At 44.1% G+C, this 135000-nt stretch overlaps 6 protein-coding genes and 1 long non-coding RNA gene across 12 annotated transcripts in view; 5 read left to right on the top strand and 2 right to left on the bottom strand.

Moving 5' to 3' along the window:
* The window catches only part of gse1b (Gse1 coiled-coil protein b), a 464646-nt gene extending 429322 nt beyond the window's left edge, over positions 1–35324 (top strand). The window contains exons 4-18 of one of the 5 annotated variants that reach the window (XM_063187964.1): positions 1137–1339; positions 12113–12282; positions 13616–13813; positions 15498–15677; positions 16403–16785; positions 17687–18026; positions 21051–21500; positions 22020–22372; positions 22688–22800; positions 23182–23497; positions 25462–25575; positions 27384–27827; positions 28949–29401; positions 30601–30704; positions 31765–35324. In XM_063187964.1, the coding sequence (XP_063044034.1) occupies positions 1137–1339; positions 12113–12282; positions 13616–13813; positions 15498–15677; positions 16403–16785; positions 17687–18026; positions 21051–21500; positions 22020–22372; positions 22688–22800; positions 23182–23497; positions 25462–25575; positions 27384–27827; positions 28949–29401; positions 30601–30704; positions 31765–31923 (3980 nt within the window). In that variant the 3' untranslated portion in view covers positions 31924–35324. Of the gene's footprint in view, positions 1–1133; positions 1340–12112; positions 12283–13615; positions 13814–15497; positions 15678–16402; positions 16786–17683; positions 18027–21050; positions 21501–22019; positions 22373–22687; positions 22801–23181; positions 23498–25461; positions 25576–27383; positions 27828–28948; positions 29402–30600; positions 30705–31764 lie in introns of all 5 variants that reach the window. The other 4 variants (XM_063187962.1, XM_063187961.1, XM_063187960.1 and 1 more) reach the window with 4 other exon arrangements.
* Positions 35325–57617: 22293 nt separating this feature from the next.
* Positions 57618–61214, bottom strand: gins2 (GINS complex subunit 2). The gene is made up of 5 exons (XM_063187766.1): positions 60998–61214; positions 60657–60771; positions 60461–60560; positions 59563–59689; positions 57618–58597 (listed from the first exon to the last, which is right to left on the bottom strand). Exons 1-5 carry the CDS (start codon positions 61085–61087, stop codon positions 58469–58471), a joined length of 561 nt encoding a protein of 186 aa, XP_063043836.1. The 5' UTR covers positions 61088–61214; the 3' UTR covers positions 57618–58468.
* Positions 61215–61534: 320 nt separating this feature from the next.
* On the bottom strand, positions 61535–64907 carry emc8 (ER membrane protein complex subunit 8). The gene is made up of 5 exons (XM_063188648.1): positions 64603–64907; positions 64315–64391; positions 64104–64173; positions 63896–63990; positions 61535–62406 (listed from the first exon to the last, which is right to left on the bottom strand). Exons 1-5 carry the CDS (start codon positions 64813–64815, stop codon positions 62247–62249), a joined length of 615 nt encoding a protein of 204 aa, XP_063044718.1. The 5' UTR covers positions 64816–64907; the 3' UTR covers positions 61535–62246.
* Positions 64908–65446: 539 nt separating this feature from the next.
* LOC134438924 (cytochrome c oxidase subunit 4 isoform 1, mitochondrial) lies at positions 65447–72185 on the top strand. The gene is made up of 5 exons (XM_063188649.1): positions 65447–65540; positions 66329–66405; positions 66518–66682; positions 66796–66927; positions 71867–72185. The coding sequence occupies exons 2-5, from the start codon at positions 66330–66332 to the stop codon at positions 72001–72003; spliced, it is 510 nt and encodes a 169-aa protein (XP_063044719.1). The 5' UTR covers positions 65447–65540; position 66329; the 3' UTR covers positions 72004–72185.
* A 761-nt stretch (positions 72186–72946) lies between these two features.
* LOC134438253 (uncharacterized) lies at positions 72947–76318 on the top strand. The gene is made up of 3 exons (XR_010032542.1): positions 72947–73254; positions 74176–74274; positions 76045–76318. It is a non-coding gene; the product is annotated as an uncharacterized LOC134438253 (long non-coding RNA).
* A 3590-nt stretch (positions 76319–79908) lies between these two features.
* On the top strand, positions 79909–97421 carry dusp22a (dual specificity phosphatase 22a). The gene is made up of 7 exons (XM_063187861.1): positions 79909–80392; positions 81281–81314; positions 82369–82451; positions 83340–83389; positions 88345–88419; positions 89290–89461; positions 96443–97421. The coding sequence occupies exons 1-7, from the start codon at positions 80372–80374 to the stop codon at positions 96638–96640; spliced, it is 633 nt and encodes a 210-aa protein (XP_063043931.1). The 5' UTR covers positions 79909–80371; the 3' UTR covers positions 96641–97421.
* Positions 97422–98745: 1324 nt separating this feature from the next.
* On the top strand, positions 98746–103641 carry irf8 (interferon regulatory factor 8). 2 transcript variants are annotated; one of them, XM_063188803.1, is made up of 9 exons: positions 98746–98834; positions 99203–99379; positions 99787–99970; positions 100146–100246; positions 100371–100464; positions 100915–100962; positions 101473–101853; positions 102235–102350; positions 102822–103641. In XM_063188803.1, the coding sequence occupies exons 2-9, from the start codon at positions 99203–99205 to the stop codon at positions 102933–102935; spliced, it is 1215 nt and encodes a 404-aa protein (XP_063044873.1). In that variant the 5' UTR covers positions 98746–98834; the 3' UTR covers positions 102936–103641. The 2 variants fall into 2 exon arrangements, with proteins under 2 accessions (XP_063044873.1, XP_063044872.1); XM_063188802.1 differs by having other exon boundaries at positions 100143–100246.
* The last annotated feature ends 31359 nt before the right edge of the window (positions 103642–135000 follow it).

Here is a 135000-nt window from a genome sequence, read left to right as displayed (position 1 = left end):
CCCGCATCTATGAAACACACCCTCCACAGCTCCCCTCGTCCTCAGCACGCCGTCATCATCATCTCCTAGTCCCAGCACGTCTTGTTGTCCAGCCCGCCCGCCCGCCCGCCCGCACCCAGCTGTGTGTGTATGTGTGCTCTTGTGTGTGTGCTCTTGTGTGTGTGCTCTTGTGTGTGTGCTCTTGTGTGTGTGCTCGTGTGTGTGTGTGTGTGTGTGTGTGTGTGTGTGTGTGTGTGTGTGTGTGCGTGCGTGCGCGCGGGGTGTGTGCATGCTAGCGGGTTAAGAGAGTGTGAGTGTGAGGATGTGTCTTGTCGCCCACACCCAGGCAGTGTGTGTGTGTGTGTGTGTGTGTGTGTGTGTGTGTGTGTGTGTGTGTGTGTGTGTGTGTGTGTGTGTGTGTGTGTGTGTGTGTGTGTGTGCGTGCGCGTGTGTGCGTGCGCGTGTGTGCGTGCGCGTGCGCGTGCGCGTGTGTGTGTGTGTGTGCATGCCTGAGCCTGTGTGTGTGTTAGTGTGTGTTTGCGTGTGTGTACGTGCGCCTGTGTGTGTATCTGATTTTTCACAGCCGGCTTTGATCACCGTGGCACGATGCAGAACTGCGGGAGTCATATGACAGCTCTATCAAGGCGCAGGCTGCTGATGGATATCAGAAGCTGTTTATTTTCCTCTTTTAAAGACTAGTGCTGGCTTGGGGAGGAGAGGAGGAGGAGGAGGAAGAGGAGGAGTGGTGATGTGGCGTGTGCTGTTTTTTTTTTCTCCCCATCCGTTAAGTGGGATGAATGTCTAACTGGTGTTATTTTCCCTTGTTGTTTTTCCCCTCCCTCTCCCTTTCCCCCTCTCTTATCTTTCACCCTTTCGCCTGCTTCCCTTCCTCTTGTTCCTTTTATTCATTCTCTCTCTCTCTCTCTCTCTCTCTCTCTCTCTCTCTCTCTCTCTCTCTCTCTCTCTCTCTCTCTCTCTCTCTCTCTCTCTCTCTCTCTCTCTCTTTCTTTCTTTCTTTCTTTCTTTCTTTCTTTCTTTCTTTCTTTCTTTCTTTCTTTCTTTCTTTTTCTTTGCCTATTTCTCCATTTCAACACACTTTCTCTCTCTCTCTCCCTCCACCCACATCTCTCCCTCTCTCTGTCTCTCTCTCTCAGCAGCGGGCTCCTCCATCAGCAGTGAATCGTCCCCCGTCTCGTCGCCGGCTACCAACCACAGTTCGCCGGTCTCCACGCCCAAGCGGGGCCCCATGGGGCCGGTGATCGTGCCGCCCGGGGGCCACAGCGTGCCTAGCACCCCGCCCGTCGTCACCATCGCCCCCACCAAGACCGTCAACGGCCTCTGGAGGAGCGACAGCCGGCAGGTGAGGCAGAGCGTTTGCTTGCATTTCTGAAAAGATGCGTACAGGCAGTGCAGTGCTCTCCTGCTCTCTTTTTCTGTCAGGGTTTTTTTTCACTCTCACTCTACCCCTCTCTCTCTCTCTCTGTCTCTCTCTCTCTCTCTCTCTCTCTCTCTCTCTCTCTCTCTCTCTCTCTCTCTCTCTCTCTCCCTCTCCCTCTCCCTTTCTCTCCCTTTCTCTCCCTTGCCTCTTTTCTCCATCAAGCTTTCTCTCCCTTCCATCTTTTCTCTCTTTTTCATTCTCTTTCCATCTCTTTCTTGCTCTGTCTCTTTCCCCATTCTTGCTTTCTATCCCTCTTCCTCCCTCTTACACTCTCTTCTTCTCTTGGCCTGTCCTCCCTCTCTCTTGCTCTCTCTCTCTCTATTTCTCTCCCCTTATTCATCGGCCCCTTTTTTGTGAGCCCTTCCTCCTCCTCCTCCTCCTCCTCTCTTCTCCTCTCCTGTGTCTGCACCCCAAGCTGCACAATAGAGGTCCACTTGAAGTCTTTTCTTTAAAGCAGCGAGTGGCTCCCTGTGCGCCTCAGCTGCAGCACAAAAGGACGGACACGCACACGCACACACACACACACACGCACGCACACGCACGCACCCGCGCGCATGCGCTTCCCCCTCCTTTTTCGTGCTGTGGGCTCTCACATTCACACAGTACTCTTGGGCGCATAGTCAAAATAGCAAACACACAAATATATGCATGCAGCCAAATGTATGCACACGCACAAATGTATGCACGCACACAAATATATGCACACACACAAATATATGCACGCACAGACACGCTGTCTCTGGAGAATTACATTTTTATGTCTTGATTATGAACCCGTGGCATGGCAAAATGTATGTGGCATATGCGTCCCTGCATTTGGGGTATTGGAGGATACGCACACACACACACACACACACACACACACACACACACACACACACACACACACACACACACACACACACACACACACACACACACACACACACACACACACCAAAGCCCCTGTGTTAAACAATGCCAGCTGCCACCAGGCCACAGAGGTGACAGCCTCAACGGCAGCCAACATCTGTGCCCCCCTCTCTCTTCCTCCCTCTCCCCTCCCTCTCTCTCCCTCTCTCTCCCTCCCTCTCTCTGTCTTGCTCCCTTCATCTTTCTCTCTTGGACCCTTCCAACTGCCTCAAGCGCTGAAATCCACCTTTGACTTTACATCAGATCTCTCTCTCTGTTTCCTTATTTCCTCCTTCTCATGCCTCGCTCATCTCTCCTCTCTCCTACTCCTCCTGTCTCATCTCACCCATTCTACCCCTCATTCCCTCTCTCCTTCTCCATTCATCTTACTTCCTCTCTCTCTTCTCTCTCTTCTCTCATTTCTCTCATCTCTCTCTCTCTCTCTCTCTCTCTCTCTCTCTCTCTCTCTCTCTCTCGCCTCTCTCTCTCTCTCGCCTCTCTGTTCTCTTTCTGGGCGGTGGACGCTATGGCTTTGATAAGGGGGCTGTGGGATTATGGCGGCCTCTAATCCCTGCCTTATCTGTAGCCCGCTGGCTAATGGCAGCCGAAGCAGCAGCACCACCAGCAGCAGCCGTAGCAGCAGCCCAGCGCTCAGCCCTCCTCTCCCCAGGGACGATGCAGTCTGGGCGGCCGCCATTAACCCACCAACAGCCTGGAAGATGGAGAACGGTGGGAGGGAGAGAAGGAGAGGGAGAGGGAGAGAGAAGGGGGGGAGGAGAGAGAGGAGGAGAGGGTGAAGGAGAGAGAGAAAGAGAGAGAGGAGGAGAGGGTGAAGGAGAGGGTGAAGGAGAGAGAGAGAGAGAGAGAGAGCGAGAGAGAGAGCGAGAGAGAGAGCGAGAGAGAGCGAGAGAGAGAGCGAGAGAGAGAGCGAGAGCGAGAGCGAGAGCGAATGATGAAACTAGATGCTAGTGGTGAGTTAGAGGAAAGAGGGAGGAACAGGATAGGTGAAGGAAGATTGAGGACACAGAGAGGCAGAGAGATGATGGCATGCGTAGTGTGTGTCTGTCTGTCTGTCTGGGCGTCTGTGTGCGTCTCTGTTTGTGTGAGGTGGAAGGGGGTCAATGTATGGGGTACAGCACAGGCCAGGGTCATTGACCTCTCCCCCCCCCCCTCTCCCCCAGCCGTGCCCTCTGACCTCTGCAGAGTCGCTCTCTCTCTGCCCTGGCCACATTAGCCCCCGCTTAAAAGGAGACCAGAGGGGAAAGGTCAGCCTGTGTACTCATTGGGATCATGAGGGGAAGAGGCGGGGGGGGGTGTTTATGGGGAGGGGTTGGGGAATTGTCTCAGCCGCCATCACAGTCTCCCCCCACCCCCTACAAAATTCCCCACACACTCAGTCCCCGAAGACATGCTGTCGTAATGTGTACACAATGCTAATAATGATCCGTGCATGCTAGCCTTAGCACGCTAGAAGCTACAAGGGCTTTATGCTCAGGGAAGCCGACGTTAGGGGGGGCAATGGGGTCATTTGTCCTGGGCCCAAGGAGAGAGGGGTCCCAGAATTGGGTTTCTATTACATTGAATGGTGGCCCTTTCAGATGATTTTGTCCTGGGCCCCAGCAAAAGCTGTCAGCTTTTGGTTTATGCTGCTGCTGCTGCTGCTGCTGCTGCTGCAAGTTGCCTCAAATAAAATGTGGTTCTTGCTAGATAAGCAAGCAAAAACAACAAGCTCCTCTCGTTCCAGCATGGCAGTGCATCTTAACAGACCCCTAGAGCCATGCCTACTTAACAACCCGTACACAACCTCTCTCTCCCTCTCTTTCTCTTTCTCTTTCTCTTTCTCTCTCTCTCTCTCTCTCTCTCTCTCTCTCTCTCTCTCTCTCTCTCTCTCTCTCTCTCTCTCTCTCTCACTCTCTCGCTCTCTCGCTCTCTCTCTTTATCACACACATACCCACACACACCACACACCACACACCACACACACAAACAACAGAAGCAGGGCATGGGGGGGATGTGTTCATGGACCCAGCATAACAGGGTCGAGGAGGGCCAGCAGAGAGCCAGTGTTCTTGACATTAGGATGGCCTCACCACACATACAATGGCCACCATGTGCTTTGCTCCCATTGTTTTTGGCAGTGGAGGTGGCAGGTCAGACCAGGACAGAGGGACGGTGGGCGAGAGAGAGAGATTGTGTGTGTGTGTGTGTGTGTGTGTGTGTGTGTGTGTGTGTGTGTGTGTGTGTGTGTGTGTGTGTGTGTGTGTGTGTGTGTGTGTGTGTGTGTGTGTGTGTGTGTGTGTGTGTGTGTGTGTGTGTGTGTGTGTGTGTGTGTGTGTGTGTGTGTGTGTGTGTGTGTGTGTGTGTGTGTGGGAGGCGTGGGGAACTGTGCAGGGGCTAGGCTGGCGTCCCTGTCAGCTCCAAGGGGCCACCCCGGCAGCGGCCGTGGGGGATGGCGGGGGTAAAGGGGATGTCGGAGGCGAAGGGGCTTGAGGGGGGTAGGGGCTGGGGGAGGTGAGGCCAGGCCAGGCCACGCCGGGGCCACGGGAGCAGGGCAGGCGGCGCAGGCGTAGGGGCGTCAGAGCCACCCAGAGGTCCAGGGAGGCAGCCATCTCTTTTCACATAGGGGCCGGGTCACAGTGCAGCAAGCAGCCAGCCAGGGTGCCTCCATGAAGAAAGACTACACACACACGCATGCATATACGCGCACGCACGCACGCACGCACACACACACACACACACACACACACACACACACACTAAACTTACCCCTCTCAGGCATCGTATGCACACACACACGAATAGGTACCCTTCGCACACACATTGCAGCACATACACAAACCCCCTCTCATTCACACACACAAACAGTCACTTCACACACATTCGGTCATACACACACACACGCACACACACACACACGCACACACACACACACACACACACACACACACACACACACACACACACACACACACACACACACACACACACACAGTCACTCACAGGACCTTCCCTAATGTCCCCACACATTTTCACCAAACAAAGACGGCTCTGTCTGCTCTGCTCCATTTGTCCACATTGAGCCGGAGGGGGGTCGGAAGGGAGGGGGGGGGGGTATTCCGAGCCAACACACACACACACACACACACACACACACACACACACACACACACACACACACACACACACACACACACACACACACACACACACACACACACACACACACACACACACACACACACACACAGCCTTTCCCTCGCACACACATAGCTGTCAAGTCAATTAGTCCCCTAAGCTGTGGCTTTGCTGGCCTGTCTGATGATCTGGTGCGCTGACCCTTGGGTGGCGGGGTGTGGAGGTCAGGTGGGGTTGTGTGTGTGCGTGCGTGCGTGCGTTGGGGGTATTTGGGGGGGTTAGAGGGGGTGTTGGCTTGTACAGGAGAGGGGGGGGGGCAGAGATGAGCTTGGGACCCACGGCCTTTTGAGCTAAAAGAGGGAGGCAGGGTGGGGGAGTGGGAGTTGGACATGTCAACCTAGGCCTCTAGACCCCCCCCAACACCCCCACCCCCCCCCCCCCCACACACACACACACACACACACACACACACAGTTTGGGTTACATCCTTGTCAGTCCCCTCCTCCTTCTCCTCCTCCTCCTTCCTACTGTAGCACTCCCATCTCTCTCCTCCTTGTTGCTAGCCTTCCCTCTCTTCGTTTTAACCCATTCACTCCATCATTCCCTCTTGTTTTGCTCCCTTATTCCAGCCCTCTATGCCTTTTTCTGTCCGTTTGTCTCTTCATCTCTTTCTTGTTTCTCCTCTCATGCCCCCCCCCCCTCTCCCTCTCTCTCTCTCTCTCTCTCTCTCTCTCTCTCTCTCTCTCTCTCTCTCTCTCTCTCTCTCTCTCTCCCTCCCCATCTCTCCTCTCCCTCTGCATTGATATGCAGAGCCTGCCTGCTCTCTCATCTGTGGCCTGGCTAGCCTGCCGCCTAATTTACTGTGAACAGCCTCTGTGTGTGTGTGTGTGTGTGTGTGTGTGTGTGTGTGTGTGTGTGTGTGTGTGTGTGTGTGTGTGTGTGTGTGTGTGTGCGCGTGTGCGCGTGTGTGTGTGTGTGTGCATGTGTGTGTGCGTGTGTGTGTGCGTGTGTGTGTGCGTGTGTGTGTGCGTGTGTGTGTGTGCGTGTGTGTGTGTGCATGTGTGTGTGCGTGTGTGTGTGTGTGTGTGTGTGCGTGCGTGCGTGCGTGCATGTGTGTGTGCATGTGTGTGTGCATGTGTGCGTGCATGTGTGTGCGTGTGCGCGCGTGTGTGTGGGAGAGAGAGGTTTATTAATGCACTCCAGGCAGTGATATGAGAGCCCCCTCCTCCTCCTCCTGTGCTTCCTCCTTTCCTTTTTATCTCTCTCATCCTCTCTCTTCATCCCTCTTTCTCTTCCTCCCTCCTTCCTCTCTCTCGCTCTCTGTCTCTCGCTCCCCCTCTCTCTCTCTCTCTCTCTCTCTCTCTCTCTCTCTCTCTCTCTCTCTCTCTCTCTCTCTCTCTCTCTCTCTCTCTCTCTCTCTCTCTCTCTCTCTCTCTCTCCCTCCCTCCAGTTTGCTCTCACCCCTCCATCTCCTCTCTTCCTCCCTGGCTTGCCCTCCCCATGGTGCGTGGGTGAGTGGGGGGGGAGGGAGGGAGGGAGGGAGAAGGTGATAGAGTGAGGGCAGAAGAGAGAGGAAGCGAAGGAAAGAGAGAGAAAGAGGGAGAGAGTGAGTGAGGGCAGAAGAGAGAGGGAGTGAAGGAGAGAGAGAGAGAGGTAGGGAGGGCCGTGGCGGTATTTGGCTGTAACGGCAGAAGGAGCGCTGCAGCTTGTAATTGCTTTTTAATTGGCAATTTGAATTCATCTCGCCATCTGAGAGGCACACACACACACATGCACACACGCACATACATATACACACACACATGCACACACACGCTCACGAAAGGCTCACTGACACACGGGGGGGTTCCCTCCCCCCCATTAGACACCCAGAGTGCCCACTATGTGTGTGTGTGTGTGTGTGTGTGTGCTTTTAGACTATGTGTGTGAGATTTTTCTTTTTTTCCTGGAATGCATTCCATCCTTACCCCCCCCCCTCCTTCTCTCTGTAAAAAAAGGTGCAGGTTCAAAGGTTATTACAAGGTGAAGTCTCTCAATTCGTGCAGTCCTCCTCAGCGTTTGTCAGCCTGGCCGAAAGCTCTCCAATTAACAGAGTATGTCGCCCCCTTCTCTATCTCTTTCTCTCTCGCTCTCTCGCTCTCTCGCTCTCTCTCTCTTGCTCTCTCTATCTCTCTATCGCTCTCTCTCTCTCTCTCTCTCTCTCTCTCTATATATATATATATATATATATATATATATATATATATATATATATATATCTCGCTCTCTCGCTCTCTTGCTCTCTCTCTCTCTCTCTCTCTCTCTCGCTCTCGCTCTCGGCAACAACAGAAGCAGCTCTCACAGCCGCTGGCGGATGCAGAGAAGAAGAAAATGGCACGGATAGCAGAACAGGCTCATTTTTCTTGAAGTGATGCTCAAAAAAATGGTTTTGTGTCAGTGGCACAAGATGCTCTCTCTCTCTCTCTCTCTCTCTCTCTCTCTCTCTCTCTCTCTCTCTCTCTCTCTCTCTCTCTCTCTCTCTCTCTCTCTCTCTCTCTCTCTCTCTGGATTATTGTGAAGCCTGTTGTCCTCCTCCTGTGTGTCCCTGCCCCCCCTGAGCTGTCGTCTCTTGTCGTGGCTGAATCGGCAGTAGGAGGATGGAGGGAGGAGGCAGGGAGGTAGAGAAAGAGAAAGAGAAGGAGGGAGGAGGAGGTAGCGAGGGAGGAGGGAGAGAGGGAGGTCTCCTCAGACAAAAGGCAACAAAGGGATGTGCAGCGTGGCGTTAGCCCAAAAGGGCTGCTGCGCACGGCTCCCCCCACCCTACACACACTACACACACACACACACACACACACACACACACACACACACACACACACACACACACACACACACACACACACACACACACACACACACACACACACACACACACACACACACACACACGGCTACAACAACAGGCTCCTCTTTCATTTTTAATGCCCCCCTCACTACGCACCTGCCGGTCCCCGAGAGACGTCATCGACAGCCCAGCAGTGCGGTGCGAGGCAGGCACTGAGGCTGGGGCCGGGCACGCCGCCTGACCCAGAACCTGATACGCAGGACTCAGGAAGCCACATCCAAACACACCCACCCACCCTTCACCACCCCCCACCAAAGCCCACCTTTCACACAACAACACATCCTAACAGCACCACTGCCCTCCCCAGTCACAACACCGTGCCCCCAGTCTCAACACTCCATCCACAGCCCTCCTCTCCGTCCACCCACCTTCCTCCACCTCTCCACAGCCTGTCAGCCTGACTTGTAGGAGCTTCTTTCTACCAGCAGAGGGAGGTGTGGAGCATTGTTTGTTTTTACAGCCTATGCATCTCTGATGGTCACAATCCATCATTTTGTGCAAGTTAGCTAGCTGGCGTGCACTATGGGAGTTTGCTATTGTAGGATTTTGATAAACTAGAGACATCAGTATTGTGAAAGTCTGTCTCTTGGACTGGGAGGACTCCATAACTCTGTCTTCCTTTCACTCTCTCTCTCTCCCTCTTGCTTCCTTCTCTCCTCGTCTGTTTTGTTTTTCTTCTGACGAACAATTCTCCACCTTACTGGAAAGAAACTTGAAACACAATCAGGTTCCGGCCGCTTTGCCAAATGTGTTGTGCCAGGCTAACAATAGCCCCCAAGCTGTGATGATACTGCAGCTAGCGACACAGTCAGGAAGGTGAATGGAGCCTCCGTCAATGATTAAAAAACATTTATCGTATCATCTTCTGTCGTAAGTGCTTCATTTTTTTTTTTACTTATTTATTTGTTTATTTGGTGATCTGTTCAGCCTCCCACACAAATGGACTCTACTTTTAAAAATAGACGTTGAATCAGAGGGCAATCTGGTGTTTTTCCAGGCAACGGGATGCGGTGCTGGTGATGGCGCAGTAGTGGTTTCAGTGATGGAGGTGATGGGTGACGCTAGGAAAGGGATGAAGGCAGAGGTGATGGTGGGTGGGTGGATGAGTGGATGGTTGGGGAGAGAGAGAGAGGGAGAAAGAGATGTGGTCATGGCCATCAAGGTGAGGGAGCGTCGGGGGCAGAAGAGGCGATGGAGTCATAAAGAAGCGTGGGCGACGGGGGCAGATTTACGACAATATTACTGGCAAAGAGGGAGAGAGAAAAGAGAGAGAGAGAGAGAGGGGGCAGAATGAGAGAGAGGAGAATGAAAGAGAAGAGAGTGCTCAAGTGAACACTCAGCAGTAGCCCAGATACTCTTTCTTCTCTCCCTCTCTCCACTCATCTCCTCCCTCTCTCCATATCTCCCACCATCTCTCTCTCCCTCCATCTCTCTCCCTCTCTCTTCATCCCTCCTTCCTTCTCTCTATATATCCCTTGCTTTACCTCTCCCTATCATCCCTCTCTCTCTCTCTCCCTCTCTCTATTATGCCTCTATATCTCTCCATCCCATCCCATCCCCCAGTAGCTAATGTCTTTATAGGCCTCAGAGAGGCCCCGGGGGCAGCGATGGCTCCATGTCAGGAGCTCCATCCACAAATAAAGAGAAAAGAGCCGGCGCTAATGGCTTTATGCCTTTCAGATGGACAGGGCCGGCCGGTCAATATGACAGACAGGGCGGTGTAGTAGACAGTGGAGGGGGTGGAGGAGGAGGGTGGAGGGTGGAGGGGGGATGGAGTGAGTTATTGTGCCGTTAAAGAGGTGGTGAGACACGTCTCAAGTCCTTCCCGGCCCTGATCTGTGACTCTGTGATTCTGACTTCTTTTGACATATCTGAACCACTTTTCTGGCTCGCTGCACAGTTTGGTGAGGTGGAGGGTTGATTGGTGGGGGATGAGGAAAGGAGAGTAGAGGGGGGGGGGGTCTCTTCGCTGTCCTACGCCTGTGCACTCCTGTCCTACCCCCACACTGTTGACGCCGTGCGTGCGAGCGAGCGTGCATGCGTGTGCGTGTGTAGTAGTGATAGAGCTGTATGCGGTCTATGAGGATATAGTTGCCAAGTGAAGCGTATTACACAACATGAAGTAAAGACTTGCCAGGGGAAGATTGAGATGGGAAGAGAGATGGTGACAGAGACATGATAAGAGAAAGAGAGGAAATAAGAGAGAGGGTGAATAAGACTAAGGAGGAGAGGTAGATGAACAGAGGGAGAAAGAGAGGAAAGAAGTTAGAGTTCTGTAGTGAGAGGGAATAAGAGCAAGATAGAGCGTCTTCAACATTAGTGGCATTTCATTGTACATGCTGATGGTGTGCAGTGTGGATGGGTCAGGGGCTGGAACAGGAGCACGGAGGTAATGGGGCACTAAATAGACTCTTCCTCTTTAACCACTCACCTTAGAGAGAGAGAGAGGAGAACATGAGGAAGAAAGAAGCGAGAAAATAAAAGGTAATAGATTTGTAAAGAGAGATAACCTGTGCTCCATAGGCTAGGGATTTTATTAGAAGCCATGTTTGCTGATGTCAATTGAATCCCCCCCACCTCTCTCTCTCTTTTCTTGATGATAACTGGCTATCAACTGTTAAGGGAACAAGTTGAAAGTTGATGTTGATTACTGGCATATGTACCCCCTCCCATCCCAACTCCACTCCCGTCATGTCATCATCTTCCATGTTAAGGTGTGGCACTCCTTTTTAGGTCCCACTTGCTCTTTTCCTTTTGCCCGTCAGGGCCAACAACACGATGACTCACTGTTTTCAAGCCTGTGTGTGTGTTAGAGAGACAACGAGCATGGGGGTGGAAGATGGAAATAAAAAGAAAGGGGGAGAAAAATTTGGTTGATGGAGAGAAAGAAAAAGTTGATGAAGGGGAGAGCAGGCGAGTAAAAAAGAATGAGTCCCTCTCCCTCCTTTCCTTTCCTTTTCATCTCCTCCACTTCCAAGGAAGGCATTGGAAAGGCCTGATTAGACTGGAATAGGCTGCTATGTTATGTGGTGCCAGGAAGTGGCTGTGGGATGAGGGCTGAAGGCGGAGGGCCAGGCTCTTAAGAGCAGAGGTCTGCGAGAGCTGCATCCACCTGAGATAAAGTTTTACTGCCTGTGCCAGGCCCCCTCCCTGGGAGAACCTCAGCTTATTTCCCCTCTCTCCACACTTTTATTTATACCTGCGACACAGCACTGCTTAGCTTGCTGCCTTTCCAGTTCCTGTCTGTGTGTGTGTGTGCGTGTGTGTGCGCGCGTGTGTGTGTGTGTGCATACATACGCGCGCGTGTGTACACTCTTGTGTGGATGATGCCTTTTTGCACAGCGGGTAATTGTTTGAAGTTTGTGTTTCTATGCATTTGGGTGTGTGTGTGTGTGTGTGTGTGTGTGTGTGTGTGTGTGTGTGTGTGTGTGTGTGTGTGTGTGTGTGTGTGTGTGTGTGTGTGTGTGTGTGTGTGTGTGTGTGTGTGTGTGTGTGTGTGTGTGTGTGTGTGTGTGTGTGTGTGTGTGTGTGTGTGTGTGTGTGTGTGTGTGAGAGAGAGAGAGAAAGGGAATGAGAGAGCAAGAAAGAAGGAAGGTCTTTTTGCTTCCTGTGCCTTGCCTGCACGTCAGGGCCCTGTGTGCTCTATGTGAGTGGACAAGCGTGTCGGTCACAGGCCTGAGAAAAACAATGACACATTCTCCATCTCTTCTTCTCCTTTTCACTCTCTCTCCAACCCTCTCTCCCTCTATGCCCTCTCTCTTCCTCTCTCTTTCTTTCTTCCACAGAGCGAGTCAGGGCCGCGGGGCTCCAGCAGGGAGCGCATGAGTTCGGAGGCGTCGCTGCCCCAGGAGAAGGGCGGCCCCTCGGTGCCGGCGCACCTCATGGGAAGCCCCTACGCCTCTTTCGCCCTGGCCCCCGGAGCCGTCATGGCCGACTCACGCTTCCAGCCCCTCAAGTGAGTTGCTGTTACTGTTCATCATGTGGGGATAGCTCCTGCATGCTCTATTTTCTCCACCTCACAACAACACACACCACAGTACAACCTCCACATGATTGGACACACACCCATTTACGCACATACCGTTAATACATGCACATACTGTACAGACAGAAGCTTTTGTCTTCTCTTTGTACTTCCATGCTCACCTTTTCAGCTTGGAAGCACACTAAACCACTCACCCTGCACATAACCAAAATACAACATCAGTTTTATTCTCCTAGCTTCTTCTCTGGTCACCTCTTTGTTATTGGCTAAATTGTACTCTTGTCACCTAACAGAGTTAACAACACATGCTGTAACAGTGATATATTGTGCACCCTGAATCTGAATATCTGGTGTTGAGTGTTCAAAAATGATCCAGAGAGTTTTAGTCAATTGAAGCACAGTTATGACATTGTGTCTTTTTTTAAAAAGGCATTGTGCAAAATGAAATTGAAGTAAAATTGGATTAGGCTAGGCAGAAAAAGCCCCTTCCGCACCAGGCTGTCATCTAAAACGGTTGGAGAGGCGCCGATGTTAGCACCCCAAGGTCATCTTTTCAGCTCCCACAGAAGGCCAAATACGTTTATGTAATGCACTCGCATTCGCTACAGCGTAAGCCACTTTGTGGCCAAAAAGCCCGATAATTGACTTAAATCTGCCGGAGCGTATCCAAAAATAATGACCCGTGTAAAGGCCAAAATGTTTTGCCCTCTCCCTACACAAGGAGGAGGAAGTTGCATTGTTTTGTTTCTTAGTGCACCATGTCATGAACAAGGGGACACTTCAAATTGAGCCCAAGTAGTTTTCTTGTGGGTGTGACATAGGTCATTACACAGACACAAGTTGCATTGACTGGCTCCCTACTTAATGTACCAAGTAGGAAGCTAGTGAATTTTTCAGACTGCACCCAAATATCTTTTTAAAAATGTCTCATTTCCTCTCTGTTTCTCCATCGCTCTCCCTTGACTTCATCGAAAGACGCATTGTTTTTTCCTCTATGCAGTAAGCAAGTGATTTCAGTTGAGTTGATTTTATTAATCCCCAATGGGGAGATTATTTTTCTACCTTACCAGCCACACAAGATATTAGTAAGACAGTGATACAAAGTCAGTACAATGACAATACAATACATGAATAAATAGACCACTGTCCATAGAACACACTATCATAATCACAGCACAGCACAGCAGTTGAAATGATCGTCAGCCGGGGGCTAAGTGTATTTTTTATGCCCAGCGTCTTACCGTACTGTACCTAACATCCTCTGTCTTGCTCTCTCTCTCCCCGTCTCTTCTCTCCACCCCAGTCTACCGAGGCAGATGCCCCACGGAGTGCCCCCTGGTGCCGTACCAGAGGAGTACCTGCGTGGCTTCCGGCCCTACGCCACGGCTGAGGACCTGCGCATGCCCTCCCTGCCCCTGGGGCTGGACCCCGCCACAGCTGCGGCCGCCGCCGCATACTACCACCCCGGCTACCTGCCACACCCCTCCTTCAACCCCTACAGGTGAGAGTGGCTACCTTTGCATCCATTTTTTTTCCATTGCACTTGCACTTAGCTCATGGTTCGATGTAAAGTAACTGATCATTGTTTAGGGTTACAAACCCCTCCTTTTGGTTTAAAATGTTTGAAATGAAAGAAGAACTAAGGAATCTTGGTTGAAGCTGACTTGTTTTTATTTCATATGTCTATGCTAGTAGGATGTGTAGGCTCTAATCAATAGGCTATCTTTATCATGAACTGGTGTACATAATCATATAATACAGTACATGTTACAATGTCAGTTCACTTCTGCAGTATATTGTGTTCTGTATATGCAACAGATTTCATGATAAAGCTGAATTCATTTAATTCACAATGTTATGCGGTACATTTTACAAGCATGTACTGTGTATAAATGGCTTATCAAAATGCCATGCGTGTTGGCGGCATAGCTACTGTATGCAATGGAGATAATGGCTGGATCACGGAAAAAACAAGTAGCATGAACATGAATGGCTGTTGCTGCTTTAGTGAGCTGATGTCTTTCTACTGGCTGCATTGTTGGTGTATGTGTCTCTGCGTGTTTGAGGTTGGGTGCGTTAGATGAGCTGTGACTGGCATGTCTATGAGATTAGGCTAGTGGGAGTGTGCTCAGAGAGAGATGGAGGGAGCGTGTGAGCCTGGATGACAGTGACTGTTGCTGATGACAAGTGCCCATGTAATGGCTTTAATGAAAGGCTAAGCCATCAAACAATGTCTTGGGATATACTAGTGTGTGTGCGCGCTAACGTGCACGCAAATGTGCACAGAAATGCACATGATCTCGCAAACCCACACACACTTGCATGCGCACACACACTAACACTGCAATGCACTACGATGTACGTAAATACACAGACACACATATACACACAGGCATGCGTGCGTGCACACACACACACACACACACACAGGCATGCGTGCGTGCACGCACACACACACACACACACACACACACACACACACACACACACACACACACACACACACACACACACACACACACACACACACACACACACACACACACACAATGAATTTTGATGTAAAGACACAGACACAAAAGAAGACACAGATACACACAAAAGACGCACACACACACACATTTATTGGCTCACCACCACACGACACAGATGCACAATGACACAAATACGCTCCGAAATACACACTCACACATACACAGACCCACACAGACCCACACACACACAGACACATGCACACACGCACACACACACACGCACAGGGAAGGGCCCGTGATTTAGGTCAGTTGGCAGGACAATGCGGCGCTCATTAAGACTGAGATGGACACTATTGTGCCGAGGGGGAGACGGGGGCCACGCAGGTTAATGAAGAGTTCACAGGAGCAACAGTGCCAAGAGGGGAGACCACACTGACACTCAAATGCCTTTTTCTCTCTCTCTTATTTCCTCCTCTGTCCATCCCTCTCCTCTTTCTCCGCTGCCCTTTCACCCTCTTTGCTCTCTTTGTCTCTCTCTCTCTGGATGTATCTCTCCCTCTCCCTCTCCCTCTCCCTCTCCCTCTCCATCGCCATGCTCTATGTCTTTTTCTGTCTGTTTGTGTATTCATCTCTTGCTTTCCCCTCCTCTCTCATGTTCTCTCTCTCACTCTCTCTCGCTCTCGCGCTCTCTCTCTCTCTCTCCTCTTACAGGGTGGATGATCCTTTCTGCCTGTCTGCACTGAGGTCGCCCTTCTATCCTCTGCCAGGAGGGGGCGCGCTGCCTCCTCTGCATCCCTCCGCGGTCCCCCTGCACCTGCCAGGGGTACGCTACCCAGGAGACCTGGCCCACCCCTCCCTATCCAGCCTGCAGTCTGAGCGCCTGTCAGAAAGGTATACACACACACACACATACACACACACACACACACACACACACACACACACACACACACACACACACACACACACACACACACACGCAATATCGAGTGTACATACACACACACACACACACACGCAATATCGAGTGTACATACACACACACACACACACACACACACACGCAATATCGAGTGTACATACACACACACTCACACACACACACACACAAACACACACTCACACACACACTGGCAAATGCCCCCACTCAGCTACCCTTGATGCAGTATTGGATGAGACACCATGCTGGATCGCTTAGATTGTAACGACATCCACAGGACCAAAATATTTGACCTCCCCGGTGTTTTCATGAGTTTACAGTTTTCCCCCACCATCAATGTTTGTATCCTCCTGAGGCTGTGTTATTTAAGCCTCTTGTCTTTCTAGCACTCTCTTTTGCTCACGCTCTCTCTGTCTGCCTCTCTCTTGCCTGCCCTCTTTCTTTCTCTCTCTCTCTCTCTCTCTCTCTCTCTCTCTCTCTCTCTCTCTCTCTCTGTCTCTCTCTCTCTCAATTTGGCTCACTCTCCCCCTCTTTATTTCTCTGTTGCCCTTTCTAACGTTCGGTCTCTATTATCCTCTCTCTCTCTTTCCCTCCCTCCCTCCATCTCTTCCTGTTTTCCTCCCCCTCTCCCTCTCTCTTCCTCCATCTCTCTCTCTGTATCATATTCCCCCAACAGGCTCCAGATGGAGGACGAGCTGCGGAGAGAGCGGGAGCGTGAACGCGAGCGGGAGCGCGAGAAGGAGAGGGAGCGCGAGGCCGAGCGCGAGAAGGAGCGCGAGCGAGAGAGGGAGCGGGAGCGGGAGAAGGAACTGGAGCGCGAACGGGAGCGCGAGAGGGAGCGAGAGCGCGAGAGGGAGAAGGAGAGGGAGCGGGAGAGGGAGAGGGAACGCGAGAGAGAACGAGAGCGGGAGAGGGAGAAGGCGGCGCGGGAGAGGGAGAAGGAGCTGCAGATGTCCAAGGCCATGGAGAGCCACTACCTCGCCGAGCTGCACGGGCTGAGGGCACGAGAGGTGGAGGATAGGGCCAAGCCCGGGGAGAGACTCACCCCCAACAGAGCCGGTACACACACACACACACACACATCTCACACACACACACACACACACACACACACACACACACACACCCAACACACACACCCAACACACACACCCAACACACACACACCCAACACACACACACCCAACACGCACACACTCACACTCACACACTCACACTCACACACTAACACACACATGTCTCACCCACACACATGAACCTCACTACACACTTGTTTTCTGCCCTGAAGGCAGTGTCCATATATCCCCATCACGTGTTCTTATCTCCATCTCTGCTAGTAATAGTAACACCACTGTCAACACATATCTCACTCTCTCTCACACACACAACCCACTCACATGTTGTTTTCCCCCTTAAGCAGTGCTCATGTATCCCCATCCCGTGTACTTGTAGTTGCTGTATCTTTCTCTCTAACACAGAGCCTCACACACTTGCCTTACACTCATGTTTCTCTCCCTTAAGTGATCAAAATGTATCACACACACACACAGTTTTATGTCCTTTGTCTTTCCCAAGAGAGTACCCCCATACCTTCACTTTTACTCGCACTTTATTCGCTCACACACACACTTGAGTCTCAGAACGGCTCTGCATACTTGCTCACAGGTTTGTTTTCTACCTGAAAAAGAAACCACTTGCCCCATTACATGTAGTCTTCCATCTGTCATAATTTTTCTATGAATTCAAGAAGGAAAAGCAAACAGATTCAATAATATTTTTGTGTTGTGGGTGGAGTTGGCTCCTACCTTTTGTGTCTATCCAAGTCCCATAATATAATATGCAGCATAATACCATCCCACAACAATCCAAAAATAATCAGCCCATCTTCTCCACACTTACCTTTTAAATTCCCACGTCTTGACTCTCTGTCTGTGTGTCTCTGTCTCTCCACCTCCAGCAGATAAAACCAAAGAGTCAGCACTGGCCACTCCCAAGCCCCTCCAGCCCGGTCTTCACCCCTCCCTGGGCTCTGCCCACCACGGCGTGCCGGGCCTGGTCCCCGCCCACGGCATCTACCTGGGGCCCCCGGGGGCCCACGGCCCCCCCGGTGTCCTGACAGCCGCCGCCATGCTGCAGCAGCGCAACGAGGAAGAGCGCTGGCTGGCCCGCCAGAGGAAACTACGGCAAGAGAAGGAGGACAGGCAGTACCAGGTGTCGGAGTTTCGGCAGCAGGTGCTGGAGCAGCATCTGGATCTGGGGAGGCCTGGAGAGGCGGCGGACATGCGGATGGATGGACACAGGTAGGCATATGGGCTAATACAGTATAAACATGTACATTTACAAATGTGTACACACAAACATGCATATACACACACAAGCCTGGGCAGAGAGATGATCGGGCCCCTGAAAAGATACAGTATGAATACGTAAATCTACAAGGGTCAAAGGGTTGTTTGGGTTCAGACGTCAGGTGGCACAACGATGTCTAATGCCCATGAATGAATTAGTAATTGGTGGCTGATATGCTGCAATGAATATATTCTGGAAGTAGAAATACATGCCAGACTTATTTGCTGCAGTTCCATCTTTTTCTACCCAATTTTCTGCACACTCTGTTGATAAAATTACAGTTAATCAAGCAGTCTTGAATAATCCAGCCATTTTCTAACCTGTGTGTACATGAAGACGTGTTTCTTTTGCTGTACCGCGGCAGAAACACACTTGATCTTTTTGGCCAGCAAGCGTCGCTTTGAGCTGTAATTGAACGACATGGCACTGTGTGTGTTTGGTGCCGCGTTGCTAGCGTGTTTGGAGTTTGACCCTCGGAAACGAACGAACGTTTCCAAAGCTTCCACAGATGCCAGTTTTCTTTTTTTTTGCATCCTCCATCCAAAAAAGCGACAACTTGTCAAGCCACGGAGGTGTAGAGCCAACTCTTTTCCTCCTTTCCCCTTCTTCTCCCTCTTTTGTTCCCTGTCGTCTCTGATCCCAAGCTGCGCTGTGGGAGTTAGCAGCTAGCTTGGAGGAAGATTTTTTTTTTCATAACACCCCAAAAAGCGTTGCGTGTCTTCTGTTTCTATGCCGCGTGTCACCGGTGACACTTGGAGCTCTTGTGAGCGAGTGAGTTGTCTCCCCTGACGATGGTGGCGTCCCTTTGATGTGTCTCCAGACGAGTGTGTGGGGGACGGGGTACGAGAGGAGGATGATGGGAAGAACATGGAGGTGTAGAGAGGAGCCGTTTCATCTCTCTTGCTCTCTCTCTCGCTCTCTCTCTCTCTCTGTCATACTATTTTTTTGGCGATGTCCTCAGAAATGGTCCGTCCTCTTGCCAACCTGTGATGTGGACAGCAATGAGCATTTGTTCGTTGCGAGCGAGAGCCAGCCTTCAAATTTTGAAGTTGTCACCACGTTGTCTGTAAAACGCTTGGCAACTGTATGTCGGTGTGATTCGGACTACACAAGGTAGAGGTTGCCTAATTGGACAGACAGAGGTGTGAAGGCCACTGTAACGGAAGATGGCCCATCTGAGCTGGCAAAGGCCCTACTCTCAGATAGAGTATGATTTAGATTTACCCTGTTCCATCTTGTTCCCTTTCACTCATATTGCGTACATGGAGAATTACACTCACAGTAACGCACATACTAACATCACACAGAGACAGACAGACAGACAGACAGACAGACAGACAGACAGACAGACAGACAGACAGACAGACAGACAGACAGACAGACAGACAGACAGACAGACAGACAGACAGACAGACAGACACACACACACACACACACACACACACACACACACACACACACACACACACACACACACACACACGCACACACACACACACACACACACACACACACACACACACACACACGTGTGCACGCATGCACACGCACACGCACACACACACGCACACACACACACACACACACACACACACACACACACACACACACACACACACACAGTAATCAGTAATCCCTTCCCAGCCCCCCTCTGCTCCAAGCTGGGGTTTTTCCTCTTTCCCCCTCTCCATACTAAGCTGAGTGTAACAGGAGCCACTTGGCCTGGGAACTTAGTGTGGCATTAGGGGGTCAGCTGCTAATGAACAGCTTTAACGCCGTCTGCCATGGCGTGGAGGAGCCGGACCCGTAATTACACTCAGCCTGCCCACAACATAAGACGCACACACACACACAGGCACACACACACACACACAGGCTCATGTACAGCTCATGCATACATACTGTTCATCCACAAGCACACACACACACACACACACACACACACACACACACACACACACACACACACACACACACACACACACACACACACACACAGCGCTCACAGATACAAATGCACACACATCATGCGTTTGCAGAGCCACACGCATGACTACGCGCACACACACACACACACACACACACACACACACACACACACACACACACACACCGTAACCCTCCTTCCTCTTGTGTAAGCCCCCACAGAAGGCAGCCCTGCCCAGCCCTCAGACAGGCAGGCAGACAGACAGACAGACAGACAGGCAGGCAGACAGACAGACAGACAGGCAGGAAGGCAGGAAGGCAGGCAGGCAGGCAGGCAGACATGCGGCCCCGTGGAGCGCGCTCAGATGAGATTATCTGATGGGAGGGAGAGGCAGAATGGGATTGCAGCCTAATGAGCCAGCTTTGTAGAATTAGATGGATGAAGGAGGGAGGGATAGGCCCACAGTGGAGCTGAAGGAGGAGAGGAGAAACTGAATGGGAGGTAGAGATGTAAGGAGAGATGGAGAGAGAAGGATGGAAGGAGAGATGGAGGGAGAAACATTATTTTGCACTTCCTTCCGATCACTCCATCTTTGTACAGTCCATGTTGTGATGTCCTATCCGTGTGTGTGTGTGTGTGCGTGTGCGTGTGCGTGTGCATGTGGGCTAGGGCTATTTAGTCTTGACGGTGGGGTGGTAAAGGCTCCCTGCTGAAGCTGGGCTCAGTGGGGTCTAAAGAGCACAAATCCCTCCACTGCTCCAGGGATTTCTAGCTGCTCTCTGATCAAAAGTGTCTGTGTGTGTGTATGTGTGTTCTGGGTTGGGTTTACTGTTCTGGGATGGGGGTACTGCAGACTGTGTGTTCATGGGTTTTCTCAGTTTGTGTATTTTTTATAGCCCTTAGAGGTGCTAACATTTCTTTCTTTCTTTCTTTCTTTCTTTCTTTCTTTCTTTCTTTCTTTCTTTCTTTCTTTCTTTCTTTCTTTTCAATTATTTACTTCCTTTCTTTCTTTCTTTCTTCCATCCTATCTTTCTCTCTTCTCCTTCAGACCCGTCTCCAACCACCATGATCGTGATGGTCGTGACGGCAGGGACCTGCACCCCCACCTGGGCGCCCCACCTCCCCTCATCTCCCCCAAGCCCCAGCCCCGGGACCGGGACCACCAGCAGCAGCAGCAGCAGCAGCAGCAGCAGCAGCATCAGCATGGACCCCCACACCCACACCACCACCCACATCCGCCACCCCCCACCACCCTCTGGAACCCCGCCACCCTCATCGAGAGCCCCTCGTCGGACTCGCGCCGCTCCACCTCCTCCTCGGCCCACGAGCCTCCGGAGCTCACCCGGCCCCACTTCGACATCAGCCGGCTGACCTCGGCGCACCTGCCCTCGGTGCCCTCCAGCAACGGAGCCGGGGGCCCACATGGCAAGGTGGAGAGGCCTGAAGAGATGGTGGTGTCCCGGGGTGGCGGAGGCAGGAAGGAGGCTACCCTGGAGAGGTAATTATAATACTATATTATACTAATAATCAAATAATAATTACACTACTAATACTACTACTAATAATAATAATAATGATGATAATAATACTGATGATGATAATAATATTGATGATGATGACGAATACGGTAGTAATAATAATATCAATGAATAATAATACGGTTCACTTATATTACACTTCACAACAGGGAATCTTTAAGAGCGGAATAATGGTAAAGGCAATAGGGGTTGGTGTGGGGGCAAAAGCAAAGCCAAAAAATAGCAGCAGTGATGTATATCAAATAAAAAGATCAAAAGGAAAACCTCTTGGCCTTGTTTCAATGGCTAAGGCCCAGTCCTGTTACTCCGGGGAGCCAGGTTCGATTCCAGGCCATGGTCATCCTCCCCCATCTCTCTCTCCTACCCATTTCCTATCCCTCTCCTTGCTGTCCTGTCAAATATAAAGACATAAAAGCCCAACAAATTATTTTTACCTAAAACGGAAAGAAATCATCTACACTTCAATTTGCTTTGTTTAGGTACCCTCACATGCGTGGGCCGCTGACGGCCGCCTGCTTCCCGGAGGCCGGCGCCTACCTGGCCGAGCTGGAGAAGTCCACACAGAGCTTCCTGAGCCAGCAGAGGGCGGCGGTGAGCCTCAGCAGCCAGTACGGAGAGCTCAGCGCCTCAGCACTCAAGGCTGCTGCTGCGGCCGCCGCCGCTGCTGCCGGTGCAGGGGGACCCTACAAGGCCCTCTTCCACGGGCCCCCTCCCCCACGGCTGGGGGGGCCCGAGCCAGCGCTGGTCTACGATGAGTTCCTGCAGCAGCACCGGAGGCCCGTTAGCAAACTGGACCTGGAGGAGAAGAGGAGGAGAGAGGCCCGCGAGAAAGGTGAGATGGGGATTATGGGACCGGGTGGTCATGTTTTGGGTGGATAATACTTCACAATCGATAACATATCCATGTAACAAGAGCGGAGCAACTCTGTAGATTTGAATTGATGTTATATGTTATGTTACAGTATATGAAATGTACAGTGTGTGTAATTGTGCTATTTTCTTCAGAAAATCAAAAATTCTAATGGCAAATAACTGCAGTCCACGGTATTTTAATAGTTCTTTGTTTGTTATTTTTCTTCTCTTGGCTAATTGCTACGCGATAGGCTCCTGTATGAGTTGGTTGACTAATGGTTTATGTTCTGCCCAGGTTACTACTATGAGCTGGACGACTCGTATGACGAGAGTGATGAGGAGGAGGTGCGAGCCCACCTGAGGAGGGTAGCAGAGCAGCCCCCTCTCAAACTGGACGAGTCCTCAGAGGTACGCTGGGAATCCTCCCCAGAGGGGAATGTTCTTCTTCACAATGCATGATAGACACACTAAGTAAACGAGAGGTATCTGTTAACAGTAAGTTACTGGCCTTCACAATAGAAGACGTTAATGCCCTAGCATGGGTGCATTTCTCGAAACCATAGTTTCTAACTATGTTAGCTACTTTGTTGTTTGCAATGCAATTTCCCTTTGACAACTACCCAACTTACTAACTGCTAACAACTATGCTTTCGAGAAACGCACCCCATCTTTGCTGACTGCCACAATGGATAGTGAGGTTGTCCACCATCCTGTTTTGTCCAATTCCAACACATTTGACAATATTCTCGTCTGTACCCGTGTCGTCCCCCCCCCCCCCCCCCCCCACAGAAAGTGGACTTCCTGCGCATGTTCGGCCTGACCACGCTGTCCCGCCGCGACGAGCTTCTGCAGCAGAGGAGGAGGAAGCGGAGGCGCATGCTCCGTGAGCGCAGCCCCTCTCCGCCCGCCGTGCAGAGCAAGCGTGCCGCCGGCTGCTCCCCCACGCCCCCCAACGCCACCAACGGCACCTCCTCCTCGGCCACCAACGGCCAGCTCAGCACGCGCTTCACCCCGGAGGAGATGGACAGCACGCCGCAGCTGGAGGACAAGATCCGCTTCCTCACCATGTTCAGCCTCTCGCACGTCAGCCAGGAGCAGCGCAGAGGTGAGGGAGGGCCGCATGCTCGTGTTCGTGTGTGTGTCTTTTTTTTGTGTGTGTGTGTGTGTGTGTGTGTCTCTCTCTTTTTGTGTGCGTGCGTGCGTACGCACGGTGGTTACAGTTCTCTATTGTACCTGTGCTCACTGTGGTCTAAAAAGTGTGCGTGTGTGTGTGTGTGCGCGCGTGTGTGTGTGTGTGTGCGCGCGCGTGTTTGCGTGCGTGTGCGTGTGTGGTGAAGGTGTGTGCACACGTGTGTGTCAGTCTCTCATTGGTCTTTACACACACATTTCAAAAAGAGACCCCTAGTGCACTTCCCCACTAATTACTGAAGGGCTAAATGTAGCCACTGCTTTTTGTCCCCCCATTAAGACAGTATCAGTAGTGTTTAATGTCGCCCTTTATAATTGATGAAATCCATTTAGCTGCCGTTATGGCCTAATTGTCTGGAGTGGAGTGCCTCTTCAGACTGCCTAATTTGATAAAAATACATTCTACTTGACCTGATGCATCGCATGATAACACGCATAGCTGGTTTCGGAAGGGAATTTTGGAGTGGAGATTTCATCACACAAGAAGTCTACCGGTCACAAATCCAGCTAGACTCCTTTTAAGGGCGTATGTGTGTGTCCTAATCTGACCCTTTCATGTCACTGTGAACAGATGCTAGACCACATACTGGTAAATAAAACAATGTATGAATGTGTAAATGGCACTTAACATCACAGCTAGAGCAATTGAAGGGCTCTTCGATTCTGCATACTTAAGATGCTTTCAAGCCTCAGGCCGTTCATTTTTTTGTGGTTGTTGTTATGTTGCGTATATCATTTAACCTTATATTCATATCATCAGTGCAAACATGAGAACGTCTGGGGAATTGCTGTAAAAAATGTCTATAATTTACTCATTTGCATACTATTGGTGTTATAGTAGTGTCACGCCCCGCTCATCTGCTTTTTATGTAAATTCTTGATTATTACCAACATAACTCAGAAAACTCGCACACACACACATACACACACACACACACACACACACACACACACACACACACACACACACACACACACACATGTTCGTCTCCTGAAGAGTGTGAGTTGCGGGTGTGAGTGGGAGCTGGCAGCTTATCCTCTGTTAAACCCGACCGGATTTGCCGGATGTTTGCTGCAGATGGCTGTGTGTTCGCCTCCCACTCTCAAAGGAGGGGGGCTCTGTTGTGCGTGTGCGTGTGCGTTTGCGTGTGCGTGCGCTCGTGTCTGCATGCGTCTGTGTGTTTGTGTTTGTGTCTGTGTCTGTGTCTGTCTGAGTGTCTGTGTCTGTGTGTGAGTGTGTGCGTGCATGCGCGTGCGTGTCTGTGTCTGTGTGTAGCGCGTATGTGTGTGGAAAGTGTGTGTGTGCGAGTATGTGTGTTTTCGTGTGTGTTCAACACCATGTTGTCAGGGATGCATCCTCCCATTCTTCTTTCTTCCTCATGACACACTCTGTACACACTCCCACACACTCCTTGTGTTAGAGCTAGAGCCAGGAAAAGAAGAAAGAAGGGGAAGGAAAAAAGAGGGAACAAGAGAAAGAGAGAGAGAGAGAAACAAGAACAAGAGAGGAGGGGAGAATGAACATGTACAGGAATGAGACGGAGAAAGGCAAGGAAAAGAGAAGGAGACGGAGAGACACTAAAATTGAAATAAAGAGAGGAGACACACAGAGAGAGAGCGACAGAGAGACAGAGACACATTCCTCTGCCCAGAGAGAAGGAGAGAGAGAGAGAGAGACATAGACATCCCTCTGCCGAGAGAGAGAGAGAGAGAGAGAGAGAGAGCGAGAGTGAGAGAGAGCAAGAAAGATCTCTCTATCTCTCTATCCAGAGAGATGGAGTGAGCCATCTGCCCCTCTGGCCTTTGTGCTTGGTTTGTAATGGCTTCTTGGGCGGTGTGTGTGTGTGTGCGCGTCTCTCGCTCTCTCTCTCATCGCTGCAGATAATGAGCGTGTGGTGGAGCTGCTGCAAGCCATCAAGCAGAAGAGTGTGACCCTAGACACCCTGCGACACAACTCCCATCCACTCTGCAAGAGCCCCTCCGCATATCACAACGGTGAGCAGAGAACACACACACACATGAATAGAATATATAAACACACACACATAGAGAGAGAAAGAGGGAGACGCACACACTCAGAGAAATGTGCATTTTCTCTCATAAACAGCTGTTATTGTCCTTTGGCCCTTTGGATGTCTTTCTCTCTCTCTCTCTCTCTCTCTCTCTCTCTCTCTCTCTCTCTCTCTCTCTCGCGCGCGCTCTCTCGCACTCTCTCTCTCTCTCTCTCACTCACTCACTCACTCACTCACTCACTCACTCACTCACTCACTCACGTTCTCTCTCACGAACAAGACAATAATATAATGTGTGTGTGTGTGTGTGATATCTGCCACACAAACATCCCTTTATTCATCCTTGCTTACGTACCCAAACATTGCGGCCCTAGAGGGAGAATGCTCCCTCAGTCCTCTCACTTTCTCAGTGGCGCACTCTGCTGGGTAATCACAAATACACACACACACGCACGCACACACACACACACACACACACAAATATACTTCATACACAGCGCTCATAAACACCCACAGCAGCGTGACTGCCAGCAGCAGTCTGATAGAGCGGTACGTTGTCAGCCATGACAACTCCAGATGTTCTCCGCCTTCTCCCTCCTCTCCACTTTCCTCCTCTCTTATATCCACCACTCCTCTCCTCTCCTCTCCTCTCCTCTCCTCTCCTATCCTCTCCTCTCCTCCACTCTTCTTCACTTCATCCTCACTCACTTCACTGCCTTCTCCCTCCTCTCTCTCCCCTTTCCTCCCCTCCCTCCCTCCCTTCCTCCCTCTCCTCCACTCCTTTTCTCTTCTCACTCTCTGCACTCTCCTCCCTTCTCTTCTCTCTCCATCTTCTCTCTGCATCTTCTCTTCTCTCTCCTCCACTCTCCTCTCTCCCTCTGCACTCTTCCTCCCTTCTCTTCTCTCTCCTCCACTCTCCACTCTCCATCTTCTCATCTCTCCTCTCTCTGAGGAGTGTTCCCCTGCCATCACCCCCTCCAATAAATCCCTCTACTCTATTGCAGCAGCAGGGCCATCCAGGCCATCCAAGACTCACAAATGAGCAATCCTCTGAGCAAAAAAAAAACAAAAAAAAAACAGAAAAGTCTTGCTCAATCCCCTAATTCATGTTTTTCTTAGTGCTCTCTCTCTCTCTTCTTCTACTCGTAGTAGATTTACAGACGCACTGCTGAAGTTGTCTGTAGGGAGTGTATGTCTCATTATCCTCGTTCCGTACCTTCTCGTGCATATGCCGCCATATTTTCCCCCAGATGCATGAGGAGGAAGAAGGGTGCAAATTAGCTTTGATTTATGTGTGCTGCGGTTTTCAATTCTCAATGCCTTTTCTAACGAGTGAATATGTAGTTCAAGAATTGCAGTTTCATGCTCAACTTGGGTCTGTTGCAAATGAATGGTGGACGTAGAAGTGGAAGTGTGCCGTTGAGAAGGATACAGTTGAGAGTGGGCGGGGCTTAGTTCTCATTGGGAACATTAGTCTGTTTGGTTTTTTTAATACTAAGAGGGGGCGTTGCCAGGCTTATGATGAGGTCAAGGGTGTATTGGGAGGCTTAGGATGAGGTCCAGGGGCCGTTTGTTCAAAAAAAGTTGAGAACCACTGGCCTAATGGATCAGGAGTTGATCTTTGGATCAGAGAGTTGAAGGTTTGAATACCGCCCTGACCGTTTGAATCCCGCCCTGAAATAAATTAAATATCGCATTGGATGAAAGTGTCAGCCAAGTGTAATGTAGTGTAATTTGAATGTATAGAGAATTTGTTTTAATCCTCTGTTATGTTGTGTTACCCTATGACAGATTCAGCGCCCAGCCAGCCACTATCGACCGACTCGGAGGACCCTCACCACGGCGCCAGGCCCCACAGCCCGTCTCTCGCCCCCCACGGGGGCCACCCTCTCCCAGGGGCCGAGCCCTCCAACGGAACCCTGGAGCACCACCACAAGCACTCGGCCGACATCCTGAGACCAAAAGAGCCCGGGCTGCCGCCGCAGCCGCCGCTGTCCGAGGTCCGGTCACGAGGGACGGCCGAAGTTCTGGCCAACAAGAAGAGCAACTCCTCCAGCCTGCTGAACAGCATGCGGCCGCCTCCGCACCCGCACCCCCACCCCCACCCCAAGGACGGGCCGGCCAGCCTCAACGGCAGGGTCAAGCCCTGGGAAAGCTTCACGGCCGAGGAGTTCGCCCAGCAGTTCCACGAGTCGGTGCTGCAGTCCACCCAGAAGGCCCTGCAGAAGCACAAAGGTATTAAGACTCTAATGCTGACACACACACACACACACACACACACACACACACACACACACACACACACACACACACACACACACACACACACACACACACACACACACACACACACACACACACACATACATACACACATATACACACACACGTATACACACACACACACACACCTCACCGCAGTGGAATTTACACCACCAGCCCTATCACAGAGCAAGCTACAACAGCAGATATGTATAAAACATCGTGCCATTATATTTTTAAGAATTGTCATCATCCTCAACATGACTGTCAAGTAGAGGATGACATTTTTCAGGAATTCCCGTGGGTCCCGCGGGTCTTGCGGGATTCGCGTGGGATGGGAGTCAAAATTTTAAAGATGAGAGGGAGCGGGCAGGAGTGAGAATAAAAATGAACGTGAGCGGGAATGCCGCTTATTTTTTAAAACAAAGGAGATACGCACTCCGCGCTTCTAAATTAACAATCCGGTGCAACCAGAGCAGGACTAAAACATAAGCAAAAAGGGAAAGAAATCTGGTGCCACACGGATGTCTATTTTCTGTAATTTATTTTTTAGTGCAGTGAGACTAACGTTTCGACATGCGTCTTCATCAGAGTCCTCAGGGCCGCTTATTTTTTCTTTAAAAAACAAACCAAAAAAGCATAGTTTTTTTGACGAATCGGGATTGGGGTTGATATTGAGTGGGAGTGGGCAGGATTGGGAGACATTCTTTTCAGGAGTGGACGGGATGGGATTTGTTTCTTTTACTCCAGTTCGGGATGGGACGGGATGGGATTTTTTTTCTGGGACCGGGATGGGACGGGAGTGATAATCCACTCCCGTGTCATGCTCTACTGTCAAGCTGCTGTGGTGGTACCTTTGTAGTCTGACGATGTTGAAATGGACCACTCGTGATATCTGGCCTTCACTCTCAGTAATCCTAAACAATGCCCACTATTTTGCCCCTGTACTTTAATTCATTATTAATTTAATTACAATTGATTTGTAGCAATACCAATCTAATTCTTCTGTGTATGTACGTCGGTGTCAAGTCTAATCCTCCATTACGGTAGTTGATTGTGACTAATTAGTGACTAATTTGTCGCTGTTCCTCTAGGGGGCGCCTCTGTGATCTCCGAGCCCAACCACGCCCTGGACTCCTCCGTGCACTACAACATTCCAGAGCTGCAGAGCGCCCCGGGCCGCTCGGCCTCCTCCTCCTCCTCCTCCAACGCCACCTCCTCCTCCCATCACCACCCTCCTCACCCGGCCCATCCGCACGCCCATCCGCACGCCCACGCTGTGCACCCACACCAGCACCAGCACCAGCACCCGCACCCCCACCCTCATCACCCCCAGCACCCCCACGCCGTGCACCCCCAGCCCAACGGGCCGCACTGCCCCCCTCACCCGTCGCGCCCGGAGCACCACGGCGCGGGGCCCCACCGCAACGAGCTGTCGGCCGAGGAGGACTCGGAGGATGAAGAGTACGAGGATGAGGACGAGGCCCCCGCGCCCAGGTGGCAGGGCATCGAGTCCATCTTTGAAGCCTATCAGGAGTACATTGAAGGTAAACACCCGTAAACTCTGGCCCTGCCCTTCCTTTCTGCTTTTCAAGCTCCCCGGGGCCTATCAGTAAAAATATCATGCCCACAGCTTTTGTGTGTTTGTCATGTCAAAGTGAACAAAAGACTACATTCTGACCCATGTATGTCCCTGATTAAGTAAAATGCTAAGTCTGTAAGAATGCTTAGAATCGATAATGATTGAGCATAGGCCTATTCATGTTTGTGGTTGATGAACACAAATTTTGATAATGAAGATTTAGAACTGATGCACACTTGCACAGTTGACCTTTAAAATGCTTTAAAAAGCCATTGTGTAGTTGCACATCCCAACACCAGAGGGCATTGTCTAATTTATGTAATTACTGCACTCTTAATGACATGCACAAAAGCACCCCCGTTAAAGGGCTTTTGGCTACAGTTAAGGTCTTGCATTTCCTCTAATAATGAATTTGACATTCATTCTCGGACTAAATGAGGTCTCTGCACACAACTGCTGTGTTTTTGTTTATGCGGTCACACACAAATGGAATTTCTGTCTCTCTCTTTCTGTCAACCTCTCTCTCTCTCTCTTTCTCTCTCTCTCTCGCGCGCGCGCACGCACGCACACACACACACACGCACACGCACACGCACACACACACACACCATAACGGAGAGCTGTGTGTGTGTGTGTGTGTGTGTGGTTGTAATGAGCCAGTGTGTGCTGGCTGTCTGGCTGGCCCTCCGCTGCCTGTGTGCTGATTAGCTTGTGTGGGAGTCGGGGAGTAGCAGTACCCATGCAAATGAGGGCCCAGGTCATTCCCTCAGGCTACCTCCGTCTCTCTCTCTCTCTCTCCCTCTCTCTCCTTTTTTCCCTTTTTCTTTCTCTGTTTCTCTCTATCATTTTCTCCCATTCTCCACCCCTTCAACTCCCATCCTTCTTCTCTCTCTCTCACTATATGTGCATCTGTGTCCCCTTTGCAATGCCTATCTGCCCCCCCCTCACCCGTGTCTATTTCTATCTTTCCCCTCCTCTCCCTCGCCCTCTCTTTTTCATCCTCTACCCTTTGTTTCTTTCTCTCCATCATCTATCCCTTCTTCCCTTCTCTCCCTCGTTCCCTTTCTCTCTGTGCTGTGTTGTGCTGTGCTGTGCTGAATGCCAACCCTCTGTGTCCTCTCGTCCCTCATGGTGTCCCTCATGGTGTCTCTTGTGTGTCCCCAGAGCAAAGCATCGAGAGGCAGGTGCTGCAGAGCCAGTGCAGGAGGCTGGAGGCCCACCATTACAACCTCAGCTTGACGGCCGAGCAGCTCTCCCACACCATGGGGGTAGGTCGCCTCTCTCTCTCTCTCTCTCTCTCTCTCTCTCTCTCTCTCTCTCTCTCTCTCTCTCTCTCTCTCTCTCTCTCTCTCTCTCTCTCTCTCTCTCTCTCTCTCTCTCTCTCTCTCTCTCTCTCCCCATGTTTTTTTCTTACTGCTCACGTGCGAGCACACACACTCACACACACACACACTCTCTCTCACACACACACACACACACACACACACACACACACACACACACACACAGCCCTTAGATTCACCAATACATACCGCACACACTCTCTGTTAACTTCATACACACCACTCCGTTAATTTTATACACACCACACGCATGGACCCAGCACACGTAGACATGCACAGCAATTAGACACCCACCCACACATGCACAGACTACCCTAGCACACGTCCACAACATACAGTACATAGACTCCTCACCCTGGTCAGTCTGCCTGGCACGCCATCTGTTTCCCGGCCCCTATACCCATCTCCCCTTACACAGCTGAGTACCGCCCAGATTACACCACCAGGCTCACTCTCTCAGTAATAAGATGACATGTTGACATCCTGAGAAAGATTACTTACGCATCCATCCCCAGAGAGTGTTTGTTTACCAACCCACTCTATTAGACATCCTCACGTACAGTAAATGTTCCTGTTAGATTTGAGCTTAACTTTTTTCATCACCAGCCAAAATGGACGGTGATCTTACTAGCCAAACACACACTCACTAATGGGTCAGAGGGGCTAGTAAGTTGGTGTTTTCCACCAGCCAAACTAACATTTCACCAGCAATTGGCAGGTTGGCCGGTGTTCATTTGGAACCCTGGTTGGAGGTTTAGGCGACTAAAGCGATCACTCTGGCGATTATAATAATTCAGCAAAACAAGATAGTAGTATAGAATTTGTCTACGTCTTTCTTTTCAGAATGATGAAATACTCAGTGACAGAAACGTTTTAGCAGCAGTCAATACCATTTTATTCTACTGTAATATAATCATCTCTAATAACCACTATTCTCTCTCTCTCTGTCTCTCTCTGTCTCTCTCTCTCTCTCTCTCTCTCTCAGGACCTGATGGCCCAGAAGCAGAAGTTGGCGGCAGAGCGGGAGAAGCTACAGGCAGAACTGGAGCACTTCAGGAAGTGCCTGACGCTGCCGCCACAGAGCCAGAGCCAGAGCCACTGGTCCAGGCCGGCAGCTCACTTCAAGGGCTACCCTCCCAGGTGACACCCTTCCTGCCTGGCCCCGACCCCAGCCCCGGCCCTGGCCCTCGTCCCAGCCTACCCTCCACCTCCACCTCGAATACCACGCCCCGGCCTACCACCCCTAATACGCCACACCACTCCTCCTGTCCTCCCCAGCCCTCTGACCTCTACCAACACTTGTCCCCCCAGGATGGAGATGGAGAGATGATGAGAGGAAGGAATGAAAGAAAAGAAAGAGGCAGAGAAAGAGAGGGGAGGAGATGGTGCAGACTGGCCACGCAGGCAAAGACTGAAGCTGGAAAAAGCAAATGTGATGGTTTTGCGTTGAGCCAATGGTCATCACTTGTGAGGGTGCGTGGTCATGTGAAGAGATCTGAACAGTGAAGTGATCATCTGGGGCCTCTTGGGTTATATAATGCTCACTTGAAAAATAAAAAGACAGAAAACAGACACGTGTTTATGCTTTGGAGCAGTAGTTCTCCTCATACCTCTGCTCTAGCTATGGCTCCCACCCACCCTTAGGTCTTCCCTCTTGCCTCTTCAGACCTAAAATGGAATAAAAACCTATCCAAAATGGAAGTCCCTCCACTCCTGCTCCCCCAGCAACCAACCTCACTCAGCCAATGCTCTGCTGTGTGAACACCAGGCCTGCCTCTCTGCCGCCCTCTGTTGGTCTAAACAAGCTTTCAACTGGAAATGCACTTAACGTTAGGTTGTATGAGAATACCCTGAAGAACTTCGAACTACCTGGAGGTACTGTGTAACAACAAACAAAGGAACTTCTCAAATTTAGGGAAAGAACTTAACCAGGAAAAAATAAAGAAATGCACACTTTTTGGAAAGAATAAAAGGAAATGTTTTATTTCAAAGTACAAAAAAATTGAGAATAAAATTTTAGAAAAAAAGGTGCTTCGGCCTTGTATTGTAAATAATATTAAAAACAAAAAAAAGAATTTTGTATGTTTTTATTACTTTATTCATTGTTGTTTGAGGAAACAAAAAGAAAAAAAGCCTGCCATTTTTATATGTTAAAAGCTTTTTTGTTTTTAATTTTGGGCAAAGTGAAACTCCTGCTTTTAGTGTGTACTGCTGCTGGTCAGGATAAAAGCGTTTCTGAGAAGGGTCTGTTGGGCAGAAGGAAAAACAAGAAAAGAGGATAAGATGGCTACTTAGCTGAGACAGCTACCGTACACGAAGATGACTGGACTAATGTACACGTAGCTTCCTGTCCACTCTTTCACATGATTGGATGAATCCCCAACCAACCGCAACCACCATCATCCCCTCAGGCCTCCTCCCAGTGGGTCCTTTGCCCACTACTGCGTATCTGTAGGAGAGTTCCAGAACACCCCTGTGTTTTTATGGACTTTTTGTTTGTTTGTTTGTTTGTTTTAATTACTTGTTCTTCATTTGCCTTTTTTGCCAGGGAGCAGCATGCCTCCCCTTCATGTGTGACACGTAATGGCGCTGTGACTATTGTCACGGTGGCGCCTGTTTTCCATTTTGGGTCGCTAGGTTTTTAAAACTTGAGAGCGCACAGATAACCTGGTTTGAGATCAGCTGTGTCTGAGATGTGTCTGTATGCTCGAAATATCATTGTTGTTTTTTATTTTGGTATTTTGGGGGTTTGGTATGTTGTTAGGAGGAATACACCCCCAATGAAGCCTGATGGCACTTGAACAATTAGCTTGTTAAACGAATGACCTGGCCTGAAAAAAATGTACTGATATCCAAAGTATGTCTTTTTATTTTTCATGTCTTGAGTGATACATATACAAGCACTGTAATGATTTACTTTTTCTTTTGACCTATACTGAGAACCACTTGTCACCATGCCCATGTTTTGGAATGCCATAGCTAGAATAGTAGTGCCAAATAATCCACAAACCCACAGGACCACGTTTCTGTCAGCATTGATAGTGGTTCAGGTCCTTGTTAATATGAACAAAGAATGCCCATTGCCAGAATCGCCAGACACCCACTTAAATTAAGCGCTAAATTGTAGCTGAAAAGGATGGCTTTTACAGTTGTAGTTAAGTCATCTCCGCAGCTTTCGTTAATGCTTTGATGGAGGACTTGCCTTTTGAAAATGCCATTTAGTCTTGAACAAATAAATATAAACTTCCATGTGGGAACTAATTTATGGGGGAGGGAGGTGATTTTGACACCTTGTGTACCATTGCCATTGGGTTGATGTACCATATCAATTTGAGGGGTCCTTACTTGCCAAGCCTCTCTCCTTGATTTTATACGGATTAGTCTCTGCAAGACAATGCATTATATTAAAGCTAAATTGTAGTCCCTGCCCCTATAATGCCTAAAGAAAACATAGCGAACACACAAAGGCCTTAACTCAGTGCCAGGAACTTATAAATACAATAATGATCTCCTTAAGGAGAAAAAAAATATATTATTTTGTACGTTTTGGGGAAATAAAAAAACAAACATTGTAATGTTTCTGTACTATTTTCCTTCATTTTTTTATTTTTTAATTTTGGTGAGAGATGCCCACCATAATCACAGAATTTAAACCATAATGTGTGCATGTAGGCCTGAAAGCCTGGGCTTTTTTCCACCCTTGCTTGATAAGACAAAGACTCCTTACCAGTACCACCCAAACAGCCATGCCGAGAACAGTTTGGTAATATCCACGTAGCTAAGCCAAGCACTCTGCCTCCCTGCCACCTTATGTTTCTGTACCTGCCTATCAAAACACCTGGTTGAGCGGGCTCTTACCCCCACAAACCCCCCCACCCCCACTGGTTGGCATGCTCCTCTACCTGTAGAAGCCAACTGTCGACTGTAGCACCTTTGATCTACTGTTCCCAGTGGTGTCTCTCTTCCCCACCCAACTCCCAAACTTGTCCTTATTCTTGTTTTTATACCAAACTCGCCCACTGAGACCACTTAGAACTAAGAGACCAGCGCTTGTCTCGCGTCCAGCTTCCCTACTTGTCTGTAGTGGGCTTCAGAGTATCGGAGGGTGAAGCCGTACACGGCAGTTATAAGCAAAGTAATGGTTGCCTTCCACCTCTTTCCCCCCCCAACAATATATGATATATATCACCCCCATGCTCGCGCTGAAGTCCGTCATGATTCCCAAGGTACAGCGGAGTGCCAGGTTTGGAAGTGGTACCATGTTTACAGACCCCAAGGCTGGCCCTAGCATCGACTGTCCTACCATAGCCCATGTTGTCCAGGTGGGGAGGGTTAGAAGGGTCATCCCACACCCTCCCCTCTCACACACGCACATGCCCAGCCCAGCGGAGGATGTCTAGATGCTGTGAAATCATGATTTTTTTTTTTAATGTACTTGTTTGAATTCATTGTAATGTAATATATTATTTGTTGAATGTAGTAATTAGGTATTTATGAATATATTGCTGTAATTTCAGACAAAAAAATAAAATATTTGAAAATGTATCTGATGTGTTGGAGTTTTGTCTATAAACCGTGTATCCTGTGTGGGCCCCATTAAGTGGTAATGAATTAACAAGTGTGTTTGTATGTAGTTGACACTTCCTTAAAGGGACACTGTGTGAGATTTTTAGTTGTTTATTTCCAGAATTCATGCAGCCCACTCACTAATGTTACCTTTTTCATGAATACTTACCACCACCATCAAATTCTAAGTATTCATTATGACTGGAAAAATTGCACTTTTCATACATGAAAAGGGGGATCTTCTCCATGGTCCGCCATTTTGAATTTCCTAAAACAGCCATTTTTAGCTGCAAAAATGACTGTAATTGGACCATACTAGAAAATATTTGTTTATTACTTAGTAAACTTTCATGTAAAGATCAAATTTGGCAATAGGGAGCCTAGTTTCAATTAGCAGCATAGTTGCAGTACCTTTTTTGACCATTTCCTGCACAGTGTCCCTTTAAAGAACAATTGATTTACAAAAAATTGTTTTCTACAGTTATATACAGAAATATACCAGTCCATCATGTAGACTGTAGAAGTAAGTAATATTGTTCAGTGACGACCATTTTAAAAGCTAGTCTTGTGTCCTCATGTTGAAGTTGAGCTTAAAAACCCTAGGCTTACATGAATGAAAATGATGAAAATGCTGTGTTGATGTTTTTGTACTTATGAGGATTATCCGCCACCTTCATCAGTTTTGCTGTCCATCTGAATTGCACACTATCTGAGCCATGTCTGAATATCCAGGAGCAAACAAAAATCCAACTGACCTCTTCAGAGTCCTGCTGCTAAATGAATATCTTTATCCTCAGGTGAGGTTTTAGAATCATCTCCATTGGCACATCATACAGTTCTATAATGACATCATTCCATGTCACAGACAAGTGACCTCTTTGGAATCCGGTGCCATCCTAGCATAGCCTGGTCCTGACCATCCCATAATACTACCATTTCATTTCGTATTTATGGTCTGGCATTACCGTAGTGGAGCCAATCCTTTGGCGGAAGTACGTAGGATGGCTCGCGAGGCTAATCCTAGCATGCATCTGTCCAAGAGACTATCACCCTAAGGTGAATCTGGCTTGAGTCCTGTGCCGCGCTTATCCCATCTCTCTCGTTCCATTGTTTCCTCTCTGTCCTCAGGAGTGCTGTCGATATACTCCCATACAAAGGCAAAGTGCAGTGACTACATATTTTGTCCAACTTGAGATTAGACTGAAGATGGTCTTCACTACTCCTCCTGGATGTGATAAAGCGTCATGGTGCAAATGTGTCCCCTTTCAGATATGTTACTGTCATATTTGCAGCAACTACAATATCCAACCTAACACCAAGGCTTTGAAGGTATTTTTTGCCTTCACGTTAGGATGACTCTCCACCAGAAATATACCAGTCCATCATGCAGGCTGTACAACAGGGCTATTCAAATGGAGGCGCAAGGTTCTGGCCCCCCATAAGATCACAACTAAATGAAAACAAATATGTGTGCTATCTGTGGCCGTGCATGATTTGCGATCACTAACATTTCATTTCATTTCATTTGCTACTATACATTCACATGAGAGTGAAATCTTATTAATAATATTGTCATAAATAGACCATCCTAAGGCAATTAAAGAAATGGAGAAGCGAATATCTGTTCTGTCTGGAAAGCTATCCGCTTGTTTCGCACCCTAACCTCAGACATCGTGCTGCTCGCAGGTATACAAATTCTATGTTCGGCCCCTTCACTGGAGGGAATTTGAAAAAACATTGGTGACTTTTAATTGAACCCCTGCTGTACAAGTAAGTCATATTGTTGTGTGACAACCATTTTTAAAGTTATTCAGTCTTGTGTCCTAATGTTGAAATTGAGCTTGAAAACCCTAGGATTACAGTACATAGATGAAAATGCTGTGTTGATGTTCTACAATGACATCATTCCATGTCACAAACAAGTGACCACTTTGGAATACAGTGGCAGCCTACCATGCATCTGTCCAAGAGACTATCACCCTAAAGTCAATCTGGCTTGAGTCCTGTGCCGCGCCTATCCCATCTCTCTCGCTCCACTGTTTCCTCTTTGCCCTCAGGTGTCCTGTCGATATACTCCCATACAAAGGCAAAGTGCAGTGACTACATATTTTGTAACACTTGAGATTAGTCATAGCCATAGCCTGTAGAGGTAGGCTGCAGAGGTTTTGTGGGCAGATCGGTGACCAGTCTCCTCAAGGACATGGGGATCAGAGGCCAAGCCCAACGCCAATCCATCAAAGCCCTGGCCAGGGCTGCTGAAAAAGCAAGTCAGTGGCTCTGGATAAGAAGGAGAGACAACACCTGGGCTCCAAGATGAGATGACACAAGGAGTGTGCAGTCTAGAAGGGGGTATGGTAGAGGGGGGCACACCTGGGACGCCAGGTGTTGCTGTTGAACCCCCCTCAGGTGTCGTGGGCCCATCAACGAAACACCATAGATGAGGGTGCCCACCTGACGACCCCAATGACACCCTTACCCCCTCCTACCCACCCTGTGATGACTATCATCCCCACCCACCTTTTTTTTTTTTTTAAGGTAAACAAGGACTGTAACACCTAGTCCCAGGTATGCGGTCAGGCACAAGCCTGGCTCAGGGAGGAGGACGTCCCTGCCATGCAGAGCCCAAGGCACTTAAGGAAAATAACATCACGTCCTGTGTTTTTAAAACAGACTGAAGATGGTCTTCACTACTCCTCCTGGATGTGATGACAAAGTGTCATGGTATAAATGTGTCCCTTTCAGAGATGTTGCTGTCATATTATACCAAGGCTTTGAAGGGAAGGCTTTGCCTTCACGTTAGGATGACTCTTCTGACTCTCCACTAGAAATATACCAGTCTATCATGTAGGCTGTTCAAGTGAGTCATATTGTTGTGTTACAGACAGCCATTTTTAAAGTTATTCAGTCTTGTGTCCTCATGTTGAAGTTGAGCTTAAAACCCCCAGGCTTACTTAAATGAAAATGATGCCTTGATTTTCATGTACTCACAGCATGATGATTATCAGTCACCTTCATCAGTTTTGCTGTTCATCTGAATTGCACACTATCTGAGCCGTGTCTGAATATCCAGGAGCAAACAAAAATACAACTGACCTCTTCAGAGTCCTGCTGCTAAATGAATATCTTTATCCTCAGGTGAGGTTTTAGAATCATCTCCATTGGCACATCATACAGTTCTATAATGACATCATTCCATGTCACAAACAAGTGACCACTTTGGAATACAGTGGCAGCCTAACATGCATCTGTCCAAGAGCCTATCACCCTAAAGTCAATCTGGCTTGAGTCCTGTGCCGCGCCTATCCTATCTCTCTCGTTCCATTGTTTCCTCTCTGTCCTCAGGTGTGCTGTCGATATGCTGCCATATAAAGGCAAAGTGCAGTGACTACATATTTTGTCAAACTTGAGATTAGACTGAAGATGGCCTTCATTACACCTCCTTGATGTGATGACAAAGCATCGTGGTAAAAATGTGGCCCTTTCAGATATGTTGCTGTCATATTTGCAGAGTAACTACAATATCCAACCTAATACAAAGGCTTTGAAGACATTTTTGCCTTCACGTTAGGCTGACTCTTCTGACTCTCCACCAGACCAGTCCATCGTGTAGGCCAGGGCTATTCAATTAGAATTTCATCTGGGCCACATTTCGAAACCAAGAACTGCAGTCGGGCCGCACATTTTCAGACATCACGACCACTGAAATGACACTTAAAATCAGTAGTCCACAAACAAATTTTAAACATGTTCCTCTACCCTAAAACGTAACCACATTGAATGTGAATGTATAAGACAAGAAGAAGATTCACAAGCAAATAATGTGTTGTACTGCAGTAACAAAACTGAAATGTATACTGCTTCATTTTGGGGCCATGCCTGGGCCGCATGTGGACTGCATCTGGGCCGCATGTGGCCCTCGGGCCTCCAATTGAATAGCCCTGGTGTAGGCTGTACAACAGGGCTTCAAATGGAGGCCCTGGGGCCAGATGCGGCCCTTGGATGGTGGGTTCTGACCCCCATAAGGTCACAACTAAATGAAAACATGTGTGCTATCTGTGGCCGTTCATAATTTGTGATCACTAACACTTCAAGTTGGGGATATCTCTACTATACATTCACATGAGAGTGAAATCTTATTAACAATATTGTCATAAATAGACGATCCTAAGGCTATTAAAGAAATAGAGAAGCGAATATCTGTTCTGTCTGGAAAGCTATCCGCTTGTTTCGCACCCTAACCTCACACACCATGCTGCTCGCAGGTATACAAATTCTATGTTCGGCCCCTTCACTGGAGGGAATTTGAAAAACATCAGTGACTTTTAATTGAACCCCTGCTGTACAAGTCATATTGTTGTGTGACAATCATTTTTGAAGTTATTCAGTCTTGTGTCATAATGTTGAAGTTGAGCTTGAAAACTCAAGGATTACAGTACATAGATGAAAATGCTGTGTTGATGTTCATGTACTTACAGCATGATGATGATCCACCACCTTCATCAGTTTTGCTGTCCATCTGAATTGCACACTAACATGAATCTGTCCAAGAGCCTATCGCCACCCTAAGGAGAATCTGGCTTGCGTTCCATTGTTTCCTCTCTGTCCTCAGGTGTGCTGTCGATATACTGCCATATGAAGGCAAAGTGCAGTGACTACATATTTTGTCAAACTTGAGATTAGACTGAAGATGGCCTTCATTACACCTCCTTGATGTGATGACAAAGCATCGTGGTATAAATGCGTCCACTTTCAAATATGTTGCTGTCATATTTGCAGAGTAACTACAATATCCAACCTAATACAAAGGCTTTGAAGACATTTTTTGCCTTCACGTTAGGCTGACTCTTCTGACTCTCCACCATAAATATACCAGTCTCATGTAGGCTGTACAAGTAGCCTAAGTCATATTGTTGTGCGACAGCCATTTTTAAAGTCATTCAGTCTTGTGTCCTTATGTTGAAGTTGAGCTTAAAACCCCTAGGCTTACTTAGATGAAAATGATCCCATCTCTCTCGTTCCACTGTTACCTCTCTGCCCTCAGGTGTCCCGTCAATATACTGCCAAAGGAAATGTATGTCAGTAAATTGGATATGAATGAAATTGATTCATGTTGGCTGTTGTGAAGAGAAAAGAAAACGCCATGCTCAGCCCAGTCAGCTTGACAGAGCCCATAGCTGAAGGTGTGCAATGCCATCACTACTACAGTACCAGTAATAACAATAACTGTGACAACAACATCCATATCATAAATCATGATATACATGGCTTCTCTGAACAAGCTGGATTTATTTCACTACATTAGAAAAAAATATTGAAAAAAAATAATTTACAGCGAGGCAAGTTATAGAATATAGTTTAATAGTTTAAATACTCATTTAGTCCTCCTTTCCGACAATATCTCACTGATTTTGTGAGTGTGTGTGTGTGTGTGTGTGTGTGTGTGTGTGTGTGTGTGTGTGTGTGTGTGTGTGTGTGTGTGTGTGTGTGTGTGTGTGTGTGTGTGTGTGTGTGTGTGTGTGTGTGTTAACTTCTCCTGCGGTGCTTCTTCAGTAGGAAGCCGATGGTGAAGAATAGCAGTAGTAGTAGCAGCAGACCCCCAACAGTGGCACACACAGGGACCACCCACGCCGACACCGTCTCTACACACACACACGCACACACACACACACACACACACACACACATACACATACACACACACAGCCCAACCTTAATATCTTTGTGGGTCCTACCCATTGACTTCCATTCATATTAACTCTATCAATAGCTAACGAATGCTAAACTGTGCCTAAACTGAAACAATCACTAATCTTAACCTGTCAGTGAGGAAATTATCAGTAACAACAAAACTACCCCAGTGAAAGGGGTCAAAACATGTGGGGTCCAGGATTTGGGCCCCACATAGAGCGAGGGCCCCATCTTGTTGGTGTGCTCCAAGCAGTGGCCTCATGAAGGTAGATAGATTGGTGTAGTTAACACACACACACACACACACACACACACACACACACACACACACACACACACACACACACACACACACACACACACACACACACACACACACACACACACACACACACTATATTACATTATTTTGAGCAAATTTTTCTTTTCATCCGAAGTAATAAGGTAGTTCAGGAGATTAGGGTACATGAGGGGAAGCTGGGAAGAGGAGTTCATCTGAGGGAAGCTGTGGCGGAAGAGGTGCAATGTACGTCACTGACCCTAGTGGATGCTATGACTATGGTTTTTACTGATTACTTTGGTTTTACTGATTTTACTGGTTACTTTTACTGTCCTGGTAGAAATGTAATCATGACTGAGCATTGAGCAGACATAAAGACATAAAGTATACAGTGTGTGTGTGTGTGTGTGTGTGTGTGTGTGTGTGTGTGTGTGTGTGTGTGTGTGTGTGTGTGTGTGTGTGTGTGTGTGTGTCTCCTTGTGACTCACCTATGTGTATGGTGAGAGTGTTGCTGGCGAATGAGGTGTGTTTGATGTCATAGTAAGAGTATTGGCAGCGGTAGCGCCCTCCTCCCCGGTGCCAATAAGGCTGGACATCCCTGATGACAAAGGGGGCGTGGCCATCCTCACTCTTGACCAATTGATAGCCAATCTGGCCACCGTCGCGACTGAGCGTGACCATATAAAGGCAGCAGTGTCGCAGAGGCACCTCGCACTCCAGTGTCATCGTGTCACCCACACGCACCACCGAGCCCTCAGGGGACACCCGCCGCAGAGATGGCACTCAGATCACGGAAGTCTGGAGACACACACACATGAAAACTTAAGTTTACACCAAACTGGATGTCTGGAAGCATATTATCCAATTACCCAAATGCACACACACACACACACACACACACACACACACACACACACACACACACACACACACACACACACACAGTGTAATAGTAAGGCATTTTACCTCCACAGACCACGCCCACGTCATCCTGATGGCTGCAACTGATTGGTCCAATCCCTGCGTGGCTGCACTGGTGCAGGAAGCTCTCGCCATGGTAGCAACTGACATGCCGCAGCCAGATGTGGCCCGCGCCCGGCCCAAAGCAGCTGGAGTCAGCTGGGGCCCCAATCGCATCCCCACACCTCAGCTGCCTGCACACCACCCGTGCCTCAGCCAGACCCCAACCAGACCCGGACCCGCCACACACCGACCCCCAACTGCAACACATCCACACACACTTGATCACACACTCAGATATTGTATGCAGCAGGTCTGGCTTGAAAAATCAGGTTGGGCATTTTCAGCCAAGACCAGTCCGCCATGCATTGAGAGAGACAATTTTTAGTCATCCAATATCAGTTATTTTGACAGCAACAGCCAAAAATAATGTTAAAATCTTGACTCAGAGAGGTTTGTTGAGTGGCATGAGGACTGACACCATTACATAAAGGGAAGGCCAGGCCAAAATTATGAACAGTCTACCGGGAAAATGTCTTGTATGCCCTATGGCCAGTTCAGCCCTTGCATGGTTACCACCAGACCAAATCACAAGTGAGAACGAACCTGGGGTCCGTTTCTCGATTCTTGTCGTTGCTAACTGTCTTAAGACGTAACACCATTCCCTTGGATTTAGTGGTGAGCGTCGCTGTCGAGAGAGAGTTGAGTCGCTCTTACGAAGGACGTTGCTACCGTCGTTAGCAAAGACGCTTTCGAGAATGCCACCCCAGGTATAAAGGCAACAACAACAACAACAACAACAACAACACACACACACGCACACACACACACACACACACACACACTTTACATTACACTTAGCTGATGCTTTTATCCAAAGTGACTTATAGTTATTTAGGTACCGTACAGGGTATTTGTTACAGGCCCTGTAGAAATGTGGGATTAGGTGCCTTGCTCAAGGGCACTTCAGTCATGGATGAAGGTTCTGAAAAGGGTGGGCTTCGAACCTACAACCCTCTGATCTAAAGCCACACACACACACACACACCTTAATATCTTTGTGGGGCCCATTGACTTCCATTCATATTAATGATAGCTAAAGAATGCTAAACTGTGCCCATACCAAAACAATTCCTAACCTTAACCTGTAAGTGAGGAAAAGTTTTTACTCTTTTACATTTACCAGTAACAACAGAACTACCCCAGCAAAAGGGGTCAAAACATGTGAGGTCCAGGATTTGGGGCCCACATGGAGCGAGGGCCACCTTGTTGGTGTGCTCCAATAGCAGTGGCCTCACGAAGGTATATTAGTGCAGCACACACACACACATGCTCGTGTGCACACACACGCACCCTCACCTGCCATTATGGTGCACCTCCACCCGCCCGGAGCAACGGTCTGGACCTCCCACCAGACGCACCGCAAACTCCTCCGCCCCTACACAAACATGCATTAATAGGCTATATTAGTCACATTGTAATGTGTTTGTAACATACAGTACATTAAATGTTAACTACCGTACATGTAAGCTCAATTGTATCTCTTGTCTTACCTGTGAATGAGGACTGTAGAGATGCTGCTGTGAACAAACAAGAGATCAGGGTGTTACAGACAGGTAGACTGATAGACACATACTATATGCTGTACATAAATACATCTATATTGATGTAGAGAGAAGGGGAGTGAATGTGTATGTGTGTGTGTGTGTGAGAGAGAGAGAGAGAGAGAGAGAGAGAGAGAGAGAGAGAGAGAGAGAGAGAGAGAGAGAGAGAGAGAGAGAGTCAAGTCAAGTAGGTTTTATTGTCAATTTCTTTACATGCACTGGTCATACAAAGAATTTGAAATTACATTTCTTGCTTTCCCATACAGACATAGACTAATCTAGGTAAGGACATAGACAGTATAGACATAGACAGTACTTATACATGGACTTAAGACAGTATGGACATAGACAGTGCTCATACAGACATTTAAAGTGCAAGACTGGACAACAGAAGACTTGTAGAGGACATACATTAAGAGGTATTGTTGTGCTTTTGTGCTTTTCCTAAAAAAGTCCTTTATAGCGTTCTAGACATGGTAATAGTAGCATTTTGAAGAAAAATAAATATTAAAAAGGTTTGTCAAGTACACCAGCAGCAGTGTGTGTGTGTGTGTGTGTGTGTGTGTGTGTGTGTGTGTGTGTGTGTGTGTGTATGTGTTTAGTGCAGGTAGAAGGTGCGGTGTGCGTCTGTGTGTGTGTTCGTGTGTCTGTGTGTGTGTGTGTCAGTGTGTGTCAGTGTGTTTATGTTTGGGTTTAGTGCAGAAAGTGCAGTGTGCTTGTGTGTGTGTGTGTGTGTGTGTGTGTGTGTGTGTGTGTGTGTGTGTGTGTGTGTGTGTGTGTGTGGTGTGTGTGTGTGTGTGTGTGTGTGTGTGTGTGTGTGTGTGTGTGCATGTTTTGAGTTAGTGCAGGTTGAAAGTTCAGTCACAAGTATAGTAGTGCAGGTGGAATGTTCAGTCGCAGATATGGTGGTGGGGGATGGGGGGGGGGGGGGGGGGTTGTCAGTGGCCTTGCTGGCTAGAGGCTGACAGTGGAGGGAGAGTGGGTTGAGTGTTCAGCATCTTGATCGCTTGGTGCATTGTGCTGCTCGCCAGCCTGGTGGTACGGGAACGGAGGCGCCTGTACCTCTTTCCAGAGGGCAGGAGGCTGAACAGTTTGTGTGCAGGGTGGCTTGTGTCTTTGATGATCATCAGTGCTTTCCGGGTGAGGCGTGTGGTGTAAATGTCCTGCAGGGAGGGGAGTGGTACTCCAATGATCTTCTTCGCTGTATTCACAACACGCTGGAGTGTCTTCCTGTTTTTCTCCGTGCAGCTTCCTCCCCACACTGTGATGCAGTTGGACACGACGCTCTCTATGGTTCCTCTGTAGAATGTTGTCATGATGGAGGGTGTAGCACTTCACTGATTCTTGAGAAAGTGGCTAAAACAGGTTGTAATGTTGACAGAAAAAAACAAAGTGAATTACAAAATGATATGGTATATCCTCGTAGACTAAGGTCTTGGCTTTTCAGAAATGCACAAGGCCAATCTCCCCATTATGTATTTTTTTCAGAAATCAGGCTTTTCTCCGATCATACCTTGTTTTTTGTCAACACCGTCAGACACAATTAAAAGTTATTAAAATTGTATTGATTTGGTTGCATATGTATCTGGAGTTTTTAAGTGATTATGTGTATTTTTTGGTTCACACATATGCCTTTAAATGTTGAAATTTCACTTTTGTTCTATTTTAATACTGTTTCATGTGTTCTAATTTTAAAATATGTACCGTCATACGATGCTTACTTAACGCCTAAATACAACAAACAATTTTTTGTAATTTCACAAATATTCGTGCAGGCTTAAATTGGCTATTACTTTGATATTTCAACAACTCCTAAGGAAAATGTTGTAAGCACATTCCTTTAAAATGTCCAAAACTCCTTCTTACGGTGGTGACTTAAGAACTGACGGTGGTGACAGTAATCTGAGAGTGGTGAAAGTGGCCTAATTAGTACCTGCATTTAGCAAAATAAATAGCCCTCTCAAGTCAATGGCATCTTGCATAAACAATTTACTTTTTTGTGTGTGCACAGTATGAGCATGTGTTTTTACTTCATTAGTTAGATTATCTAGGAAGTAAGCCACTGGTTGTTGAAAATGTGGTAAAAACAGCTTTTAAGTTGTTCAAATCCAAAATAAAGAGGTGTATTATCATAGATGTAGGTCTTGGCTGTGCAGGGAATGCATTGACCAAGCTCCCCATGTTTAACATTTTTCATAAAATGGGCTCTTTCTTGTTTTGTCAACAGCGGCAGACAAAATTAGAAGTAAAAACACATGTTTACTGTATTAAAGTGAATTACTTTAACAATTCAACATAACTGTAGATACTTATTGTATGCATATTCTTAAAACATGTCAAAAACACGTAAAACATGTGTTTTTTGGTGAACTCCATCAGATGTCACCACCGTCAGGTTTTCTGACAAAAAAAACTCCAAATGCACCTCAGTGGTGGCTAGAGTATCATTTTGGATCACAATTATTACTAACATGCCTAGTAATGTTTCATTAACCAGCACAATTTAGTAAAATATGGAACAACATGATGAGCAGAACAAAATCTGACGGTGGTGACATCTGACGGTGTGAGACAAAAAAACACTCTTTTAAATACTATGCATTGTTTGTTCACATTAGCCATTTCATTTTCGCTCTGTTTCTTGGGTGCTTCATACCTTGTCTGAAAAAAAATATATTTATTAACATTAATGTAATACAATACTATTAAAACCCCCGACGGTGTTGACAGTTTATGGTTGGGACAGTACCAGTGTCCAAACAAATTAACAAATTGAGGACAAAATAGTAAACTTACAGTAGCTTCAGTGATGGTGAAGTATGCAGTAGAGCTAAAGGTTTGAAAAGGAGTCCTCAGTAATGAAAATTACCTTGTGCATACTTGATTTTATTGTCTTTTAGAAAAAATCTGACGGTGGTGACCAATATGCTGGACACATTTTGAGCAATTAGTAAATAATAGTAAATATTGTTTTACATCCACTATGTGCACATCTGTAGAACCACTTTAATATGGTCTTCCACATCATGGTGATATTGTTCAATTCTGTTAGTGATTTTTGTATTTTAAGTCAATTGAAATGATGATGCCAGTCCTTGGGACAGGCGTTTTTACAGGGTGTGGACAGGTTTATAGCCATGAAAAGTAATAAAATTACACTTAAATATTTCAAACAACTGTGTATTCGTATGACAGACCCCTTGGCCATTACCTGGGTTCATTTTGTTTGTGAAAATTTAGTTGATTTTCAACAGAATTAATGCAGGGACATGTTTTTGCCAAACTTTCAAGAATCAGTGACTTGCCTTCTTTAGTTTGCGCAGGAAGTAGAGACGCTGATGGGCCTTCTTCGCCAGTGATGTAGTGTTGGTGGTCCAAGAGAGGTCGTCGCTGATGTGCACTCCAAGGAACTTGGTGCTGCTCACTCTCTCCACAGCATCGCCGTCGATGGTCAGTGGTGGCAGTTGTTTTTGGACCCTTTGGAAGTTGACAACAATCTCCTTGGTCTTGTTGACATTCAGCAGGAGGTTGTTGTCTTTGAGAGAGAGAGAGAGAGAGAGAGAGAGAGTATGTAAGAGAGAGTGAGGGGGTGGGGGTTAGTGACGCAGGTAGCTGTATAAACAGCAGTGTATAAATGTGTGGAAGTGAGGAGCCTCATCGCATGGAGACAGATTTCTGTTAACCATCACTTCCTGCACTGCTGTCCCTCTCTTTCACACACACACACTTATGGTAAGAGAGAGAGAAACCAACGCACAAAACACAATAAACAGCCATGGGTTGTTGTCAACACACACACACACAATGATGTATAGTAGTAACATTACCCAAAATCAGAGCAGAAACAATCCTCCACATGTTGCTAGATTTGTATACAACCCAACAGATGTACTACACACTTCCATTTACTCAGTCTGTTGCTCACAAGCTGAGTATATATTCTCAGGCCACACCCATATCCCATTCAGGATGACTGTTATTGGCCCATGACTCCAGAGGCGAAGAGTGTCAGCAGCTCTGATTGGTCTCTGAGGTTAGGAAGTGTGGCCACACCCCACGCACTCTGGAGAAACCCAATTTGCACCATGCCGGATGTCACATAGCAGGCATATTGGCTAATAGAGGGGGGGGGGGGGGGGGGGGGGCGGGGGGGGGGGGGGGGGGGGGGAGGGAGAGGGGGATTTATTATGGCTTATGTTGACACCGCACTCATAACGTGCTTGGGTAAACATTCCGAAAATGTTGAATATCAATGTCCACTTGCAATCACCAAAGTTTGCCGGATGAAAGCTTCCTGAATCCATTACATGTAGGTGACTAAACTACATTGGCAATAATAAACTGTGTTAATCATTGTTCCCGCAGTGTTCTACCATCAGGAAACTACAATGCCATAATCACCAACAGTAGAGTACACTACCAATGTAATCACCATAAGTCAGCAGAGTGTAGTGTAATGCAATGTAATGTAGCGTAAATTATATAGATGAGGACTCCCACCTGTTAGCAGGCAAAGCAGTACTCTCTATCACACACACACGCACACGCGTGCACGCACGCACGCACACACACACAGGTGGCGGTGGGAGGAGGCAGTCTCTCAGAGGAGCAGAGTCAGAGCAGTTCTATCAGGAAGCAGTGACAAATGCAGTGGTCCTGAAAGTGTCCTGGGAAGTTTGGGTATTAGGAGAACCCCCTTTTACACATATCCTTCACATATTGTACAGGTAGTTGCTGTTAGAGGTAGGAGACTGTATTGTTAATAGCCAAAAAAGAGGAATATGTGCAGCAGTAGTTGTGATAATGATGGATCTAGTCTGACTGGCTGCCCAAATACTGGTGAATTCTCTTATAGCATGAAACCTGCATGGCTCAGGAAAACAGGGCAGAATGCGGATGGTATTTTTTCAATCAGTTATTGGAAAGACCTGTAGATGTAGATGTGTTTCAGCTCAGACTATACGATGCACACTGCAATATAAAGGCCTCCATGCCATAGTTCCCAGGTTAACCTCCCTGATTACTCCAAAGACCAACAGGGGTCAACTCCAGGGTGTCAAAAAAGATGTGGACAAACCACACAGGTTTTGAGATATTAATACAAAACAATACGGGAACTCTTTGGGTGTTTGGATCAACAGTGTTTTTTGAAGGAGTAAGAACAAGGCGTGTGAACACCTCGCCTTGATACAAACACATGTTTCTTCACCACTGACTTAATTTTGCCTTCACATACCTTAGCCTTTTTTATATCAATTTTATACAGTCCTCTTCATGAGCTTCAGGCATATTTCCGGGTTTATTTCTTGGTATTTAACCCCTTCTTATTTAATCTATTTATTTGCCTACTAATTCATATACCTTATTTATGTTTATGCAGGTGTAGGCCTATCATGTGTTTTCTACTTAAATCTCATTTATTTATTTCTAAATCCAATACATCCATTTATACCATGCTATACAAATCCTTGCCTTGCCATGAGCAAAACACATGAGACTAAAACACGAGATTAAAACGGCATGTGATGTGAATGTCTGGATAATTATTATTTATATATATATATATAATTATCCAGACATTCACATCACAGCCCAGGCCAATAACTAGAACATGAGGCTATGCCACTGTAATGTCCTGTAAAGCACATGCCGTTTTACTAACAGCTGTCCTAGCTCTCACCCAAGTAGACATTTTATTAAGTTTGCTGATGACACAGCTCTGGACTCCGTTCTTTTTCTAACTTCGCTCGGTGTTTCACTATGGGATACGCTTGGGCGTGACCATCTATGGAAGCTCCAATGACATTACGTCTGTCAAAGACAGACAGTCGACGCAGTCGGGCTCCGCCCGCTTGGGGTGTCTACCCCCGTCGACACGCTGAGTCCAGCATTCTCGCTTTCTTCCCGTGAAGATCTACTACAAGCTCCTCGCACCTGCCAAGGCTGTGCTCGCTTAACCGTTCACAGACGGACCGTCCAGGACCCCGTCGCCGAACGCGACCGCGGCCGGTAAGTGCTATATTGTTTGCCTTCGTCAAGAAGTGCATTGAAGGTTTGCAGTTAAGTCAGCTTACTTTCCAACTCAAGTGAAGTGTCCGCGTCGTGGCGAACTTCAAGTTTAGCATGGCGGGCTACCTAACCCACCTAGCTACCTAACTTCAGCTTAGCCTGATTTAGCTACCTCTACCTCCACCGAGCACTCGGGTGCCGGTGATAACTTATTAATGGTAAGCTACACCGTACAACAGGGAGCGAGAACGCCTTACTCGCTACTCTGTTTGACTATTTTCATCTGTTTTCTGTTTGTAACCCACCGCATGTAAACCCACTCGGCGGGAAACAAGTTGCTAGCTTCGATCTGTAGCTACAAGTTTAGCATGGCGGGCTACCTAACCCACCTAGCTACCTAACTTCAGCTTAGCCTGATTTAGCTACCTCTACCTCCACCCAGCACTCGAGTGCCGGTGATAACTTATTAATGGTAAGCTACACCTTACAACAGGGAGCGAGAACGCCTCACTCGCTACTCTGTTTGACTATTTTAATCTGTTTTCTGTTGGTAACCCACCGCATGTAAACCCACTCGGCGGGAAACAAGTTGCTAGCTTCGATCTGTAGCTACCCCGCACGTGCGGCTAATCTGCTAACACTGGTGTTAACTGAAGTAATCACTTGTTATGACGAGTTCTTCGAGTAACACTACTCTCCTCTCTCTTTTATTCTGAAAGATGCTTCAGGCATTTCCCCCGCCATAGGGAAGAGTGAAAACAAAGAGTGAAGAGCCCGTTGCCTCCCGTGCCGGCGTCACGCAGCCCACCATGGCGGGCTGAGAATCCCAGGTCTGCATGGAACCCTACCATGCACATGCAACGGTTGCAGGCCGCCATACCTGCACCACTGCGTGGACAATACCAGAGGGAATTCGGGAGCGGAGGCTGAATGTGGTGATCGTCACTAACAGCCCCCATGCACAAGTCAGACTCAGTGGATACCATGCCACCCGAGGACGACCCCAGCTTAGGCTACCCCCTCTCACAGGGAGCAGGAGGATACCCAAGCATAAAGCACAATATCAGGGACATCACGTCGCTGCCCCCTCGACCCCAACAGGGTGGGCGACCTATCCTGCAGTAATCAAGGCCCCCCAGTGACCATGCTGACTCTGCGGCCCTCTGCTCAGGATGCAGGAGACAAGGAAAGGGACCAGCAACACTGCCCCCCAACCCCCCTCCCTCCTCAAGTCCAACCTGGCCACCCCTCCCAGCAGTCCTGGCCTGTCTGAGAGATGGCCCCCTGTCACTGGAAGCCTCACAAGTATTCCAAATGTGCCCTGACCGACGCGCCGTGTCGACTATGTCCAACATCGCTCTCCCCTGCAAGAGAGACTGATAGGTGGGCGAGCCGGTCCGATTGCTCTCTGATGCTGTCACCAGGTCCAGACGGACACGGCAAAACAGACACTCAGGCATCATCTACACGATGCACCAAGGGCCCGGCGCTGTGCTGGTGAAGATGAGGGAGACAAGGTCTCGGCAGGCAGAAGGAGGATGCTCTTTGGGCGAGCCTGACACACAAGCCGCCCCCAGGCCCCAACCTCCCAGACAGGTCAACACTGCCAAGGTAGTCATCCTATGGAGAGAGAGGCCATAGCCTGCACCCTAAGGGCTAGAACGGTCAGAAGCTCAAGGTGCTTCAACCCAGAACAGAGGCCCAAACTGTCCAAACGGCCTACAGGACCCAGTGGCGGACCTGACAGCCCAGACTCACTTGTTCCCACGTCCTCGCCCACAGCGGAGAGGAAGATGGAGAAAAGGTTATGTCTTACAGGTGTTCAAAATCTGAAACTGCAGACAAAGTGTCACCAAGCACAAATCACACCCAATCTCAGTGTCCAGTAAATATACATTATTCGCACCTAGGCCGTGGGCCAAAGGCGAATCTGTTGATACAAAATAAACGCCAATGCTACACAGAGGGTAATTTCACCAAACTGTTCAGTATACCAAGGTGTTCAGTATACAAAGATCTTTATCTTCCTAGCAAGGGCCAGGAACGATTTGGTCAACACATAGATGCACATAATGCATGAGAGCGGTCTCATCTCACTAAGGTGTTAAGTAGACTAAGGTCATTCGCACCAAGGCAGGGCCAAGGGCGAATTTTATTAACACAATATACACACATTGTGTCTCACCAGACTAAAGTGTTAAGTAAACAAAGGTCATTCGCATCTAGGTAGGGGCCTAGTGCGAATTGTTTTAACACATAACAATGTTAACATGTTATAAACATGCACACTTTGCATCTCACCAGACTAAAGTGTTCAGTAAACAAGGGTCATTCGCATCTGGGCAAGAGCCAAGGGCGAAATTGTTACTACATAACTTACACAAGTAATGCAAAGCAGTAGCCTCTGTCTCACCAGACTAAACTGCTCAGTAAACAATTATCATTTGCATCCAGGCAGGGGCCAAGGGTGAAATTGTTAACATTATGCACACAGGGGATACTATCACAGTAGTCTCAGCAGTGTTAAGGGAACAAATATCCCTCGCACCCAGGCGAGGGGCAGATTTGGTAACACAAAAGTGGCTCCCCTTGCAGCCTAGGGGTAGCCTCAACAGACCAGTGTGCTTTAAAATAAATAAAGAATGCCATCCCCATCCATGCCTTGGGCCAAGGACGGAGTTGTTATTGAGAAGTCACACACGAGGTGTACAAGTACAATGTGCTGACACCAGAAATCTCTATCAAAAATAAATACGGTACAAAAAAAAAAAAAAGGGGTGCACCACTGTCATAACACCACCAGGGCGCACCATTTCCCCTTTATTGGCAGCGGAGACATAGCAGAGATCTCTCCGGTGACGCTACTAGTGTGCGTCACGTCACGGCTGCGTGGGTAACGTGACTAACGTCATATAAGAGCGACGGGTCATGCTCATCCATGACGTACAGTACACAAACGCAACACTACTTTATTCCACTGTAAGTGGATAAAGAACTTCTGTTGATCACAAAACCACCTAGGTTCAGTGGAACACTAATTTAAGGTCAGTAGACTGAGTTCTCGAGTTACGAACGAAGAGATCCCTTCTTTTCTACTCTAAGGAGCCGTCATGGGCTCTGTTCAACATACTGCGCGATCTCAGCTGGAAAGCGCATTTTACAGACCGTCTTATAAAAACAGGTATGCCACAATCGCATACATCTGACAACAAGGTGCTTTGTCAATCATATCATCGTCTCGATTTTGGGGTTGTCACAAGAGTTACAGCAGATTATCTTATCACAAGGCTGTAGCCTGTCTGAAATCAGAATGTGTATTATGAGTTTCGCCGCCACGGCAAAACATACAGCATCTCGCTGCCTCAACCGGCGATTGAGGACGGCGTTAGCCCCTCTGACAGGCTTGGGATCAGAATACTGTAATTAAGACAATTTCCCCTATTGCTCCCTCTCGAAGGAGTCAGCATTAGATTCCAGGACGGCGCTAAAGCATCGAGTGAATTTGGGTTCAACAAGTCACCGTTAGTAGTAGTCAGACAAGGTCTAGACTACAGTTGGTGTAACGGCATCCGCTATTACGGTAGCGAGAGGTGTCTATATGATGAAGGGCTTTTACAGTAAAGCTTACTGGCCACGTTGTTCATGCAGTGGTTTCACCATCGCACGTCCAGGGCGACCATATACATTAAGTGTTCTGGGCCCTGAAACATTTCCAAAACGATGTAGGTGGTTGAGGAAACTATTGATGGGTCACAGTTTCTGTTAAGTCTGCAGAACAGGGCCAAGGGGAACATCCTCTCTACTCTCAAACATCGGCTTGTGTGGAGCAGGGGTTGGTGCAGGTTTTTGCTATCTTTACACCTTGTAAGGAAACACACAGTGCCCTCTATTCCTCCTGGGCATAAAAGATGCACTAGATTGCTATGGGCAAAACACCCTGCTCTATGCATTCACACCAATAAGCATAATAACCCCCACACTGGTCAGAGTCAGGCAACAGAGCCTGCTACTGATTTTGTTGGCCCAATTATGTCACCCTATGGGGGCACGATTGTGTAAGGTTGTTCGGAGGGCCCTCAGGGGCCCCACCTCTACTGAGAGATCCTCTCAGACAAGAAGCGATATTTAATTCACACCTACACAGGCTGGTCCGGTAGGCTCATTCTGTGAGAGGTAGAATTCAGACGCAGTCGCCCTCTCCCAGCAGTCACCGAGACTGTACTAGGGGCGACAGCAGCATACACACTTCATACTTGGTCATAAATGGCGTGTGTTCAAGGTATGGGGCACACGGAGACACTTCTCCCTAACGCCCTGTTGTTCAGCTTCTTAGCTTCCTACGGGATCTTTTACACAGGGTTAAAGTCTTTCCCAATAGGAAAGTTTACCTTGCTGCATTTTCAGCCAGCCACTTAAGTTTTGAGTACAAGCCAGCAGGGTAGTACTCCTTGGAGACTTAGTTCTGGTTAAGTTGAGCTACACGCTCACCCCTCCAAATCACTGGTTTGAAGTTTAGCTTGTCAAGACTGTTCTAATACAGCATTAACCACCATGAAATGAGTGAGTGAAGTAAACGCCTTCCTTGTGAGGCCCTCTTGGTTTACAATCTGACTCTGATTTGAAGAAGGTGCGTCTTCTCCCCATTACAGATTTGTGCCCAGAGCAGGACTTTCTTTAGATGTCGGAGAAAGGACCTGGATGCCCCGCACCCTGCCCCCTCACTCAGAGGAGGGTCAGGAGCTCAACTATGTGTGTCCTGTTAAAGCTCTGTGACTATACAGAATTTAGCAGAGTTCAACTTTTTGTGGCGGCCACACGCCATAAAGGACTACCACTGCCACGTCAGGGGTTGTCTCATTGGATTGTGAAAGCTACAGCGGTTGCCTATCAGAATAATGTCTCGCCGGCCCCTTAGGGACCTAAGAGCTTATGCATTAACAGGAATGGCCAATTCCAGGGCACTGTCCACGGGGTTGCCAATGGTAGGCCTGTGCAATGTAGCGAACAGGGCCCCAGGGTACACGTTCGCCCGCTTTCATGAGCTAGAGGTATCTGGCCGACACTTATCTCACGCTGTACTAGGTTCTGACTCCCCAGCAGCGATCTATACATTCTGACCGATGCTACTGTAATAAGGGCTTTACATAGCGTGCATTCCGGGAGTGGGCTATATCTCCCATAGTGAAACACCGAGCGAAGTTAGAAAAAGAACGTTAGGTTATGGCTATAACCCTCGGTTCTTTGATAACAGAGTGAGGTGTTTCACCTATTTTTCCCTCCTTGCACTAGTTGTTAGGTGGGGAAGAAACCGTTAAGAATGCTGGACTCAGCGTGTCGACGGGGGTAGACACCCCAAGCGGGCGGAGCCCGACTGCGTCGACTGTCTGTCTTTGACAGACGTAATGTCATTGGAGCTTCCATAGATGGTCACGCCCAAGCGTATCCCATAGTGAAACACCTCACTCTGTTATCAAAGAACCGAGGGTTATAGCCATAACCTAACGTTTCTCGATTCTTGTCGTTGCTAACCGTCTTAAGTCGGTCTTGAGTTGGTCGTAAGTTGCTCTTGAGTTGGTCTTAAGTTGCTCTTGAGTTGATCTTAAGTTGGTCTTCAGTTGGTCTTTAGACGCAAGACCGACCGAAGTCGCGACCAACCTTTGGACGTACGTACGTACGTTCTCAGACACGAGGAAGTCTTCGGAAATGCTTGGAGTGTCTCGCCTCAGCTCGGCTGCATTGGTCGCAATCAAAGTAGTGACGGCGTCATGATTCACGTGGCTGTCAGATACAATAATTACAACGCTATCAAAGTCCACAAATCTTTGTCAACACAACCGTGCCCTCAAAACTATCCCTCTTCGACAGCATAAACCAAATAATGCATTACATGTCACAATGTCTTATATTTTATTCCGGTTTTGCTAAATCAATTTACGATAAGTCGATCAGTAACTTCTCTCAGAAACCGGTGGTTGGTGGATGAGTGGTTGTCATGCCTTGCCGGAGGGTAATAGCAATGATTCTAGACCCGAAGGGATAAATGTATGCATGGACTTTTAAATCTCTAACATCCATAATATTCTCCTCTGAGTCCGCTTGAGTTCTAATTTTCACAATATGTTGTCGCAGTGGGAAACAAATACCCACGCGCGCACAACGTGGTCGGATTGCGCACACATTGTGAACATTTCTACTATGTCATTGTTGTCTATAGACTACGCTACACGAACTCCAACCCATCGCAACCCTGGGGAAAAAATGCAGCTTAATGAAATAATGTGAGGATAGCCTACTCTGAAAGGCATGCGACATCACATTGGGATCATTTGAATCATTGCACATTTACTTAACGCGGCCCGCTGTCATATGCGCGAGGCAGAGGGTTGAGAATATGGACACACACACACACGCGCGCGCGCGCGCTACTGATATGTCGCGCTGTCTTTGGGTCTCTGTTTTGGGTCAGATATGTGTAACCTACGTTACGTGGTCTTACTGTAGTTGAAGTAATTTTTAAAAAGGCTTCAACTGTGGATACCCCAAGGGATGCCTTCATTGCGCTCTTCAGTGCGAGAGGGCACCAAGTTAAGTCATTTCCCTTTGAACAACCACACAGAGTGGACAGTTCAATGCTGCTTGAAATGATAACTGAAAGGAGTCGAGAAATAGGCCTAATAACAAAAAAATATTTGTCTGTTTGTCGTCTTTCTGCCAGCACGTCTTTATGCGCAACGGCTACAAGAAAAACAATTGCTATTATGACCTTTACGCGTAAAGATGTGCAGGAAAGGATGATGCACGGAGGGTCCGTCAAACACAGTACACATGACATCTCCATGAAAGTCGTTAAATACTTGTCAACGCAATCATGTCACCGAAATCCATCCCCATACCAAATGTCGGTCTACATATCACTGTAGCATAATCACTCCAAATAACTACACAGAAATGGCCGGTGAAAGCGTGATGGCATGTATACTATCCTAATTCTCACTTGCTGGTGGTAACTGGTAACATATCCATTTCGGCTGAATTTTAAATTAAGCGCAGGTGCCTTATCTGCACAACAGTATATCCAGTATAGGCCTATAGTATACAGAACATTTTTGAGTTTTCAAAGACAGATGTCAACACTGCTATTTTTAAAAACGTGTATTTCTTCGCTTTCTGTGAAATAATTATAAAATTGAATTATTTCCCCCAATTTCTGTATACTTTACAGTGAGTGCACTGGCGTAACGCAAGTACCTCAAGCATACTTTACGCCCCTGAGTGAGAGACTTGGGCTCACCTTTGTAAAGACACTGCTATTATTCTGAGCACAACGGTATATAGCTTTTATCTGCCATTTATTTTTTGATCTTACCCCTTGCTGTTTTTGCCCTTACCCTATATGCTATCGGCCAGACTAGGACTGCTGATCGTTGATGATGGTTGACACCTGTCTATGTCCGATGTCCATGTCGTTGTCATGTTTAGGGACAAATGTGTGTCTTAGGGTAACGATAGAGGGGGTAGGATCCAATTGTATTGACTTTCCCTCATGTGTCATGAGCAAGTTCCTGAAAGAAATTTCCCCCATGGGGGGCAATAAAGATACTACTACGGCTAGTCGGTTGACTTTATCATTAAGATACATTATCAGGGGCACTTCAGTTTACTGTTAAAACCTATGCCCCTGTGATGACCGCAAAAATGTAATGTTGATATGTCAAATAAAGAAGACAGCCATTGGTTTGTACACATACAGACATTATTATTTAATAATATCTCACTGATGAAACAGGTAATATGGGTTTCTATCAAATCTGTTAGTTGAATGCATTAGTTGTGTTTACAATCTCTACAAAAATATAAATGTATCTCTGCACACGTCAGGGTGCAAGTGTAAAATATTTATTCATAGGCTACTTATGATGACCCACCTTTTCTTCTTTTTTTAAGGGTCATAAAAACCAGTCCGGATGTGTTTTCAAATGTTGCTCACGCTGTAATACAGCCTTGTGAATGTGCTGGAGAACTGCCTGCCCTACACCCTCATTTGGCCCAGATGGTTGTCATAGCTTCATAGGCGGCCAGTCGCCCTCCCATCCTTTACTGTGGCATATGCCCTCAGTGTCGCCTCAGCTACGTGGAGGAAACAAATCAGTTTCCCCTTCTGTCAACCAGCGCAGAGCCATCTTTAGGGAGTTTTCTCCCACTCAAAATTCTGACTGCAAATGAGAGATTGACCTCTGAACTATGTTTTCGCAAGATGTTGAATGACAGATTTTTATCAATGGCTTCGAGCCTTATGTCACAAAGCTGGGGGCTATAGGAAAGGACAGGAGGGTAAAGACTGACTTGGACAAAGAGGATAGGTAAGATCCTACGAGGTAAACAGGAAACGGTGTGTGGATATGCTTTAAGCAGTACAGCCTCCATACGAAGAGTAGCAGTCCCTTTGGCTGTGCACTACCCTTAACAAGCCAGTCACACCAAGAAACACAGTCAGTAAGGCAGGTCAGGTCTAGATCTGGCAATGCTGCTATTATTTTAAGTGCGCTTTTGAAGTGACTTTGTGCTGCAAAATCCCAGTCAGTCTAGAAGTCCATAGTCTTCTCTGCCGAGGAGCCGGGCTGGGTGTTGGAGCGCAGCTTGTACATGCTGTTTAGGGAGTCCAGAAGGAAGGAACGGGTGGTGTTGATCTCCATCAGGGTCAGGTTGTCAAGCTGTGAGAGGAAGAAAGGACGAAAACAGCATACATGTTATGGCAGTCATGGGGTCAGGGTCGGCCATGGAGAGTGACCATGGGCTCGAGTTCTCCGTATCCACTCCAAGGGGGGAGCGCCCTTGTGGTGTAGGAGTAGTTTAAAGCCTGCACATCTAAAAAAACGTCTGGTCTGGGAGTAGGACAACCAAATTACTAGATAAGAGATGAAAAAGTCTGCTTCAACCAGGATATTTTTTGTTTATGTAACGTTTCGGGTGACATAACAATAAAAAAAAGTGGATGTCCCCGTGCACAGGTGAGGCATAAATGCTATTTTGTTGTGTGATGTAAGCACTGTGTGCTGGAGTGCTGTGTCACAATGACCATGGGAGTTTTCCAGGTGGGCTTTCACAGACTATAACCAGCATTATAATAATCCATCAAACTGAATCATTAAAGGGGTATGCCACTATTTTGGGGCTTAATACAGTTAAAATCGTTGGCTGGGGTTTATTAAGGAGGTTAAGTGTCTTATTTTTCATGTTAAGCGTTGTCTTGCTTTAAGACAAGTTAAAAGAGGGAATATGTGTTCAAGCTAGTTAACGGTGTAGCATTGTAGCATGCTACACGGATCCATTGACTTTCACTAGCTTAGCGACATATTCCCTCTTTTAACTTGTCTTAAAGCAAGACAACGCTTAATATGGAAAATAAGACACTTTACCACCTTTATAAACCCTGGCCAACGATTTTAACTGTATTAAGCCCCAAAATAGTGGCATACCCCTTTAACTGAACCAGCTCTGAGACTCCATGTAATGTACTACACTAGTAACATACTACACTAGAATCAAATAATGCAGGTAATGGTACAGGAGGTAAGTCCACAAATGTGTCCAGAGAGCAGGTTTAGTCCTCTCTGTGCGTGCTAAATCATACAGCAACACGTAGTGAACAGTTACAACACCAAGGGAAGTCGTGTACCTTGGCATGGGCTTCCTGCTGACTGATGAAGCTGTCAATGGACAGGCGCAGCTTGGCGATGCGGGTATCCCAGATGTCCTTCACCAGTGTGCGGATCTCGTCAGCTTTAGGGATGTTGTCAGCAGCACTGCAAAGAAGCACAAGCCTTTGACTTATCCACCACTTGTACAAAACAAAACAAAAAATGACCAGAAGTGCCAGTCCTGGGTTCAGGTCGTAAAACCTTGGTCACAAATTTGATCCAACAACCAGCTATGAATCAGCTGGCCTACTCAAGACAGGTAGGCCATATAGTAGTCACTTGCATCAGAAGGAAACTGGCAGGGTTTTTTTAACGGTTACGTGGCGCTATTCCGACATGTCACTATTCCGACATTGATGTCTATTGTCGGAATACCGGCGCGAGTTATGCAATGTCTTTGGGTTGTGCTACGTTGCTCAGCTTTAACCAGTTTAGGGAGAGTGCATACAGTTACCCTAACCCTAACCCTAACCCTGACCCTGACCCTGACCCTAACCCTAACCTTAACCTTACGGTATGTCGGCTGTCGGAATAGCGGTATGTCGGAATAGCGATTGCCCCCCTTTTTTAACAGCTGAACTGGGTTTTGACACCTAGAAACTACACACTAAATATGCCAGACCATGCTCACACAAATGCTACACGACCATGCTCATACAACAAATGCTCACACTATTGTATGGTCCAATTTCTTCATCTGAACTCTGAATATCTGTGTCTGATTCTATGATTACCCTTGGCTGAACCACAGATTTCTATAAGGGCTGTGGCTGAACGTTAAGTGTTCAACCAAGGTACTGAAGTAGTGTAATAAAAGTGTAATATTGAACACTGAACAGTTCTAACCAAGAGATCTGCAATGTTTGTTGTACTCACTGATTCAGTAAGAGTTTGGTAAGCTCCATGTAGTATGGACTAGGTATTGGTGTGAAGGTGTCCTCTCTCCTTTCCTGATCACGGATCTCCTCGAGTTTTTCTAGTAAGGGATGATGAGGAGGTAATCATCACAGTTCAGGACACTTTAGTGCACTTACTCAACTGTCATAGACATTTCCATATCTACTATACTTACGAACATCCATCCAATCCGGTGGAACAATCCTGCATTTCTGTCTCTGCTTGAAATTGAGAGCCAACCACACGGGGACTTCGACTGGCAAACCAGGATTGAAGGGACCCAAATCGCCCTAAAGGGTACACAACAACAACGTTCGGTGCCTATGCCAAAAACTCCACATTGTAACTACAACTTTATTATGAACGAAGCATGCTCGTAAAAGTACTTGGTGGTACAGCAGGAGGAATTTAAAAGCAGCAGGTTAGTAAGAAATGAAATTGATGTTCACTGGTTGGTAAACAACAACACTGACAATGTGCGTAAAGCCATGCTAGCTTTTAGGCTAGCTAACTTACCCCAATCAAATAAACTTTGTCAAGGCTGAAGTTAGGTATGATCTGAACCATTTGTTTTTCAGCAAGGAATTCTACTTCAGACGGATCCATTGGATATGGAGATTGTTTGAATGTGTATGTTACAATTCCACGATGTAGAAAAATGTAAAGTAAGACTAACTGGGGAGCAGAGCTACAACTCCCGCGAAATATTCATCTTTGTAATGTTCTCACTTCCGCCAACTTCCGTGTAAGCAAAGAAATATAGCAAATTCAGGGAACCACAACTAGATGGAGCCTTCAGCACACAAATCACCCAGAGCAAATCCCAGGCTCTGGCAAATCCCAGTCAGCAGAGAATGAAAGGTTCTGCCCATCGTTCAGTGGCTCCACTCTATTTACTCTCAGGGAGTGGCTCTGACAAATTTTGACAAAAAAACAGATTGAGGTCCCAATAACTCAAAATGCTGATTGTGTATCTTTCCATACACCATACAGTCTGTTAGGCCAGAGACTGAGAGACGTTGTTCTCCATCAAAACAAGTACACACAGGAACATTTCTCTCAAAAAGGTTTTATTTTACATTCATTGAAATCCCTTTTTTTTTTACAAACAAATGTAACTGCGATCTTCAAGCCAGCTATTGTGTTTCAACGGTGATAAAAGATTTCAAATTTGCAGATTAGCCAAAGATATTACATTAAAAATCAAGGTGTCACAACCTCGACATGGTGTTCAGGCTACGTCATAACTACGGGTAAATAAACAAGGAGAACCTTATAAACAACATATATATTAAGACTTAAGAAGTTAAGTAAATCTGTTTTAATTTAAATTCAATACATCTGACAACTTTGTTGCACAATTTACTGAGTAATTACTATGGTTCATTATGTCCATCCTCATCTTATTATTATACAGAAACTGAAAATACTTTCATTTTAACAAAAAAACAAACAAAAACAAAACTCATCATTATCCCCTAGAAATGTGCATATTCAAGCCCAACCTGAAAATATATCTTCTCAGAAACAGTAATTTCTTTTTACCACAAAAAAGGGGAGTCCCATCTTATCAGTGACTAACTGTGATTGCAACGTCAGTCGTATTTTAGGAAGGGGAAAAAAACAAACACTTCTACTGTGCGTGTACAGACCACAGAGCTGCCCACACGTCAATCATTTCCCACAGTACACCAGGGATTGCCCCCTTTGGCATAGATGGCTTTGCAGGTCACTGAGGAGGAAAGGCATACATATATATTTCTTTTTAGCAGAGATGCAGGACGGACTTGTTGACTTCAGGGTTAGTCCAGTCGTTCCTGAGGTCGTCCAGGTGGTTGTCGAAGTCGATGAGGCTCTCATATGCCCGGCTCTCCAGCAGCGTGGAGGTTATCCTCTGGGCCTCCTCCCAGTCCTCATACGAGTCTCTGCCCAGACAAATCACACCCAGTCACATCTCAATCAACTTAGCTGTAATACCACAGATAAGACAAGCCGGTGGTGTGGTCTCAGCAGAGCATAATTGATATAGGTCACAATATCTTTGCAAGGACTCAAATGTCACTCAAGTTGCATCTCAACCAACAGTTATATGAGCACACAAGAGACATGACGGCAGGTTATCTACAAGAGAATCTCTGCAAGACCAATGGCACAGTCACATCTTAACTTAAACTGTTGTGAAAACACAACACAGCCATAAGACGGGTGATGGTATAGTCAACAAGGCTGAATTACTGGATCATATATCATCTCTACAATGACTCAAGAACATGTTAAGGGGGAAAAGGCATGGCTACTCAATGTTTCATAATACAGTCTCTGGTAATTTGGCTACCTGTGAAGATTAGAAATGCCATAGGCTCCCCACATACTCGGGCCTTCTGCACTTAAAGCACTATGTAATCTGGCACTGTTGCACTTTAAATGGAGATTGTGCTCCCTTTGTTAATCGACAGCCAAGTATTAACGCTGTTGCATTCTCTCAATGTGCACTATATTGCACTAACCAGACACTTTTATTCTCTAATTCAGGATAAACAGCCTAAATGTAATATGTAGAGTAAACAAAGAGCAGCTGGGAGATGTAACAAGGAGAGTGTATGGCCATGTTTAGCCGGTGCATGGGTCTTCTACGGTTTCCTGATTGAACAACTTGTTTGACTGCAACATAGCAAATCATTCTGCAACAGACCGGGTATGTTTGTTTCAATGGTAGGTGTGTTCCGCCAATTATCCAATTGTGACCATGTTTCATTGGTACGTGGATTCTCTCTCAGCTGCCATAGGCTCATGGCTTGTTATCATTACAGGCTGTATAGCGCATTCCTTTTCTGTTGCAGGAAACATGTTGCATTTGTCTGGAATATGGCCTGTACACATCCATCAACTGGCTGGTGTGTCACAGCAGGACAGGAATTGTGAAGGAAAGGTCTGAAGCACACTAATCTCCATCCTCCAACAATTCCCAGTTGCATGTGAAGGGAAGACCAGAGCATGCTACAGGTTGTTCTTTCATCCGTATTTTACCAATTTGGTGCAAACATAAGTGAGAATAAAGCACACTAAGGCTTGACCACTTGTCTGCAGCTTGACTATTTGTTTGGTGCAAACACAAGTGACTAACGCTTCAACAATGCTACATCGTCCACAGGGTATGTATGTGAGATGTAATGGCAGTGAAATTTTATTCACTTATGTTTGCACTAATGAAAGACCAAAATGCAGCATGCTCCAGTTCTTTAATCACATGCAGATGAGGAGTATTGGAGGATGGAGGTTAGTGTTGTTAGGAAAGGAAGCGCACCGAGATGTGTTGAGAAATACCCTCATCTCTCAATACGTATTTCGTCATCTCTGGTAGTGCACCATAAGGAAGTACTTTGCAGAGGCCATTTGCGTTGGAAACAAACTTACACATTTGGATCCCTGCATTTCCACTTGTTTTCATGATGGTCAAAGATATTTACAATAGGTTCGAAGCATCCCATGGTGAAACGGCTGTTGTCAACCTGCACGAAATAACACACACACACCCATCATGTGTTATAATCATCTTTGCCTTAATATCTGTAGCAAGAGATACACAAATGCATCTTAGCATACAGTTAAGTAAAGAACTCACGATAATCATTACAGCTTCATTGAAGTGTTCAGAAATCCTTGCAACTACTTTTTCAGCCACTTGGTTTGCTCTGTTAAAAAAAGAGACGTATGGTTAGAATTTAAAACTACACTGCCAGACAATACAACAGGCTTCCTTACCAAATTATACTGATAAAACACAACGTAAGCATCCGTTTGTGGTATAATACAACACACTCAGTGTGACTTACTTTGAATCTTTCGAGCGTTCATTAGCCTGGTAATATCCTGCTATCACGTATCTGTTCTCTTTACACCATGTGTCAATCTGTTAGGAAACGTTTAGGGAAAGAAACAGAATATAAACGACTGTTTACAAACATAGAGGCTACCAGAATGCAGCACAAAGCAACAACTGTGTGCGTAACCCATCCAGGTCGTGTATTACCGTGCACGACACTACTTTCAACAAGTTCTCAAAAGAGTAAAATCCACCCTCAAATGACTGAAACCAATTTCAAAACAAAATCATTTCTTACCAGTGTCAGCGCTACTTCCAACATCGGCGCTAGCGCGAGGGTACCATGGAAGAGAGGTACACAATCCACACATAGGACAGGAACATTGTGACTATCTTTCTTCTTCTCCTTCTGTTTTTCGGCTACAAAAAGTCCATTAACGGAGCAGTGGGGGTATTTGGCGGCGTGTAGGAGCATTTTACAGTACGCCTGTGTTGTCAATTTAATTGGCATTTTCAAGCCGAATGAGTGGATCCACAGTAGCAGCACTTGTCTTGGTAACTATTGAAAACGATTCAAGGCGAAATACTACAGGTTTCTATCAAGCTAGGCTAAGCCTTTAGCTAGCTAACTGATGAATATCATAGCAGTGTCGCGTTTATTAACCTGACCTGCCAATTTATATTGAGCCAGATGTCCACGGTTTCCCTTGCCAATTCAATCGCAATTTACAGTCATCCAAGCGAAAACTTCCAGACGCAAAAGAAAAGGATTTCTCAAACTTCCCACTAGCATTACATGCCACACTGTTGGATCCAAGCGGATCATCGGCGAGTTACCGCAAAGCATTTTGGTACAAAAGACACATACCATGCAAAGACAACCATTTTGGTGCAGCGAAAAGGCTTGTGCAGGCGTCAGACGCAAATGCAAGTGAATTGAATCACGCGACTTCTGCGTGAGCCATAATGGCTACTGATAAGCGACAGTTTCAGATATAACAAAATATCAGCACCTACCCGATAATTTATTTTTCTTCAACGCTAGTAAAGACTTACAATATATACAGAAACGTGTCATAATGTTTTAGTAACACCATAAGGACACGTTAAAATTTAACCTTTCAACTTTGCACGTCAACAGCCAATCCGTAGTGCGCAGCTGCGCGTGCGCTTAGCATACTCCGTTGGCCACTTCCTTTACGTCTTCAGTTCGAGGCAACCGGGAGCAAAAATTAGGTATGTTGATGTGGGACTTTAAAATCTAACTCTCCTTACAATTATTGTTATTAGGGGATGATAGCGAAAGAGGACTTTGTGTATACGCCGTGTAATCCCAGAGACAATGAAGAGCAAAATAAGTATTTCGTCAACAATGAGAAAATGACATTGGGTAACGCCAGCGCTAGTGACGCTTTATGTGGAGAAGCTAGCTAGCAGTAACCTACATAGAAAGGCATGCTATGATGCCGAATGCTATATTGAAAAACGCGCAGTTTTGTGGAATGTGATGTGTGAATTTATGATATAAAGAATCGTAGTCGTAACCGCAAGTCATACAGAGCTGTACGGTGTTATATTAGTGTAATACAAAAACTTGCTGGCCAGCCAATGAATCTCCTAATCCTGAAATGACCTTGTGTCGTTTCCATCCTGCTAGCTAGCTTGCTAACCACCCTAGCGTTATACCGGTGAGCTAACTATGTGCTGCCATAACCTGACTTTAACTTAATGTATGTATTTCTTCATCTTACCCGAATGGGACCCTTTTCCAGTCAACCGTGGTGGAAAAAGCTTTTACCTCCAATGAGCTAAAATACTGTTGTTTACTATGTCAAACAACTCCCAACATATCATACACAGCAACTGTTTAGCGCTTTGTTTGCCATCATTTGACAGCGTTCTGCTGACAACGATGGATATGGGCATTTTTTTATGCACACCTTTTTTAATGCTACGTTTCAAGACGATTAGGGTGTATTACTTTGATATGATGCTGTTAAACAGTGACTGTGTTGTGTTTACAGAATGCTGGCAACAAGAGCCCTCAGTGCCCTTGGTAAAAGGGCCATCTCCACCTCAGTCTGTCTACGAGGTGGACATGGTAAGTTATGCTAAATTAATTTATGAACACTCCAATTGCATTTATTCATCTATGTTCATGATTCGTGCTAATAGTGTCACTGTATAACCATGAATCTACGTTTCTTTTCTAGGGGTTGCAAAGCTGGAACCTTACACACTCCCTGCATATTTTGACCGCACGGAAAACCCACTTCCAGACATCCGGTTTGTGCAGGAGCTGAGTGCTGACCAGCAGTCTCTGAAAGAGAAGGAGAAGGGCTCCTGGGCATCACTGTCCAATGAGGAGAAAATTGCACGTATGTATTCATCAGCTGTCATTTATGTGTATGCATTATGGGCAAAGAATAATGTTCCACAACCATATGGCCTGTCAAAAAGTAAGCAAATTGTTTTTGTTTGTTTTTTTCAGTGTACCGCATCAGCTTCTGCAAGAGCTATGCTGAGATGCACCAGGGCTCAGGAGAGTGGAAGTCTGTAATAGCTGGGATGCTGTTCTTCTGTGGCTTCACAGGACTCATTGTGCTTTGGCAGAGGAAGTTTGGTACGTCATCAGATCCCCTTAACCTCATAATGTGTTTGGTTCTGTTCCACCAGTGGAATGCTGTAATGGCCGTTGAAAAGACTCCACTACTACACTACAGTACTACATTACACAGGTCCTTTAATAATACAGTTTGGCTTGGTTGTCATTCTGGTAAATATACTCTGCATTTACACTAGATGCAGCATTTATACACTGTGGCCGGGTGTTCGTCGTGAGTTTTAAGTTATACATGTTGTTGAACACTGCAAGATCAATTGTAAGGCATATCCCACTCTGTTGGCCATGCTTCTGAGTTGTATGTGTTCACATGAAAGAGAAGGGATATTTTTATTACCGGTAACTTTCACAAGCACAGTAGCTGAAGAGGCGCTGAGTTCTTCAGAACCTGTTTCGTGTCCACAATTGGATGCATATCAGATTTGTGGCCACCAGAAATATGCTTGAAAATGAGGTCAACTCCAAAGGTTAATGAACTTCGGAGCACCAGTGTAATGCTTGAACTAGGTTACCCTTTTAGGAGTGAAGCTGTCATAGTTGTCTTTATTTTTATGGCAGCCTTGTCCATTGCAACTTTGGCGAGGGGGGGGGGGGTGCTTGTTTTATTTTTCATTTTAAATACAAGCAAGGCTGTTTGAATATGTAATCCAGTAATTCAGTCTGAACGGCCAGGTCAAATTCACACGACTTGCGTGTCATTAATTGAGCAGAAAAAACACTGAAGGGTCATTCCACGCCAAATCAACAAGTGCCCGCACACTTAGGTCTCAAAAGATTCTGAAAATATTACCAAGTGTACCCATGGTACTTAAGAGAAACACTGTACATTTATTTGAATGTAAGATGTATACTCTCCGTGTTACAGCCAATTTTACTGGGGGAGGGGGGTGCCCATTTTGTTCACACTCTTTTTTTTGTCAAAGTTCACAAGCCCCTAGCTCAATAACTAAACCATGTAGGAAGCTCATTTTTGGCATGCTGGTTCATAGATAGGAATAGTTTGTTGCTAAACTGTCAGTTTTGGTCTGTATGATCCTGCATTGTCATAGCATTCCCTCAAAGATGATACAAATTGTACTGGAGTTTTTGGCTGTGCTCTGTTTAGGCCTTCAGAAGACATATTTGTGCCCAACATAGCCTCTTGATTTTTTTCCCTTGTAGAGACAAGTAGGAACACTCTCATAAAAATCTATAAATAGAAAGGAAACCCCATCAGTGTTTGAAAAGAAGACCTCACAAGTCTGACAAATCATTTTGGGTGTCATTTTCAGAGCTCCAGAACCCCTTGTGGGATTGTCCACAGATTTTTATTTTATTTTTTTCTTCATTCTCCATGAATTCTTCTTTTTAAAAATGCCAATGAGACTTGTCTTATGTGATGTTTTCTTATTTAATTTCCAACCTGAACATGGGCACCATGCACATTGAGAGCAATATGTTTTTAATGCGTTTCTTCCGCTGCCATCTGCTGGTCAAAAAAAGTAACAATATGACTCTTTGTGCCTGACCTACTGTCTCTTTTGGTGTGCGAACCTGCTCCCACATTGAACGCTCCTGAAATCATTGAAATTGAAAGGGATACCTGCACCCCTGCACAAGGACTCTCGGGTGATCATGTCTGGGCAAAATTTGCATTTGATTATTTAGTCTTTACATTAAATGTTATAGAAAACATGTTGCTCTCTTTTTGCATTTTGCCCATGTTCAGGGTGGAAATTAAAAACGAAAACATCACATAAGACTAGCCTGGAGAACCAGCGCCACCCACTATACAGCAAAATGTTTTGTCTACGGGTGGGTCTGGCCTCGCATAATGATTCAATGAAGCCAGAATGCCATGAATCTGGCAAACCAATTACAACGCAAAGATGTGTTTTGAATCAAAGCGGGCAGGGTTTTGAGGGAAGGTTGTTCTCATCAACAATCTTCGGAATTTATTATGCATCGAGGCCAGACTAAATTAGACATCCACATTTAGTCTGGTTTATCAGGCTAACATAAGACAAGTCTCATTGGCATTTTTAAAAAGAAGACTTCTTGGAGAATGAAGAAAAAAATAAAATAAAAATCTTTGGACAATCCCACAAGGTGTTCTGGTGCTCTGAAAATGACACCCAAAATGATTTGTCAGACTTGTGAGGTCTTCTGGTCAAACACTGATGGGGTTTCCTTTCTATTTATAGATTTTTGTGGGAGTGTTTCTACTTGTATCTACAAGGGAAAAAAATAATGAGGCTATGTTGGGCACAAATATGTCTTCTGAAGGCCTAAACAGAGCACAGCCAAAAACTCCAGTACAATTTGTATTGTCTTTGAGGGAATGCTATGACAATGCAGGATCATACAGACCAAAACTGTCAGTTTAGCAACAAACTATTCCTATCTATGTACCAGCATGCCAAATTTGAGCTTCCTACATGGTTTAGTTATTGAGCTAGGGGCTTGTGAACTTTGACAAAAAAAAGAGTGTGAACAAAATGGGCACCCCCCTCCCCCAGTAAAATTGGCTGTAACACGGAGAGTATACATCTTACATCCAAATACATTTACAGTGTTTCTCTTAACACATTCAATACCAGCCGTTTTTTGGAATTCAACCGTAGACTCCCAGACAATTTCATCATTTTATGTCATTTTTTGAAAACCCACCGAATATTTTGTCTTCAACCCACAGACACATGTCAGGGCTTGTTTGAAAGCCCAAAGACTCAGCTGTCTGTATATTTTTACGGTTTGTTTCTAGCTTGTTTCATTCCGAAGTTATTTCACTTTAAGCACGCACTGGTTTAGGTAAAAATAGCGATTTTGAACATTCGAACTGAGATAAAGCCTTTTTTTGTCAGGGGTGCGCTCTGACTCTCCGAGTTTAAATTGCGGGTCTAAATGCATTTTCTTGCCCAAAGAACAACTCCAGTACCTTCCAAGTAAACTACTTTGATGCAAAAATCACCTGGTCAGGCAGTTCAGAGCATCTGAAATGCTAGCTAGCTAATGTCACTTGACTGGCAGTTTTCGTTCTGTAGATAAAAGTAGACGTGCCAAAGTACTCACCCAAAAGAAGGTTAGTTCCTGCTGTGTTGCATGCTGTTTTTCATTACAACCTTCCATTTTACACCTATCCTGATGGCAGCACAACTCCTTATCCTTCCATCATATGTTTAGGAACAGGCTAGCTAGCAAGGGCTGTGCTGACAGGACATGTTTTGTTTTGATGGTCTAGGAAGTAAATGGAGACGTGACGTGACGTGATCAGGAAGTGGTCAGAGACGGTTTGATTCGCTATTAATAAAACTCAAATACTGTGTGTAATAAAATGCACAGATGATGAAATATCCAGATCCTGACTTTGTAGGAGTTTTGACTTTGTAGGTGTTTTCATGATCTATGTCAGTTCTGTTCATCACATTATTACGAAAATCACACCGAATGTGAATTAGAATGTGTAGATTCAGAATCCAATAAAAAAAAGTAAAAGCGTAATTATACGGTTTGGGAGCCAACGCATGGGAGGCAAAACGTATTTGTACGTGACTTGGTAGTGAATGTGTTAAGTACCATGGGTACACTTGGTAATATTTTCAGAATTTTTTGAGACCTAAGTGCGCGGGCACTTGTTGATTTGGCGTGGAATGACCCTGAACTAAATGTGTGATTATCACAGCTTAACCCCGAGTGTGTTGACAAATAATGCCTCAATGGTAGCAAACATACATTGGCTTTGTAACTGCCCTTCAAAATGCAATGGCTAAAAACCTTGCCCATGTCCTTCTCAATCTACTCCCTAAAACAAATAAGTTAAACATCCTGGCTCCAGTATGACCTATAGATGGTACAAGTACTACAGCAACTTTAAAATCACCAGGTACTCAATGTAGGTTATTTCCTGAAACATCTTCCTCACACTCTGTGTCATGTTATTGTGTTTCTGTAATGTGCATGTTGGACACTTTTTGGGGCGTTTAAGTTAATGTTGGAAATCACCCAGAAGATGCATTTAATTGGAAATATGAACGACCTTGGTAGAAAAATCTGAATTGAGCGTTAAGCCCTGCAGTCGAAATCTAGCCTAATGCCATAAAGAACGGTCTCTCCATAGAGGTAGAACATTAGACTAGAGATGACCCCGCTCCCCTTTTCACGGCTTCCCGTGGCAGCCATTTTTGGGAGGTCGACCTGAGGAATTTAAATGAAAGGATGCTCACTGCTGTCAAAAATGGCTTAATAATGTGAAAATGTCCAACACACTATACAAAGACAATAGTTGAAGTGTGTTGCAAAATATCTGCCGTTTCCCAGTGCTGTCGCAAAGTGCCATGTCACCTCTAATGTTCTACCTCTAGTCTCTCTCTCTCTCTCATTTTGTGGCAAGAGTTAAACATGTTAAAAGAATGGGTTAAAGGTATTGAGTGAATATGGTTGTTAAAATATTTCCTAAAGCTGGAGTTGACTTTGTGATTATCCACAATATTGTGTTCATTGAATCTAGACCTAAATGAGTTGCACAGTTAGAACTGAACGGTGTTTACTTGATGATTAAAAAAACAAAACAAATGTGATAGTTCATCTGCTTATAAGCCAAGCCATGTCCTCAACATGACCCCTTGTCACCATCTCTGTATTGGCTCCTGTTGTATGAGTGTACCCCTACATAGGCCTCCTCTCCTTTGCAATAACATATTTGGCACAGAGATGAAAACCAGTGTGCCAATCAAACTCAACCTACTCAATTTAAACCTTGCTACTGTCTGTGCCCAGAATTAGTGTTCATGCCAGGGTAGGCACAGGTGTTTATATATCACCGTACACACTTCGGTCACGTGCCAGACTTTTCGGTGAAACCACAAAGTCTGGCACTGTAAATCACCATTCAAATGTACTGTACTAGCAGAGCATTGCGCAAAGCCCTAAGTATATGCCACCCTGTTTGTTTCCAATGCAGTGTACGGTGATGTGCCCCTCACCTTTGAGAAGGAGTGGAAGGAGAAGGAGCTGCAGAGGATGTTGGACATGAGGATCAACCCCGTGGAGGGCTTCTCCAACAAATGGGACTACGAGAACAAGGAGTGGAAGAAGTAAACCGAGCCAAGCCGCCTGACCAACCTGTCGCACACTCATGTTACTTACAACTTACAACAACAACCGTATCTGTATATTTATCAACTGTCCACCTTTACCTCAGTCAATGCGTTTGGAAGACCCCTTCCTCTTAAGGTTATTGTACATTGTAAAGAAATAAAATTCCATTGTTTTCCTCCTCAGATTGGATTGTTTTGTGTTTTTGTATGACTTAAAGTTAATAGTAATAGTGGAAAAAAATGAACTTTTGGAGCTTTTCTTCGATGTATAAATGCATGTTCACTGATCCAGCTAAGTTAATCAAGGGAGTCAACTGGAATATTACTAGGCCTACATCTCACTTCTGTAAAAATGTGTCTGGTGTCTATAAAAGAAAAGGATGAAAAAAATGAATACATGGCACATCGCCACCACCAGGATTTTAACAGGATGTTGTGCAGTATGGGCTTTCTGGAAGTCCAATTTACCATACCCATGTACATTCCTTCAAGATTTACATCAGAATGCAGCTCAATGTACACCATCTCGGTAATGAGATGCAATCTAAATACGAGGGCCAACGTGCACATCTTTTCAGAGGGCAATGCTTACGGCCTTTTGTCACCCCCCCCCCAAAAAAAAAGAATAAAAACATCTGTCTGCCTGCCTGGTGACTTGTGGGAGATCTCACCAACACTACACCACACACAACCCTAATTAGATGGTGCACCTTAGGAATATTTTTGCAATGTCTACCAATTCTCAATACCCTTGGTGGGTACCCTTTCTTGTTAGATGTATAGCCTTTATCCAGTCTTAAGTAGTGCAGCATACGGAAGCCGATAGCGGCCTCAGTATCATCTTTTTTAATTCACTTCGTTATCCCGAGATAACGGTATAATTAATTGGAGATCTCGATAAAACAATAATGTCGTGTCACAGGCGGAACTGCATTCACTTCCGTTGTTTCCGAGGGGAACAATATTACAGCGACACCTGAGGTGCAAGTAAACAACAGGTCTTTGGTAAACGCTGGCATGCCAATTCAGTTTGTTAATCAATGTAAAGCAAAGCCATGAGAGCCACTTTAGTAATTAACCACTCCAGCGGTAGGCAGGCGTGCAATTTAAACGCATCAGCTATCCGGAGAGGAACATAGCCGAGAGGGAACAGTGAAGAACTGGAGGAGTTGTAAACTGTGAAATCGCTGTGGAGGACCCCATCACGGACGGGAAACGGTGGACGGAGCCCCCCTTCTGCCCTTTGGGTAAGGTAAAGTGTCACTTTGTGCGATATACCCCCTTGTCACTGCCTGCCTAATGCTCTGTTGGCCCTTGCTCGCTACACCGCAACCGTATGCTTAACATTGTGCTTGCAATTGCCTCCTTGCCTTCGCTTGCCCCTGGTAACCCATCGTTGTGTTGCTGTCGCTACCCCCGATACCTGCCAGCATTATAATAATGTTGCTGGCCCATGGCCACCTGAACTGCTGTGCTCGCCCTGTTAACTCCTTTCTGTGTGTGCTGCTATCAAGTCAAGTCAACTGTAGGCTTACTTTATTGTCAAAAATCTATGTAACAGTGTTGGCACAGAACCAGTTTGAAATTGCGTTTGACCAGTCTCCAATGTGCAGTCTCCAATGTGCAATACACACACACACACACACACACACACACACACACACACACACACACACACACACACACACTAACCTACTCATACATGAATGTACTAAGCTTATTCTTTCTCTGACACATTCATTCACAGCATGTGCAATACACAGACAATACACACTCACACATGTGCAATTTTCAAACTCTGTCATACTGATATAGACATGTAGGCTACAATACAATATACGCACACACACACCCAATCGCTTCCCCCAACCCCTGCTTGCATTAATGCTGCTACTCCCCTAGCCACCTGAGCTGCTAAAACTCTGAAGCGCTTGCCCACTGCATGTGCTACTGTTACTATTCCCGAGCCTTGCCTGTATGACTGTTGCTATAGTTCCCCAACATGGCTGTAAATTGTGTCCCCTTATTGCAAGAGCTGCTGCTATCCCCCGGGCCCCTCCCTTTGCATGGGCTACTAACCTAGTCACCTGAACTACTGCAACCGTGCTGTGCTTACCCCTCTTGCCCCACTGGCGTAACTACCTTGCTAACCTCCCCATCTCTTTTTCTCTAGCCCCAGCCCACAGGAAACCAGGCGGCTCCGACCTACTGTACCCCACCCACTCCTGCCGGAACGCCACCACATCTCCCCAACGTTGGTCTGTCTTCACGTGTGAGTCTGTAGTGTTATTATGCTCCCTCTCCCCACCTTAGCCTATCAGCTGTGCTGCTTGAGCTAAATCAGGGGTGGGGAACCTTTTTCATTCGAGGGGCCACTTCAAATTCCTCCAAGGGCTGTAGAAGTTCTTAGAGGGCTGTACTATGAACACAAACCAGCATATTCCCCTGTACTTCATGTCTATATTGAAGGCAGCAAACTTTAAAAGAGACCACACCTTCTCTAGGCCCCCTTAATATAACATGATTGTATTGCCAATGCAGTTTTACAATGTCATATTTCATGTGAAGGATGCATAACATTAAAATTATATCGGGGGCCGGATAAAACGCTTCAAGGGCTGCAAACGGTCCTCAACACATAGGTTACCCACCCCTGACCTTAAGTGTGCCATGTTTATACATGGGTGGTTGACGTTTAAGGGCGTAACGCAAAAAAAAAAAAAAAAAAATCCTGAAAAAAATGATGGATAAAAATGGGAAAAAATAGAAAAAAATAAAGCACTCAGTGGTCTGTGGAATTTCACCTTAATTTTGCCATTTTTGGGAAAATGTGTCCTGCATCAACACATAGCATAGGCATGTCACACCGCAGGAAAATGGAGTCACACCACAGGGAATTCACTGCATTATGGCCATTTTAATCCTTTTGTATACATGACTGACATCTGAGCTCATGCTAACTTGATAATGATATTGTGTTTTATCTTAATATGTGTTTTCATTAATAAAAAAAACTTTTTTTCCTCCTATAAGAACAGTCACACCACAGGACACCATAAAATGAACCTAAGCATTGCGTGACAGAAAGATTGCAATATGAAGACATATTAAGAGGTTAAGAGTCACCTTAACCTTCTACAGCACTTTCCAATAACTGAGGTACTGACTGGTTAGGAGCCAGTCTTTAAGACCCTTGTAGTTGGCCTTGCAGCTGCCCATTCACAAACATTGACACACATGTCACCCCACAGGACGCAATTTGTGTTACGAAATTGAACTTGTAGTTAATATTACTGTACAGTTTTTTCCACATTCACATATCTTAATCTAAAGTTAAGATTTATGCAATCATGCCAAATGCTTCATACATTATTCAAAATGTTGTTGGTTAATTTATATATATATTATTATATATTGTTTCATTAATGTTACAGTCACACCGCAGGAAATTTGACATATAAACCTTTACATAAATCTTAACAAAAATGTTTCTTCTCATCTAAGACTAATATGAAACATAATGTACCACATCTTCTTTCATTGACATTTGTTTTTTAAAGGAAAATAACAGTTTTGTAGGTTTTTAACCAATGTTACGAAAAAACAAGGCGTCACGTCTCCCACCCACATGCGGGTAGCTGACCAGGAGACCCCACCACTACTTGGACAGTGACTGGAGCCGACCTGATCCATGCTGCTGTTGCTGCCCCAATCTCTTCCAGTGCAATTGTTGCTATCCCCCAAGTGCCAATCCCTGCCCCTATGCATGCTGTTAACCCTTTAACCACCTGAACTGCTGCAACAGTGCTGTGCTTGTCTCTGTTGCTCCATCAATGCATATTCTTTCACTACCCCTGAGCCCTACCTGTATGCATGCTGGAACTAGGAACGGCAACCTGCCCTGGCCCGTTGTACCTGCCCTACTCTGCTGCTGCCCAGGCTTTGTCCCTCTCCTGGCGTGGGTTTGTCATCACGCGTAAGTTTGTAATGATACTTGTGCCTAACCTGATTACAGTGTTGTGTTCTGTATGCCTCCTCTCAGGTCACATTTGATGTAGCTGCACAGCCCGCTGGTACCGGACGGGACCTAACAGATCGGACTATTGCTGCTTTCCCCTCCCCCAAAGACGGGGACCTCATCGGGCTCCCATCCACCCCCTGACCTGTGGACTAGTGCTGTTCTCTCCTGCCCCTTCCAACCAGCTCGCCCAAGTTGATTGACCTACAGTGTGCTGTGTATACCGGTAGTTATTCACCCTACTTACATGGATTGCTGTGTTCTCATTGTGTGGTCTCATTTTAAATTAAAAAAATTCAACCCCTTAATTCTGTAGTCCCGTGTGTCTTATTGGAGGTGTGTCCCAACTCCTCAAGGTTGCTAGGGTAAATTCCAAGTAGGCATTTTTGCCTGGTGACACAGCAGTGCTTTCCAATATGCGACCTTGCGTCCTCCACTTGGGCTTGTGGCCTCACGTTTTGATGATGCCCCGCCTCTGTGGAGAAAACGATTACGTTTTCCCCGCTGTCAGCCTAGCCAAAACAATTTTTGGCGGACTATTCTTCATTTACCATCCTGTTTGAAAATGAGAAAATGACTTTACAATTGAGTTTTGCGAGATATTGAAATATAATGCTGTTGTTTTTGATGTCATTACAATGTATTACTTCCTGGTACGAGGCCACAAGCACAAGTGGAGGACACAAGGTCACATATTGGAACGCACCCATAGACCCTAGAATATCAACATTTGCCAGTATATGCCACTTTAGTACTGAGAATAACCACTGAAGTATGCAAACATGAGGCACTAGAGATGTCAGAGTAACGAGGTGGAAGTAGTAGGCTACTACAATACAGTGTCTGAACTTTTGGAGTTGTGTTTACGCCCATTTCCACTTTCATATGATGAAATAACTACTTGATAAGGACAGTTAAAAGACAAATCTGAGTAAGTTAACCTGGAGGCAGTGGTTAACTGTTTGAGATCCCTTTGCCTTGATGGCAATTGTGCATCAGGGCTGTTTTATTACTTCTTAACTTTTCCTTTCAGTAGTAGAGTTTTTCTTTAATATTTAAAGACGCACTGTGTAACATTTCCAGTTCATTTTCAGAATTCATGCTGCCCTTTCACAAATGACCTTTTTCACAAACAAGCCTGCTTATCCTTAGCCTTATTCATTATGATTGGGAAAGAGCACTTTTCATTCTTGAAAAGATGGATATGCTCCATGTCTGCCATTTTGAATTTCCAGACATTTTCGCTGCAAAACTTATTTTTATATAGTGCTTGTTGTACTTCTTCTCCAGTCCTGTGCTCCAGTAGTACTACATTTAATATACGGTATACAATAATATGTACAATTATACATTTTCAGCCCTGACCCTGTGATTCAGTAGCACAAAATGCTGTGTGACTGTATGATGGTAGCCTAGAGCAAGTAAGGCAGTGTAGTGATTAAGGCAAGAGTCTAGCATTGGGAACAATGAACCCAGATGATAACAGTAATATGTTTGATCAGTCATCCGCTTCTTCCAGGAGTGCCCTTATCAATGGCCTCAGGTCTTTGTAGAGTTTAATGGCTCCTTCAGCTCCAGGGCGGTGAGTCAAGTTGTGTTCCTCCATCACCATCAAGCACAAGTCATGTAGGTCAATGTCACATGAAATATCTGTTTTCCACTGGCAAATGTCTTCACCTAGGATTGTGCTTATTTTGTCCAGTTCAACTGGATGCAGATAATTCTGTGCATGATACAGCTCAGGTACGTTGTACATCATCACTGGCTTGCCATGGTAGACATCACGTCCATTCCTTCCCGGACGAATGCGATGGTTGTCCCACATTTGCACCACTGTGTCCAGCTCGTCCTGTAAGGCAGGCAATTAGTGAGAAGCATTGTTTACAACTATAATTAACGGCTTTAACCCTTGTAAGGTGTTTGTGTTTTTGTTGAAGGTGTTGGTCATTTTGACCCGGGCCTATGGAAAATAATGTTAGGGGGGGCATAGCTCGTATTCACCATGTTCCCTTCATCATGCTTGTGAATTTCTGTGTAAATATATTTTTGAGTGAGAGATTCAGAGAGCGAAAGATAAGGAAATGGTGAAGAAAGTGAGTCACTGTCCCGACTCTCAGACTGAGCCAACATTGATGCACAACCCAAAAATATTGGCACTCATTTTCCCACATAATTCACCCCCTGCCTCACTGTCTACTCAACATGTGATCACTATTATATCAGAGAGTTTAGACAATATTGCTCTATAACCCCCCCAAATGATACTGGTCAAAATGACCCAGCGACACCTCCAGTGTAACAGAAATATGTAATGGGGTTAGCAAGGGGGGTCTCTCGTTTTGCTTTCAGAATCGAAGTCAGTGAATGTCAATGTGAAACAATAATAACAATAATAACTGATATTTTTTTCTCAAGCAAAATGGGTCACCCAAACACCTTGCAAGGGTTGCAAATTGGTAGCCAGACTGTGCCCTCCTAGTGACGCAACACCCTCAAGAGATTTGAATGTCGATGATAATCAGGCTAGCAAATTGGGCTAGTTGCGCACAATGGCCAAACCGTTACGCACAATATTACGCACACATCCACCACTTTATTTCAACCGTTTTACTCTCAAAATAAATAGCATATTGCGTATTGATTCCTTACCTGTATAATCTTCAGGAAACAGAATTGCACAAGACTCTTGTCGACGAAATCACCGCTGAAATCACCCGTAGCTTGGAACTCTCTGAAGACGTCTCGCCAGTAGTCCACGTTCTGTCTCCTGTACATCCCCCACCAACATTCGATTCTCTGGTTTGCCGTGCTCCTTCCTTGTATAACACAAGGGGGCCCAGGGGCCTCTCCAGTGTCGTCTTCCCTGAAAAAAGTCTGTAGTCTGTTGGCATGGACATTTTCTGTTCCATGATCTCAGGATTTTGGCGCAGCCTCCGAGTTTAGAGACAGTTTGCGTAAAATAGGCTGCGATTACGCACGGGTTGCTGTTGGTAGAGTTTGCTTCCATCCAAATTATATACCTCGAAAATCCATCGATGCACCCGTTCACCCCAATGCCAAAGGGGGTGAGCTTGTCATATGAATCCATGTGCCATACGTAATTAGGCCCCGGAACACTGTATGCTCTTCGCCGCAGTCTCCTGCCTTTCCGACGCTGCACGGCCACGGGATCAAGGGTGGTCTGGATCTCCGCAACGACATCCCGACTGGCACGGAATCCAGCTAAAAGGCACCTTGCGTGCATCATACGGTAGCCATGAAGCCGTCCTGGTCCGTTCATAAGACTCGAGATTAACTCTACGACCTCAGCTGGATCGCTATATCTCCGTCGGTACAGACGAAGCCGGGCCAGTCTTCTGCGGAGGTGCCGCGGACTAATTTTGAAACTATTCCTTATTAAAAGACTTAATGCAATCTCTGCCTGTGTCATCCCCTGATCAAAATATTGCCTTATTAGGTTATCCATTATTCCAGACATTGTAAAGACAAGCGTTTCAACTATGAGAGCCCCGATGTCATCAAAAGCTCTTCCCGTGGTGCCTATGAATGACCCATTTGTCAGCTGTTTGCTGATCATAAAAAAATGATTCGTTTTCCGGAGATCACGGAATAATTGTTGTGTTTTCTCGAGATCACGGAATAATTGTTGTGTTTTCTCGAGATCACGGAATAATTGTTGCGTTTTCTCGAGGTCTCGAATTAATTATATCGTTATCTCGGGATAACAAGGTGAATTAAAAGTGTACTACAAGATGGGCCGCTCTCGTCTTCCATAGCAGCAAGTGCAATGTACTGTGCACAAAATAAGAAAAAAACAGCATGAGGTCGTTGCGTCATGCCGTGCGTCATACAACCATGGGATTTTCTGTGTTGTGAATGTCCGGGAGATAAAACGCGACTGAACATAATTTCAGAAATGTGATCACAACCTCTGATTTATTACGAATCCGTTATCCTAAGTGAAGGCGCACAATTCAGGATCTGGAGCATAAGGAGTTAATATGTAAAACCACCCCTGTCCGGTTCTGATGTCACGAAATATGTGGTGGATGACATGCTGTATTTTACTTGAACGACACGGAAGAGCTTACGGCTAGAGTAGGAGACAGCAGCGTTATGGCGCAAATATGCTAGATCGGACTTCAGCGAGGGTCACCCGTTTGTGACAGAGCGCACTGTCCTCTGAGCAATTGACGCCTTTCGGTCTCCCGCGAACACTTGCGGGTTGAACTCAAGTTCATGTCCTTGTGTTATTTGTTTTATTTTAATGTGAAGGTAGTCTTTGTAAAAGCGAAACGGCGGTTCACGTTGATCAGAATAAATAGACGTTGCTATTAACTCTTACGAAGCCATGGGGAACGGAATGACGAAGGTATTTTATAGCCTATCAATGGGATTTCCAATTATTTGTATTCCGTGTACAGTGGGCCTGCCACTTTAATAGCCTACTTTGTATGCGCTACAAAGTATCCTTCTTTGGTGTTGACGTCGCCATAACTAGGAAGTAGGGCGCAACATTGAATTGTTTGTTTACAATCACTAGTGGTGATTTTCATAAGTGCGCCCAGCTCTACTATTATAGCCTAAATCAAATCTGCGAATTGGGAAATTCAACTGAATGTATTTTCTAAATGCCCGCAGGATTGTGAATGTGCTGTGTTAAATTTCTGGAATATTACTATTGTGACTCCAAATAGCCTAGTGTTAACTGACGCGCAAACATAATTTAGAACAATCAGGTGAGGCGATTTGAATTCATAGTAGGCTATTTACCCTTTTTAAAGTTTGCTACAATGTCCTTGACTAGTCATGTTCCAGGCCACAGTCATAGCCTCTGTTCTTTTTTAGATTACGGTAATAGCTTGCAGTGATGTTTTGAGAATCCAATTTCCTCCATGAAGCTGAATATTGTCCAGTAGCCTAATGTTCCTCTCCCAGGTGGTGGTTCACTTAAGGGCTAACGTTGATTTGGGCATATTTTAAACAGACACCAATTTTACAAACTCCTGCAACCAGAATGTGTAGCTCTTCACTGATAAAGTGAGATGAACCCAAAATGTTTTGAATAAGTAGGCCTACTGTACTTTTGTATAGGCCTAGTGAACAAGTGGACATTCTGACTCTGATTTTCTAGTTGTGTGAATGAAGATAAGATAGGCTATTGCTGTGTGTGTGCATGTGCATATGCGTGCGCACAGGTGCCAAATCAGGGAGAGCACATACCTTTTTGACACCTGATTCTGATTCTCTTTTCAATCAGATAATTGATGGCCTATATCTTGGAAATATCAGGGGTGAGTTGCTCATCTTTTCTGAAGACTTAAAAAAAAGACTTACAAAAAATGTAGGCTGATGTAATATTATGAGCACATCAAAGTGTTGTAAAGTAAAGCAAACCCCTAAGAACTAGGCCTAACATTTCAGTTTACATACATTCATGCCAAGCAGTAGCTATAGCTATGCAGTCGTACGTGACAGCTCCCAGCTTCCAACTGTCCAAATGCTAGGCACGTCATATCACTAATTTTAGCTGCCCTGATGGCCATGGGTCTACATGATCTTGTTGCAGTTTGTCAGCTGTAAATAGATGAAGGAAAGGTGCTATAAGGACATCTCAGGCCCAGTGCATTGCCAGCCAGAGATGCTCAGCATGAAGACCCCATGCACAATGACGTGTTTTTGATTCTCCTTGGCAGGGCATAGGCCTACGTCAATGGGCAATTCGAAAACAAAGCTCAAAGTTACTGTTAATTTAGGATGAATATTCAGAAAACATTACACACCGATTACTGATGACAACTATTGGCCCATTCTAGTAGTGTAGCAAAGCTGTTTGACAAGGTCATTTTTAAACAATAATTCAAATATGTCAATGGTTTCTCATGAAGACTCTCTCAAGACTCTCTTATTTGATTCAATACTCATCTACACTGCAGACGTCAATGGCTATGCGTCACAGCCTATATTAATGGAGAAAGGTGTCTGTCAGGGCTTCTGCTTCGGGCCTCTTTTATTTCCTGCAATATTCATATGTACGTAGATGATACAGTGATGCATATATCTAATGTGTTGGTCTCTAAAATCCAGTACTCTCTACAGTCAACACAACACTAGTTCCAAACTAATCATTGTTGAATGCAAAAAAAACTATTTTCTGAATATTCATCTTTGCTCAAGTTTTCCCGCCTCACACGTATTGCTGGAGGTTTGAGCCCCAGGTCTTTCATGAAGTTTACCCCTTAATTTCTTTCTAGAGGCACATACAACATAAAGTGTGTTTTCTACATTTGTACACATTTTTATTTCTGCCAACAGTCATACTGTAACACGGGAACAATTGTGTTTCAGATTCTGAGAATAGAGAAAACCTTGCGAAGAGTGGTGTGACACACATCCTCTCTGTCTACAACAATGCCAAACCGGTCCTGGAGGTGAGCAGTACACTACACTACACTGACTCCACCTGTCAGATCAATGCTGAATGATCTATGATCAATGACCAAACAGCTTTTAGAGAATGATGTTATACAGTACACTATCAAATCATGTAGGTTTTTTTGTTTTCTTATGAGCTGTTTGGGAATGGTGGTGCTGCTCTTGGACATCCAGCTGCCACAGGATACAGTACTATTTCCAGTGTCTCAGTGTTGTTCAATAAGACTGCAGTGGATTATCACATTGAAACGGTAGCATGTCAGTCATTGATTACTATGGTACTTCGAGAGAACCGGATAATTTCAAACCATCTACTATCTATCTAGGTTGATATTTTTCAGAATTGTGGTGGCGAGACCATTCATTCAATTCTGTACTTAGTTTCATACCTTTGCACAGCTTTGCATAGTCTGACCGACTAATAATGATAATACCATTAAGGACACAGTGTTACTACCGGTAACTCGGCCTAGGCATTCTTACTGTTGACCTGTTTGTTGTATCTGTAAGCTGTTGCCACAAGGGTGCGTTAGAACATTTCACTAGTGGGATATTACATAGCCCTGGGCCTATGGTCTTCTACTACATGAACAGTAAACCATGTCTGTTTCTCCTCTTTTTTGAAGGATTATTTTTTCACCACATGGGGGTAGTAAAGTTTTGTTTTACAGGGGCAGAGTCGAAAAAGTAAATGTTTTGTGGAACTGGTTTTCCTCAGTGGCATTACATTCTGAATATCATATAAGTATGTGTTCTCTGAACCCCACTCAGAGCCAATATCAGTGACACCATGGTGTAAGCCATAGGACACTAGATGTAATACACCATGATTTATGTTACTGAATTGTAAATGTATCACCTCTCTGTTGTTTTGTTGCATTTAGGATATGACATACCTTTGCATCCATGCAGCTGATGCTTCTAGCCAAAATCTGTAAGTAACAGCTGTTAAGGCAAGCGCGCGCACACACACACACACACACACACACACTCTCTCACACACACACACACACACACACACACACACACACACACACACACACACACACACACACACACACACACACACACACACACACACACACACACACACACACACACACACACACACACACACAGATATCAACTCAAATGTTGTCAACTCAATGTCTCTAGGTTAATTTGAGTAATGTTTGGGTTAAGGCACAAACATTCTTGGATACGCAATATTGCACACATTTCCTGGATTTTTATATTTGCACAGGAAAAAACAAAATTACTGTTTCCATTTTACAAATATACTTCTCAATTGATCTACTACTTGTAATTCCAAATGAAATATTTGGTCTGTTGGACTGCACAGTGATTCAGCACTTTTTAGTGGGAAGAAGAAGGTACTGTATTTTTAAATCAATGCTGATGAAATGTTTTGGCATTTCTGTGGCTGCGAATTGTGTTACTTTTCCATCCATTAAAATATATCTCCATCTAGATACATAGTACCCTGTGTACAGGGTGGCGGGATATTTACCAAACACACACACACACACACACACACACACACACACACACACACACACACACACACACAAATGCCATCAGAAGGAGAAAGGATAGAATAAATATACCAGTCAGGCGTAGCACTCTGAGATCGCTTAAATCAGTGAAAAAATAATCAGTAGTATCAGTATTATAACATTGAACTGGTATGAAACAAATGATTCATAGATAAATATGAAATACGTGGATTAATAAAAATATTTGTTTTTTTGATCAGTAACCGTTTATTGTAATTTTTGGTTTGTTGACTGTAAAGTTATTAAATGAAAGCTTCCATCTTTCTGACTATGGCCAAACATTGTAGCTGTACTCGTTACCAACCCTACTCTCACTCATTTTATATTGCTTCAATGTTAAGCCTGAGGTAGGCTATATTTTGTTTTCTCTACTAAAACGTGATTTGTTGTCAGTTCTCAATAAATACTACTTTTTTATTACGTAGCAGTTGTAGTTGTTGTAGCAGTGACATTTGAATTTTAATCATTCTGCATAGCATCACATTTTTGAGGTATTTTAAATAATGTGTGTGTGTGTGTGTGTGTGTGTGTGTGTGTGTGTGTGTGCGCGTGCGTGCGTGCGCTTGCGTGCGTGTGTGTGCTTGTGTGTGTGTGCGTGAGAGACAGAATGGGGAAGAGAAAGTACATTCTGTAGTTTTGCAGTAGTAATGTTATGATAATACTATTAAATCAAAGAATCAAATTCTTAAATCTAATTCTTATAGAAGATCTCAGAGTGCCATTTAAGTCAGTTGCCACCAAATCAATATGTCAACCTTTAAGGGTGATATTTTTCCCAGGCACAGTGACTGAACATCATTGATTGATGGTGGTAGTGAGTAAATGCTGAAGAGAAAGTACATTTTAACAATACTTGCTCTAGTGTTGCTGCTTAATGGTATGATAATAATCCTATAAATCAAATAGAATAGATATCTTACTGTGCCACGTGATCTGATTTCAAGTCTGTTGTCACCAAATCACCAAATCTGTCAAGCTTTAATGGTGATTTTCTTTCAGGGTCCATTGATTCACCATCATCGATTGATTACTCACTTTACAGTTTTCACTCACGTTACAGCTTTTCCATGTTTCAAATTTTTTTTGCTCTGCAGTCAGACTGATACTTGTCCTAAATATCTGCTGAGCCTGGCTTTGCAAGGTCTTACTCACGTGGGTTTTGCACTGATTTTAAAGTCTTCTGATTTGGAGTGTTATGTTTTCAGTCAGGGCTAATTTCTGCCCAGTGACTTCTCTCATAGTCATCAATTCGGAGTCATTGAGTCAATGAAATGGAGATTTGAGAACAAAGTGCACAAGAAAATCTGAAAACGTTATGAAGGCAGTACTGCTTATGCACACACAATATACCATTTCCAATGCACAGTGTAGAGTTAAATAACAATAATAAGGGATTTTGTTGGCAATGAACTGTCATGGTAAGACATCATGGCTTATTTAACACACACACACACACACACACACACACACACACACACACACACACACACACACACACACACACACACACACACACACACACACACACACACACACACACACACACACACACACACACACACACACACAATCCCTTGCCATAAACTGCGAACCATCATCTATCTAATCTCAGTTAAATCATTTTCATTATTTGAACAAGCACTGTTTGAAATACAGTATATATTCCAGCATTTTACTCAGAGCATTATGCTTAATGCTTTTGGTAACACATATGAATTATAAAGTTGCATTCCAGACGTGGAGCATCAGACAGACATCATTGAATGTGTGTAACATTAACTAACAAAACATATAAAAATGAAATGGTGTAGTGATTTGTTAAGCCATACCCATGACAAACATATCACCTTTATTTTTACCTCCGCTAAGGGGATTATGTTTTCGGCCGCGTTGGTTTGTCTGTCTGTCTGTTTGTTTGTTTGTTTGTTTGTTTGTTTGTCTGTCAGCAGGATAACTCAAAAAGTCAATGGATTTGGATGAAGTTTTGTGGAGTTGTTGGAAATGACAAAAGGAACAAGTGATTACATTTTAGTGGTGATTTGGATCACAATGCGGATTCAGGATTTTTTTTTAAAGATTCGGAATAGGGCGAATTTTGACTTTCTGGTTTCTAACTCCACAAAAACAGTTCTGTCAAACAGCTTCCTTGATGGAGGTCTGCACTCTCTGAGTGCATTTCTAGTTTATTTAGCAATTACCTTTGCTGTAAAACTTTGGTAAAGAAAAGTCTTCTCATTTCCCCAAGGGTTTTACTCCATTCAAAACGACATGGAGTAATCCTTTTAATGAATATTTTGCGTTGTGCCACTGGCTGTGCTGGCCTTTAGAGTGAGAGTTTGGCCCAAAGGGCAGAAACACAGCAGCCTGGATGGATTAAGGGTCCTGTTGCAATCAAGTGGCGTGGTGCTGGAGAGGAAGGAAGCCATCTTCACCAGGCCAAGCTGGTGTCACTGCTGTCTATTCTAAACACAGTGTCACAATCCGCACGCTGGGGAAAAGCAAGGATAACGGACTTCCTATCAGCTGTGTCATATCTTAAGCTGATCACTCTGCATGGCACGTTAGCCTTTCGCATCTTCTCAGGCCAGGAAAGCTTAGCCAGCTTCCTCAAAAGACGCCCATTGGTGCAAAAGATTCCCACCATCTCCTGCATCACATGTAGACAATGGGCTTATGGTTGTGTAAATGTTAGATTGGCATGTTCCCTACCTGTTTTCACAATTATGTAGTGTGATGGCCATTTTGTGTAATCTGGGTGTTTTTATTTTGATAAAACTGCACCAATAAATGCAATTCCATTTTTTTTTTTAACGAATAGGGAAAACAATTAAGATTGGATTGTTTTATGAAGATGAGACTGCGCTAGACTGTACCCAGTTTTGGTTCTTAGTTTCTGATGCACAGTACCTGGATATTGTGGAAAACTTCCACTGCTGGTGGAAATCTACTTAATTCCATGAAAAAGCCAGTATCTTTCCATTCAGACAAGAGTAGCCAAATAAAAACAAGTGTTTTCATCATGTCTAAAAGCACTGACATTAGGAATACCTATATAATACATCACAATGCTGTTGTACTGTTATCCATTAGCGTTGGTGACTCACATCATGGGGCGCCCACTTCTTTCCTCCAGCATGTTACATCAGCTCCAACTGACAGTCCATCTCTTTTAATGGGTCATAGATCCTAACACCTGATAAATACTGCGCATTTTCAAGATGAAAACAGAACAAAGCCCAATTGTGGAAATATACAGCAAAGCTGTTTGCTATTATTTAGGCAGGGTGCTGAGATTTACTGTCGTTACAGCGGTGAACCCACAAACCGTCAAACTAAGTACCTCTGCAACTCTGCAGTGATGTTTACCCAGCCATTACAAAAGATTTTGTTCTAAACCACAAGCAATGACCACTGGAAGCACACCGGAAATCTTTGGCCGGACAACAAATGACAAAAAGTGCTGATTGCAGGTCTTTCAGGCACAAAGTTACCATTCCACTGCTAACAAAAGTGGTGATCCATCTATTTTTGCAACGGCCTGCTGTTGGAGCTGATTGAGTAATCGCCCCACAGGACTGGAGATGGTCCGCATTGGGCAACGCATACATTTCTCAATGTTTTTCTTTCTTTTGGATACATAGTCAAGATCTATGTGATATGTAAACGTTCGTACTATTCTCTACATCCCTTTTATCTTCCTTTTTTGCGCTGTCATACTTTTCAAAGTTATTTATTAATTTCAAGGTCAAGGAAATGAATTTAGTCCACTGGCCCTCTCTGAGAATAAGACACTTCTGAATGGCCGCGCAAATGAGGAAGAACTGTTGTTTACCAAAACAAATGATCTTTGATATTGACATTTTGAAAAGATGGCGATGTTGTTAAGAATTCCTTGGTCACATGCTTTGATTTGTGCACTTTTTAACGAGGCAAGTTTGAGTTGAAACTGAGATCATCCTTGACCACAGTGGAGGCATCAGTAGTCCTATCTGTCTACTTTTGGAATTGGTGTATGAGGTTTCTTTCTTCTGGAGTCGGTGTATGAGGTTTCTTTCTTCTGGAATTGGTGTATGAGGTTTCTTTCTTCTGGAATTGGTGTATGAGTTTTGTTTTCGGCATCACAGTTGACTGTAATCTGTAGTCCTGTAAAAACAAGGGCACTCCATTTCAAACAACTTAAGGCAATTGATTTTGAAATTCACAGGAGAGTACAATATGCCCATATAAACTTCCATTTTTAGTTTTCATCAGAGTTTCAGCATTTACTATAGCCAGACAGAAATATTATTTCCTAACATGTTGTAATAACGTATGAATTCTCTGCTCTCACCAGGTCACAGCATTTTAAAGAGTGCATAAGTTTCATCCACGAGTGTCGGCTAAATGGAGGAGCTTGCCTGGTGCATTGGTAAGTACCCATATCCCAACACAACATTGGGGGGAATACTTGTGCAACTAAACAATGCACCAGAACTAACAATCCCATTACGACAGAACAGTCAGTCTCATTACTCCAGAACAGTGAAGCTCATTACTGTGCTTTTGGAAATTCTGTTACTGAAAATGATACTGATACTGATAGAAGATACTCAATGAGGCCCATAACTTTAAAAACGTAAACAGTACCTAATGAGCCCTCCACAAAACATCATGCTCAAGGAGGTCTTCTCCCAGAAAGCGGCGTGGTTTTTCTCTAGGCATACCCCGTCTTTATCAATGTGTGCCTGTGCCTTTGTGATACTTTTCTCAGCCTCCCAATTCTTACCCAGATCCTGTTGCAGGTGTTCTTGAAGTTCCCTCTACATGACTGTCTGAACCAGTTTCAGTAACATCTTGTAAGCCTATCTTAGCTTGTTGTTCAATGGAGAGCCCCATGTTGCCAATCTCTTAGAAATAACCTAGCACAAGTGTTACCAATTCATTTAATCACCTTTTTCCATAAATGGTTTGTTCTACCTTTCTTGATAACTGAAAGTCTTTTAAGCCAATGAAAGCAGTTTTGCAGTTTGCTGTAAGATATGAATCCCTTCAGGTTGCCAAATTATTTTTTTTCTTATTAAGATGTTGCATATCTCTTCGTGATATCCCAGAGGATTGCCCAAACCTTTGCATGCTACTGCATATGTCGTTAAATGTCATTCTCTGACGCATATTATTTTTTCTGTCTGTGACCAGTGGGCAATGGTGTTGACATCAGCAGATTGTACTCATTATGTGTTTGAACAGAACGTTTTGCTGTGATGTGTGGTGACCTGATGTGATCTGTGTCCCTTCCCAGTCTGGCTGGAGTGTCTCGCAGCACCACCATGGTGGTGGCCTACCTGATGACCGTCACCAGCTACGGCTGGGAGGATTGCCTCTCCGCCGTCAAGGCCGTGCGATCTTTCGTGGGGCCCAACTACGGTTTCCAGCAACAGCTTCAAGAGTTCCAGATGAAACAGGTCTCCGAGGTACAGGATGAAAAATGTGGACCAAAAGCGCGTAGAGTACACACACACGCGCGTAGAGTACACACGCGTAGAGTACACACACACACACACACACACACACACACACACACACACACACACACACACACACACACACACACACACACACACACACACACACACACACACACCTCTAATGGGCCCTTTCACATATCACACATTGTTAGACACCTTCAAACACTGTGAACCTAACTATGCATTCGAAGCAGGAATAGGTTGCATTTGGTGGCATAGGCACATAAAGTCAGCGCTGTTTGTTGGCTGAAACTAAAGTATCCCTTCTTCACTTGTCCGAGTGAGAAAGGCAAATTGTCTGGGAGCTAGACCAAAACATAAGCTGTGTTCAACATTCTGTTGTGTTCAATGATGTTGATTGGATCTTATTGAATTCACTGATTGGTCATTCGCCATGTCAAATGTGCAGCAGCCTACTCTGATTCACGGTTTGGAGTACAGTGTGGTTAGAGATACTGTGTGTCTTAGCTGCCTGCAGCTCATGGCTCATATGACCTGTGGAGGTGACACTGCATATGTCCTGACAGTGGTCTGTTCATACTGTTATTTCTATACTCCTCAACTGAGCTGGGCTGTTATCACCAGATACTTCATTTGATTTGGATGTGTGTTCATATTCCATTGTACAGTATGCCAGAGCAGATATGGCTCAGTGGTTAGAGTGCTGGCCTTTAGTTCAGAAGGTTGCAGGTTCAAATCCCACCCTGGCTGAAGTGTCCTTGAGCAAGGCCCCTAACCCCACATTGCTTCAGGGACTGTAACCAGTACACTGTAAGTTGCTTTGGATAAAAAAAACATCAGCTAAGTGTAATGTAATGTAATGTAATGTCTGCCCATTCAGAGTGAAATTGACTGAGATCTAATGTCATCGACCTAGTGAACTACTGTATGTCGTCTGCACTTTGGTCTGGGCCTGGTGCTGCATGTGCTTGGCGTGCTGCTGATAAATCACACCTCGAACCTGAAAGTGAGAACTTAAGAAGGCTTTCCTGTTGACATTTATTTTTAGCCTTACTGTACATCGTCTTTATGGTGCTGTTTCTCCTCAGTGACTCAGACACCTACAGTAGAGGCTGTCTAGTGAAGACTGTTGATAATTTATTTTATTTTAGAAAGAATGGTGAAGGAATCCCATGAAGTCGTAGCTTGGGAATTCCCATGCTGCCGTGCACACTCAATTACAAACTGGTAGACAGCTAGGAAACCATGGCCAAAATGCTCACTTATGTTTCAGAGCCAATACCAGAACGGAGATGGACATAGGCTACTATTCAACAAACATAAGCTTGTAGTTTCTTTATGTATTTGCCATGGCAATGCAAGATATGAAACCAGCTTTTGATCCAACTTCTGTTTTCTAAGTAATTTAAATCAAAAGTTTATTTTAAAAGAACAGTGATTGGCTACACATAACACATGATACACGGCCATGGAACTGCACCTTCCCTACAAGCAACTCAGGTTCCCAGAGTAAATCTTACTTAGGCTATTGAAGCACTCTTTTGTTTTTAGATGGATCAGGGTACTGCTTTTTAGGTTGAAGATGTTGATGATCCTTATCAACATAAACAATGAAATGAAGACTTCCATCATCAAATTTGCCATTGATGGTCTGTTTTAGTGATAGATTTACATTCAAACACAATCAGTTGCATATACTGTGTTGAAGAGGGAGTATTGCGTCATAATGTTTCATCTCAATATCACAATATGATTATATAAATCACTAAGCTAGGCCAGCGAGAGCAGGATGCAAGGTTACAGGGCAAAGGGCACTAGAGGTGTTTTTATGGTGGGGTCAGAGGGCACTTTTGTCTTTCATTATTGCTGTTTATTATTATCTGTCACACACCATATTAGAAACCCAAATTCTCCTTACAAAGCAATCTTTAATTGTCATTCCATTGCTTGTGACTGTTCCCATAGAGTGGGGTAGCCTCTCATACAATGTCATCAATGGACTTGCTTTGCAGCAAAACTTTAAAACCGAGCACATTTCAAGCAAAAACTTGAAGTCCATATCAAAACTCAATCTCTTTTCAGTGTGGTCCTACACTTTTCAAATTCCTGTAAAATGTATTCGCTACAATTTTGGTGAATTTGGCTGATGTCATGGTATTGCATGTGAGTATGGTATGGCGCCAGTAGCAGGGTGGTAGCAGCAGCGTGTGAATTTGAAAGCATGAGTGAGGAGGAACTGGGGGAAGTGCTGAAATTGCCATAGTCTTGGAAAGTTAATCACATGTTAAGTTAAGTTAGTTACATTGCACTTAGCTGACGCTTTCATTTATTCAAAGCGACTTACAACTATTATTTTTCAGGGTATTGGTTACAGTCCCTGGAGCAAGGTGGGGTTAGGTGCCTTGCTCAAGGGCATTTTTGCCTTGGATAAAGATGTAGGAAGAGGTCAGGGGGGATTTGAACCGGCAACCCCTAGATTGAAAGACCAAATCTCTAACGGTTAGAGTCTAACCACTAGGCCACGGCTGCCCCACTAGGCCACGGCTGCCCCATAGGCAGTTATAGGAGACACACTATAGCAGAGCACTAAATATCATAGAGAGGGCTTAGGCCGACTCCGACAGCACTGCGGCGCACTTTTGCTTCCGACAGAATTCGGACCCCCAAACCCAATTTCACACGAACATAGCATTGATAGTCAATGGGCGGTGCCGACAAAATAGAATTTGTCTGTAATTGCTACCCGACATCAGCGAATGTCCGCGGACATCGGCGCCAGTATGCGGGGTTCTATTGAAAATAATGAAATCGAACTTTTGCAGTTATCATGGTTTCAACATTTGCAAGAGTCTTCATCAGTGTGCCTGCTTCCTGAAGTTTTAAAGCAAGAAACCTCATTAAAGGAAATAACCTCATGGTCACCTGTTGCTAATTACTCGTTAGAGATGGAACAGTGAGCGCTCCACCACGTCATCAAGCATTCATCATTCATCTTTCTTTGGTGCAACAAATTTATTTTTGCACATAAAACTTCATTTGAGAGGGTTGTAGCTCTATCATATGAGCGACTTCTGAAGCCAATTGGTTCATTTAAAGTCAGGTTATTAGCTGTTGTTCCAACAACATGGATAGGCGACAAAACATATGGCAAGGACTGTATACTAGGCCTATATAGTTATTATATAGGCCTATAATAGTTACGTGTTAAAATGAACTCAATGAAATACATTATTAAATTATGAGGAATCTCTAATGATGTCTGACTGAGAAAATGAGAAAAGAGTCTCTTGGCCATCTTCATGCGCGATGGAAGAGTAGAGGGACATTCTGTATTGATTTCAGTTTATTTAACAAATCAGTGGTGTGTCTTATGATGAAAGATGGTAACGTCTTCACCAGGGGCTGGAGATGGTAATCCACAAATTCAGACACTTTTCCCATAGTTCGTCCCTGATGTATTCTGTGGTTCAGCATTTCCTTGTAGGATTGAACAGGAATTAAGGGCATTTTTTGGTGCCGTCGCTTGATTTTTTTTGTATATATGCTGTAGTGTGTCCCCTTACCCGCTTTTTTTATAATGACAGTGGACTCTGGGATGCTGATATTGTTAGTCCAATTTTTCTCCAATGTCTTCTTGTCTTTCAATACAGTAGACCCAGTACATATAGTAGGATGTATAATTATTAATGTATTATAAATCATTACCATATTACAAATGTATTTTAATAATGTATAAGGGGCTGCTGCATTATGATAAATCAACACCAGCAAACACGTTTTTGTTATCAAAAAACATTTGTCCCCAAACACATATTCACACACATATTAAGTCCAAATTTGACCCTTGATCATAATCATAACTTGTGCACATATTTCAAAAGTGAAAGTTGATGATAGACTGAAACACAGTATTAAAGCGTATGTCTTTGAGGACTGAAGTGAAAATATTTTGGGGAGTAATTAACATCACCTCAGAAACCGGTAGGCTGTTGATGTTGATTTTATGAAAACCATTTGGAAATGTTTGTTTACTCAAGGTTCCCGGCAGGAGTAAGCAGCAGCCTGCCCTGACAAGTTTCACCCAGACAGTCTGTGCTTTACAGAACTGTGTAGGTGTGCGTTGACAACCCCTCCCCACTGAAACATCTAGCAGGTTAGACTGGGGCTTGAAATGTAGTCTGCTGAGGTGGCTACGTAAGCCTTAGGAAGTAGTTAGCTGACAAAAAATGATTGCATGATAATCATCAATCACTCTCACCTAAGCACCATTTGGAGGCAAGTCATGGGCAGGCAAGTTTCTCTGCCATCTTCAGATAAAGCAAACTAAAGGTACAAAAGAAAAATATGTATTATTGAAATGTGTTCTGTGCCATTAAATATTTTCTGAGGTCCAGTCAAGTAGTGAAGGGTCACCGCTCATCTGTTCAGAAGGTGCAGGATTTAGTGCAGACTTCTAAACAAAAAGGTCCAGTCTGAAAATGTTTTTAAGAACCTATGTTTTTGCTTATATTTTAACAGTTCTGGGGAAAAAAGCCATGTCGTGAGAGTGTATCAAGGCTCATTAGGGATGACCACAGTTTTGGGAACAAGGTTAATCATTCATTTCCAGAAAAAGTCGTCCTGCATGCTTCCCAAGCAAGAACCATCTAGTTACACAAGAGCACACTGCCAAGAATAAAGATGCTTATTGGTTATCCCTTTCACTTTCACTTCAACCTCAAACTGCTTTAGTCTGATGCATATCTTTCAGAGTAACTTCAGGGATTGATATTTCTTATAACTTCCCATGACTGATACTACACAAAATATCCAAACTGATATTTCAACATTGAAAAATGAAATATTATAAGTATTTCTCTTCCTCATCCTCCTCTGCATTTTCTTGTTGTTGTTGTTGTTATTATTAGTAGTAGTAGGCTTTGTAGTTGTAGCATTAATATTATAAGGGATGTCCAAACATTCTCTTTGTTGTTGAAAAATTCGGTATCATATATTTGTCAGACACATGATTTTGATGTTTGTTTGGTTGGGTTTTTTTTGTTTGCTTGTTTATTTGGGGTCTTTTTCTTCGTTTTTCTGTAGTCAAATGTATGCTTGTATATCATTTTCACCTGTGTAAAATATATTGAAAATGACTTATCAAAAAGCAGATAGTATGGAAGCATACTCAAAAAAAATGTCTATAGTACAAATATGGGTAAAAGCAGACGGAAGTCTCTCCCCCTGAGCCCAATGGGAAAACATTAGAAGGGGCGGCTCCATTCTTGGAAGGAATGCTTGGCGGAAAACGGTTTGGTCGTTTGGCCTCAAGAAAGAGGATAGCCCCCACCTCCTGCATACCATCACAAAACATGTAGGCAGGAAATAGACTGAAGAGAGAGTCAAGCTCATGATTATTCAGGTCTGTTGCACCTCCTGAGGAACTAGATAAGAGATGTTACTTTTTAGCAATGAGAGTGATTGTCAGATTTTTCCCATTTCAATATTTCACTGAAAATCACTGCCAGGCATTAGTCTGGAAGCAGATGATATTTTGGAAATGTTCAATTTCAATTCAATTCATCCACTACAAACACATACAAATAGGTGCTTGTTACACACATGCAGAATTTTTAAAATACAGATGTTTTGGATGAAAAAATTGTGACAGTTGCGTTTTAGGATATTTTTTTAAACCAGAGTTTTGGAGTGCGCATTTTGAAACTCTGTTTACGCATACGTACCAATATTTTCAAAAATATCCATGTACGTGTTAATAGCGTCTAAGACAGTATCTAAAAGTACATGTTTGTGAATGTTAAATTATGTGTGCCAAAGGCAATTCTTTGGAGCTGAGAGATGTGATTGCTATCTGCTATAACTCACTCGACTTCCCTCAACAGTTTCCTAGATCTGCCTTACACATCCTCATACCAGGTCAAGTCACCTCCTTCCTGTTCTGTTGTATTGTGCTGCTTTTTATTATTATTTTACATGTAACATTCAACTGCTAGGAGATTCTGTGTGCTCAATTTCCACAATGTGATGTGTAATCGTGACCTGCTGCTGGGAAATGCTTAGTTGCTTAGTTAATTCACAGAATTGAGGTGCTGTGAAAAATGTCAACTATTAGTTCCTGCTGTGAAGTAAATTACATTGATACCAATCAGAATGTAACATTTTATATACAGTATCTATATATCCAGATATGGAAATTGAGTTGGTTCATGTAGATGTTATTAAAGATATTATTGATTGTTGGCATACAACATGTATGCAAACATAGTTACAGTTACCGCAAGGCTGCTGATAGATGACGGCATGCTGTGGAAAGTTATCTCTTAGAGGTGGCACTTGAATGCAATGCAGGAATTGTTCCCAATCAGATGTTTTGGTTATGTCCGCTCCAAACAGAAGGAGAAATCAAACTGATTCCTCCCAATTTGACGCTATTGTAGAAGTGTTTTCAGACCCGGAGCTTAAAAAAAAACATTCTATGAATATCACAGCTGGCGGCCCAACCATGGCCAATCGGTAGGGCACTCGCCTGCCATGAGGCTGACCTGGGTCCGTTTCCCGGCCCAGGTCCTTTGCCGACTCCTCCCCGTCTCTCTCCCAGTTCGCTTCCTGTTCACCTCTCACACTGTCCTATCAAATAAAGTCGGAAAAGACCAAAAAAAATCTTTTAAAAAAGAATATCACAGCTGGCAGTTGGATTTTTCTCATGTTGCGGCTGTTTTTGTTTAATTTCCCCAGTACCGTGACTGGCTGAGGCAAAGTTACCGTCCAAGCCGGTCCAAGCCGGTCCCGACCCAGGTCCTTTGCCGACCCCTCCCCGTCTCTCTCCCAATTCGCTTCCTGTTCACCTCTCACACTGTCCTATCAAATAAAGTCGGAAAAGACCCAAAAAAATATTTTTAAAAAGAATATCACAGCTGGCAGTTTGGATTTTTCTCATGTTGTGGCTGTTTTTTTTAATTTCCCCAGTACCGTGACTGGCTGAGGCAAAGTTACCGTCCAAGCCCCTTCAAGGAGCAGGAGCAGGTGGAGGCCCTGCTGACCCTGTACGCTGAGCAGCAGCAGAAGGAGGAGGAGCGCAGGGGAGACCAGTCATGGATGAGCCAGACTGCAGGAGCGCACCCTCTACCTCCATACAACACCTACGGCTCAGGCAGTGACAGCTGAGTCACCAGACTTGCAGACAGGCCTCCTCCTCCAGCTGCCAAGATGCTGTGCTGAGGTTGCTTCATCGTGGTCCTCGTTCAGGTCAACCTAAAAGCCCTCCTCCTCTTCCCACACCTGCACCTTGGATGACTGCCAAAATGTGAACGTGAAGGAACCCACGCAGTAGAAGCCAACACTACCAGTGTTTAAAGTGTCCTCTAAATGCTCCTCAGTCCATGGGCTTTGAGGGAAGGGATTGATCATATACCTCCTTATGCCAAAGTGTAGAAGTAGTGTGTTTTGTTTTGTTTTGTTTTGTGTATGTTGGTTTAAATCAGGATTTTTAGCACAGAGATGGATATGGTTTTGCCAGGGATATACACGTGGCTGATTATAAGTGAAGAGGGCATTCTTCTCAAGCCTTATTTCCGTGGCATTAAAAAAAACAAATCCCCCACATCAGCTCTGCTGCCAGATATGTTTTCCTGCATCGAAGGTTATTCTCATGTATAACTCTAGAATTGTACATTGTGTACTTACTGTATGGTACTTACCCAAATATGTAATATGTACTGTATATGTATCAGATTATAATTTTTTTCCAATTAACAGTTTATAAGTTGTAATTGAAATATATAAATATACACTGTGAAATAAAATAAGGTCATTTGTACTCAGCGTTGAAATTCCATCCAGGAACACGGGGGGAAGTTCATTACAGTCTGTCTGTATTCTTAATTAGGCCTACATTATTCCAAATTACTTTGCTGTGTAGAATTGTGACTGTTAACAACTTAAAGATGCATTTCACTGTTGCTTCCAGTGGACAATGCCTATATCAGTAGGCCTACCATGAGAGCAGAAAGCAAGTGCTTAGATAAGCACAGATGTCTCTTCTGCTTACGTTGAACTCATTGCAGGTTACACCTAGACCACAGAGGTGGGCGAAAACCACAAACCTACTCAGATCCCTTTACAGACCCTCACCATGTGATCCTGTTTTTCCAGCATCCTCTTTTAATGGTTTCTAGATGATGGCCACAGGTGGCTACAGGCTACTGTAGCCTAGAGAGGCCTGTTTTCTCTGTCCATACTTTCAGAGCTGGTGTTCAACATTTTCATTATCAAAGTGTTGTCTTCTCTCAAACATGTAATTTCTATATATTTTTATTTATATATGAATAATATATCTATATATTTCTATATATTTCTATTCCATTGAGTTTCACACACACACACACACACACACACACACACACACATACAGGGACGTAGCAGCATATTTTGGACCCTATTTACAAGCCATATATTTTCATAAATCCGACCGTGTGTGGGCTCCCTATATGCTGTACATGGGGCCCTTACTGGCTTTATGTGCATCTCAGCAGGCCTACAGCAACCACATTTTTAAAAATATGATTTTATGTTTACTGTGATATAATAAAGTCAACAGTAGTAGGCAGGCGCATATTGTCACTTCCCTGGCCTGGAAAGTTGGAAGAAAGGAGGGGGATGGAGTGGACCTTTAAAGACTTTATGTACTTCACATGAGATTGTGACATGAAGTTGTGAAGATTTCCATCTGGCTCTCATGTAAGTTTATTTATTTGTTTTAAAGAAAATGTTTTTGTTGTTGCATCACCTGGAAATAGAACATAAAATGTTAAAGGAAGAAAGGAAGACAGAGATGCTATAGCCCTTGAATGGTCCAGATCACTTTTGAATGAGGTCTGCTTATCGAAGGCAAAATCATATGGTTAACTGTAGGCTATGCCCCGTGGCTTTTACTAATACGCACAGTACAATTACAGTTGCATATATTATGTAGGCTACATTCAACGGCAAAGGAGTAAGTTATTTTGTGTTTATGTTATTTTGACGAGTATGAAATCCCCACGTGGCGCTACAGAGGTCCCTCTAAGAAGGGGATCAATGTTTAACCCAAGCGATTTCTTGTAAATACTGTCCTTTCAAATAAGCTCTTTTCCGGATTGTTCGCGTCATGGGTATCACCCAAACTGCGATTGGACAACAACCCAGCGCGTGTATCCAATGGTCTACCACTACCCGGAGCTGTTCCATGTGAATGAATAGGATAAAGTTGAAACCGATTTTCAAAGAAATGTATTCTGTTCACGAACAGCAGTCAGAGCAGTCAGCAACTTTTGTGTGAAGTTTTTGTTGTGGTTGAGCTCATCTCCAATTCATAAGCAAGGTAAGGGTACTTATCCAAATGCTTTATATACCACAGAGCAATTGCATTTAATACATCCTCCTGAATATCTATGCTTATACCTTGTTGATATAAATAATAAATATGAAGAGTTCAGATGCAAAACCCCCTAAGTGCCTTTTCAGAAAATAATCTTAATTCATTTTTATTTAATACACAGCCATCAAAATAGCATATTTTTCTATTTCATTTATGTAATATAACTATTTATATGTATTATCAAGTACATAAATGTAAACCAAACCAACAACAGGGTTCTCTAAAAATATAGACGTGCAGGTCTTCAGAAATGGAGTTAGGGGGTTTTGCATCTGAACTCTTCATATAGAGACAAATCCATGTGATTTCAGATGACGCTAAATTCAGGTGGCCGGAGACTGAAGCAGTGGCTTGTTGAGCAAATCAACAGTAATCAGTACTCCGGATTACAATGGGAGGATGACCCCCACCGGACAATGTTCCGAATCCCTTGGAAACATGCTGGCAAACAGGATTATAATCAAGAGGTGGACGCTTCCATCTTTAAAGTGAGTTCAACGAAATTATCTGACAACTGTGATCTCAAAGTCGCGCGTCGATTTCTTCCACTTGCTTGATCTAATTTTATTCTTGGCCTGTCTAACTTATCATTTTAGTCGCCCAGATTATATCCACACAAAGTCTCTTTGTGAACCAACCGTGATATTATTATTTTTTTACTAGGCCTATAGGCCTACTATAATTACGTTGGCCTAATAGCCTATATTATTGCTATACTATAATCACTGACTAGTTAGGATACTGTAATAGGCCAAAGCGCAAAAAAAAGGTCAGTGCGCAACTTTCCAAGTGCCGTTTTTCAGACACCTGCCCGCAACGGCGCTCTATGCTTAATTCTACAGATCTTGTCCATTTGTCAAGGAAGCTGATTTCGTTCATTTTTATTCCATCACAGGCATGGGCTGTTTTCAAGGGTAAGTTTAAGGAAGGGGACAAAGCTGAACCCGCCACTTGGAAGACCAGGCTTCGCTGCGCATTGAACAAAAGTCCAGATTTCGAAGAAGTGACTGATCGCTCTCAGCTTGACATCTCCGAGCCTTACAAAGTCTACAGGATTGTCCCAGAAGAAGAGCAGAAAAGTAAGTGTCCATATCCGGCCAGCTAAAGTGTTCAACTCCAAAATTGTCATTGCATGATGCTTGACAGCCAGGCATATGGAGGGCCCTCTCTCTGCTTGACAAACAAAAGAGCGCAACATTTTGTGGCAGGTGAAAATGTTGTGCACAAAACTAAATTCCAATCGTTTCTCAGCAGGTAAAGGCGCAGCATCGAGTATGAGCATGAACAGCCAGAGTGATGTTGACATGGATTGCAGTCCAGCAGAGTTAGAGGAGCTCATCAAAGATGTCAGTCAGGTAAGTGACTTGATATGCATTGTTGGTGCGGTTGTAACAATGATTCATGTTACATTGTATGCTATACGACTAGGTATAAAGTCAAAGTGTTTGTTTGACAAACTTGTCCTTTCTATTCCTACAGTCATCTGGTGATGAATACACAAGTCACTCTCCCCAAGATGACACATGCAACATGCAACCAACACAAGAGTTTTGGCATCACGACTCTCACAATGGTAATTGTCTGCTTGATGAAACAATAAAACATTATAATGGTACAGTATGTGTTGTATAGGCCTCAGTATTAATATCTATTGTAGGCCTGGATGAGTGTTGTGTTGTCATGGCTTTCAACATGAACTTTCTTAAGATGTTCCAAATCGTGACTTGTGTGCGCTGACAGCATGTGGAAGAGCTTAGTCAGTTTCCTCAATAATCTTGCTGACATGACTTGATCTTGTCAGGCTAAGGCGTTTATTTTTATTGATCCAACGACTGTTACATTGGTTTAAAATAGTAATTTCAGAAATGTGCGCAGTATCTCAGCAAGTTGTTGAACAACAGTAACCCATATGCTAACGAGGCTTTAGGGCCTATGTGGTTCCATGCAGAAAATAGGAAACTGTCGTGGTAACGTGCAAAAGGAGCAATGTCTTAATGTCTCTCTTTGTATGATTCATCCACAGTGGTTCCGGTACACCCTGATCCTTCACCACTTGGCTCTTTCAACTATGGTAAGAGGGACACAGACAGCACACCAGTGTGTCATATTGTTGTCTGACTAACGTCTAATTGTCTGAAGCCATCACAGTGTTGTACAGTAACTACTAGTATTCCATGGCTGCTCATATCTCAATGTATAACAGAGACGTATTGATACAACATGATGATATATTGATAATTGGCAATAATCTCTTGGCCAAAACCCAGGCCAAAACATGGTAAAAAAGAGCAATGTCTGCCTGCACAGCACACTAGTGTAAAACTACCAATACATTTGCTCAGTTCAACATGGCCATAGCTATATTTTTTCTAAGTGGGGTCTTCCTTAAGCCAGTTACTTCTGCCATTTTGAACTGAATAAACATGTTTTTGATATACAACAGCGTACAACAATACTGTTGTCTCTTGATTTGTCCTGGAATGGTCCTCACTATGGGGACATGGGCACGCATTGTCTCCGTGGTAATGGAGGGAACACTGACCGTTCTGTCCTTCCTTCTGCCTCTCTCTCCCGTCCACAGCCTTCTCCCAGATGCTCATCTCCTTCTACTACGCGGGCACCTCCATGGGCAGCATAGTGACCACCTACCCCGAGGGCTGCCGCATCTCCCCGGCCAGCAGCCTCATCTACAGCAGCAGCATGGCCGACAGCCTCCAGCACGTGCGCTTCCCGGCCATCGAGCAAATCGAGAACGAGCGGCAGCGGCAGGTGACGAGGAAGCTCTTCCAGCACCTGGAGCGCGGCGTGCTGCTGCGCGCCAACCGGGAGGGCATCTTCATCAAGCGCCTGTGCCAGAGCCGGGTCTTCTGGAGCGGCCTGGGAGCCCACTACAGCCCCGGGCCCTGCAAAGTGGAGAGGGACGCCGTGGTCAAGATCTTCGACACCAGCCGTTTCTTTCAAGGTAGGAGACAACTTAAGTTATGGTGAATAGATAGTACATGTGCCCTGTAAACAATAGAAGTTCTCTGAAGAATCTTCAGTTTGCTGCTGTGTTGCAACCCCTAAGAAACATTTGGTTTCTTTCCAGAACCTTTTGCTCCCCCCACAGTACAACTAAAGGTTCTTTTAATAACAATGACATTTTTACAGTGTAGCACAAATACATTTGTAGACTCAGCATGTTAGGTACATTACATTATTATTACTATTACTTTGATTCCTTCATGCTAAAGTACGCATTCTGCTTTTAAAGTTCTTCACAGAGAAAATCATTATAACCTGTTTCGGGTTGGCTTAATGGGAACTGATGTTAACTGACTGTATATCTGTTTGTCATATGAAGCCCTCCAGCTCTATCAGGAGGGACAGTACCCGGCCCCAGACCCCACAGTCACCCTGTGCTTCGGAGAGGAGTTTCATGACATCAGCACGGCCAAGAGCAAACTAATCATCGTCCAGGTGAGGACACCAATGAGCGAGACCTAATGTGTCACGCGCTTCCATATTGCACAAACACTTTTGGGCTGTAAATTGGTGCTAGGTGGCCCTGCCGTGGCCAAACGGTAGGGCACTCGTCTACCACGCGGCTGACCCGGGTTCGATACCCGGCCCGGGTCCTTTGCCGGCCCTTCCCCGTCTCTCTCTCTCCCCACTCGCTTACTGTCAACACCTTCACTGTCCTCATAAATAACAACTCAAGTAAAAAAGACCACAAAGAAATAAAAAATTGGGGCTAAAGTACATGAAGAGATAGTCATGACAACATTAATTAATTTTGACTTTCACTTTGAAATCCTGAATGTCCATGATAGATATTTACACATCAATACAAGACAAATATAGATGAATACCTGATTTGTTTGAGTGCACTACCAGAATCAGTGACTATATCTGTGTAGTAATTACATTTTCTGCCATTCTTCTGGACAGATCACAGCAGTGAATTGCCAGCAACTTCTGGATGCAGTGATGAATGACATGTGCACCTACAGCGTTCCCCAGCACCCTGCCTGTTTCCGAGACAACCTGGCTATCACAGCTTAAACCTTCAACACTGACAACCAGCTTTCAAATGGCCATATTGTTTTATGGCTCATACAGGGATTTCTTTGTAACAAGCATTAATAATATGCTGTGTGGTGGATAGTGGATGCCTGAGAGAATATCTAAGGTGACTCTTCATACCTGCTTCAAACACATCCTTAAAGTTGAGGTAGAGAATAGAGTTTGGAAAAACACATCTTGTATAATGACAGGTGGTAATGGATCACAATGTCAAAATAACAAACTATTCAAACTGGATGTCAAGGGTGCTATGTCAGTAAATACAAATGAGTAAATATTTTGCAAAACGCAATATAAACCATTTCACTGCAATTCTCATAAAACAGTTTTTAAATCTTTTTTTAAACATCACCAGGCCATTTGGAATTGGGTTAGTTTAATTTATGTGTCCACACCAAATCCAAGCATCAAAGCACTGACACTGACTAATGGCTATATTGTGTTTTGGGAAATAGTTCTTCAAATGATACTGGGATATGGGATACAGCTGGGGATTTCAGCATTTCTGAGTCTGTCTTATCTATTCTCATCTACTGCAGCTTGAGTAAAATAGTAGTATATTTTTGATACCTTAATTAGTTAAAATGTTAACAAGCATTTTGTTCAATTGAAATGGATAGGTTTTACTATCCTGTATGCTTTATGTCTTTGTTTTTTTACTAAAATAAAAGGTTGCGTTTTGTTATGATCCGTAACACTTGCGTCTTTGTCTTCATATCCACCCTAAAACATACAATACAATTTGAAATTAAGAGTTCCTTTGAAATCTATTGTTTTAAGTCAGAGGCATTCTCAGTCAATGAACAAAAAGCTTTTGGCTATGTATATCCAAGGTTACGTTAAATGTCGGATAACCAGCTACAAGACTGTCCTCTGTAGACATGTATTAACAGCTATTAGAAAAAAATATCCAATAATATGAGTCAGCCATTGAAAAAGTGCATGTGTGTGAGAGAGAGTGAATGGAGCAGCACATAAATGAATGATGATGAATTGCAAATTTGATGTGACAAGAGTTATCCAACACATTGGGAATTGGCTTCCTCCAAGTCCAGTTGCTTGGCTTCCCTCAGCAATATGCCAGTTGAATAATCATTTGGCTTGTTTACAACCTCTGCTGCTTCCTCATGTCAGGTGTTCTCTCCAATGGGACAGGCTCCAAATCCTGGATCCAGGGTTTGACTGTAGCACAGTAAAAAAAAAAAATGCACACATAACATTAGAAGAGATACTATACTGTACGTAGAATAGGACTTGCTTATTCTTGTTCATTCAGAAGTTATCCATGTGCATGAAGCCTTCTTTACTCAACTGTCAATATCTCACCCTGTCTCATTAAAAGGTCACCAAATGCGAGAGAGCACCAATGAAAATACAAACCCCAACTCCGGTGAAGTTTGGACGTTCGGTAAACTAAGAATAAAATCAAAATGCTATCATTTTCAAAACATTTTCAATACATTCCTTAGATGGGGAATAGTGAAAAGACAACATATCAAGTGTTAAAACCGAGAAAAAATATTGTTTTTGGGGACATGTGTACTCATTTCTAATCAAGTCAAGTCAAGTCAAGTCAAGTCAAGTAGGTTTTATTGTCAATTTCTTTACATGCACTGGTCATACAAAGAATTTGAAATTACATTTCTTGCTTTCCCATACAGACATAGACTAAATCTAGGTAAGGACATAGACAGTATAGACAGAGACAGTACTTATACATGGACTTAAGACAGTATGGACATAGACAGTGCTCATACAGACATTTAAAGTGCAAGACTGGACAACAGAAGACTTGTAGAGGACATACATTAAGAGGTATTGTTGTGCTTTTGTGCTTTTCCTAAAAAGTCCTTTATAGCGTTCTGACATGGTAATAGTAGCATTTGAAGAAAAATAAATATTAAAAAGGTCTGTCAAGTACACCAGCGTGTGTGTGTGTGTGTGTGTGTGTGTGTGTGTGTGTGTGTGTGTGTGTGTTTGTGTGTGTGTGTGTGTATGTATGTGTGTGTATGTATGTGTGTGTATGTGTTTAGTGCAGGTAGAAAGTGCGGTGTGCGTCTGTGTGTGTGTTCGTGTGTCTGTGTGTGTGTGTGTGTGTGTGTGTGTATGTGTGTGTGTGTGTCAGTGTGTGTCAGTGTGTGTATGTTTGGGTTTAGTGCAGAAAGTGCAGTGTGCTTGTGTGTGTGTGTGTGTGTGTGTGTGTGTGTGTGTGTGTGTGTGTGTGTGTGTGTGTGTGTGTGTGTGTGTGTGTGTGTGTGTGTGGTGGAATGGTGGAATGTTCAGGTGGAATGTTCAGTCGCAGATATGGTGGTGGGGGATGGGGGGGGGGTTGTCAGTGGCCTTGCTGGCTAGAGGCTGACAGTGGAGGGAGAGTGGGTTGAGTGTTCAGCATCTTGATCGCTTGGTGCATTGTGCTGCTCGCCAGCCTGGTGGTACGGGTACGGAGGCGCCTGTACCTCTTTCCAGAGGGCAGGAGGCTGAACAGTTTGTGTGCAGGGTGGCTTGTGTCTTTGATGATCATCAGTGCTTTCCGGGTGAGGCGTGTGGTGTAAATGTCCTGCAGGGAGGGGAGTGGTACTCCAATGATCTTCTTCGCTGTGTTCACAACACGCTGGAGTGTCTTCCTGTTTTTCTCCGTGCAGCTTCCTCCCCACACTGTGATGCAGTTGGACACGACGCTCTCTATGGTTCCTATGTAGAATGTTGTCATGATGGAGGGTGTAGCACTTGCCTTCTTTAGTTTGCGCAGGAAGTAGAGACGCTGATGGGCCTTATTCGCCAGTGATGTAGTGTTGGTGGTCCAAGAGAGGTCGTCGCTGATGTGCACTCCAAGGAACTTGGTGCTGCTCACTCTCTCCACAGCATCGCCGTCGATGGTCAGTGGTGGCAGTTGTTTTTGGATCCTTTGGAAGTTGACAACAATCTCCTTTGTCTTGTTGACATTCAGCAGGAGGTTGTTGTCTTTGCACCATCTGGCCAGCAGGTCTACTTCTTCTCTGTAGTGAGTCTCATCGCCCTTGGTGATGAGGCCCACCAGTGTTATATCATCAGCAAACTTCACTAGATGGTTAGTGCTGTGGGTCGTTGTGCAGTCGTGTGTCAGCAGCGTGAACAGCAGGGGGCTGATTTGGGGGCTAATTTGATAACTGCAACACATTTCAAATCAGTTGGGACGGGGATCCGTGAAATGTTATAAACATCCAAATAAGAAAAAACAAGGAAGAACATTTCAAAATGAATTGTACTGATGAACAATTTGAGTGTCCAGGTATAAGACAATCACGGAGAGGCTGAGTCACTTAGAATTAAAGATGCAGAGGGAACAATTACCATAGTTATTACATAAAGTTTTGAATTCCATTGATTTACCGTGATTGAGTGTATATAAGACATATTTTTGTCATTAAAATCATTGTATAGGTTCATGACATCATGAAATATATATTGGCTGTAGTCTCACTCTAGCACTCCGTGAATTACAGCTAGTGAAAACTTGACCATATTAAAGATGCTTCATGTGTGCAAATGATAGAGGAGTTTAACATTCCCCTATCCACCCGAGCTCACTTGAAATAGACCCAGACGACATGGGAAACTGTCCTTTGCTTACAGAAGTCAGCAGAAGTTGCAGAAGTCAATTCTTTTTGAAAATAATAGAGTCTTGCACATCCTGTGCTATAGTGAAAATTGACCATGCAAGTTGTATTAGTGCTAACTTCAAAAGTCAGCCTCCATGATGGCATGGGGGTGCAGTAGTACATTGGTTAAGCTGTTCTAACTCACCTGTAGAATTGAATACAGTACTCTATGAAATAAATGGGTTTTAAACAGCATGAAAAGCCACTCGTGCTTTATATTTTGAAGGGAGATCTTCGATTACTGCCACATAGTAAGGACAAATTGCATTCTCTACTATGTTTTAACAGTTTAACTCCAACATAAGGACCAGCAGGACATACAATGGCTGGCTTTTGGTCAAGACCTGCCACACTGTAAGCACTACAGAAAGGAAAACATTGAAAAACATGACAGGGAATACACCTATCATTAAGCTGGTGAAATCATGTCCAAGATAGGAATCAACACTGTTTTTAAATAAAATCATCTCATCATCGGTTAATGCTATTAACAGTTAAGTGTTGTTCTTGTTTTATCATTCATATTGCTAACTTCTATTCAATTCTATTGACCACTGTAATATGACGTGCTACCGACATTACAGTACACTAGATCCAGCGAAAGCTAAATCTGTTTTTGTTTCTACTTTGTATTAGTCCGGCAGCCAAAAGCCAAATATCAGCCGAACCCAGTTTCGTCTGATAAAGTTTTTTTCTTTGCAGTTTGTGGTTGCTTAAGGTGTACCTATTAAGATTCCAGACGATGCCCGGTGATATCCCTTGAGCATTTTCAGATATTGAGCCTTTTATGCTTGATGTGCTGCAGCCATAGATTACAACAGTGTTTGGCTCCCAATTCATGTTATGCTGACCAAATACCCTATACCATACTTATTTTGTGTTTGTTTACATGGTAGGATGTGTATAAGAACAGGTGAGGTATGGACATCAGTGGGGGTGGGGTCATGCATGTTTGGGGGCGGGGCATTCACACAAAAAGCCTGATTTTCCAAGTAGTAGACACAAAGGCCAACATTTCGCCAAACGTGGCTTTATATCTCATAGTGGGTTGTTTGGTTTTGCTGTTTGTAGTTGTCCAACATTTACCCATCAGGATAAGAGTGGGTGATGTGCCAATTTCAGATATTAACCCTTTCATGTTGATTTCGCTGCAGCCATAGCCCGCAAGCTTTTGACAGCTTCATAACTGCACTATGATTAACCATCGAGCATCCTGGGTGGTAGGCCTGCCACATCAAAGTGGAGAAAGTGTCCTCGTACCAAATAAATTTTAGACAATTACATAACTAGCTGTTTGTCAAGCAGAAATATGTAACATTTAGGCGAATATTGGTGGTGTCAGCTCAGACATACCCATGAAGGATTACTAATTCAACATAATTTCACCATTTCATACATTGCTATTTACTCTTCCTGTGCTGTTGTAACACAAAATAAAAATTGTAAGTAATAATTACATAATTTTTGGCTGATTATTTGTTTGCCTACAAAGTACATAATTTCAGTGGTGGTCGTATTAACATGGAAAGAGATAAAATTAAAATTGTAAATCCACAAAATGACATTGTAATTGACCTTTTACCAGCCCATGCCATATCAGGTGTGACACTGCGGCATCCTATTTTGGTATTTGTAAAGGCTTTGTTATCAAGACCCTAAAAGCTGGATATCACTTGACATCAATTGGTAATGTGCTGGCTGGCACCATTCCAACAACTTTCCAGTGAGGCCACTAACTTTGTGTCGGCATGCTATGGCATTCCAGACAGTATCAGCATGTCACATACGAGGTTGGTGGTATGGGGAAAAAAGAATGGGAAAGGTCATTTATCTTCACCTAACCTGGCTGCTCTTCCACCAACAACAGAGGCATTTCTTGAGAATGTGAAAAGGGCTCATTTTCAAGCAATATTGTGGAGGACATTGGTTCACACTCCACCTGAACTATCTCCTGAAACATTTGGATGGAAGAAAGACCATTGCAACAAAGCACTGATACCAATAAGTGTTCCAGAAAATGTCAAAGTGGCACCAGACTACATTTTACAGATGATCAGATGTGATTGCAAGAGTAAAAGCCCCTGCAATTCTAAGAAATGTAGCTGTGCTGTAAACAGTGTGCCTTGCACCATTTTCTGTGCATGTTTTCGGCTGGGATGCTGCCGAACCAATGTTGTGTGAACTTTACTGTGTGTGTGTGTGTGTGTGTGTGTGTGTGTGTGTGTGTGTGTGTGTGCGTGTGCGTGTGCGTGTAGTGTATATAATGTAGGCTATAGGTGTTTTAGATGTTAAGGGACTCTGTATGTTGTATAGGTTTAGACAGGTCTTTCTGTGCGAATTTAAATGCATGTACATGTCTTATTTGATGGCTTTATGGACTTTTAAGTGATCATTTAATACCAGTCAGGATACACTGGATTCACTTAATTTTTTGACTCAACAGTATATGGGTGGGAGACGTGACGCCTTGTTTTTTCGTAACATTGGTTAAAAACCTACAAAACTGATATTTTTCCTTTAAAAAAAAAAAAGTCAATGAAAGAAGATGTGGTACATTATGTTTCATATTAGTCTTGGATGAGAAGAAACATTTTTGTTAAGATTTATGTAAAGGTTTATATGTCAAATTTCCTGCGGTGTGACTGTAACATTAATGAAACAATATATAGTGTGACTGTAACATTAATGAAACAATATATAATAATATATATATAAATTAACCAACAACATTTTGAATAATGTATGAAGCATTTGGCATGATTGCATAAATCTTAACTTTAGATTAAGATATGTGAATGTGGAAAAAACTCAAGACAGTAATATTAACTACAAGTTCAATTTCGTAACAAAAATTGCGTCCCTGTGGGGTGACATGAATGTAGGTCAATGTTTGTGAATGGGCAGCTGCAAGGCCAACTACAAGGGTCTTAAAGACTGGCTCCTAACCAGTCAGTACCTCAGCTATTGGAGAGTGCTGTGGAAGTTTAAGGTGACTCTTAACCTCTTAATTTGTCTTCATATTGCAATCTTTCTGTCACGCAATGCTTAGGTTCATTTTATGGTGTCCTGTTTTTTATAAATGAAAACACATATTAAGATTAAACAGAATATCATTATTAAGTTAGCATGAGCTCAGATGTCAGTCATGTATACAAAAGGATTAAAATGGCCATAATGCAGTGAATTCCCTGTGGTGTGACTCCATTTTCCTGCGGTGTGACATGCCTATGCTATGTGTTGATGCAGGACACATTTTCCCAAAAATGGCAAAAATAAGGTGAAATTCCATAGACCACTGAGTGCTTTATTTTTTCCAATTTTTTCCAATTTTTATCCATCATTTTTTTCAGGAATTTGAAAAAAAAAAAATTTTTTGCGTTACGCCCTTAAACGTCAACCACCCATATATAATGTATAGCTGTTTTCCCATGTTTAAACCTCTCTCTCTCTCTCTCTCTCTCTCTCTCTCTCTCTCTCTGCGTGTGGCACTGTATGTTGCAGTGTATATAGGTCTTTCTGTGTAAATTTAAATGCATGTACAGATCTTATTTGATGGCTTTATGGATTTAAGTGATCATTCAATACCAGTCTGGATACACTGGATGTATGTCATTTCTTTACTCATCTTTTGGAACAGCCAACGACTGCTCACCAGTTACCCCCACACTCTATTTTCTTTTTTTTTTTTTTTTGGGTGGGGGGGTTCTTTTATGTTGGCTATTTGTGGTAGCGATGTTGTCATGTATGTTGTCATGATGTGATGTTATGCAGGATCTCATAATGCACAATCCGTTCCATACTTTACAGTCTTATTCTAAGCAATGTTGTGAATGTTTTTACTGACGCATTTGTTGATTTGTCATTCATGACCTGATTTATATAACTAAATGCATAAAAAATAGGCCGAAATCACATTTTTTAAGGTTATTAGCAGTATTTTCTCTGTACCTGGATAACAAAAGGAGATAGCCACAATTAACCACAGTAAATATTCTTGTATGTACGATATTAACAAAATAATAAAGGAATTTTGAAGCTGGCATTTTCAGGTGGTCAGATTCATTGCATCAAAATATATGCAAATTAGTGCATATTTAATTAGATAATAGCCTAATTAGCATATTTAAACATAAAATATAGAAAACTTGTAATACATTTTTTTCTCCAATTCATACGAGTAATCATCTGATGAAGTTTCATATCGATATCTGCAAGTTAAAAAAAATACCCTATTCACCTACAGTGTCTCGCCTTATTTGTGGGATTGCTGTTATGAAAGGGTTAATTATTACCCCATATTGAGTTTGTTTCAATAAGGGCAGTGTTAAGGCAGTCCAATGTGAATGTTTTTCAGGTAATATAAGCAATTTGGTACATTTTGTAACATTATTCACAGTAAAATTAGGTGTCTAGTTTTTTTGTCATAATTTGCATTTATGGGACAATAAAGGCTCAAAATCTGGAAATGCTCAAGGGATATCACCGGGCATCGTCTGAAATCTTGAAGACTTGCCTAAAATCTATCAGATAAAGCAAAAAAAAAAACTTTATCAAAGAAATCTGGGTTCAACCCCACGGCTCCCTGACTATATGTGCATACTACAGGTGACAAATAATTACATTACACTCAGCCCATGGTCTTATCCAGAGTTACCTCAAGTTTGGGACCGTCCCTCTGTAGTGATGTGAGGTCACACTCCCATATTGTATTCAGTGATATTGGAATCTGTGACCTTCCCAAAACCAACTATCACCATTCAAAGGTCACAATATGTAGTAGAGTGGGGATACCACAAATGAAAGCAAACTGGACTTTAAATGCAGCATGTGCTCCACTACAAAGACACATTTCCTCTTCACATCAACCAAACTATCCTCATGTGACCATCTCCATCTGACTCAATATTTATCAGCACAAATTTGCTCAATCGCATTCCAAGTAGTTCCTCTAATGTTTTTAATCAATCAATTAATTTTTATAACCACTACAAATGATCAGGGCCACTGACAGCTTTGGCTGGGCCCAGGACAAAGTCATCTGAAAGGTCCCCCCACCCAATACATAATGTAATAATGAGAACCTAATTTTGGGCCCCCTCTGTCCCTCCCCCCGCCCCCTGTCGGCTTCCCTGCAAATAATAAGAAATATGCTATTAGGGCAAATGGAATATGTATCGCTACAGATGTTTAAGGGTCTATGCACATGCATATGTTCAATCCATCATAAAAGTAAAGTGACAACAGAGAAATAACCAACAAAGAGACACACAGGGAGTATTGGGGTTCCACCAAACTGGGAGAGAAGGAGATCCCCAGTGATGAAGTCATAGATGATAGTGAAAGGGCACAATTCTAGGAACTGTCTGGATAGGACAGAGAAGTCACTCCCTCTATGTCTTTCTCACTTTGGATGACAGAGTGAGTCATGGAGTGTCCTTCTCCTTCACTGGAACTCACCCAGCCCCCCAGACTTGCTGATGCACAACCACCACTCCACGCGTTTCCATGAAGAAGAACTGCAATCGGACACACAACTGCATTACAATGTCTGCTTGGTGAATGAATGGCAGTGACTATCAAACAGTGACTGTGCATTGATCATATCATTTGGAATCGGATTAGTTACATTTAGTTCAGGGGTGGGCAATTATTTTGGTCTCAGGGCCTCGTTGGGTTTAGTTTACTGACCAAAGGTCTGAAGATGTCTTGCATACTCGCATATATGAATAGTGATAACAATGATAAATAATAATAAATAAATGATCCGTGCCATAACTTTTTTTGCCATCATTCCTGCACATCGTAATGAAATTAATTTACTTTGTGCATGCATAATAATAGCCTATATACTTGATCTTAAATTGTCAAATCACCCTGTTTTGGGCAGCCATTTTAATGTTGGGTGAGAATATCACTTGGGATTTAAATGTTGTCTTTCAAGTTAAAGCTTTGTGGGCCACATGGAATGACTCGGAGGGCCGCATATGGTCCCCAGGCCTGAGTTTGCCCACCACTGATTAAGCTGCTATATCACTGTTGTAAGAGATGTCAATGATAATACACGTCACACTTGTGGAAATTGTTCATATTCATGAATAGAAAACACCATACTTTTACTTTCCGATGGTTACTACCCTTTCCAGTGACTTCTGACATTTAGTGGGAGTATGGTAGACCTTGGAGGTGCATTAATGAATCTGGGGACGGCATATTTCTCTCCAACCTTATGATTCCTCAGAAGGCCGCTTCTCTGTGGGGATTTCTGTGGCTCCTTCGAGCTCGACTCACATGACCACTGACACTTCCACTTCCCTACTCAGCATCTGTAGTCTGCCTTTTTACAACTGGTACAAACCTGATAGCACACAAGCCCACGCTTATAATATTCCATTAATGGGTAATATAGGGTACCTATTGCAGAGATTGCATTAGAAATATGTCACATGTACGTACAATGTTTAGCGCAAGATATTGCGTTTTCATAATGTCTGAATCCTCCGGTGTGTTCCAAGTATTCTGTGGAAATATGGGGAACATGCAACCAACTGAATGAAATTTCTAATTAAATGTTTACGTAAAGACAACTGAGCAGAGAAATCTGAAAGAGTCTGAATTGAAGCTAAATCTATTTCAAGACTGAAAAGCCATAGCTGTTTTTTACAAGGAAAGAGAGAGCCTGTGCACAAGCACACTTCCATAGAAAAGACGTTGATATTGGTTCCTTCAGGATACAATTTCCGTTGGCTGGGTTGGCACTAACTGTATATTTCTCTTTCAGTTGTAGTAATTAGCAGACACTCTTATGTAATCCATCAGATTCACATTTTAATTATGTACTCTATTAAAATAATATGTGAAATAATTTAAAATGTTTCAATGAATTAATTATGTATTACAGTACTACAGTCATTATTAGTTGGCTATTGCATGTGTTCAAACAGGAACGATTTTATGAGGTTGTCATACTTTTACAATTTTTTAAATAACAGTTTTGATAGCTGCTTTTGATTGTCAGACTTTCTAGGGACAAATTTAGAAGGGTTTTTAATAACTTTTTTTATAAGATGTTATCATGAAAGATGATTACTGAAATGTATAAAATCAAACAAAACTACACTCAACAAACACAGGCTCTGTAAGGTAACTTACAGAGGAACTAAAGAATAATATCCAGCACCCACAATTTTCTATGAGTGAAATTTTTTTTTGATTAAGTATGTTCAAGAGTTTTTAAGTTCTGCTTCTGATAGAAGTCTGTAGCTACCACCAAGCCTGTGTAGAAACTGATGTTGAACATTTGTTGATTCACCATTCCACCATCAAGTGCATATGAAAGAGCTTCGTTACCAAATGACCTAGGCCTATACGTACATTTTGGGAAATTGACATTTTTGCATTATGGCATTCCATTGTAGTGCATTGAAAAATGCATTTTATCTAAAAATATTTGAATGGCAAGAATTCACACATACATGATAGTACTTCTGTACAGTCATCATTTCCAATAATAAAATGCAAAAGTAAAAAATATCATTTTCCCAAAAAAAATTCATATGCTAATCTGCAAGGGTCTTCATCTGTGATGTAAGAGTAGTGTTTAAAGTAGGTGCAAACAATTGTGGATATGTTGTTCTATCATGACACAGAAAACACCATACAAACATCTTCTAGATTGTAAGGTTCTATAACCAGAGTCTGATCTGAGGTCATTTTCAGGTCACTGCCCCATCTCTCACACCTTTCTAAATAAAGGCATAAAAGTCCGAACATATCTTTTAAAAAAGTCTTGATACCTTACCAAATGTGCAACTGTCTAGATCAGTGGTTCTTAACGGCAGCATTTTTCCATTATGTTGTGCTGCAATTGTTTGTCACGTCATCTGATTCTTCAAATAGGCCTAACTAGCAAAAATATAACTATGCATTTAATAATATGCATCTGTATTTGCGTTGTATGCAACATGTATAGTGGAGAGGACTATTAACTATTCACTGAGAGAGTTTCAATTGTTTATTTCAATTTTCTGACTGACAGTAAAAGGGTGAATCAATACATTTATACACCAGGTACGCAACCCACCCAGGACCCCTCCATGACCCACTTTTGGGACCCAACCCACCAGTTAAAAAACACTGGTCAAAATTCTGTAAATGTGAGATTTGATCTTAAAATTAGGTGAGTTCGTCATGAATGACTGGTTTAGAGTCCATATGCAGTATTTCATATGCACATTTCCGATTAATTGTTTTTTTTTAATGCACTTTGAAAGATTGCATTTTTGTAAAAAAAAAAAAAAAAAGGGGGGGGGGGAGATTAAAAAAAAAAAAAAAAACCTTTACTGATTTCACTGCAAGCTTTCTTAAACTTAAAGAAACCAACAAGTCAGCTCTACACAGAGGCCAAAGCCTTTCCTTCCGACTGTATGAGCTGTTAGATGTCAGACAGACAATGTGGCTTGTGATTAGCACACGTGAGCATGACTTTTGCTAGCAGCAGCAGCAGCAGGGTCTGCTCTGTGGTCTGAGATGTGTTGCAACACTGTCCATTAACCAGACACCAAGAAGATGCAGGGTTTTTGTGTTCTGGAAAGACACTGCTCCACGATGCAACCAGCATCTAGAAATCTGCCAAAATTCTGGCAGCAAATGATCAAACAAACCAAATTCCAGGCAAGTTGGAAAGGAGAACTTGATGGAATTTGTGTTTTGTGTCATATGTCATTTTTCCATTTGTTTTGGTCTGTGTGGTGGTCCGCCCGGTGTTGTCCTGCTTGCATCAGGGGCTGGTTGCTGATGACAGGCCAAATTGAGCCAAGCCTGCTGGACAATCTGGCTGCAGTGTCAGCATTAAGCTCCCCCCCAGCGATCGTCTGAGGTGCCGATGGCCTTCCCTCTTCGCCTCGCAAACCACTTATGCAGAGCCAGCGTGTCTGACTTGTCTTTTTTTTTTTCACCGTCGGGTGACCACTGGCCATGTGACAAAAAAACAAACTTCATATTGTCATGGTTTGCTGTCTTCAGGCAACAGCAATAAGACATAAGCACATTTATCAAAATGGGAAGCGAGGGAGTTTGTGTGCGACAGGTCTTAAGACAAGCCACATCGCCTACATACACCTACGCACCGTCTTTCCTTGTCGTTTTCTTTTCCTTTCACTCTCACTCTCTCTGATTTAAAAGGTCCATCACTATCGATTCTATGATCCTGTTTTTATCTGTTGTTGTTGTTGTTGTTCCCCCTACCATTTTCTATGCATCAATGTCGTGTACACTAAGTTCCGCAATCTGTGCGGAACCCTGCACGACTGTGACACACAACTGAAACAGAATGCAAGATGTGTGTCCTTAGATGTTTCTCTTCCTACAAGGAAAACAGTTTGTCTGAAAGCAATTTTTAAAAACAATTCAGGAGGAACATTATCAAAATCTGGCTTCTTAGAGACGCAAAACACTTGTGCATGACAACGCCTTTAAGGACTGGGGCCTTTTCAGTAAACTAATTTCTTGTCCTCCTAGTCCTTTGGATTGAAGAGGGCAGCTTCTTAAGAAAAAAACAGGCACTGTCTGATGTAGTCAAAACAATGAGTGCTTACCTGAAAAAACGTTTTGCACAAATTGGGAACACCTCAGTCCCAGTGTACCCCTGCACTTACACTCCAGACAGCTAAAAGGCTGTTCAACTCAAATGTAAAAATTTGTGTGCCAAATTAGCATTTGTCAGATAAATAGTTTATCAGATCTATCTCATAAGTTATAATCGCACCACCTAAAAAGGGCTTGGTACAAAAATACGGGTGCCATTTTCCTGGTAATAGGCCTACATGTGCACATTTTGCAAATACTTTTACAAATTTTCTTACAAGAATATCTTTTGAAGTGAACTTTAATATATGACTTTGTACTGATATATTTTGTGTTAAAATTTTGAGTTCCAAAATGGTCAATTGTAACACAAAATGAATAAGTCCAAAGTCCTATATAAATAATAATTAATTTCATTAGTTCACTATCTGAAATTTGGATTAAGCATTTATGCATACATCTTCTGTTAAATGTTATTATTTTTATAGCAATTGCCAAGCGTTGCACATATTTGCCATTAGTAAATCGTTTATTAACAGAATACATGCAGGTATTAATGATGACAATCAATCACTACCAGTTATTTCATGAATTCTTACTGTAGCCTACTTCATACTTGGAGTTTGTTGCTCCGCTTCATTCTTGCATAGAAGGCATTTGCATCATACTTTGTACACTTGAACAGTACATCCAATATGTGTCTTCGGCATGGTTCCAATTCCACTTATTCATTTTATTGAAGTTCCTCAAATAAAAAAAGGGAATTTACAAGAATTTGAGTTTCCACAAAAAGAGTGATGCTGCTGGTTATTAATAATAAGAAAAAAAATCAACCTGCGTTCTTTTTTTCGTTTTTTGTCTTTCAAAGAAATAGAGACACTGGTCTAATCTCTGGCCAAACAGCTTGTAACTACTATGAATTTATGACCTCTCTACAATGCAAGTAGCATTTTTGACCATTGTGTTTCACTCTGAAGCAAAGCTGGCATATACACCTATTGTTTTCAGGCAGAAAACAGTGGCATCAAATGTACGTCTATGCCACTGGATACCTGCATCAAATGCATTGAAATGTTCAGTGATCAAACGTGTCTGAAGTCACATGAAAAAGGCCCAGTTTTAAAACAACTTGGTATTACAGTAACATGTTGGTAATAACATGCCATGGCCCTACATTTTCTTGGATCCCATACTGTGTCTTATCCATCTTGAGAGGGCTACTGGTGTTATGCCATTCAAACAAAGAAACCAAGGCTGGTCCCCAGGGAGGCCAAGGGTACAGGAGTGTGTGAGCGTGTGTGAGCGTGTGTGTGAGGATGACAATAAGCGAGAGAGGAACTGCAGCAGCGTGTGTTTGGAGAGTGAATGTGGCGTGTGTGTGTGTGTACATGCGTGTGTGTGTACATTGGCGTGTGTGTGTGTGTGTGTGTGTGTGTGTGTGTGTGTGTGTGTGTGTGTGTGTGTGTGTGTGTGTGTGTGTGTGTGTGTGTGTGTGTGTGTGTGTGTGTGTGTGTGTGTGTGTGTGTGTGTGTGTGTGTACAAGTGCATATATTTTTGGAGAATGATATATGTGTGCGTTTGGAGAGTGTTTGTGGTGTGTATGTGTACATGCGTGTGTGTGTATATGCGTGAGTGTGTGTGTGTGTGTGTGTGTGTGTGTGTGTGTGTGTGTGTGTGTGTGCGCGCGCGTATGTACATGTGCATGCGTTTGGAGAATGGTGTGTGTGTATGTGTGCTTGTATAAATGCGTATGTGTGTGCATTTGCGTGAGTGTGTGTGTGTGTGTGTGTGTGTGTGTGTGTGTGTGTGTGTGTGTGTGTGTGTGTGTGTGTGTGTGTGTGTGTGTGTGTGTGTGTGTGTATGCGTGAGTGTGTGTGTGTGTGATTTCTTTGTTGGGGGGAGACATGCAGGTGTAGTAGCAGGAAGATGGGTTTGGGAGTGCGGGTTGTGGGTGTACGTAGTGGAGGTGGGGGTGCAGCAGGGGTACAAACACCTAACCGCACCCACATCAGGCAGGCCCAACAGGGACAGACGCGTTTCCTCAAATCAGTATCAGTTCACTCACTTTGCGGCCTGAGAACCTTCGTCCACCTCAATCCCACCGTGCACCCACCATCCCCCACCCACCTGCACGCACACATACGTATGCACACACACACACACACACACACACATGTGTACACATGCACATGCACACTCACACGCGCACACACGCACACGCACGCACGCACGCACGCACACGCACGCACACGCACACCTCAGTTCAGGGTTCTCTCCTGAGTGTCCTTCTCATACACAGCAGCACAAACCTGTCAGCGATTGCATACTTTCAAGTCTACTTATTCACATTTTGTGCTTGTTCTCTTCATTGCACTCCTTTTTTTGTGGAATTCACATGGAACCTTATTTGAATGGAATGCGTGTAATACATTGAATTCAATGTTCTCTCAATGGTGTAATAAAAGCAGTCTGATCTCACAATATTCTGTGAACTGGGCACATACCCTTGTGTCATGAAATTTTGTGTTGGGGTCAGAGAAGTGTTTTCTGTCATGGACTCACGGAAGTGGCTTCTCTATGTTCCCACAGCACTGTGTTAAGACTATCATTAGAAAACTGATCAACTTTTGACCCTGCCGTGGCCAACGGGTAGGGCACTCGCCTTCCATTGGGCTGACCGAGGTTCGATTCCCGGACCGGGTCCTTTGCCGACCCCTCCTCGTCTCTCTCCCAATTCGCTCCCTGTCCACCTCTCACACTGTCCTGTCGAATAAAGTAAAAAAAGACAAGTAGCACAGTGGTTTTCAAAGTGGGGGTCGGGGGACCACTGGGGTCCGCAAAGGGCTGCTAGGGCGTTTGCAGCAAGTTGGTAGAAAAAGAATAGCAAAACAAATAAATGAATAACTAATGTACACCAAAATAAATAAAAAATAAGCGAGACAATATGCTCATTGATTAAAAACTGCATTATAATAATCTGTCGACTTCTGTTGAGAGCAGTGTGGCCCAACCCATGTCAGGTGGAATCCAACAGTACCTGTGTATGGGGGCCTTGTCATGGTAAAGTTTGGGAACCCCTGAAATAGCCTCCCTTTTCCATTCAGTCCCCACCAAATTCTGTTACTAAACAAAAGAATGCTATAGCCATTTAAGTTGTGCCCAGACAAAAACAATCCCTAACCCTAACCTGTCAGTAAAGAAATGTTTTTGAGAAATACACATACTGTAACTTTTCCATTTGGTTGATATGCTACCGAATTGCTGTACAAAATTAAATATTCTAGCAGTATAAGCTGTGCCTGTATCAAACAACAAACAGCTGTGTCTGGACCCCCAAACCTAACCTGACTGGAATAAATATTTTTTTGAGAAAAATGAAAATAGAAAAATCCAGAGAACATAAGATTGTGGGAACATACAGTAGAGCTGTGGGAATATAGAGAAAACACCTCTGTGGGCCCTTCACAGACCCCATCACAGAATTTTGGCAAAATTTGTGAAACTGCCACAGATTTTGTGTCACAATGGTCCGTAGCTTGCCTGGTTAACACCAGACCTAATCACAAGTGAGATTGTCTTTCAGATCGAAACGATTGTGTAGAACTAAAGGCAGTATGGGAGTTCCCAGGCTAGTCCGTAGCCTATTCATTTCACAGAATTCTGTGAGTTCCTGTTGCAGAAAAAGCTTTTCCTATCATCGCTTACCTTACTACAAACCCCAACTCCGGTGAAGTTGGGACGTTCGGTAAACTGAGAATAAAATCAAAATGCTATCATTTTCAAAACATTCAATACATTCCTTAGATGGAGAATAGTGAAAAGACAACATATCAAGTGTTAAAACCGAGAAAAAATATTGTTTTAGGGGACATATGTACTCATTTCTAATTTGATAACTGCAACACGTCTCAAATAAGTTGGGACGGGGATCCGTGAAATGTTATAAACATCCAAATAAGATAAAACAAAAAGGAAGAACATTTCAAAATGAATTGTACTGATGTACAATTTGAGTGTCCAGGTATAAGACAATCACAGAGAGGCTGAGTCACTCAGAATTAAAGATGCAGAGGGAACATTTACCATAGTTATTACATAAAGTTTTGAATTCCCTTGACTTACCGTGATTGAGTGTATATAAGACATATTTGGGTCATTAAAATCATTGTATAGGTTCATAACATCATGAAATATATATTGGCTGTAGTCTCACTCTAGCACTCCGAGAATTACAGGTAGTTAAAACTTGACCATATTAAGGACGCTTCATATGGGCAAATGATAGAGGGGTTTAACATTCCCCTATCCACCCGAGCTCACTTGAAATAGACCCAGAAGACATGGGAAACTGTAATTTGCTTGCAGAAGTCAGCAGAAGTTGCAGAAGTCAATTCTTTTTGAAAATCTTCTTTTACATCCTGTATACAGTGAAAATTGACCATGCAACTTGTGTTAGTGCTAACTTCAAAAGTCAGCCTCCATGATGGCATGGGGGTGCAGTAGTATATTGGTTAAGCTGTTCTAACTCACCTGTAGAATTGAATACAGTACTCTATGAAATAAATGGGTTTTAAACAGCATGAAAAGCCACTCGTGCTTTATATTTTGAAGGGAGATCTTCAATTACTGCCACATAGTAAGGACAAATTGCATTCTCTACTATGTTTTAACAGTTTTACTCCAACATAAGGACCAGCAGGACATAAAATGGCTGACTTTTGGTCAAGACCTGCCACACTGTAAGCACTACAGAAAGGAAAACATTGCAAAACATGACAAGCAATACACCTACCATTAAAGCTGTTGAAATCATGTCCAAGATAGGAATCAACACTGTTTTTATATAAAATCATCTCATCGGTTAATGCTATTAACTGTTAAGTGTTGTCCTTTGTTTTGTTTTTAGTCTTCCTCGACATTTGCTGCCTTCTATTGTCCCCGTCCCAACTCTTTTGAGACGCGTTGGATTTACATATTCATGAATATCCCCCAAAACAATAATTTTGGTCAGTTTTGATGGCTGATATATTTTCTTTGTACCGTTCTCCATCTAATGTTAGACCCAGACTTTTTGAAAATGGCAGTATTTTGTTCTTATTCACAATTAACCTTGCGCCCCAACTTCTATGGAGTTGGGGTTTGTACAATAATGTGCTTGCTGGGGAGTAATTACAGGTACAAACTCCTCCAGCCTACTTTGAAACTCCTCCAGCCTACATTGAGAATGCTATAATTTATTTGTGACACAAGGTTCACATGCATATTCATGTACAGCTCTGTCTGAGCTAAAGGAGAAGTTACCCCTTGGGAGGAAGTGTTTAATACTGAATTAACGTCAACAAATAAAAATAACGATTCCCCAAACATAAATGCACATGGCGTCAAACATGCATGAGCACACACTTATGAACAATATATGCAGTTAATTTACATTTAATGACAAATCAAGCCAGGAATAATAATAAAAAAGACCACAGACACGCTTACATGAATAGATATTGTAAATACAGACATGTATCTGGGCTACCTAGTGTTATATGAAAACAATAGATTGCCATCTACCATAAAATACTAATTCAGAGGTACTGGAAGCCATATACTGTATGTATTGTTAATGTTGCCATACAGTACAGTATGTGTCAACTGCTACTGACTATGTGATTTATTTATAGGGCCTAAGTGTTTCTGCTGTGGTTGATTATCAAGATTTAGCTGTGGTTACTGCTCCTTGCTTTAAACCTAATCCAGCCTCAACAACAGACATGTGGATTACTCAGACTATGCTATCCGATCCACACACTTTAGTCAGTGTTTCAGTAGCATAGTTACATGATAAGCACTTCAGAGGAGTTCATTTATTTTTTTAGGGCTTTTTTGCCCTTTTTTGACAGGACAGTGGAGGAGAGACAGGAAGTGAGTGGGGAGGGAGAGACAGGGAAATGACCCGGGCCGGAATCGAACCCAGGTTGCCGGCGTAGTAACCTAGTGCCCTACTGTTAGGCCATGGCAGGGCCCAGATTAGTAAACTTTAGCTGTGGCTATTGCTCGGGAGCCCAAAACTGGTGATGCAGTCGCATCCCTTGCACCCCTGCTTCCGGCGCCGGCAATTTGTGCATGTGTAGGCCTAGTTTCAAATCGGGTCGTAGCACTGCTTTAACTGTGCGATTTACTCACGAAGGACGACCAGGATTTCAAACAGTTTTGATTTTCTTGCGACCATACGATTGCGCGATCGTGACTTGAGGTGAAATCGCTTGTCGTTACCCCATGTAGGCCTACTCTAGCCTACACTACACGATGCAAGACTCATGATTGACCTCCGAATGAGAAAGAAATCGGCCCGACTCCCAAAAAGTTGTGCGAGTGAAAAATCGTGGCAAAATCGGGCAAAAAGTCGCACAGTGTAAGCCCGGCTTTACTTTAGGCCAAACCTTGCCTTCCCCCAGGTTGCCAGTTCAACAACAAACTGTCGCTCTTGTCACATGAATCGCCTCTAGTCGCCCAAATCGATTTTGTTGCGCGACTCGATACAAAGTCAATTACTTCCGTCGCTGGACTCGCTCATATCACGCTTGGTCTATTCACGCCTTAACAGCCAATATAAATTGCCAATGTTAATTGCTCTATTTTTAATAGTAATTGCTTTTGTTAATGTGAACTATTAACTGCTTCTCAGGTCTCTCACAAATGAAGCACTATGAAAACACAAAAAAACATTGTGAAATTGAAAACATCAATTTGGCAACTTTCTTCCACCTTAATATAAAAGTCTAGGAGCTTAATCTGAGCCTGACCCGACTACAGTAGTCCAATTATGCTCAGGACACATAGCCTCTGCGAGCATCAGACCTGCCTCTGTGTAGGACCACGACCACCCACGCAGAGGCGATGCACACCTAAAAAATGTCCTGACTATGCGACAAACACACCTGAACCTATGCAGACCGCAAACAGCCTTCAACAGGCTCCCGCCTGTGCTTCGGCAGTCAACTGCTTCGCGTCACTTGACCTAACATGCCGAACAAAGATGGCAAAATTGGTTCTTGACCAGACCCACGCAACAGTTCACGTCAATTGTTGCTGAACCATAATGAGCCCTTAAGGTGCATGCCACCATTACAGCCGCTGTCAGGCTGACATGAGGGGGCGTGGGTGAGCAGTGGTGGGGTGGTGGTGGTAGCGGTACAGCCAGGCCAAGGTTGCACAAGTCTGGGGAGAAAGTCGGAGCTCGCTCTGGTCAGCTGCAGCTGGCCGCCCTGACGCCTCCGGCTAGAGTAAGACAGGAAAAATGTGTGAAGAGAAGACCCCTCTCACAGCGCGTGCAACTTCCCCAAAATGTGGGGCAAGAAAGAGGAAGGACAGACGTAACATCTTGAGCGCCAAAAAGCTGGAGGATTGTCTAAGAGAAAGAGAGAGAGAGAGAGAGAGAGAGAGAGAGAGAGAGAGAGAGAGAGAGAGAGAGAGAGAGAGAGAGCAAAACACACATTGAAAAACATTTGACCCGAACAACTGCCTCTCCTCCCTGTCCATGACCCAAAATAGCCTCCTCTTTCACACTCGCCTTTTTGTACCACAGCATTAACAAACAAGGCCTAGACACACAGAAAGACTCTGGTAAGGATTGACGGATAGATAAATCTGTTGCCGATAACAGGGCCTGGTTTTATAATAAGATGAGATGGTATGGACTGATGTGCCATCACGAAAGCAGAAAAAGGTAAAGAGCAAATGTAAAAAAATAATCAACATGTGATATACAGAAAAAACTAACCAGTCAATTTTAAACATGACTGTAGTTTGACCATAGGTTGACTAGAGTGCTATTTGCCATATTTGCTGTTCGACCACTCACTGTCCAATCAATGTGCATGTTAAACAATGTCTCAGCCGGAATAATCTCACGAAGACGCTCTCTACCCAAAGGCTTTCTCAACAGCTCTGCACGCATCGCTTGATTGATTAAAAATAGAAGCCCAACAAGTGGCTTTTTTTAAAAGATGGTTGTCTGGGCCAGCCCCACATGCCATCTAGTTTTGTGTTCTCGCGAAACAAAACCTAAGGAGTCTTTTACATAGACCGTGACCGCCACTGCAGGGGGGATTGTAGTGAGGGGGCGTATGAGGACCCAAGAGACCCATAGTCACTCAGGCATAGAGACGGCCTCAGCATCCCTGTAAGCAGGGGGGACTTTTTGGCAGAGGCCCTGTGAGCCATAGGTGTCCCCTTGGTCAGGTGACGGCCAGCAGGTGTGTGACAGAATAATAAAATGAGTATACATCCGAACGGCTTATTGGTGGGAGTTTCATGTGACATGACAAAATACTCCATCCATGACCTGATCACTGACTATTTACAGCTTAACATGGAGTAGGGGAAAGCACCCTAACGGGTAATTAAATAGAACACTAAGGTGCTCCTAAACCGTCTCTCTCGAGGGATCTCACAGACTAATAAGGCTCCTCTCCACTGCCAGTTTTCTAGTAGGCCTACAGCTCGACACAGCGCGACTCGGCCGACACTTTTTGCTTCACGACTGAGCTGTGTCGTGCCAAATCGAAAAGCAAAAAGTGGCGGCTAAGTCGCGCCGTGTCGAGCTGTAGGCCTAACAGAAAAACTGCAGTGGATAAGAGCCTATAGAGTATCCATTTTGACTTTGAGAGAGAATATCGATATCTGCAGCATCAAAGCCACAAGGTGTCATAACAAAGTTTAATCTTTTTCTCTTATGGAGGAACAAAGGAGTAAGGCAGTGAAACCACTGTGCTTCCGACTGTGATGTGGCGTCGCACACCCATTGCTGTACTGTTACACAACCAGCGTTTCAAGGGAAGGAGTGCGGTGGCCACAGGTGTTGTTGGGGTTATGGTGTGATATTAAAAGATGGCTTAAAAGAGCACACACATGGCTGCAGCTGAGAGAGGGAGAGGGAGAGGGAGAGGGAGAGGGAGAGGGAGGGCCTCAGCGGTCAAACCTCAGCCAGGGCGGTGAGCTTCTGCTGCTGTGAAAGTGTAACCTTTCTGGACCTACCGCCGACATACACACTAACAACATATGCACAAGCACAAGCACAAAACGCCCAGACTCCTGCTTCTGCTTCTAGCTCTTCAGGAGCTGGAGATGCGACCACACACACACACACACACACACACACACACACACACACACACACACACACACACACACACACACACACACACACACACACACACACACACACACACACACACACACACACACACACACACACACACAGTAACACAAACATACTTACAGACGAAACATACTTACAGATGAACTTACAGAAGAGTGCATGCAAATACACATGAAAACGCACATTAAGACATACTATAGAAATGCGTGTGCACCCACACAAGTAGTAAACTCATTTATCCTCATGAAGGTCTTCTTCCCCCTTGTTTTCTTAAATTTATCTCATGCTGAAAACAGTGTCGAAAAAATCAGAGGTAGTCTTTATTTGCAGCAAGATAGCAAATGAACGGTGGAACAACAAAACACATCTGTCAAGGCACGCAACTCAAACTCAAGCATGCAGGCCATGCACACACACACACACCAAGTTATTGTTTATCTGTTTTCTAAAATAAAAGTAAAATGCATTGTTAGTCTAATCTTCATAATTGTCACTAAAATAAATGCTCGGTCAGATTTTGAAAGTGTGTACGCTTCGCTTCATGGAACGATTGCTGACACATACACAGAGGGGATGATTTGCAAATGATCACTCAGGCATTCACTCAGGTGAAGTCTTGTGGTAGGGTTATGATCTATTTCAGGAACATTCATTTGCATTAACTACAGAAGATGCACGAACGAATGCACACACACACACACACACACACACACACACACACACACACACACACACACACACACACACACACACACACACACACACACACACACACACACACACACACGTACACACACACACACACGTACACACACACACACGTACACACACGTACACACATGTACACACATGTACACACACACGTACACACACACGTACACACACACACACACACACACACACACACACACACACACACACACACACACACACACACACACACACACACACACACACACACACACCACAAGTTTTAAACGCAAGCTTCAGGCTTCAGGTCAGTGGACCATGTTGTGTGGGACAAGATTCTTCACGTAAAACTTTGGTTGGTGGTGTTGTTGCTATGATTATTGTTTGTTTACAGTAATATGTTGTGTTTATGGGAAGTTCCACACTGTAAATACTTTTGGAGCCAATTATTTCTATGGAAATAGTCTAGTGCAAGTTACAATACAAAACAAATGCATGTACATTTACATGTGCACCTCTGAGTACCCAGGTGAAAAACACATATACTGTACAGTGTACTTTTGATGACTACACTTAGTACAAAATGTACTATTTTCGGCGATTTAAAGTGTGATTAATTGCACTATTGGTGCTCTGCAGCACTGCTAACACAGTACCCACTTTGAAGATATTTAGGTGAAGCATAATCATAATGCACTTAGAAAAAGTATAATGGCTATATGTTATCACAAAATACACTTTTGGTAAGTTCACTATTAGAACACTAGTATATTCCTCTAAATACACTTTAGCCAAACATCTTCCAAGGCCACTTTAAGTATGGTTGGCTAAGTGTACTTTTTTGAGAGCAACTTACAGTGATTAGCCTACATCTAATTTTAAGTAAACATACTTTTTATTACCACAAAAAGTATGAGTGCACTTTTAACATGCTAAGTACACTTTAGTTGTGTTTCTATTACATTAAATTGAACTACTTTTTCACCTCGGTAAGCATAGGCCTTGCTGACTTTTACAACCTCTTTTTTATATCTCCATGGAGGTAGTAGCCTATTGACCATGGCCTCGTTTCCGAAAGGGCCTTAAGTACTACTTAACGCTACGTGCTACTTAAGTTCACACGTAACACCATCGTAGAGCTCACGGAGCGTTTCCCAAAGCCAACTTAGCAAAGAACCATCGCAGGTTGACACGTAACTCTAAGAGCAATCCACGAGTGGTCTAGAGTAGTCTTAACGCGCTAAGATTGATCGTAGCGGCATGGCACAGTGGAGACACCCACAGGATATGAAGGGAAAAGAAGAAACCTGCGCATAAGATTGCTGTTTTAAGACGCGAGAGGCATGGCACAGTGGAGACACCCATAGGAAAAGAGGAAACTTGCGCTTCAAGTTGATGTTTTAAGACGGGAGTGTAGCCTAAATATCATGGCAGCACAGTTGACACTGCAACGAAAATAAGAAGGTAACATTAATTGTGGATGTGTAGGCCTATAAAATAAAAGTAATGTGTTTGGAAATATTTTGTACTAAAATAGTTCGACAGTGTTTGATAAACCTGGGCATAATTAAACTGTGATCAATCATAATTGGTGTGGGTGCTTCATGAACAAGAACAAGGCAAAATGAATAAGGGGCTTCGGCAACCAGAGACAAGAGTGTTGATGTCGGAAGGCCACTTCCGAAACTTTATTTATTTTATATTTTTTGAAGAAAAATGGTCAGCGAGTTGTTGCACCCTCTTTCATTTTCAAGTAGCCTAAGAAAGGGAAGGCGACGCCGAAAATACATGATAGTTGTAGGCGAAGGGTAAGCTATGACAAAAATGATAAAATGATAAAAAGGCAGCGATGGGGATTCGTGTAGATTTTTTGTTTTAATAACAGCAGACTGCCGTGCAAAAATGTCCTCACAGTTGTGAAAGTCTTGAGCGTGCGGTACTTTGCGCACCGCTCACCACATGTGCCAAGCTCCTCTCCCTATTCCGACTCTAGTAGGCTAAGCAATAACAAAAAGGCAGCGAGGGGATGTGTCAATTTTGATGGACATTGTTTTTCACAACAGCATGCTGACGTGCTCCCGACAGTTGTCAAGCCTTGAACGCCTTGAGGTTGTAACTTTGCGCATCCCAATTTGGAACTCCAACTAGGCGTAGCCTACTTGTCTTCTTAAATATTAAGCTGCAGTAGCCAAGTGCACGCGCTTTATCTGGGTCTTAACGGCGTAGCTCATTATTACCGTCAGTTGGGAGTTTTGCATGATTTCATTGTGTGTGCATTTTATTTCATTTGCCAACAATAAATCCTGTCGATAGTTGCAAACTGCTACAAATGTAGTCCCACCCTTATAGAAAACAACTTTTGATACTGACACACGCCTTACATTTTGTAAATGGTTTAGCAGCAGATGACGGCGCAGTTCACTCCGAGTACACTTCAGCACCACATATGTGGACAGCGATCCTTAAGAGCGACGCTACGAATGATCTTAGAGGCTGTGCACGCGCGTTCATGTACGAGTGTCTTTGGGAAACAGTCGTAGGAAATCTAAGAACATTCGTAGGATCACTGGTTAACGACACACGTAAGGCTAAGAACCATCGTTATTGGGAAACGAGGCCCATGTCTTCTGAGGTACAGTACGAGAGATTGAGACAGATATTCTGAAAGTTTGTTTTGCTACTTGATTCTGCAAGTGCAGTCCAGATTCTCCCAACCTTCATTTGCCTATTTAGCTCATTTAAACGTCACTTGAATCATGATCTTGATTGTAGGCCAAAATGTTGCCTAGCCTCGCTTTACGTAACCACTACAAATGTAATGTGGGTTTGGACACTACTTTGTGGGATAGGGTCCTTTATCGCCCATATGCAGGTTTATCCATATTTTGGTGATGCTATAGTTGTGATGTGAGAATGCGAGCTCTCCAACTTCTCACTGATTTTAATGTTTGGGAACTGTGTGAAGGTTGGACGTTACTTTGCTATTGTTACTGGAACATACTGGCTCGGAATGAGCAGGAGTGACTTTGGTGCCCGCACGGTTTCTACTGTCCATTTACAAGTATGACAGGGAGCACGCACCAGATTTCCATCGGTATGACTTTGGGCAGGAGGATGTTTTAATTCTTATTTTTATGTTTGCTTGAGAAGGAGAGATCAGATTTTAAAGACTAACGATGAACAATTATCTGTTGAGCTACCACTTGGAACTGTGATTCTCGGTGCAAGGAGCGCACATGAGAGGGAAAACTCTTCTGATAATCTTTAAGTCACTCAATGGCCTAGCCCTAAATATATTGCAGATAGGCTACAGTAATACCATTCAACCAGAAGTATTCAGAGTCTTCTCTACTTGTTGTACCTAGGGTAAAATCCAGACGAGGTGAAATGGCATTTAGCCATTTAACAAGCTTCTTGTTCTAAACTTCCCTAACAGTAGAGTAGATTAGATTAGATTAGATAACACTTTATTGTCTGTCAGCCTACACATGAAACAGAAAATTGTCTTTGGCGTGGCTTCAGTGATTCTCACAGACATTAGACAAGACTTGACAAAGCAGGACAAAAACAAGACAAGACAATACATGCATGATGAGACTGGACAGGCTATCATGTTTTTAAAAAAAGTTTAATTTTAATCTGGCTTTGGCCAAAGTTAGTTATCTACTCTTTATAACTTCCTATACTTTCTACTTCCTATAATACTTTTCCTCTCTCTCTCTTTCCTCTCAATCACATAGAAAGAACTATGACAACCTTTAGGGTGTACTATCAGACACACGGCAGGCCCCTACCAATCACAAGGATTACCTATAGATAATGTTAGATTTAGTGGGGAAAAACATAAAAATGTTATGACTTGTGGATAGTCCTTCATTGAGTGAGCCGCTATTTAAAATTGAAAGCCTTTTTAAAACAAGATCTCAATCAGAAATCGAAATGGAAGGCTTGCCGCTCATGTCAGGTACCACTGTCAGCACTGGAGGCCAAGCCCCCCTGAAGATCAGAAGCTACAGTAGAATCGCCTCTGGTCCTTTTGAACTGTAGATTGAAATGTACAATGTGGGCTGTATTTCTATATTATATACATCTTAGTGGGCAACAATATATGGCCTGTGTATATATTGCGTATATATTGCAGGAGGTTAAAAATGATGCACACACAAGCCTTAAACTCCATGCACATTTTCCACTCAAACTAAATCATTTGACACCAAAACGGCACCATGTAAAACGTGTGTGTGTGTGTGTGTGTGTGTGTGTGTGTGTGTGTGTGTGTGTGTGTGTGTGTGTGTGTGTGTGTGTGTGTGTGTGTGTGTGTGTGTGTGTGTGTGTGTGTGTGTGTGTGTGTGAGAGTGTGTGTGTGTGTGTGTGTGAGTGTGTGTGTGTGTGTGTGTGTGTGTGTGTGTGTGTGTTGTGAGTTAATGTGTCAGAGAAAGAATGTAAATTAATGTATCAGTATGTTAGTTTTTACTGCACAGTGCGTGCGTGTGTGTGCATGCGTATGCATGTGTGTGTGTGTGTGTGTGCGTGACTTGCATTTGTATGTTTAGTTTTACTACACATTGGCGACTGGTAAAATGCAATTTCAAACTTCTGTACTAACCCTGTTACATAGATTTCTGACAATAAAGTACACTGATTTATTGATGTATTTTTCCAAGATCTGCAGTATTTTTGTAAGATCACTGTGGACAACCACAGACGATCAAAATAAATCACAAATATTTTTAATGTAATTGCAATTGTTATTATTACTATTTTTTATTATGATTATTATGATTATTGTTATTAATAATAATAATAACCCAAGGATTTTACCTTAGGCCTATTCTCTGCTTATTTTGACCTTTTGTACTTATACTTGTAGGCTACCTGCTGTGATTATTATGCTTTTATTTGTGAGGCACAAGATGCCTCTGTGTTCCGTAGGAAATGAGCAATGCAAAAACTACACTGCAGGCCTAAACTGGCTTTAACTAGCTATGCTTCTATCTACCATGGCCCACAAGAACCTCTTCAAGTCAATCCTTTCATTTTTGTCTCACCCTGGAGGACAATTTATTAGAATAAGACTGAGCAGGAGGGAAAGAATATGCACCTAATCAATGATGCAAAAATAAAAACAACTATAAAATGCACTCAGAGAGTACAGACCCGTGCCAAGGAAGCTGATTGATGGAACATTTGGGTATATGTTATAAGTCTTTCTGCCTTCTGGAGTTAGAAACTGGAATGTAAAAATTCTCCCTATACCACAATGGTGAAGATTCTCTCAAAAAAATCCCTGGATCGGGGGCGCTGTGGCGCAGCGCGCTAAGCCCCCCATATTTGGGCTTGCATGCCCACCCAGAGGGAGCCCGGTTCGAGTTCGGCCAGGGTCATTTCCCGATCCTCCCCTGTCTCTCTGTCCCATTTGCTTCCTGTCACCATCTTCGACTGTCCTGTCAAAATAAAGGCATAAAAGCCCCTAAAAAATATATTAAAAAAAAAAAAAAAAAATCCCTGGATCCGGATCGTGATCTGGATTACCACCAAAATTTAATTAGGCCTACTTGTTCCTTTTGTAATTTCCAACAACTCCAAAAAATTTCTCCAAAATCCGAATTATCCTGCTGACAGACGGACAGATAGACAGACAAAGAGACAAACCAACGAGACCGAAAACATGGCCTCCTTGGTGACAATTCAGTTCAGCGCTGCATGCTGAATGAATGGCACAACAGTGTTGAATGTATGACGCTAGTCTGACTGAAATATCAGACGAAAGAGATTAACTCATACTGCAGTGCCCTCTGCTGGACATTGTGCCCAATGCCTTATGCCAAAACCCTCAGCATTGGAGGGGGCAGGCATCCCATCAAGATGTGCAGTGATTAAGATGTGCAGTGCTTAAGATGGGCTGTGCTTGTGTATTTTCACAGTCCATAAGTATTTGAACCAAAACAAATGATTCATGATAATGACTGTTAAACAGATTGGGAAAACGGTGTGTGGGCGTTTGTTGCGTGCATGTCTGTGTGTGTGTGTGTGTGTGTGTGTGTGTGTGTGTGTGTGTGTGTGTGTGTGTGTGTGTGTGTGTGTGTGTGAATACATGATTCAACCAGTGTCAGCTGGGTCTATTACTGGGAATTAGATTATCAGTTACTGGTTATTTCAACAATTATTTGCGTAATAAGTGCATAAGTGTGTGTGTGTGTGTGTGTGTGTGTGTGTGTGTGTGTGTGTGTGTGTGTGTGTGTGTGTGTGTGTGTGTGTGTGTGTGTGTGTGTGTGTGTGTGTGTGTGTGTGTGTGTGTGTGTGTGTATAAATACATGATTCAACCAGTGTCAGCTGGGTCTATTGCTGGGAATTAGGTTATCAGTTACTGGTTATTTCAACAATTATTTGCGTAATAAGTGCATTCGTGATCATATTAGTGATTAAAACAATAATAATAAAATTAATTTTAATTGTGCTGAGCTACCTTTCAATGTACCTATGTTTAACTTAGTAACTGTATGCGAAATAAAATACATTTGGTGATGCATTTTTTTCTTGTAAAAATGAAAAATAAAATTGGAGGACAAGAGTATATAACAAATCACTGACAACAGCCAGCAATTGAAATGAACCATTGAGTATCATATGGGTATCATCTCTGGTTGACTATTGTCTATTATAATGTTTGGATTATGTGGCATCGTTGCTGATAGCACATATGATAACTCTGGCCAAAACAGATCATATCTGCCAGGCACATCATCTCATTTAGAGAACTGCTTAGCTCTGCAGACACATTCCCCAGAAAAGCTGACCGCATGTATGACGCAGTGCTTCAACCTTCGCATGCTAACACATTGTGCCGACCTATTAGGCCCACGCAGGGTGCCCATCCACACACATTATTTTCTGTGTCAATGTCAAAACTACAAGCTTTAATAATTTGCCCAGAATTCGATATTGCATACAGTATATCTTGAACGTTTTAGTCACTATGAAAACCTTGCACACATTTAGCCTAACAGCTGTGTTTTATCTTGGTAAACATTCTTGTCAGAATGAAAGCACTTGACACCACGCTGTCAATGCTGACAAAAATGCTACCTCAAGTATAAACTTCCAAAACATTTTACGTTGTGACTAATGCACATGGAAAGTAGTGTTAAGCTTATAACGAGAGCAACTAAAGGGGGGGGCATGAAGAAGGAAAAAAGAGCACTTGAAAACGGCAGCAGCCAGGGCATTCCCTATTGTACAGTCCTACAGTCCTACAGTCCAACAGTCCCCGTCAGAGCTGACTCTTATCCCCCCAATTAGAGTAATCTGACAGGAGACATAAACAGGAAAAATTAGAGTGAGATAAAGGTCAGAGTAAAGTTGGGGCACTTGGCGAGAGAGAGAGAGAAAGAGAGAGAGAGAGAGAGAGAGAGAGAGAGAGAGAGAGAGAGAGAGAGAGAGAGAGAGAGAGAGAGAGAGAGAGAGAGAAATGCGTGCCAACAAAGCACTAGAACTGAGTTAACTTTCACTGTGTATAAGGCAGTACAGAAAAAAAACATCATTACCGTGCGCTCCACTATTCAATGTACATTTCAAACGATCAAATCAGATTTTATTCTGGGATTAGCTGAGGTAAACTCACACTCATTTATAATAGGGTAACAGCATACAGTGCAGTTTGGTCTTTGAAAAAGTTTTAAAAAGTTAATGATACCTTCTATGCAGAGAAGTTGCAGTATGTTGTGACACTTTTGAGCCAGTCATGTCACAATGTGAGAAAAATTACAAATTCAGATCCATGTCCCTATAGTAAATTAAGTAATTTAACATGGTACATTAATACCAATGTAATGTACATAAATGTACAAATTAAAGTCTAATGGAAATACTTAATATATACTGTATATATTAAGTATATGGGGCTTTTATGCCTTTATTTGAGATACGGTAGAACAGTGAGAGAGAGACAGGAAATGAGTGGGGAGAGAGAGATGAGGAAGGATCGGCAAAGGACCTCAGGCCGGAATCGAACCCAGGTCGCCTGCGTCATGCTATGGCCTATAGCTCATTCAGCCATCGGGCCCCCACCAATGTAAATTCTGGACAACGATGGTTGTGGTAAATATTCATGAAAAGGCAAGACAGTAAGTAATAACATCTAATGATATTAGCCACCGTGGCACCTGTAAGATTTAAAGAAAATGGAATGCAGGTCTTCTTAATCTTGTTCTGTGGACCACAAATAGTTGCAGGTAAAGACTTTAAGTCTATGGTTAAGACCTTAAGTGCCAATGGACAAGCAGTGATGTAACTTTGTTTTAATGACAGTGTTTATTGTTGCCATTATTAATGCATGGTCATCACCACTGACCTAAACAATGTCTCACACAGTTTTATTTGTGAAGGCGCCCACACAGTCAGCATGGCGGCAAGAAAATGGGGGAAAAGGAGAAAACGAAGAAGAGAAAAAACGAAGAAGGGGGAAAAGCACTGGCGGGACACCACCAGGATGACCCTGTGCCTTCTCCTCCGGGACTGTTTACGTGGGCTGTTTAAAATAGGCTTCCTTCTGCCGCACTCTCTGGGGAGACCAGCAGACACGGTGAAGCACACCAACACACCGGAGCCATTTCCAAAAAGAGACACACACACACACACACACACACACACACACACACACACACACACACACACACACACACACACACACACACACACACACACACTAACACACAGAAAGAAAGAAAGAAAGAAAGAAAGAAAGAAAGAAAGAAAGAAAGAAAGAAAGAAAGAAAGAAAGAAAGAAAGAAAGAAAGAAAGAAAGAAATCATCAAAGAGAAAGCAACAGAAAAAGGAAAAAGACAAGAGAAAAAGTGAGTGAAAGAGCGAAAGACGAAGAGAGAGAAAGAGAGCAAAAGAGTCCTGAGGATGCTCTCTCATTTGTCTCCGCCACCCAATTACTCAGGGCTTCTAATTGAAGAGTTGGCAGAGTGCACCCTCTCTT

Source organism: Engraulis encrasicolus, chromosome 22 (genome assembly GCF_034702125.1).
Source record: "Engraulis encrasicolus isolate BLACKSEA-1 chromosome 22, IST_EnEncr_1.0, whole genome shotgun sequence".
In the NCBI taxonomy this organism is placed as follows: Eukaryota; Metazoa; Chordata; class Actinopteri; order Clupeiformes; family Engraulidae; genus Engraulis; species Engraulis encrasicolus.
This window is presented reverse-complemented; position numbering and strand designations above follow the sequence as displayed.

Excerpts from the sequence above, each read along its gene's own strand:
- LOC134438924 (XM_063188649.1), top strand. The coding sequence starts at position 66,330 with ATGCTGGCAACAAGAGCCCTCAGTGCCCTTGGTAAAAGGGCCATCTCC. Across the intron at positions 66,683-66,795 it reads CAATGAGGAGAAAATTGCAC|TGTACCGCATCAGCTTCTGC; the intron begins GTATGTATTCAT and ends TGTTTTTTTCAG. Across the intron at positions 66,928-71,866 it reads GCTTTGGCAGAGGAAGTTTG|TGTACGGTGATGTGCCCCTC; the intron begins GTACGTCATCAG and ends TTTCCAATGCAG.
- irf8 (XM_063188802.1), top strand. The coding sequence starts at position 99,203 with ATGACGCTAAATTCAGGTGGCCGGAGACTGAAGCAGTGGCTTGTTGAG. Across the intron at positions 100,963-101,472 it reads ACTTGGCTCTTTCAACTATG|CCTTCTCCCAGATGCTCATC; the intron begins GTAAGAGGGACA and ends TCCCGTCCACAG. Across the intron at positions 101,854-102,234 it reads CACCAGCCGTTTCTTTCAAG|CCCTCCAGCTCTATCAGGAG; the intron begins GTAGGAGACAAC and ends TGTCATATGAAG.
- gins2 (XM_063187766.1), bottom strand. The coding sequence starts at position 61,087 with ATGGATCCGTCTGAAGTAGAATTCCTTGCTGAAAAACAAATGGTTCAG. Across the intron at positions 60,561-60,656 it reads ACCGGATTGGATGGATGTTC|AAAAACTCGAGGAGATCCGT; the intron begins GTAAGTATAGTA and ends ATCCCTTACTAG. Across the intron at positions 58,598-59,562 it reads AGCAGGAAGCCCATGCCAAG|CTTGACAACCTGACCCTGAT; the intron begins GTACACGACTTC and ends TTCCTCTCACAG.
- dusp22a (XM_063187861.1), top strand. The coding sequence starts at position 80,372 with ATGGGGAACGGAATGACGAAG. Across the intron at positions 88,420-89,289 it reads GGAGCTTGCCTGGTGCATTG|TCTGGCTGGAGTGTCTCGCA; the intron begins GTAAGTACCCAT and ends GTCCCTTCCCAG. Across the intron at positions 89,462-96,442 it reads AGATGAAACAGGTCTCCGAG|TACCGTGACTGGCTGAGGCA; the intron begins GTACAGGATGAA and ends TAATTTCCCCAG.
- emc8 (XM_063188648.1), bottom strand. The coding sequence starts at position 64,815 with ATGCCAATTAAATTGACAACACAGGCGTACTGTAAAATGCTCCTACAC. Across the intron at positions 64,174-64,314 it reads GAACGCTCGAAAGATTCAAA|AGCAAACCAAGTGGCTGAAA; the intron begins GTAAGTCACACT and ends TTTTTTTAACAG. Across the intron at positions 62,407-63,895 it reads AAATGCAGGGATCCAAATGT|AGACTCGTATGAGGACTGGG; the intron begins GTAAGTTTGTTT and ends TTGTCTGGGCAG.